General features: G+C 42.7%; 2 protein-coding genes across 3 annotated transcripts; both read left to right on the plus strand.

Moving 5' to 3' along the window:
• The first annotated feature begins 418 nt into the window (after nucleotides 1–418).
• Nucleotides 419–65,537, plus strand: LOC139584614 (zona pellucida sperm-binding protein 4-like). Its single transcript, XM_071416662.1, has 8 exons — nucleotides 419–534; nucleotides 43,285–43,472; nucleotides 43,699–43,796; nucleotides 58,895–59,052; nucleotides 59,134–59,326; nucleotides 59,599–59,746; nucleotides 64,683–64,761; nucleotides 64,889–65,537. The coding sequence occupies exons 1-8, from the start codon at nucleotides 513–515 to the stop codon at nucleotides 65,002–65,004; spliced, it is 1,002 nt and encodes a 333-aa protein (XP_071272763.1). The 5' UTR covers nucleotides 419–512; the 3' UTR covers nucleotides 65,005–65,537.
• Nucleotides 65,538–101,577: 36,040 nt separating this feature from the next.
• On the plus strand, nucleotides 101,578–121,214 carry chkb (choline kinase beta). 2 transcript variants are annotated; one of them, XM_071416663.1, is made up of 11 exons: nucleotides 101,578–102,423; nucleotides 102,650–102,758; nucleotides 107,165–107,278; nucleotides 108,847–108,980; nucleotides 109,151–109,255; nucleotides 114,081–114,139; nucleotides 114,529–114,616; nucleotides 116,684–116,792; nucleotides 118,235–118,341; nucleotides 118,682–118,763; nucleotides 119,012–121,214. In XM_071416663.1, the coding sequence occupies exons 1-11, from the start codon at nucleotides 102,074–102,076 to the stop codon at nucleotides 119,066–119,068; spliced, it is 1,314 nt and encodes a 437-aa protein (XP_071272764.1). In that variant the 5' UTR covers nucleotides 101,578–102,073; the 3' UTR covers nucleotides 119,069–121,214. The 2 variants fall into 2 exon arrangements, with proteins under 2 accessions (XP_071272764.1, XP_071272765.1); XM_071416664.1 differs by lacking the exon at nucleotides 107,165–107,278 and having other exon boundaries at nucleotides 101,582–102,423.
• Nucleotides 121,215–123,071: the final 1,857 nt, after the last annotated feature.

Consider the following 123,071-nt stretch of genomic DNA (forward strand, 5'->3'; position numbering starts at 1 on the left):
AACCCCTTCCTCAGTGGCCCACCCAACCCCTTCCTCAGTGGCCAGACCATCCCCTTCCTCTGTGGCCTGCCCAACCCCTTCCTCAGTGGCCCACCCAAGCCCTTCCTCAGTTGCCCGCCCAGCCCCTTCCTCAGAGGACCGCCCAACACCTTCCTCAGTGGTCCGCCCAGCCCCTTCCTCAGAAGCCCGCCCAGCCCCTTCCTCAGAGGCCCGCACAGCTCCTTCCTCAGAGGCCCGCCCAACCCCATCCTCAGACTCCCGCCCAACACCGTCTTCAGACTTCCGCCCAACCCCGTCCTCAGACTCCTGCCCAACCCCGTCCTCAGACTCCTGCCCAACTCCTTCATCAGAAGCCTGCCCAACCACCTCAGGCGCCTAGGTTACCCACTGGCCCGATACACCAAGGCCCAAAGCAGACCTGTGATGTTGAGGGCAACGACAGGGTGCAATGTGGACTTCCTGACATCACTGGTGCCAAATGTGAGGCCATAAACTGCTGTTTCGATGGGCGTATGTGCTTCTATGGGAAAGCAGGTAGGTGTTGGACCATGCTCATTTTAATCTAGAACTCTATGGTGTAACAGTGTGATTTCATAGTTTATAGCCAGCTGGGCACATTCCAGTTGGATGCAGATGACAAATTATGTAAAAGGAATAATAGCGCCATCTGCTAGCCGGTTGGGCTATACTGGTAGCAAAGTGCAGCCAGCAGCCATGTGGATGAATGGAGACAAGGTAAAAAGTGTGTTTGTCACCAGAGCAGTTTAGAAGACGTTGTGACGTATTCCCAAAAAGATACATCGATTTTGGCTAATATGTTAGTTGCCACTAATGTAACCTCTAAACTGAGTGCCCACCGAGAGAAGCACGAGATTGAACTTCACTCAACTTTCTAGAGCAGTGGTCACCAACCGGTCGATCTACAAGGCCTTACCTGTCGATCGGCAAACATTTCTGTAAAAACCCCAACGATAAAGCCTTGTGGCCATTTGATAATTGTTCAGCAGTCTTATGGCTTGCCGGTAGAAGCTGTTAAGGAGTCTTTTGGTCCTAGACTTCGGTACCGCTTGCCGTGCAGTAGCAGAGAGAACAGTCTATGACTTGGGTGACTGGATTCTTTGACAAATTTTGGGGCCTTCCTCTGACACCGCCTAGTATATAGGTCCTGGATGGCAGGAAGTTTGGCCCCATTGATGTACTGGACCATACGCACTACCCTCTGTAGCGCCCTACGGTCAGATGATGCAGAGAGTTCCCATACCAGGCCGTGATGCAATTGTTATGAGTTCAACCAGGCAGAGCTACTGTTTTTATGAGTTAATGTTTAAGTTCTTACTCAGCACTGTCAGCACTTTGTATTCAACATTTTAATAAGCCTTAAAAGGCGCGTTCTTCCTATTTCCACTCAGCGCTACAACTAGCACAGCAGCAGTAATGAATGAGTAGGAAAGCGTATCGACAGACTATTTCAGTTTCTCTGTTCATAGGAGCAACAACATGAATTTGTGCATGAGGCAGAAATAATGCATTGCGACCCGAGTTTCGCCATCAGCTGGAAGATGGTGTCCCATTTTTGTCAGTGTCACTGGAGGAAAGGGAGAGCGGAGGGATGTTGAGAGGCAGACCGTCAGTCTGCTTCTCTTTCCTTTCGCTTATACTGACCATCAGATGCAGGCACCATCAGCCCAGTAAAATAAAAACCTAATTATATAAATGTCTGCTCACTCCGCTGTGCCTCACAAGTAATACAACAACGGGTCTATTACCGATGTGATCATTTAGCCTACCTCAAACGTTTTAAATGACTGAACAACAATGCATTGGCAAGGGAATTTAAGCAAAGCCAATATGAGGTGATAATGTATTGGACCTATAGCTTACTGCACAAACCTCATTGCTGCAGTACTGTTTTTAATTGGTTAATGTTGCATAGGCTTACTTAACTCATGTAAAAAAAATCTGAGCGGTAAATTTCAGCTTTCGTTTTGATTCAGAAAGTGATCTTGACTTAAAAAAGGTTGGTGACCACTGTTCTAGAGTTTTCCCTGTTAACACTATCAACGTTTCCCTTTACTGTGGCAATTATGATCAAATCAATGCAATATTAGCCACTTTCAAGGCAACATACCGAAACAAAACAAACTATGCAAAAGATTTTGTAGGCAGAAACTCAGCCTGTACTCTACACAGACCAGTGCGGCATAAACAATCAGAGCTACACTAGTCCTATATGCAAATAGACCATTGCCATATATGGATCTGTGCCATTTACGTTGAACTGGACTGTGTTTACAGCATGAGCGGTCGTGAGTAGATGCTTGTTTTGAGATCGAAGTGAAAGCTGCATGTAGCCAAGTGTGCACATTGTGTTCATATCCTTTGCTAGTCAGTGAGTTACTAGCCAAGTTATAGATTGTTTGTAGTCAGCAATAGGGAAGTGATTGCTTCCTACAAGAGCACAAAACGTGTACATTTATAGACATCTTTGAAAAGAGAGTCAGGTAAAGAGCTTTTCTTGTCTTAAAGGGGCAGGGTTGTATTTTGGGACAGGATTGAACAAGTTAAATAGCCAATAGGCAGAGGGTAGCATCATTTGTCTAATTCTCTGTAATAATAGTATGGGAATAATACATTTTATTTTGTAAAGTGGTTTCTTCCATCAAACACAACATTTTCAGTCACCTTGTCTAAAGGACAAGTGGATAAACAGATTCATGTCAAGACCTGCATGTTTTTTTCAAAAGTAGGCCTACATTGAACACCACACATTGGCCGCTACTGTAGGCTGAATGATAGAACAGCTATTTCCATGTAAAATATTGTGGGATGCATTTTCTCCATCGTTTTTAATGGTAGGCCACTCTGGTAGGCTTACATTATGATCAAATAGCCACAGGAGCCTACTTGGCCACTGATAAAACTGTAACTTAAAGCAGGTGCAGCCTCAGAGTTCACAGTAAACGCGTGCTGGAAGTAGCACAGAATTTTCACAATTGAAGTTTGTGCTCAATTTTGGAGATCATTACATTACAGCCTAAATTACGTTCTTTTCACCATCGCTATGCAAACAAGGCTGATTTCCGTGACAATTTTGCTGTTTTAACAAGGTTATGTTTAGCTAATAAAATGCAAACATTAATTCAAACTACTTTTGGGTACCTTGTTAACATTCAACATGAAGTCCATGTCTTAAACATTGCTACGTTTCAGAAATGTCAAAGAAAATGTGTAATCTGCTTGACACATTGTTACTTACCATACAGAACACGAAGTCAGCTAATTTCCACTCCATTCATATGCAAATCCGTTTGATTCATACACTGGCTTGTCTGGTTGTCATGTTTTTATTTTAACCTGCCCTTAGCTACACCGAAATAATATGATTTCCTTATTAATTTATCCTATCTCGCATAGCTCATATATGTATCTGTTAGGTCCTAGGATACAACAATGAATAATGTGGAACAAATAAATACCATCACAGGATACTTTACAACAATGAACACCTTGTGAAACAGCTGTGAAAATCAACCTGGCAAGATTTAAGATTTTAATACATCAACTTCGATAGTTTTTGATACAGTTGTGTCATTCATTTATTTTCACAGATTTGTTGTGCACTCACATGGCAATCAGACTAAAATACTGAATTCCGGTGTGTGGAATTCTGCCTGTCACTTGTTCTCAATAGGCAGCCAGTCTCAGAAGGGGGACTTGAAGAGGGAGACTACAAAGTCCAGGCACTGCTGCTCTCTTTGTTCTAAGTGTTTGCAGTGCTAGTGTTTTTAGTTTATCTGTGTATCTCACATATGTGCCCAGTATGATATCTGCTAAGAAAGTTCTTGCTCTAAGAGAAGCTGTAGATGATGTTCTGATCTGGTTCGACAACTTCCACCACATCATGTGGGGTTTCAGTGATCTGAAAGTACCTTATCCAAAAATAGCAATAGACAAACAACACGAAGTCAATCACAAATTTGAAAGACTACAGTGTTTGCAATAATTGTATATACAATTGTATTGTTAACCCGTCCGTACTCGGCCTGGAAGCTGCTGTTGTGTGCAAAGAGAATTACCTTCAGGTTGTTCTCCCACCCTTCCTGGTACCAATCAAGGAACTTGCCCATGACAGTCTTGAGGGTCTGATTGGTCCATTCACCAAATCTGGAGGAGGGGGTAGGAAAGCGATATCTATTGACAATGTAAGATCCTGAAATATGTCTGATTATGTACCATGGAAAAACAAAGTGTAAAAAATTAAAACAAACCATTGGTAACAGAAAATAACCTATAACATCCTTCCTTGTTCCAGCGTTCATGACCTCGGTCACTCAAGCCAAAATGAACTAGTTCAGACACGACAAACCGTTCAGTAAGGGAGAGGAATGGTAAAATAAATCTCAATTAAAGGGAATGTTTCCTATTATGGGGGAGGGGAGAGCTTGAAGGAAGGAAGGAAGGAAGGAAGGAAGGAAGGAAGGAAGGAAGGAAGGAAGGAAGGAAGGAAGGAAGGAAGGAAGGAAGGAAGGAAGGAAGGAAGGAGAGGTTGATGCATAGAGCTGTGTGGAGGGAGGGAACGAGGAATGAAATGCTCAAAGCTGGGTGAAAGGAGGCAGGGTGGGAAGGAAGGATGAAAGGGGAAAGAGCGAGATGGAAGGACGGGGTGCGAGTCTCGTCCTTGATGGGTATCATACAAAACGAAAATCTATTTTTCGTTTTATGTACCCTTTTTAATAGGTTACAGTATGGAATTTAGAGTTAAGCATGTTCTCTTCCTTTACTGACCTTAATGGGTATTGCCTCCACCCACTTGATAAAGTGATTTGTCGCGGGCAGACACCAGCTGTTGCCATTCCTGGATTTCGTGAAGGGTCCAATGAGGTCCACCCCTAACATTTAAAGTGTTAGAGAAATTATTACTTTATTCTTACCCGTATTGGTGTCATACAGTATGCAGATTTTCATATTTGTAAGGATACTGACACACACACACACGCTATAATATTGAACTCTGCTGTGGTCAAATAAAGAAACCCTTACAAAACTTATCGGGCAGAATTTGAATTGGGACACTTACCGATCATGTGCCATGGTGAAACAACTTTGATGGGCTTCAACTCCGGCGCCACAGTCTTCGCCCTCTCAAACTTCTGTCAGGCTATACAGGGTACTGACCTTTAAGCAAAAAGTGACAAATTGAAACATTGTGTGCTCTCTGATATGACATTAATTGAAATCATAATAATTTCAGATATAATAGAATGTGATTGATAAACAAAAGGTTATTTAACTTGCCCAGCTGTTCACCTCCTTGACAATTCCCCATCAGAAGAAGCGTTGGTGGATTTTGGCATTCATGCGCTTCACTCCGAAATGGCCAGCATGCGTCTTGGTCAGCACGGCCTCCTTCTCCTCCTTGGTAAAAAACACCCTCCTGTGTGGCTGGATATCCTTCCCCCGTAGGTAGCCTAACAAGTTGGAAGAGAAGAGTTATTGAAATACTCAAGTCTAAGTATATTTGCACTGCTGTGTTTCTCTCTCCATCTCTCTGTCTTCCACTTCCCACCTTTCTCTCCCTCTCTCACCATTTGATGGATCAGGTTTAACTGGAAAACACTCGGTTTGTAATTTTTTATTAAAATAACCGCTATTCATTATATACGAATAAAGAACTTATTTTTGCGTGGATTCCGCAACTCGGTTAGCTTTAACAGCTAGGACCGCTATTTATTGTCCCGGAATCCCGCTTAACAGAAAGGTTGAAGCCTGGTTCCAGCGCTGTATCTATTATGCTTTGTTTCGGGACAAACCGGATCACTTGGAGTCCCAATGCAATTGCCAAGGATTATAGGCTTGGCTTGAGATGGCTTCCTTGATCATGCAGGTCACCAGCCTACGTAAGAAACTGGGGAAAACGCAGAAAGGAATGTTTACATTTTCTACACCGGTGGCTGGACGGCATTTGCGCTTGTTGGATGCATCTCCACCTTGTAGTTTGTCATTATCCGACTGGCTGGTGTTGCCCAGAACTCTCCCATCTGATGGCATAGTCGAAGGAGCACAGCATGAGGAAAAAGGCAATCAGGGATTATGTTGATGTAATGGCAGCCTTCCCTCTCTTCACAAGAAGAGAGGGTGTAACAGGGATCGGACCAACACGCAGCGTAGCCAGTGCTCAACATGTTTAATAAAACGAAACAGTGAACACTTACAACGATACAAAATAACAAAATGTGGCAAACCAATACAGCCCTATCTGGTGCAGAGAAAACACAAAGACAGGAAACAACCACCCACAAAATCCCAACACACAACAAGCCACCTATATATGATTCCCAATCAGAGACAACACAAAACACCTGCCTCTGATTGAGAACCATATTAGGCCAAACATAGAAACAGACAAACTAGACACACAACATAGAATGCCCACCCAGCTCACGCCCTGACCAACACTAAAACAAGCAAAACACACAAGAACTATGGTCAGAACGTGACAGTACCCCCCTCCTGAGGTGCGCACCCCCTAAAACTCTAGGGGAGGGTCTGGGTGGGCATCTGTCCGCGGTGGCGGCTCCGGCGCTGGACGAGGACACCACTCCACCATTGTCTTTGTCCCCCTCCTTAGCGTCCTTTGAGTGGCGACCCTCGCCGCCGACCTTGGCCTAGGATCCCTCACAAAGGGCCCCATCAGACTGAGGAGACAGCTCCGAACCGAGAGGTAGCTCAGGACATAGAGGTAGCTCAGGACTGGAGGGCAGCTCATGACTGGAGGGCAGCTCATGACTGGAGGGCAGCTCATGACTGGAGGGCAGCTCAGATGGCGCTGGGCAGAAGGATGGCTCAGATGGCGCTGGGCAGACGGATGGCTCAGATGGCACTGGGCAGACGGATGGCTCAGATGGCGCTGGGCAGACGGATGGCTCAGATGGCGCTGGGCAGACGGATGGCTCAGATGGCGCTGGGCAGACGGATGGCTCAGATGGCGCTGGGCAGACGGATGGCTCAGATGGCGCTGGGCAGACGGATGGCTCAGATGGCGCTGGGCAGGCAGGCAGCTCAGACGGCGCTGGGCAGGCAGGCAGCTCAGACGGCGCTGGGCAGGCAGGCAGCTCAGACGGCGCTGGGCAGGCAGGCAGCTCAGACGGCGCTGGGCAGGCAGGCAGCTCAGACCTGCTGAGGCGCACAGTAGGCCTGGTGCGTGTTGCCGGAACTGGTGGTACCGGTTTGTAGACACGCACCTCAAGGCTAGTGCGGGGAGCAGAAACAGGGCACACTGGACTCTCGAGGCGCACTATACACCTGGTGTGTGGTACCGGGCTGAGGGCACGCACCTCAAGGCGAGTGCGGGGAGAAGGAACAGTGCGTACAGGGCTCTGGATACGCACAGTAAGCTTGGTGCGTGGTGCCGGAACTGGTGGTACCGGGCTGGAGACACGCACCACAGGGAGAGTGCGTGGAGGAGGAACAGAGTTCTGGAGACGCACAGGAAGCCTGGTGCGTGGTGTAGGCACTGGTGGTACTGGGCTGGGGCGAGGAGGTGGCGCCGGATATACCGGACCGTGAAGGCGTACAGGAGCTCTTAAGCAGCGAGCCTGCCCAACCTTACCTGGTTTAATGCTCCCCGTAGCCAGGCCAGTGCGGCGAGGTGGAATAGCCCGCACTGGGCTGTGCTGGCGAACCGGGGACACCATGCGTAAGGCTGGTGCCATGTACACCGGCCCGAGGAGACGTACTGGAGACCAGCTATGTTGAGCCGGCTTCATGGCACCTGGCTCGATGCCCACTCTAGCCCGGCCGATACGTGGAGCTGGGCTGTACCGCACCGGGCTATACATACGTACAGGAGACACCGTGCGCTCTTCCGCATAACACGGTGTCTGCCCGTACTCTTGCTCTCAACGATAAACCCGGGAAGTTGGCGCAGGTCTCCTACCTGACTTCGCCACACTCCCCTTTAGCCCCCTCCCAATACATTTTTGGAGTTTCTTCTCGGGCTTCCTGGCCAGCCATGTTCCCTCATAACACCGGTTCCCCTTCGCGGCTGCTTCCGCTCTCCTAGCTGCCTCCACCTGTTCCCATGGAAGGCGATCCTTACCAGCCAGGATCTCCTCCCATGTGTAGCAACCCTTTCCGTCCAACACCTCTTCCCAAGTCCATTCCTCCTGGTACCGCTGCTGCTGCTGCCGCTGCTGCCCATTGCTACGCTGCTTGGTCCGAGATTGGTGTGTGGTTCTGTAACGGCAGCCTTCCCTCTCTTCACGAGAAGAGAGGGTGTAACAGGGATCGGACCAACACGCAGCGTAGCCAGTGCTCAACATGTTTAATAAAACGAAACAGTGAACACTTACAACTATACAAAATAACAAAATGTGGCAAACCAATACAGCCCTATCTGGTGCAGAGAAAACACAAGGACAGGAAACAACCACCCACAAAATCCCAACACACAACAAGCCACCTATATATGATTCCCAATCAGAGACAACACAAAACACCTGCCTCTGATTGAGAACCATATTAGGCCAAACATAGAAACAGACAAACTAGACACACAACATAGAATGCCCACCCAGCTCACGTCCTGACCAACACTAAAACAAGCAAAACACACAAGAACTATGGTCAGAACGTGACAGTTGAAGTATCTGGTTACCTTCTTCCTGTTGGGCATAAACTGTAAGGATTGGAGTGAGGGAGTGTCTTAAGTAGGATATAAATATCTGGATGGGACAAATGTTGGGTTGTCTGATTACAGTTGTACAGAACCTTTGGGAAGATTAAACTTGGTTAAAGCTTCTCTAGTGTCCGTGAGTTATTTACTCTGAAAAATAAGAACCTAACAATACTGTTCAACATTGCATAAACTTGGAAATTACTTAAAAATGTACAAACAATGACAACAAAAAAAAAAATCGAACAATTAACATTCACAGTGAGGTTTACAAACTCAGAGAGTTATGGCCTCTGTTCTACAATCACACCATAGACAATCGTATTTCCATTTCTCATAGAACACTGATAATAACATGTCCACTGGAGCTGTTGACTTCTTCTATTTCAACTTTCTCCTTCTGGTTCCTAAGAGAGTGATAGCACAAGACTTGAAAAGCAACGAGAAACACAAAACAGTATTTTATATACAGTATATATATTTTTTTATATATATCTTTTTTTAATTGAATATCCAAAACATACAATATACTTGCAGTGAAGCCGGTCAACAACTACACCACACCAGTCATCCAACAGACTCCCATTCAGAATGACACACCGAAGCATCCTGGGTCAATGCCCCTGGCAAGGGCACGTCGACAGATCTACCAGGCTAAAAAAAAAATGGGGACCCGAACCCTCCAAGATCCGCCCACAGTTCCCCAATAGCTGTCCCGCAACCATCCGAGACCCATCCCACAGTCCCACCCCAAGAAGAAAGAAATAATAATAAATTACAATTAATTCCATTCCCCACCCCCAAGAACACCCCAATGCATCAACAACCAAGAAAATGAACCAAAGAGAAAAAAGAAAATTACAAAAGAAAACAACAAACAACAATGCAAGAAAAAAATCAAGGACAACTAAAATCATAACAGCAATGCCAACTGTATATATTTGAGTGCATGTCTGGCAATATTACTGTACATGCGTGTGTCCATGTATGTGTGTATTTGAGTGCGTGTATATGCATGTGTACAAACACCTGCATGGCATCAGCCTCAGGCAAACCGGCATTAGCTGTAAAAACCCTGCCCCTCAGTGTCATTCAAACATACTTTTTATTATGTTTTATTTTTACTTTATTTTTGACCATCATTCTATCTCCAGCACAGCGACTCCACTCCAACTTGTCTCCAATTACACAACCCACCCCTCAGCTTCCCTCAGCCCTTCCCACTTATCTCTGCTGGTCACCCTCTTCGGAATTCTACGCAACATATATCTTTCAACTATGCTGTGATTTTCAACGTACAACTACAATCTATCTAATCGAATAGAATCCACAGATTGCGAATTGAAGATTAATAGTTTTACGAAGAGTATTAGTATATTAGTAATTGACTGACCCGGTCTTTCCATATCTCCTAACAGTACTATTCTAGGGTCAATTTTAGATAAATGCTATGCATTTTCAGCCATTCCTGAACCTGAGACCAGAAACAGGCTACCAGAGGGCAATACCAAAATAAATGGTCTATTGATTCTGTATCCTCACAACAAAATCTGCAGAACTTCGATGATTTTATGCCCCAAGTATTCAACATTTTGTTGGTGGCAAGCATTCTATATCTTCTACTTGCTACGCATCCCGCATCTGATAACATATTTATTGTATAGCATATGTTTTGTTAGAAAAATTTGCATATTTCAGGTATAAATCACAGTTCTACATTGCAGCTGCAATCTGAAATAGCATCGATGCAGGCAGAATAATTACAGAGACCAACGTCCTACCTAATTACTCATCATAAAACATTTCTGAAAAATACACAGCGTACAGCAAATGAAAGCCCAACATCTTGTGAATCCAGCCAATATGTCAGATTTTTTAAGTGTTTTACAGCGAAAACACAATATAGCATTATATTAGCTTACCACAATAGCCAGAAACACAACCGCATTTACCAGCAGCAAATGTTAGCGATCGTAACAATCCAGCAAAAGATATATAATTGGACTAACCTTGATATACTTCATCAGATGACAGTCCTGTAACATCATATTACACAATGCATATAGGTTTTGTTCGAAAATGTGCATATTTAGCAGCACAAATCGTGGTTATACAATGTGATCAGTAGCAACAGTTCATGCATTCTGGCCGGCGCCATCTTGGAGAGGCACCTAATCTAATCGATAAATAATCGTAAACTTGACTAAAAAATACAGGTTGGACAGCAAATGAAAGATGCATTAGTTATTAATGCAACCGCTGAGTTAGATTTTTAAAATTAACGTTACTAGACATACAGTGTGCGTTACAGCCAGACTAGTGCCGCAATTAATGGCGGACAAATCATTTACATTTTTCCACATAAATACGGAATAACATCATAAATAGCTCTTACTTTTGGACGAGCTTCCATCAGAATCTTGGGCAAGTTGTCCTTTGTCCAAAAGAATCGTTGCTCGGTTGTAAAACGTCGTCTTCAACTTTGGAACTAGCAGCTAACAATAGCTATGTGGCGCAGACATGCCCAAATCCTCAAAACGCAATACTAAGGAAATTCCGAAAATAGCAATATACTCGCATAAACTGATATAACTCGGTTTAAAATAACTTCGATATGATGTTTCTAACACCTATATCGAATTAAATCACAGACGGATATATCTTAGGCCTATAACGAGAGCTTTTGAGCATGCCATCCTGAGGTCCTCCATTGCGTCTTGACGAACGTCGAAAGGAGCGCACCCCCCATGCCATGGCCTTTTATAAGGTCTGAGATCTACGTAGAAACTCCATTCCAATTCTCATTGGTTACTGACATCCAGGGGAAGGCGGGTGCAGTTCATGTCAACCCATAGGATACATACAGAGCTTTAAACTGATCTGAGAACAGAGCCTCGTTTTCAGACCTTCGCAGTTCCTGTCATGAATTTCGCTGCAGAAAGAGTTCTGTTTCACCCACAGACATAATTCAAACGGTTTTAGAAACTAGAGATTGTTTTCTATCCAATAGTAATAATAATATGCATATTGTACGAGCAAGAATTGAGTACGAGGCAGTTTAATTTGGGAACGATAAATGGTAACGTTGAAACAGCACCCCCTATATTGAGAAAAGGATATATTAATTTTCGCTGAAAAGCACAAAGTCTTTAATCTTGCGTCGTTTTCTATATCAACTCATACACCCTGTATCATGGAATCAATGTATTATGAATCATGAATTCATGAATCATGTATCATGAATCATGTATCATGAATCATGAATTCATGAATCATGTATCATGAATATCATGAATCAAAAATCTCTTCAACTATTTTGCAATCTGTATGGCACAGTAGTCAACATCCTGGTCTTCAAATGAAACTGGTATACTTTCCTACTTATGCTATTTTTATTCCTCCACCAGTTTTGATCCTTCATATTGGGCAGACAGACCAGTTCCCTACCTCCTCCCGCTGCCACCTGCCTCTTCCATTTTTGGGGTAATGCTGTAATCAGTTGATTGTACTCTTGGATTGAGCAGACCTTCCCGTACAATTCTGATAACTCCATGAAGGACATAACTCCACCATTCCAATTAACAATATAATTTCTGATCAAAATACCCTTTTCAAACATCTTTCCCATAAATACAGGTATTTTATCAACCAGCACATTTGATTTCAGCCATAATAATATATATATTTTCAGGGGGATGTAATTGTAGCCAGCTCTGCAATGCTTGTTTGAAAAAGAGAGATACTTTGAAAAAAGTATCATTTTCAATTAATCGAAAATGAGACATGGCAATCTACACAAAGGCTAAAAGGCCATTTTTAAACAATGGATGAGCTTTTCTTAGTAATCTACTTGAGAACCATTTAGGGTTCAAGTAAAATGTTGAATAAGTGAAGCTTTTAGAGAGAGGTTTAGTACTTTTATATTTAATAATCTCAACCCACCCAATTCATGTTCATTATATAGATAGGCACGCTTTGTTTTGTCTGGTTTAGCATCCCAGATGAAGCTAAATATTTATTGCTCATATGATTTGAAAATGAATCAACAGGAGTAGGCAGCGCCATAAGTGAATAAACTGAGATATGACTAAGGAGTTAAATCAGGGAAATTTTTCCATAAAGAAACAGATATTTACCTCTCCATGGTTGCAGGATCTTGTCTATTTTTACAAGGTTTCTATTGAAATTCATTGTGAAGAGCTTATTTATATCTTTTGTGATATGAATACCGAGTATGTCTCCTTCACCATCAGCCCATTTTATAGGGAAACTGCAGGGTAATGTAAAAGTTGTATTTTTTAAAGATCCAATACGTAATATTTTGCACAATTAGGTTTTAGTCCAGAGAGTACAGAAAAGTTATCTAAATCTTCAATGACATTGCAGGGATCTAGCTTGCGGACTTAATATAAAACTTGAGTCATCAGCATACATGGACACCTTTGTAAAAACAAAGCCTTGGATTTCTAATCCTCTAATGTTGTTATTGGATCTGATTTTATTAGCAAGTATTTCGATGGCCAGAACAAATAGATATGGTGACAGTGGACACCCTTGTTTAACCTCTTGAGAATACAGGTGGTGCTATTTTCGCATTAGCATAATTTGCTCTACAGATTAAACTGCCTCTTATTCAATTATTGCTCTTACTATATGCATATAAATAATACCATTGGAAAGAAAACAATCCCTAGTTTCTAAAACCGTTTCAATTTTGTCTCTGAGTGATACAGAAGTCATTCCACAGCACTTTCCATGACCAAGAACATAAAATCAAGATGTGTTATGCTGGCTTCAAAGCTCTGCCTATATATGGTCGTGCCCCCTATGACCAGAAACACACTTCATTCGCCTTCCTCTGGTTGTCAAGAGGACGTCAGAGGAGAAATTCTTTGTTTATCTGGGACTGACGTGAAATAGGACCCATTTCTTTGGCGTGACCGACAACTTCCGGTTTGCTGAATCGCTCGAATTTGAGCTGCGTTTGTGTACTGTTTTGCTGGCGTTATGTATGCAAACTATCTCCGTGTCTAATTTTGTTTGATACATGTGACCATATCATCGTAATGTATGTTTTTTCAATATAGTTTAATCAGATTATTTGAATTTTTCCGGGAGTTTTGCGGTGTTCCGTTGTCGGATTGTATTTACGTTTGAGAAATCCGTGCCACTCGACCGGTACCTGTGCTAAATGGAGTGGGCAAGGAAGAATTCTGAACGGAACCAACGACTCATCTTGACAAAGGACACTTTGATCAACATTCTGATGAAAGATCAGCCATAGTAAGACCCAATTTACGATGTTATATCATATCTGTTGTGCATGTGAACTGGCCGTGGGCGCCTAGCCGAATCTGCCTGGTAAAAATATCGTGTCCTTCGCTAACGTGGTTAGCTAATAGATTTACATATTGTGTCTTCCCTGTAAAACATTTTAAAAATCTGAAATGGTGGCTTTATTCACAAGAATTAGACGTTATTTACTATTTTACACCCGGGGTTGCTATACATTACTTTTACCCATTTTATAAAGAGACTCACCAAAATTGAAAAAAAATCCAGGCGTTTATAAATAAAGTCCAGTCTTGCTTTATCAAATGCCTTTTCAAAATCCGTTATAAATACCAGGCCTGGCTTCTTAGATGTTTCATGATAGTTCTATTATTTGTAGTAGTTGTCGTATATTATCTTCAATGTATCGCCCTAATATTTTTTCATCACAACATTGAAGTGTAAGGGGCCTCCCGTTTTTTAGATAGACTGAATCTTTATATTTGCCATCTGGGTCTTGTTGTAAAAGAGAAATTATTGCTGGGGCAGGATGGCGACTGTCCGTCGGCCTTGGGCCCGGGGCCTGAGGAGGCGGCATGAACCATCTCAGGGTCTCCCAATCCCTACGAACCTTATCGGTCTGCTCCAGAATGTCATCAACCCCTAGGCCAAACGTCAGCCCTGGGGTGATGGGGAGAGTGGCAAATGTGCTCTGGAGATCAGCTGGCAGACGGAATTGGGCAAGCCAGAGATGGCGCCGGGGCGGTAACCACCTGCGCCATGGCCCATCCTTTGGCGCGGGCCACATCCCGCTGGAGCATGGAAAGCAGGCAAAACACCTCCATCGCTTGCCAGAGGAGCTCCTCTGTGCCATCCTGCAGCCGGGACAACAGAGTCTGCAGGTAGGCCTGCAGCAGAATGGCCACATTGGTAAGGTTACCAAGAGAGCAGAGGGACCCATATGTGGCTTTCAAGTACACATCAAAGACTCTGGGGGGTCCCGGCTTTAGTCGCAGATTCCGCCCTATAAATTAGGACCATGGCAGCTATCATGATGTCCATGGTCGGGTACTCCCGGACAAAGAGTGACTCTACACCCACACCATTACTCGATGGTCCAGTCTCTTCTGTCAGTCGGAAGGGCCCCTTCGCAGAGGCCCAGCAGCTCTCCTGCAAGGCCTCGCGGAACTCAGCGGAGATGGGGACAGATGGAGAGTCATCACTGTCTACCAGTATGATGTCCAGTGTAGTGGCTACCTGAGTAAGTAGTCTCCTCATAGCCTCTCGGGCCGCTGGGGGCAATGAAGCCCTGCTGCCAGTTTTTGATGGCCTGTCAGCCCCGCTCACAGTGGTGAACAGTGCCAGCATCATCCCCCAAGAACAGCCCAGACCACGGAGCAGGGGTCCGACGCCCTGGGAGTGCTAATGTGATGACCCGCTTGGAGGAATAGCAACCCTGTGAGGGATAAATGACCCAGTACCCCTGCAAAAAACAGGGAAGATGCGTGTGGGAAAAGCAGGCAGACAAAAAAACAACAACCAGGTAATGGATTTTTAAAATATATATATATTATTTTTTTACGCCAACTGCAATCTTACCTAGCTGGTAAAATATCCAAGCAGTAAAAGCAGCACCATATGATGGAGTAACTCCATTAAGGAACTACAAAGTTAGTCTCAACGTAGTGGAAAGCCCACCACGATACTCTTACACACTGCAGGGGAAAGAACAAGAAAAAAAACCTGCCGGGTAATTAGCAGAGTACAACATGTTAAAGCAATTCACAACACACATATAAAAAAAAACAGCCGGCAAGTTGTGTAAGGTAAATTACAGTTTGTGGCAGCAAGAACCACCACACAAATGGATGCACTAGGAGTCGTAGTGTAACGCTAACGAAACACAAGTACGACAAACCACAGGTGGAAGATACAGATCAACCACGTGCAGCGAGTAGATAACTCAAGAGGAGGTCGCTGGCCATGTGGCCAGCTGCTTCAGGCTTCAAACAGCCAGTGAGTATACTTCCACGCAAGTTATTACACTTACCAGTGACTTACCAAGCGAACTTCAGAAAGTTTTTACCTTAAACCATACGGATGTCTGCAGACAAAATGAAACATGTGTCACGGCCATGGGGTCTATATATAGGGGCGGACCCCAGCCGTGACACAAGTGTGCACGGGAGTAAATCTGTACATCCTCACCTCAGATATATCCCTCCGCCACGGAGTAATATCAACATATTGGAGTGATCCAATATAGTGAAACATAACTCCATTCCACATCAAGTAACTGATGCGAGCAGTAAAATTAGATTTAAAAATATAAAAATACACCTTATGGAACAGCGGGCCTGTGAAGCAATACAAACATAGGTAGGTTGGGCAAATTACATTTTTTAATATTTTTTTCTGATAAAAACAAGTTAATTGCATCCGTCGTGGAGCCTAGTTTCATAATAATACCATATGTCCCAGCTGCTTGCCGTAGTTACGAAGTAATCACAAACAAAAAACAGGCCTTATTTTAAGACATTTTTCACCCTGCCAGCTCCTATTAATTCTATTGACCACCGTGGCACCAACTCGCCTTCCGAACATTCTATTCCCAGTATATTGTTCTATGTTACAATGCCTGCTTTGCTATTGTTGGCAATGAGACCTGCCCACGTTGCTGGTAGTTAAAATGTAAAAAACAACAAAAAATGACTCATGGAACTCTGAGGTTGTCCCATTGTAAAAGGGAAATATACGTATGTCTGTCTATTTTGCCAAATATATCACAATGTGTAATTTTTATTTTTTCAAATTGGACACCATTTAAACATGAGAATCTCCTCTTTCTAATTATGTAATGCAGTGTACTCCGTTGTCATCAAACACTAGCCCCGGAATACCTTTTGCCCTTGGAACGCTGAGCTCCCCCCATTGTTTTCCTTTGGAGAGGCATGCTGGTATATTTCGCCAAATATCTCACAATGTGTATATTTAGATTTTTTCAAGTTGTACACCATTTTAAATCAGGATAATATCCTCTTTCTAATTACATAAGGTTGGGCAGTGAACTCTGCTGTCATCGATCGCTAGACCAGAAATAGTCAGAAGTTGCCATTTTTTCCTACTTCCTCGTTACGCAGAAATAAGAAAACTTGCCACCATCGAGGTGTGGATTTTTACTTTCTGCTAAATACAACTGTCCGGCTAGCTAACTAGGCAGGCTGAGGTACAGTTGAAGTCGGAAGTTTACATACACTTGGAATGGAATCATTAAAACTCGTTTTTCAAACACTCAACAAATTTTTTGTTAACAAACTATAATCTTTGCAAGTCGGTTAGGACATCTACTTTGTGCATGACACAAGTAATTTTTCCAACAATTGTTTACAGACAGATTATTTCACTTATAACTCACTGTATCACAATTCCAGTGGGTCAGAAGTTTACATACACTAAGTTGACTGTGCCTTTAAACAGCTTGGAAAATTCCAGAAAATTATGTCATGGCTTTAGAAGCTTCTGATAGGCTAATTGACATAATTTGAGTCAATTGGAGGTGTACCTGTGGATGTATTTCAAGGCCTACCTTCAAACTCAGTGCCTCTTTGCTTGACATCATGGGAAAATCAAAAGAAATATGCCAAGACCTCAGAAAAATAATTGTAGACCTCCACAAGTCTGGTTCATCCTTGGGAGCAATTTCCAAACACCTGAAGGTACCACGTTCATCTGTACAAATAATAGTACGGAAGTATGAACACCATGGGACCACGCAGCCGTCATACCGCTCAGGAAGGAGCTGCGTTCTGTCTCCTAGAGATGAACGTACTTTGGAGCGAAAAGTGCAAATCAATCCCATAACAACAGCAAAGGACCTTGTGAAGATGCTGGAGGAAACAGGTACAAAAGTATCTATATCCACAGTGAAACGAGTCCTATATCAACATAACCTGAAAGGCCGCTCAGCAAGGAAGAAGCCACTGCTACAAAACCTCCATTAAAAAGCCAGACTACAGTTTGCAACTGCACATGGGGACAAAGATCGTACTTTTGGGAGAAATGTCCTCTGGTCTGATGAAACAAAAATAGAAATGTTTGGCCATAATGACCATTGTTATGTTTGGAGGAAAATGGGTTATGCTTGCAAGCCGAAGAACACCATCCCAACCGTGAAGCACTGGGGTGGCAGCATCATGTTGTGGGGGTGCTTTGCTGCAGGAGGGACTGGTGCACTTCACAAAATAGATGGCTGGAAAGGAAAATTATGTGGATATATTGAAGCAACATCACAAATGGACAATGACCACAAGCATACTTCCAAAGTTGTGGCAAAATGGCTTAAGGACAACAAAGTCAAGGTATTGGAGTGGCCATCACAAAGCCCTGACCTTAATCCTATAGAACATTTGTGGGCAGAACTGAAAAAGCATGTACGAGCAAGGAGGCCTACAAACCTGACTCAGTTACACCAGCTCTGTCAGGAGGAATGGGTCAAAATTCAGCCAACTTACTGTGGGAAGGTTGTGGAAGGCTGCCCGAAACGTTTGACCCAAGTTAAGCAATTTAAAGGCAATGCTACAAAATACTAATTGAGTGTATGTAAACTTCCGACCCACTGGGAATGTGATGAAAGAAATAAAAGCTGAAATAAATCCTTTTCGCTACTATTATTCGGACATTTCACATTCTTAAAATAAAGTGGTGATCCTAACTGACCTAAAACAGCAAATTTTTACTAGGATTAAATGTCAGGAATTGTGAAAAACTGAGTGTAAATGTAGTTGGCTAAGGTGTATGTAAACTTCCGACTTCAACTGTATAAGTACAGTAGCTAGCAACTTCAATCGATAGAAATAGCATACATTCTTTATTCCTATTTAACAATATGTATTAAGACTAATAAACCCTGTCTTTCAAAGATAATTCGTAAAAATCCAAATAACTTCACAGATCTTCATTTTAAAGGGTTAAAAAACTGTTTCCCATGCTTGTTCAGTGAACCATAAACAATTAAACCTCTTAGGGATCAAATCCCTTTAGTGGGGTCGATTTGACAACATCCGGTGAAATGGCAGAGCGCCAAATTCAAATTAAATTACTATAAATATTAAACTTTCATGAAATCACACATGCAATACAGCAAATTAAAGCTACACTTATTGTTAATCCAGCCAATGTGTCAAATTTCAAAAAGGCTTTACGGTGAAAGCAAACCATGCTATTATCTGAGGACAGCACCCCATCAAACAAACACAGACAATCATAATTCAACACGCCAGGCGCGACACAAAACTCAGAAATAAAGATATAATTCATGCCTTACCTTTGACGAGCTTCTTCTGTTGGCAATCCAATATGTCCCATAAACATCACAAATGGTCCTTTTGTTTGATTAATTCCGTCGTTATATTTCCAAAATGTCCATTTATTTGGCGCGTTTGATCCAGAAAAACACAGGTTCCAACTCGCGCAATATGACTAAAAAATATCTCATAAATTACCGGTAATCTTTGTCCAAACATTTCAAACAACTTTCCTAATACAACTTTAAGTATTTTTTAACGTAAATAATCAATAAAATTTAAGACGGGATAAACTGTGTTCAATACCGGAGGACAACAAAGTGAAACGAGCTTTTCAGGTCACGCGCCTCTAACAAACGGTACACTTCACTCGACCCTCGTTCGAACCTCATGCTAATCGCATTAGCCTATGTTAGCTCAACCGTCCCGTGGAAGGGACACTGATCCCAAAGAAGTTTTAATGAACATGCACCTGTGGAACGGTCATTAAGACACTAACAGTTTAAATGGTAGGCAATTAAGGTCACAATTATGAAAACTTAGGCATCTTTAGTGTCCTTTCTACTGACTCTGAAAAACACCAAAAGAAAGATGCCCAGGGTCCTTGCTCATCTGCGTGAACGTGCCTTAGGCATGCTGCAAGGAGGCATGAGGACTGCAGATGTGGCCAGGGCAATAAATTGCAATGTCCGTACTGTGAGACGCCTAAGACAGCGCTACAGGGAGACAGGATGGACAGCTGATCGTCCTCGCAGTGGCAGACCACGTTTAACAACATCTGCACAGGATCAGTACATCCGAACATCACACCTGCGGGACAGGTACAGGATGGCAACAACAACTGGCCAAGTTACACCAGGAACGCACAATCCCTCCATCAGTGCTCAGACTGTCCGCAATAGGCTGAGAGAGGCTGGACAGAGGGCTTGTAGGCCTGTTGTAGGCAGGTCCTCACCAGACATCACTGGCAACAACGTCGCCTATGGGTACAAACCCACCGTTGCTGGACCAGACAGGACTGGCAAAAAGTGCTCTTCACTGACGAGTCGCAGTTTTGTCTCACCAGGGGTGATGGTCAGATTCACGTTGATCGTCGAAGGAATGAGCGTTACACCGAGGCCTGTACTCTGGAGGGGGATCGATTTGGAGGTGGAGGGTCCGTCATAGTCTGGGGCGGTGTGTCACAGCATCATCGGACTGAGCTTGTTGTCATTGCAGGCAATCTCAACGCTGTGCATTACAGGGAAGACATCCTCCTCCCTCATGTGGTACCCTTCCTGCAGGCTCATCTTGACAAGACCCTCCAGCATAACAATGCCACCAGCCATACTGCTCGTTCTGTGCATGATTTCCTGCAAGACAGGAATGTCAGTGTTCTGCCATGGCCAGCATAGGTCCTGGATCTCAATCCCATTGAGCACATCTGGGACCTGTTGGATCGGTGGTTTAGGGCTAGGGCCATTCCCCCCAGAAATGTCCGGGAACTTGCAGATTCCTTGGTGGAAGAGTGGGGTAACATCTCACAGCAAGAACTGGCAAATCTGGTGCAGTCCATGAGGAGGAGATGCACTGCAGTACTTAATGCAACTGGTGGCCACACCAGATACCGACTGTTACTTTTGATTTGGACCCCCCCCTTTTTTTCAGGGACACATTATTCAATTTCTGTTAATCACATGTCTGTGGAACTTGTTCAGTTTTTGTCTAAGTTGTTGAATCTTGTTATGTCCATACAGATATTTACACGTTAAGTTTACTGAAATAAACGCAGTTGACAGTGAGAGGACGTTTCTTTTTTTGCTGAGTTTACATGGTAAAGAAAGTGCTCTCTTTGCACCATTTTCAGTCCTCTAAAAACGCCGTCATTGGCGAGCAATTCTGAAGTAATAGTTTTGCGTGGACTGAGCAAGCATTTATGCGGTGAAACAGAACTAGAACTGCCTGCCTGCTACCTGATACAATTGAGCCAAGCAACCAGCATAGCAACGGACGCTTTGGTTCATTACGTAATCTGATCAAAATGTTGTAAATTCTAGCAACAGCCCTAGCAACAGACGCTAGAACTAATCGAATCCCATTGTGACGTAGAGGGAGACACTATTTGGCGTGACACCTCCGCCCCATCTTACATTCAGAACCTTATTGGGGTTTCACACATCATTCACCTGAGTCATCCATGCAAATTAGTTTTTCATTAAACACCATGAGCACATTTTGTTTAGTCACCAATACATCACATAATGATAGTTAAAATGACTAAATTTTTTACATTTACATTTAATCCAATAGCTAAACATAGAATAAACATTTCTGAATAGAAAGAATAGCAGATGGTAAATATAATTTTCCAAACATTTGTCTAACATTTGATATGCAAAACCTTTATTTGTTTTATCCAATGGCATGTTGTGAGCATGTTGAGAAATATGTCATTCTTAGTTTTATTATCCTTATACAGTACATGTCTTTCTATTAACTAAGTTACCAGTAAGCATATTTTGTTGGCGCTGTTACAAAGTCATTAATAGTAATTTGCCATTTCTTTCATGTGAATACATTAACATATAAAAGGGGGAACATAGATACATTCAATATAATTTATGAGATTAATCCAAATCTACAATGGGAAGCGGAAGTATTCACCCACCTTCACATTTTTCCTATTTTGTTGCCTTACAACCTGGAATTAAAATAGATTTTTGGGAGGTTTGTATAATTTGATTTACACAACATGCCTATTACTTTGAATATGCAAAATATTTTTTATTGTGAAACAAGAAATAAGACAAAAAAACAGAAAACATGAGCGTGCATAACTATTCACCCCCCAAAGCCAATACTTCATAGAGCAACTGTAACACACTATGCGTAGTGGGTGCGGAGTCAGGTGCAGGAGGCAGAAAATTCAGAATAGCGCTTTATTACCCGGAGGGCGAGGCGCAGGGCGATCCGGATGGAGGCGATGGAAATACCTCAACAGTGACGGATCCAAGATGTCCCCCACCGGTACCCAGCACCTCTCCTCCGGACCGTACCCCTCCCAGTCCACGAGGTACTGCAGGCCCCTCACCTGGCGTCTCGAGTCCAGAATAGCACGTACTGTGTACGCCGGGAACCCCTCGATGTCCAGAGGGGACGGAGGGACCTCCGGCACGTCACCTTCTTGCAGGGGACCAGCTACCACCGGCCTGAGGAGAGACACATGAAACGAGGGGTTAATACGATAATAGGAAGGGTGTTGTAATCTATAACACACCTCGTTTATCCTCCTCAGGACTTTGAATGGCCCCACACACTGTGGCCCCAGCTTCCGGCAGGGCAAGTGGAGGGGTAGGTTGCGGGTCGAGAGCCAGACCCTGTCGCCCGGTACGAACACGGGGGCCTCACTGCGGTGGCGGTCAGCGCTCCTCTTCTGCCGTCCACCTGCTTGCTTGAGGGATTCCTGGACGGCCCTCCAGGTCTCCTTGGAGCGCTGCACCCACTCTTCCACCGCAGGAGCTTCGGTCTGACTCTGATGCCACGGCGCCAGGACCGGCTGGTAGCCCAACACGCATTGAAATGGAGACATGTTCGTGGAGGAGTGGCGGAGATAATTCTGGGCCAACTCCGCCCATGGTACGTACCATGACCACTCCCCTGGCCGGTCCTGGCAATACGACCGCAGAAACCTACCCACCTCCTGGTTCACTCTCTCCACCTGCCCATTACTCTCGGGGTGATAACCAGAGGTCAAGCTGACCGAGACCCCCAGACGCTCCATAAACGCCAACCACACTCGGGACGTGAATTGGGGACCCCGATCAGAGACGATGTCCTCTATTTACCCTCAGAGACGTGGGTAAATAGAGCCTCCTCAGTCTGTAGGGCCGTAGGGAGACCGGGCAAAGGGAGGAGACGGCAAGACTTAGAAAACCGATCCACAAATCAAATCAAATCAAAATCAAATCAAGTTTATTTTATATAGCCCTTCGTACATCAGCTAATATCTCGAAGTGCTGTACAGACACCCAGCCTAAAACCCCAAACAGCAAGCAATGCAGGTGTAGAAGCACAACAATCAGAACCGTGGTGTTCCCCTGAGACGGGGGAAGATCGGTAAGGAAGACCACCGACAGGTGAGACCACGGCCGTTGTGGAACGGGGAGGGGCTGTAACTTCCCTCTAGGAAGGTGCCTAGGAGCCTTACTCTGGGCGCACACCGAACAGGAAGAGACATAGAACCTCACGTCCCTAGCCAAGGTGGGCCACCAGTACTTCCCCCTAAGACCCTGCACTGTCCTCAACCACACCAGGATGACCCGAAGAGGGTAGTATGTGCTGCCCGGATATACTCCAGATTCCGGTAGTCAGTCCAGATGAGAAAGGGGTGCTTAGCCCCCTCAAGCCAGTGTCTCCACAGCTTCAGGGCCTTTACCAAAGCCAACAACTCCCAGTCCCCCACATCATAGTTACGCTCTGCCGGACCGAGCTTCTTCGAAAAGAAAGCGCAGGGGCGGAGTTTCGGTGGCGTACCCGAACGCTGTGATAGCACGGCCCCCACCCCAGCACGGCACCCACCCCAGCCTCGGACGCGTCCACCTCCACTATGAACGCTAAAGAGGGGTCCGGGTCGCCAACACAGGCGCATCTGTGAACAGCGCCTTCAAATGATTGAAGGCTCTGTCAGCCTCTGCCGACCACCGCAAGCGCACCGCCCCCCCCCCCCTTCAGCAGTGAGGTAATGGGGGCCGCTACCTGACCAAAACCCCGGTAGTAATTGGCAAACCCTAAAAACCGCTGCACTTCCTTCACCGTGGTTGGAGTCGGCCAATTACGCACGGTCACACTCCATCACCACCCCCGAGGTGGAAATGCGATAACCCAGGAAGGAGACAGCTCGTTTGGAGAACACACACACTTCTCAGCCTTGACGTATAGGTCATGCTCCAGCAGTCTCCCATGCACCTTGCGCACCAGAGACACATGCGCGGCGCGTGTGGCGGAATAGATCAGGATATCATCGATATATACAACCACGCCCTGCCCGTGCAGGTCCCTGAGAATCTCGTCTACAAAGGATTGAAAGACGGCTGGAGCATTCTTTAACCCATACGGCATGACGAGGTACTCATAATGACCCAATGTGGTACTAAACATGGTTTTCCACTTGTCTCCCTCCCGAATACGCTCCACAGACGTGGCACCAATGGAAACTCCCAAGCACCTACCTGAACACTCCTCTGACCTCCCCTGGAGAACCCCCTGTCTCCACGAATTCCTGGGATTGTGACTGGCTAGCCAGGGAACCCCCAGCACCACTGGAAACGCAGGTGAATCGATAAGGAAGAGACTAATCCGCTCCCAATGATCCCCCTGCGTCACCATCTCCAGTGGAACCGTGGCCTCCTTGACCAGCCCTGACCCTAATGGCCGACTATCTAAGGAGTGCACGGGGAAGGGGGGCTCTATCGGCACCAGCGGAATTCCCAGCTTGAGGGCGAGTCCGCGATCCATAAAGTTCCCAGCTGCACCTGAATCGACTAGTGCCTTATACTGGGAAGAGGGAGAACTTTACCTGCACCTGACAGAGGCAGAAAGTTCAGAATAGCGCTTTATTACGCACAGGGAAAAGTAGTACTCTCCACAAAACTGGGCGTAATCAAACAAATGCACAAAACAGGTAACTAAACAACACGCACTACCACACGTCAACACAGTGGGAAAAATAATCAAGCCCGCACAAAGAGCAGGCAGGCCTACCGGCTTAAATAGCCCAACTCAAAATCTAAACAAGAAACAGGTGAAACAAATCAGACAAAACCAACAGAAAAGGGAAAAGGGATCGATGGCAGCTAGTAGGCCGGTGACGACGACCGCCGAGCGCCACCCAAACAGGAAGAGGAGCCACCTTCGGTAGAAGTCGTGACAGCAACCTTTTGTAGCAATTACAGCTGCAAGTCTCTTGGGGTGTCTCTATAAGCTTGGCACATCGAGCCACTGGGATGTTTGCCCATTCTTCAAGGCAAAACTGCTCCAGCTCCGTCAAGTTGGATGGGTTCCACTGGTGTACAGCAAAATTTAAGTCATACCACAGATTCTCAATTGGATTGAAGTCTGGGCTTTGACTAGGCCATTCCAAGACATTTAAATGTTTCCCCTTAAACCACTCGAGTGTTGCTTCAGCAGTATGCTTATGGTCATTGTCCTGCTGGAAGGTGAACCTCTGTCCCAGTCTCAAATCTCTGGAAGACAAACAGTTTTCCCATCAAGAATTTCACTATATTTAGCGCGTTCATCATTCCTTCAATTCTGACCAGTTTCCCAGGCCCTGCCAATGAAAAACATGGTATTCTCTGGGTGATGAGAGGTGTTGGGTTTGCGCCAGACATAGCGTTTTACTTGATGGCCAAAAAGCTACATTGTTGTCTTATCTGACCAGAGTACCTTCTTCCATATGTTTGGGGAGTCTTTTGGCGAACAACCAACGTGTTTGCTTCTTTTTTTCTTTAAGCAATGGCTTTTTTTCTGGCCACTCTTCCGTAAAGCCCAGCTCTGTGGAGTGTAGTTTACTGGTCCTATGGACAGATACTCCAATCTCTGCTGTGGAGCTTTGCAGCTCCGTCAGGGTTGTCTTTGGTCTCTTTGTTGTCTCTCTGATTAATACCCTCCTTGCCTGGTCTGTGAGTTTTGGTGGGCGGCCCTCTCTTGGCAGGTTTGTTGTGGTGCCATATTCTTTCAATTTTTTAATAATGGATTTAATGGTGCTCCGTGGGATGTTCAAAGTTTTTTATATTTTTTTATAACCCAACCCAGATCTGTACCTCTTCACAACTTTGTTCCTGACCTGTTTGGAGAGCTCCTTGGTCTTCATGGTGCCGCTTGCTTGGTGGTGCCCCTTGCTTAGTGGTGTTCCAGACTCTGGGTTCTTACAGAACAGGTGTATATATACTGAGATCATGTGACGCTTAAATAAAGTCCACCTGTGTGCAATCTAACTAATTATGTGACTTCTGAAAGTAATTGGTTGCACCAGATCTTATTTAGGGGCTTCATAGCAAAGGAGGTGAATACATACACTATGCACGCACCACTTTTCCGTTGTTTTTCTTTTTTCTTTTTTTTTTCACTTCACCAATTTGGACTATTTTGTGTATGTCCATTACATGAAATCCAAATAAAAATCAATTTAAATTACAGGTTGTAATGCAACAAAATAGGAAAAAAGCCAAGGGGGATGAAAACTTTTGAAAGGCACTGTATTTTTAAACACTTTCTCATGCTTGGAGTCCTCCCAGATTTGGCCAAAATTGTGTGACAAAACATTACCTTTCTTTCCTTACATTTATGACACTGTTTTTTATTGTTATACCATATACTAAGCATTTAATAATTTACTTACACATTGACCTTTATCCTGTGAAATCGCTGTCAGATTCTTCTGTATGGAGATCTCAGAAGTGTACTGTAACCTCATAACATTTAGTATCTCCCTATGTTACATGTGGACACACATCTAAAATAATGTACAGTATGTGATTGACAAATCCAAAGCTTCAAACAGAAGGTGTAACTTAAATATGATTAAAAAAAACTAAAATTGATACCTTCATTACCAGGGTTCTCCAATAGTTATGCATAACAGTTTGATGTCTAGCTGTTTAGTTAAGTGGGTACATGATCATGCAACATCAGCTTATTATTAACTTTTACTGCCTCAGAAACCCGGATCCGGGAGCACCCCCCACCCCCCACACACTGATTAGCATAGATAGCATAGCTTCAGAAGTAGATAGTAGCATCTAAATATCATTAAATCACAAGTCCAAGACACCAGATGAAAGATACAGATCTTGTGAATAAAGCCACCATTTCAGATTTTTAAAATGTTTTACAGGGAAGACAAAATATGTAAATCTATTAGCTAAACACGTTAGCAAAATACACCACTATTCTAACTCCATCAGTTTCTTACTCCTTCAGGTGCTATCACCAATTCGGCTCAACTAAGATATTGATAGCCAATAACCTATAAAAAAAACCATCAGATGACAGTCTGATAACATATTCATGGTATAGGATAGTTTTTGTTAGAAAAAAGTGCATATTTCAGGTAGAAATCACAGTTTACAATTGCACCGACCATCACAAATCCACTAGAATTACTAGATAGAGCAACGTGTATGACCAATTTACTCATCATAAAACATTTCATAAAAATAGACAAAGCATAGCAATGGAAAGACCCAGTTCTTGTGATTTCAGACCATATTTCAGATTTTCTAAGCGTTTTTCAGCGAAAACACAATAAATCGATAAGTTAGCATACTACATGTTCCAACGTTACCAGAGCATCGATTCCAGCCAAAGAGCGCTATAACGTAACCACCGCCAAAAGATATTAATTTTTTCACTAACCTTCTCAGAATTCTTCCGATGACACTCCTGTAACATCATTTTACAACATACATATACAGTTTGTTCGAAAAGGTGCATATTTAGCCATACAAAACCGTGGTTACACAATGAAAATACTAGGAAATCAAGCCTCAATATGTCTGACGTCATCTATCAGAGTGATCTAGTTTAATTAAAAGCTAATCATATACTTGACTAAAAAATACAGGGTTGACAGGAATCGAAAGACAAATTAGTTCTTAATGCAACCGCTGATTTACATTTTTAAAATTATCCTTACTTTTCAATACAGGGTTGGCCAAGTGAAGCTATACCAAACAAAATGGCGATATATGCGTTTAAAATATTTCGACAGAAACACGGTTTATCATATTAAATATTGCTTACTTTGAGCTGATCTTCCATCATATTCTTGGGCAATGTATCCTTTCTATGTTATAAACGTCTTTTGGTCGATAGATGTCCTCTGTCCTTCGAAATGTCCATCACCAACGACCGACACCCTAAAGCGTGTCCAAACTTTCAGAGTGCACGACAAAGAAATTCCTCAAAATCGCACTAAACGGATATAAATTGATATAAAACGGTTAAAATTCACTACATTATGATGTTTTTAACAACTATAACGACTGAAAACATGACCGGAGAAATACTGCTGGTTAGAAAACGATTTGGAACGAGGCAGGTCCGATGTCCTTTACGCTTCAGGCGCACGTTGAGAAAGGGTGGTCTCTGTACATTTTCGTCTTTTATAATGGCTGTGAACGTCCCATCGATTCCATTGAAAACGTGATGACGTACAGACACCCAGAGGAAGACGTAGGCAGTGTCGGTTTCTTCATAGCATTCACTGTCGCCTTAAAAACAGACCCCAGATCAGAGGTAAAAATTTCTGAAATCTGAACCCTGTCATGAAAAGTGCTGTAGAAATTGTTCTGTACCACTCAGAGACAAAATTTCAACTCCTATAGAAACTATAGACTGTTTTCTATCCAATAATAACAATAATATGCATATTGTACGATCAAGAATTTAGCACGAGGCAGTTTAATTTGGAGACACAAATATGCTAATGCGGAACAGCACCCCCTATAGTTGCAAGAAGTTTTAAGGAAAGGATTTTCTGAATGACAGTCAAGTGATTAAAAGCTTGTGTGGTACTGCACGCAATTTATCAACAGCCGAAGTGCGTGAGTGAATGTTGATCTCGAGGATTGACGTCTATGTTGTTATGGCGGTCAAGATACTTTGTCTACTTTGTGGACAACATTAAATCAAGATTTCTGTGGTAAGATTATGGTTTGTGTACGTTTTGATCTTTTGTTTTCCAATCGGAACGTGGAATCGGGGAACGTGAAAACGGCTGTTTATTCGTTTTTAAATAGAAATCCCCACCACCCCCAAAAATTGCTTGTTTTATCGTTTTTGCATATAAAACCAAAAAAGAACTTGATATTTCGATGATCAAATGTGGGTGGGGTTAAATGTGGAATGCCTGGTCAAGTGCACAGCCAACACGTCCTGTCCGAGGAGGTCTTCAACACCATTCTATGAATCTAAAAATTGATTAATTAATTAATTGATTAATAGCTGCCCATATGTGCCATGATAAGGTAAGATCAAAATTTTTGCATAAGATTTACTGTGTATTGACTTAATAAACTGTCAATGGTTAGCTGACTGATGCACTATATATATGTAACGGATGTGAAATGGCTAGCTAGTTAGCGGTGGTGCGCGCTAATAGCCTTTCAATCGGTGACGTCACTTGCTCTGAGACCTTGAAGTAGTGGTTCCCCTTGCTCTGCAAGGGCTGCTGCTTTTGTGGAGCGATGGTTAACGATGCTTCGTGGGTGACTGTTGTTGATGTGTGCAGAGGGTCCCTGGTTCGTGCCCGGGTCGGGGCGAGGGGACGGACTAAAGTTAAACTGTTACATTGATGCTGTTGATGGCAAAGTCCCTTGCATCACATTTTCCTACTGGGCGAACAAAATAATACAAAAATACAATACAAAATATAACATGTGTAAATACCTGTTGTTAAATGGGAAAAAGCACATTAGTTGTGCAGGGCTTAACGGTATTGATGGGTGTCGATGGCAAAATCTGTAGCATGAAGACAACTGTGTTAGCAGTGGCTTATGTGACCATGACATCGGTGTATGCTAGCTAACACACTTATTTACAGAAATCATATGCCAAAGCACATCCCAGAAAGCCCCTCAATCCCTAACAGGTACCATATACCCACACATGTATAAATCAGTAACGTACAGCAAACTTGTACACATTGTAAAATAGAAAATAGAAAACAGTATTCAGAACGTGACCTACCCCTTGCATCACATTTTCCTACTGGGAAGACCTGACGTTCGTGATCTCCCCCTATCTGCAAGCGGGGCCAATCACAACACACCTTATTGTCATCAGAGTTGAACCAACCAATAAGAATGCTTGAACATTAAATACACATTTCTTTAGAGGCAAGTGGAAACATAACCAACCCTGTTACATATACACACAAAAGTATGTGGACACCCCTCCAAATTAGTGGATTCATCTATTTCAGCCATACCCATTGTGAACAGGTGGATAAAATTGAGAACACAGCCATGCAATCTCCATAGACAAACAGTAAAATAGCCTGTACTGAAGAGCTCAGTGACTTTCAACGTGACAACGTCATAGGAAGCCACCTTTCCAAAATGTCAGTTCATCAAGCCCCGCCCTCAGACTTGTCTCCGTGCGCCAAGCTGTTTGTTGCTACTTGGTCAACTTTTCGTTTTTTCCTGCTCAACATTTTCAAAACCTAATCAAAACCTGTGCTACTGTATACATTTTCAGACAACCCAAAGATTCCTAGGTGCCCTTCCAGACTCCCACCACCTACCCAAGGACTTCGGAGTACAGAAATCGGTTAACCACCAAACTGAGGATCTTAATTTAACCTTGCGTAATACCCTAGATACAGTCGCACCCCTAAAAACAAAAAACATTGACACATTCATGAAAATTGTCATGGCCTCTAAACCGTCAAGCTGCATACTGGACCCTATTCCAACTAAACTACTGAAATAGCTACTTCCTGTGCTTGGTCCTCATATGTTGAACATAAGAAATGGCTCCCTATCCACCGGATAAAAGTGGCAGTAATAAAGCCAAACCATGACCTGGAAAACGCAAAAACTATCGGCCTATATCGACTCTCCCATACCTCTCATTTTGAAAAGGCTGGTATGCAGCAACTCACTGCCTCCCTGAATACATAATGTATAGGAAATGCTTTAGTCTGGTTTTAAACCCCATCATAGCACTGAGACTGCGCTCGCGAAGATGGAAAATTACATTTTTAAATGGCTCTGCATCTGTACTTGTGCTCCTTAACCTTAGTGCTGGTTTTGATACCATCGATCACCACATTCTTTTGGAGAGATTGGAAACCCAAATTGGTCTACACGGACAAGTTCTGGCCTGGTTTATATCTTATCTGTCGGAAAGACATCAGTTTGTCTCTGTGGATGGTTTGTCTTCTGACAAATCAACTGTAAATGTCGGTGTTTCTCAAGGTTCTGTTTTAGGACCACTATTGTTTTCACTATATATTTTACCTCTTGGTGATTTCATTCAGAAATATAATGTTAACTTTCACTGCTATGCAGACGATACACAGGTGTACATTTCGATGAAACATGGTGAAGCCCCAAAATTGCCTTCCCAGGAAGCCTGTGTTTCAGACATAAGGAAGTGGATGTCTGCATATTTTTTACTTTTAAACTCTGACAAACTGATGCTAGTTCAAGAAACAAAGATCTGCTGTTGGATCTGAAAATTAATCTTGGTTGACAGTCATTTCAAATAAAACTCTGGAGTAGTTTTATTCTGGACCCTGATCTCTTTTGACGAACAAAGAATATTTCAAGGAAAGATTTTTTCCATCTTCCTAACATTGCAAAAATGTGAAACTTTTTGTCCCAAAATTGTGCAGAAATGCTTTTGTCACTTCTAGATTAGACTACTGCAATGCTCCACTCTCCGGTTACCTGGATAAAGCACTAAAACTTCAGTTAGTGCTAAACACTGCTGCTAGAATCTGGACTAGAACCAAAACATTTGATCATATTAATCCAGTGCTAGCCTTTGGCTTCCTGTTAAAGCTAGGGCTGATTTCAAGGTTTTACTGCTAACCTACAAAGCATGGGCTTGCTCCTACCCATCTCTCCGATTTGGTCCTGCCTTAAATAACTACACGTACGCTACAGTCACAAGACGTAGGCCTCCTTATTGTCCCTAGAATTTCTAAGCAAACAGCTGGAGGCAGGGTTTCTCCTATAGAGCTCCATTTTAATGGAATGGTCTGCCTATCCATGTGAGAGATACAGACTCGGTCTCGACCTTTACGTCTTTATTAAAGACTCTTCTCTTCAGTAGGTCCTATGATTGAGTGTAGTCTGGCCCAGGAGTGTGAAGGTGAACGTCAAGGCACTGGAGCAACGAACTGCCATTTGCTGTCTCTGCCTGGCCGGCTCCCCTATCCACTGGGATTCTCTGCCTCTAACCCTATTATGAGGGCTGAGTTACTGGCTTACTGGTGCTCTTCCATGTCGTTTCTAGGAGGGGTGCATCAACTTGAGTGGGTTGGGTCAGACGTGATCTTTCTGTCCGGTTTTGCGCCCCCTCGGGCTCGTGCATTGGAGGAGATCTTCTTTGGCTATACTCAAGCTTGTCTCAGGATAGTAAGTTGATGGTCTGTTGCTATCCCTCTGTTGCTATCCCTCTAGTGGTGTGCGGGCTGTGCTTTGGCAAAGTGGGTGGGGTTATATCCTGCCTGGTTGGCCCTGTCCAGGGGCCAGTGTCCCCCAACCCTGTCTCCCACAATGTCCCCCAACCCACCCCTGGTGGTGTCCTGTGTGAATTTAAGTATGCTCCCTCTAATTCTCTCTCTCTCCCTCTCCTCCTGGAGGACCTGAGCCCTAGGATGATGCCTCAGGACTATCTGGTATGATGACTCCTGACTATCCCAGTTCACCTGGTCGTGCTGCTGCTCCAGTTTCAACTGTTCTGCCTGCGGCTAGGGAACCCTGACCTGTTCACCAGATGTGCTACCTTGTCCCCTACCTGCTGTTTTCGACTTGCTCTCTAACGCACCTGCTGTCTCGACCGCAGAATGCTCGGCTATGAAAAGTCAACTGACATTTACTCCTGAGGTACTGACCATGCTTACCCTTTACAACCACTGTGATCATCTTGAAGAATAATCTGGCTTTAAATGGCCATGTACTCTTATAATCTCCACCCGGCACAGCCAGAAGAGGACTGGCCACCCCTCAGAGCCTGGTTTCTTCCTAGGTTCTGGCCTTTCTAGGGAGTTTTTTCTATCCACCATGCTTTTACATCTGCATTGCTTGCTGTTTTTGGTTTTAGGCTGGGTTTCTGTATAGCACTTTGACATCTGCTGATGTAAAAAGGGCTTTATAAATATATTTGATAAAAAATTGTAAGTGCTGTGATTTTAAAGTGGAAACGTCTAGGAGCAACAACGGCTCAGCCGTAAAGTGGTAGGCCACATAAGCTCACAGAATGGGACCGCCAAGTGCAGATTCATGTAAAAATCATCTGTCCTCAGTTGCAATACTCACTACAGCGTTCCAAACTGCCTCTGGAAGCACAATAACTGTTTGTCGGGAGCTAAATAAAATGGATTTCTATGGCAGAGCAGCCACTCACAAGCCTAAGATCACCATGCACAATGCCAAGCATCGGCTTAAGTGGTGTAAAGCTCGCCACCATTGGACTCTGGAGCAGGTGAAACACATTCTCTGGAGTGATTAATTACACTTCACCATCTTTCAGTCTGATGGAAGAATCTGGGTTTGGCGGATGCCAGGAGAACGCTACATGCCACAATACAGTGTCAACTGTAAAGTTTGGAGGAGGAATAATGTCTGGGGCTGTTTTTCATAGATCGGGCTAGGACCCTTAGTTCCAATGATGGGAAATCGTAACGCTACAGCATACAATGACATTCTAGACGATTCTGTACTTCCAACTTTGTGGCAACAGTTTGGGGAAGTCCCTTTCCTGTTTCAGCATGACAATGCCCCAGTGCACAAAGGTCCATAAAGAAATGGCTTGCGAGATCGCTGTAAGAACTTGATTGGCCGGCGCAGAGCCCTGCCCTCAAACCCGTTGAACACCTTTGAGATGAATTGGAATGGCTACTGCGAGCCAGGCCTAATCGCCCAACATCAGTGCCCAACCTCACTAATGCTCGTGCCTGAATGGAAGCAAGTCCCCGCAGCAATGTTCCAACATCTAGTGGAAAGCGTTTCCAGAAGAGTGGAGGCTGTAATAGGACCAACTCCATATTAATGCCCATGATTTTGGAATGAGATGTTCAATGAGCAGGTGCCCACATCCTTTTGGTCATGTAGTGTATATTCTAGCTAACCATTGGTAATCTTATTAAATTATGCTATACATCCAAAACAACAGTATCTATTGCTAGACTAGAGATATGACTTAGCTATAGATAATCAGGGGTTGCACATCTAACTAGCTGGAATAAAGCATGGGTATGAAGACATGTAAATATATCCTTTCACTGTTTACAACAGGTTTCCAGCTACCCAGACCTGTCTGATCAGCTTGATAGGGTGCCGTGGTTGTGTCCAGCTTACACCTGTGCAAATCTGTGTATAGCAATGGAATTAAATATTCAACCAATACCTCAAGCGTCAAGCTGTAGGTCCACCACACACCCAAAGGGTTGTGGGGTCGTGCCTAGAAATAACCCCTTGCCCTACCTCTAGACACTTGTGAAGATCTGAGAGAATTGGACAGCGTAAGCAATAGTGCCAAAATTCCACCAAGCATATCAGAGGGTAAGGTGGAGCACTCATGTCACAACCCATCAATCCCTTTTAGATCTCCACAAGTGTCTAGACTCTGGCCAGTAGGGGTTGTTTCTGGACAGGCCATGGGTATCATGGTACCTCAGTCAGTCAGGCACTGTCAAAATGTTAATAGCTGTCAAATACTTGCGTCCTCTGTCTTTGGGAGAATCTCAATTTCATTCCTTAATTTGTTGAATCCTTTCATCTCCTTCTCAAAACGTACATTCCCCAGCAAGAAAACCAAAGTGTCGCTCAAACAGGACTAACAGAGTCGCTGACCAACAACCAAAACAAAACCGATGGGGTTTTAGTAAGGATTCTGAAAGACACTCATGGGGGTGTTCACTGAAAGTTGACTAGCAACAACAACTGGAAACTAAAAGATACCCATCATGAGCTCCCACTAAACAAAAGAAAACCCACACCAATCTTAAAGACAGGGAGCAAAATTAAATGAGAGAAATCAGACAAAGGGATGTTTTCCTAGAACTCAAAATAAGGAGCGCCAAATAAATCTGTTAACCCTCCACATCAATCAAGGTAACAGGAGCACTGGGCCAGCCACTCTTAAATAGCACCTGGGCCAGCACAGCTGAAATACCTTCCCACTAACGAGATGGTAACCAGCACAGGTGTAACACATACTGTTGTCAGGGGTTCACTTAAGGGTCATGATATGGGCTGTATTAAATGTTTGATGTATTATAATAATTGATTATGCTTATGTTGTATTAATAGAAGGGGAGTGCTTATAAGACCCCACCCTCCTTACATGTATAGGGTCCTAGACTATAGATTAACAATATATATATATTCATTATAGAGGTTTAATATTGTTCCATAGTTGTTTTCTAGTCTCTCTGCCTCTTATGAAGAAACGGTCTGAGAAATGTGTGACTGAGACAGAACTCTGTAGGGGAGTGTAGGAGATAAGAGACTAGTCAGACATTCCATAATAAATGAACTTGTGGAGTGGACATTTATTGCCTAGGCCTTAGAAAACACTGGAACTATTGTATCTCTCTTGCAAGTTTATATAGCTGTGTATGCATTGGCTTGGTCTGATGAGTAGAAGGTAATGACGTATGCAGTGACATCACAAGGGCTGGACTTCGGGTTTAATAAAATAACTTGGGACCTTTTATATTTTGCAGAACTTACTCGGAAACATGCGTTATGTTCCTGTTGTCAACTTCTGTCTGCAATTTCATTAATAAAGATTTTTGAATGATTAAATTAAATATATTGTCATAATGCTAATTTCACCAATGAGTCAATGATTGACAAGGAACAAGGAAACGAACCCCAACATTGTCTAACGAGGTGATGCCAACCAGTATGTCCTACGTGCTAACAAGCTATATGTGCTGAAGTCCAACCTCAACATAAATGGAAAAACCAAAGCCTGTAACACCTTGCACCTTAAGACAACAAATATATCCTATATATCCTAAGTTTGCTCACCACCAACAGAAAACAACTTCCATCTCACATAATCATAATCAACTTAAATGTGTCACCTTCTCCAATGTAAACATGGCATCTACTGGCTGTCAACAATTAAATAGAAGACAAAACATAAACTTTTTTTTTTATAAATATTTTTTTCTACCATCTTTTTATTATTTGTTCCCTTTTTTTAATTATTTATATAGTTGCCTAAAACTCACAAGTTTTTGAAAAACTCATGCTTCTATAACTCTCATCCCCTTGAATCGAGTCCAACCAAACAAAACTCATCTCCAAAATGTACAGTCAAAATAAATTGTGAGCAGGGCAACACCTGGCTAAATGCAAAACTTATTGACTGCACCCCCCCTGAGACAACCAAGTTGTCCTTACCACGGACGTGTTTGATTTCCAGGTGAAACTCTTGCAATATCCGTAGTTACTTTATTTTCGTGATTTGGCTTAGTAGAATTTGTAAGATTGGGGGAGAGTCCCCAATGTCATGCTCTAGTACATTGTCTGGGTTGAAACATCTGAGAATAAACCCTGATATTCTAAAAGTGTGCCAAAAAGTCAAAGGTTTTACAGAATCTCTGAGTTACTCAACCGTCCAACCGGCACAGTGTGTATTGGGCTTTCCTCGTACCCTTGGAAGACTATAGTCAACAGTGACAACAGTGGCCACAGGCAAAACATCACTAACGGTTTCCACTGACTTCGCCACCAATTGTAGTTGGTGAAGTATGGTTTCAACATGTTGATATGACACAGCCTGTTTATTTTCCTGCGCTCCAGTGTGGCAATGATGTAATCCAGATCACCATTTTTTTTCACTATGGGGTAAGGGCCTGAAAAGGAAGCCTGCAGCAATGACACCAGAATGGGCAACAAAACCAGGACTTGGTCACCCACATCAAAAGTGCAGTTTCGGGCCTTTCATTTTCGTTTGTGCCCTCTCAAGATTCTCACTGGCAAACTCACAGGTGCGGTGCAATCTGTATCGAAAAGCGGTAACGTGCGCCAACAGATTATTTTTGTTTTTAAAGTGTCGCCCTGCAACAACCTCTCTCTCAGCAAACTCAAGGGACCTTCGACATGATGTCCAAACATGAGTTCATTTGGACTAAAACCAAGAGATTCCTGAACAACCTCCCATGCTGCAAACAGTACAAGAGGGACCACTTCATCCCAGTCTTTTCCAAACTCAAAGCAGTAGGCTTTCAACATAGACTTCAAAGTCTGATGAAATCTCTCAAGAGCACCTTGAGACAGTTTCACATGAAATTCGAACTGCACTACCTGTGGAAGTCCATACGTTGAAAATTATTTCACCAGGGCCTTAACAATACTGGGAACCATGATTTTCTTCAGTGGAATAGCCTCAGGGAATCGAGTGGCAGCACACATTATGGTTAACAGAAACTGGTTACTACTCTTGGCTTTGGGAAAAGGACCAACACAGTCCACCAGAACCCTGCTGAAAGGTTTGTCAAAAACAGGAATAGTCTGCAAAAGTGCAAATCGGTACAACGTCGTTCGATTTACCCATCCACTGCCAAACGTAACAGGATTTACAATACAACATCCTGTTTCAGACCAAGCCAGAAGAAGTTACCTAAGATAGTCATACGTCTTGTCGACCACAAGATGGCCTGCCATACTACCATTGTGAGCCAACCTCAGTATCTATTATCAAAGCGTAACTGGAACAACAATTTGAGATACACTGGTCCAATCGTCTTGCCCCGAAGTGGCACAAGAATGCCATTGCCTCATTAGAACAACATCTCTGTCAAAGTAACCCACACAAACTTCCTCAAACTCCTAAAGAAACATCTTTACTCTGTTCCGCAATCAGCTGCTTCCTAGACATCAAAGTGTCAACTGTAGGGACCCTCTCTTCCTTCAGAGGTCCTACAAACTAACTCACCTTTAGAGTTTTCAAAGGATAGGTCAACTCAGGATGTTTAGCGAAATCAGGATCACCCATAAACATCTTGGACAGATCGACCATGGTGGGATTGAAGACATCCTCCTCAACTTTTCTCATAACCCATCAGGTTCCTCTACTCAGGGTTCCTTACAAACCACAGGATTTGGCACAACCTTCCCTACAGCCAAATTGTTTCCCAAAATGAATGAGACTCCCTTCACCGTTAGGCTAGGCCTCACTCCGGAAACAGAAATAAGATCAGACTCGAGTTCCACATTATACAAAGGAACTTCCATTCAACCCATTTCCACGCCTTGTACAAACACTCTAACCAGTTGTTGATATGTCAGACAAAGACAAAACACCCTCCAAAATGAAGGATTGGGCCGCCCCACTGTCTACTGGTATCTTCACCAGGTGCTTAAAAGCATTGCCACTCTGCAGAGACAACCCCATCTGAAACAAAGGATTCATATACATCTGATCCAAAATCTTGTTTAGGAGATACACCAATCGCAACCAGAGACTTAATGTGCTGGAGTGCTCCCACAAGAAGAAACGTCATTTTTCTGTTTCAAATTGGGACACAGACACAAACTGGCAGATATGAAAAGATCTGCAGAAAACTGGATTTATCTTTGGGAACTGTAGAAAAATACTCTAACATCACAGTAGGAGGTGACTTCTTGGGATTGCTTTTTGCATGGGGATAACTATTTGTTAAGGTAGCTTTATGTGTCAAAACAAACTCATCTGCAAGAACTACAGCTTTCTCAAGAGTGAGATCTTTGTGCTCATAAATGTAGGTTGCAACCTTTTCGTGAAGGCAATTCTTGAACTGCTCTAGAAGTATGAGTCTTTAAATCCTCATGGTCATTGGCCTCTTGAGAACCACACCACTGATCAAAAATACATGCTTGTTGCCTTGCAAATTCAACATGGCTTTGTGATTCTGTCTTTTGTAATTTAAAGAACTGTTGTCTGTGTGCCTCTGGGACCAACTCGTAAACCTGAAGGATAGCAGCTTTAACGGTGTCCATAATCTGATCTCTGGTCAAGAGATAAAACGGAGTACACTTTCTGAGCCTTTCCCACAAGAACACTTTGGAGGAGCAGTGACCAAATATCTCCCGGCCATTTTAGGTGTGGCAATCTGCTCAAACCGAGTAAAATATACATCCACCTCTTTTCCGTTGAAAGGCGTTACAAGCCGGCTGTTCCAACCAAGATCAAACTCGAAGGGTGTAGGATGGCCTGACTGGATTTGGAATACTTCCAGATCTCCCTTTGTTGTGCTTCCACCTCCATCTCTTTCAATCGAATGGCATGTGTACGTTCTTCTTGTTCTAGTGTGGTGGTATGTTCACGTTCTTGTCTTTCCCTATGCTCTAACTCTAATTTCTGTTGTTCCCATTTTGCCTTTAGTTCTAACTCTCGCAGTTGCACATATATGGGGTGTACTCTACCAGCTGTAGGACACTTCATCATCCTCACTCTCTGGAAGGATTTCCTCCTCCACCAAAACAGTACGGATCAACTCTTTGACTTCTATTTTTGGATCGCCAGATGCCACCTTGATGTTATAATGCTTTGAAATGATACGCAGATTCGCCTTTGTACATTTATCTAGCATCTCCCATGTAAGGTTTTCCACAAATGCTTCCAACTTAGTCCATGTATTTTTTTATGTTATTAGCCTGTGTTTATACAAATTTCAAAATGATTCAACCAATCTAATAACCCCTCAAGGTGGATGTCAGTGACAAACTCTACCACAAAATTGTATTTTGAACACTCCAATATCTGGGCACAGCAGAGCTTCAGAGTAGGGGACGAGAGCGACTACCATACTCATGGGAAACAATATCCCGGACGAGCCCCCATTTTATGTTACCCAGCAAGAAAACCAAATAGTGTCACTCAAACAGTATGGGGAACTAACAAAGAGTCGCTGACCAACAACCAGAACTAAACCGGTGGGGTTTTAGGAGGGGTTCTGAAAGACACTCATGGGGGTGTCCACTGAAAGTTGACTGGCAACAACAACTGGAACCTAAAAGACACCCACCATGAGCGCCCACTAAATGTACCTAAGAAGAGGCAAACAAAAGAAAAACTTACACCAAACTTAAAGACAGGATGCTAACCAAAAAAGTGGAGCAAAATGAAATCAAACAAAGGAATGTTTTTTTTCTAGAAATCAAAATAGGGAGCACCAACTAAAGGGGTTTACCCTCCGCATCTATCAAGACAACTGGAGCACTGGGCCAACCACTCTTCAAAAGCACCTGTGCCAGCATTAACAAAATGGCAACCAGCACAGGTGTAACACATATTAAAGAGGTCACACCAATTGGTGTGCCCTACATGCTCATGATCTATTCGTGCTAAAATCCAACCTCAAACCATAAATGGAAAAACCAATGCCTCTAACAAAACCCATTGGATGAGAAGGTCCCTCTCACCTTCTTATCCAATGGGTTTTGAGAAGGTGAGGATGTGAGGAATGAAGGAAATGGAATTGAGATTCTCCCCTTGTTTCCTCCATTCCTCACCTCCCTCTCAAAGCACATTGGGGGAGAGGAGGGAATGTTCCTCCCCTCAGGCCCCAATGCACTTTCAAGGAGAGGCAAGGAGTGGAGGAAACAGGGACAGAGGAAGCAAGAATGTGATGTCTGGTGTTCAGGCAGACAGACAGACAGAGAGACGGATAGACAGACATTGCTTGAAGAGTTTACTGATTTATAATTATTTCATTCTTGGTTATTAATATTGTCAATGATTTTGTTGACAGAACCCATTGTATTATATTATTGTATTAAATTATTAGATAAACTATTAAAAAAATATATTTAAATGCAGTGTTTTTAGGTTTAGCATGGCTATAAATGATAGAGAAGTTGACTAAAGCACAAACAGACCTCGCTACTAGCCATGACAAGGAAACATGCAGTGTCCATATTTCATGTGATATTTTGAATAACATGTAGATATTTTATTGTTGCTAGGAGTTATGGTGCCAGTGTGACAATCTAGCCTCTTATTCCTGCAACTACAAATGTGAAGCTGTAAGAAAATCATATTTCAATGTATTTCAAACAATTCTGAAATATTGATCCTTGTGTCACACATTGGCCCCTTTACTTATAGAAAGACCAACATACACAGGACAAATCATAAGAAATAGGGGTATTGTAAAGAGTTGGCTATGGTAAAAACATAGCAAGGTGTTGTATGCCATTTTTGCCCCATGCAACATTGTACTAGATCACCTTTTCTACATGACTTGTCAACTGATACCGTACTGCAATTCATCAGCTTAGTGTATCAATGAAATTCAGATGAGTGGAATGTATTGTTATATATGTACCCGACACTATAATTCCAAATGGTAGCACATAAAGTGACTCTCTCCACTTTCTCTTATTGAAGCACACTGGCTGATGGAGAATGATGACATAATTTTTACAGCCACTTCCATACAGAATCTTAATTTGAACATTCTGTTGTTGCAGGTATTTTCCTTCATTGCAGTAAATGCAAACTAGTACTGTATTCAAGATTTAAAAATGCTATTGAAGTTTGTAATTTCCTCTTTAAAACTTCTCTGCGCTACGGATCCCTTTAGCGGGATCATTTTCCTAAACAACCACTGAATTGCAGGGCGCAAAATATTACTAAAAATATTTATAATCATGCAATCACAAGTGAAATATACCAAAACACAGCTTAGACTGTTGTTAATCTACCTATCGTGTCAGATTTTGAAAATATGCTTTACAGCGAAAGAAATCCAAGCTTTTGTGAGTGTATCAATCAATGCTAGAACAGTTAGCCCCAAATTAGCATGGTCACGAAAGTCAGAAAAGCAATAAAATGAATCGCCTACCTTTGATCATCTTCGGATGTTTGCACTCACGAGACTCCCAGTTACACAATAAATGTTATTTTTGTTCGATAAATATTACTTTTATAACAAAAAAACGCCATTTGGGTTGCGCGTTATGTTCAGAAAACCAAAGCCTCGTTCCTTTCGACGAAAATTCAAAAAAGTATCCGTAATGTTCGTAGAAACATGTCAAATGTTTTTTATAATCAATCCTCAGGTTGTTTTTAACAAACATAATCGATAATATTTCAACCGGACCGTGACCTATTCAATAAAAGAGAGAAAGAAAATGGAGAGCTACCCCTCTAGCGCACAGGAACTAATCAAAGGACACCTGACTACTTTTGAAAAATCTCGCTAAATTTTCAAAATAAAAGCCTGAAACTATGTCTAAAGCCTGGTCACAGCCTGAGGAAGCCATTGGAAAGGGAATCTGGTTGATACCCCTTTAAATGGAAGAAAGACGGGCCAGGAAACACATATAAAAAAAAAAAAATCACTTCTGGGTTAGATTTTCTCAGGCTTTCGCCTGCAGAATCAGTTTTGTTATACTCACAGACAATATTTTGACAGTTTTGGAAACTTTGGAGTGTTTTCTATCCTAATCTGTAAATTATATGCATATTCTACGATCTGGACCCGAGAAATAGTCCGTTTACCTTGGGAACGTTATATATATATTTTTTTAAGTAAAAAAATCTGACCCCTAGCGTCAAGAGGTTTTAAAATGTCAGACGTGGTTAGCCCTGAAGAGAAATGTATCAACCCCTACAAGAAATGTCCATGAATAAAAATCCACATAATAGTTCACATTTCCTATTGCTGCAGAATTATTTTCCTGTTGTAGCAAACTTGCTCAAATTAAGATTCTACATCTGTATATGATTTGGTTTTACCTTCCAACATAAATGTATACATTTATTAGGAAAAAATATACACATTTACAGTGCTCAGCAGTTATCAAACTATATACATTTACTTGGCACTGCATAATTTTAGTGGAGTAGTTATCAGGTTTGAGTAGTTTGGTTAAGTGATAGTTAACTGTATTGTTAACAAATTACAAGAAAACCATATCAAAAGTAAAGTGGATATTGCATTTTTAAAACCAGATATGTATCCAAATTGAAAGAGTGATTTGGTGCAGTGAACAAGTGAATTTTTGAATTTGTTTGTTGTATTCAATCAATTCAAAATGTTGTTAGAGTTTTGAAAATGTACCACATACTTGTGAAAATTGCACCAAAGCTGTAATAAAGGTTAAGCTTGTACACTTCCAGTTCTGCAGTCTTGTTATATATTGACATAAGTGCATGTGATACTAAAGAGCCATTAACATGGTTAAGTTAGTCACAATTTTGATGCATTATAATATCACATCTGAAATGTTGCAAATGGTGATGGAAATTCTTAGTCTTTTCGGTGAGCTTAATGGTTTTGATCATTAACTTAATATTCTTCCTATGCTCTGTAACCAGTGACTATCCAGTGTACCAGGGATGGCCAGTTTGTGGTGGTGGTTGCCAGGGATGCCACTCTGCCCAACCTGGAGCTAGATTCTATCAGCCTGCTAGGGGGGAACGGAGCCCACTGCACCCCTGTCGGCATCACTTCTGCTTTTGCCATCTACCAATTCAAAGTCACTGAATGTGGAACTGTCATGACGGTACGTATCAGCTGTGTTTGGCTTCAGTCTAAGTACAGGGAAGTAGTTCCTCTCTCCTTCAAAGAATTGGATCACATCATCCATATTAGTTGCAACACTGATCATACCATTGATTGTTTATTCAGGTTTAAAGATGTTGCCTCATTGTGGCAAAAGCTCTTTGTCAAACCTACGATGATTTTGCCTCTTAAAGATGAGCTGTATAAGAGAGTTGTGTTTATTGCAGGAGGAACCTGGTACTATTTTCTATGAGAACAGGATGTCCTCCTCATATATAGTGGGGATGGGACCCATCGGCGCCATCACCAGGGGCAGCCAATTTAAGTAGGTGATCTAAAATAATAATGATAATATTAACAACAATATCTTAGGGAAGTCTAAAATAAGCTAAACACTGTCATGTTTTTTTCTGTATATTGGGCCAGGTTAGGAATTTTGACAATACACTGGAGTTAACACCATTTATCTTCTTAAATATGTAATGGGATCTTTAGTCAAAATAAAATACAATTGTATTTGTCATGTACACAGATTACAGCAGGTGTGCTAGCTCCCTCAACATTGCAGTACAATAATAAATATCAATAATAAAGAGTCAAATGGTCGGAGTGGATGGGTGGGCAGATACCAGTAACGTCTAGCAACCAAAAGGTTGTGGCCAAAATCAGTGGCCAAATTTAGCATTTTAGCTAATTAGCTAATTAGCTCTTATCTCCAACAGTGCAGTAGTATCTAACAATTCACAACAATACACATCTAAAAGTAAAAGAATGGAATATATAAAAAAATAAATATATATATACAGTGGGGAGAACAAGTATTTGATACACTGCCGATTTTGCAGGTTTTCCTACTTACAAAGCATGTAGAGGTCTGTCATTTTTATCATAGGTACACTTCAACTGTGAGAGACGGAATCTAAAACAAAAATCCAGAAAATCACATTGTATGATTTTTAAGTAATTAATTTGCATTTTATTGCATGACATAAGTATTTGATCACCTACCAACCAGTAAGAATTCCGGCTCTCACAGTTGAAGTGTACCTATGATAAAAATTACAGACCTCTACATGCTTTGTAAGTAGGAAAACCTGCAAAATCGTCAGTGTATCAAATACTTGTTCTCCCCACTGTATATAAATATTAGTAAGGGAACTCCCCCCCCAATTGTACAAAATAACATGGCAACTTATTGGCAGAGAGCGAACCATACACACGATGGGATTGTGTGGGATTTCATATTGCAACCGGCGGTGTTTCGTCCAAAGTTGGTGGCAAATGCCATATTGTAAATGAGCTGTGTAACACCCCAAAAATCCTATAGTGGGCGAGTGAGTTCCATCTTATTTTTTCATAGGCTTACTGTAACGCAAGTCAAGACCCCAGAGCCAAATTTTGAAATTTTTTAAGTTTTGGCAAAAACTTATCACCCCCTTAAAAAAGTGCTTTCTGGACCGTTTTTCGAAATTCTTTCGATTTTTATGTCAATTACACATGTGTAAGAACTGTATGAAAATACTTTTGTCAAATTTTATTAACATAATTTTTTTGACATTTTTATTTGGACTTAAGGAATATGTTTTGTGCATTTTGGAATGTGATTTCATAGGAAGTCAAAAGTCAAAAGTCAAAAATGTCAAAAATTTGGAAAAAACCTATCACCCCCTTTAAAAAAGTGCTTTCTGGACCGTTTTTTGAAATTCTTTCGATTTTTATGTCAATTACACATGTATAAGAACTGTATGAAAATACTTTTGTCAAATTTTATTAACATAATTTTTTTGACATTTTTATTTGGACTTAAGTAATATGTTTTGTGCATTTGGAATGTGATTTCATAGGAAGTCAAAAGTCAAAAGTCAATAATGTCAAATATTTGGAAAAAACGTATCACCCCCTTTAAAAAAGTGCTTTCTGGACCGTTTTTCGAAATTCTTTCGATTTTTATGTCAATTACACATGTATAAGAACTGTATGAAAATACTTTTGTCACATTTTACTATCATAATTTTTTATAAATGTTTACTTGGACTTAAGGAATATGTTTTGTGCATTTGGAATGTGATTTCATAGGAAGTCAAAAGTCAAAAGTTAAAAGTCAAAAATGTTAAAAATGTGGAAAAAACATATATTCCATTTAAAAAAGTGCTTTCTGGACCGTTTTTTGAAATTCTTTCGATTTTTACGTCAATTACACATGTATAAGAACTGTATGAAAATACTTTAGTCACATTTTACTATCATCATTTTTTATAAATGTTTACTTGTACTTATCACCCCCCCAAACCTCCATAAATCACTCAGGCCAGCACCCATTGATTTGGGGCCGTAGTATAGTGCTCCCATGGACGTCTGGATGACACCTAAAAGCATTTAAAACCGTTTTGAAAAATGACATGAAAACATGAAAAATATATTTTTTTTACTTTTTTTGGAAACCTCCTTAAATCACTCAGGCCAGACCCCATTGACTCGAGAAGAAAAAACAAAAAATATTTTTCAGAAAAAAAACAGAATATTTTCTGACTTTTTTGGAAAACCTCCATAAATCACTCAGGCCAACACCCACTGATTTTTGTCCGTCGAACAGTGCTCCCAGAGCGGGTTGGAAGTCTGGATGCCCCCTAAACGCAGTTTCATCCAGGGCATCTGGTAACCTAAAAAAAATACCAGGTGCACGAAAAGTTTGGACTTAGAATATTTATCGAGTTTTTTGGAAAAACTCCATAAATCACTCAGGCCGTTGACTCGAGAATAAAAAACAAAAATTATTTTTCAGAAAAAAAACAGAATATTTTCTGACTTTTTTGGAAAACCTCCATAAATCACTCAGGCCAACACCCACTGATTTTTGTCCGTCGAACAGTGCTCCCAGAGCGGGTTGGAAGTCTGGATGCCCCCTAAACGCAGTTTCAACCAGGGCATCTGGTAACCTAAAAATAATGCCAGGTGCACAAACAGTTTGGACTTGTTTGTGTGTGTGTGAGCTTTTCTTTGACATCTGTTTCGAGAAATGACTGATTTACAGTTCATGAAGGTTGCCTAATCACACACTTAAAGTTTTGGAAAGATCTGACTTTTTTAACCCTTCGAAACAGCACCTATGACCCCATTTTAAGGCACTTCCGGTTGGCACAGGAAGCTATAGGTAAAGACATATGCTGATCGGGGTATGCTCTTAGAGAATCCTGAGTTTTAAGTCTATACGTTAAGAACTGACTGATTTACACAGGTTTGAATGCACCATAAATCACAAACTGCTGGTTGGCTATGGCAAAACACTTTTAGGGTTATTTAACCACTTCCGGTTGCTCCAGGAAGCTTAGAATCAACACAGGTAGACCTCATAGTGGCCTGATGGATTGTTATCAAAGACAGGTTCATAAGACATTCATAACCCACATAGGCTTCAGGTTGAATTTAGAGGTGCACTCAATGTATTCCTATGGGGCTACATTTCATTGTATACTGTTTGATGTAAACACCTTCTTTTAACTGTGAAGGGTTAATGCCACAGAGTCAAGGTTAGGCTTGCACAGATCGGGAGGACCTTAGGAGTGTTCCTGAGGTAAAATTGTGCTTCTAACCTGAACGGTTCTCTCTCTGTCTCCCAAAAGCAAATCAAATTGACATGGAGGTCAATAGGTCATTTGTGTCCGTTTTCTTGTAACGGTCGCTGCGCTCAGACCGAGCGAGCTACGGTCAAGCGGGGCATCTCGTTGAACTCGGCACGGCCTGGAGATAATAGTAATACCGTCGCAGGCTTTGTGTGTCTTTAAGCACCGTACTTTTTCACTCCATCCTTGCTTTTTGTGTGTGTGTGTTTGTGTGAGAGAGCTTTTCTTTGACATCTGTTGGGAGAAATGACTGATTACAGTTCATGAGGGTTGTCTAATCACATATATGAAGTTTTGAAAAGTTCTGACCTTTTAACCCTTCAAAACAGCATCTATGACACCATCTTAAGGCCCTTCTGGGTGTCACAGGAAGCTATAAGTAAAGACATATCCTCATCGGGGTATGCTCTTAGAGAATCCTGAGTTTTAAGTCTATACGTTAAGATCTGACTGATTTACACAGGGTTGAATGCACTATATATCACAAACTGCTGGTTGGGTATGGCAAAACACTTTTAGGGTGATTTCATCACTTCTGGTTGCTCCAGGAAGCTTAGAATCGACACAGGTAGACCTCATAGTGGCTTGATGGATTGTCATTGAAGACTGGTTCATAAGACATTCATAACCCACATAGGGTTTATTTAAAGAATGCACGTTAAATTTGCAATATGATTCAACACATCATATTGCAAAAGTAACAGACACTGTTATGTTTGCAATATGATTCAACACATCATATTGCAAAAGTAACACACACTGTTACGTTTGCAATATGATGTGTTGAATCATATTGCAAACATAACACACACTGTTACTTTTGCAATATGATGTGTTGAATCATATTGCAAATTTAACATGCATTCTTTAAATACTTTAAATACTTTAGAAATACAAAATCGAACAGGCTTGTTGGGGTTTGTCTCTATGGGCCGAGCCGGTTTCAATGCACCTAGTCTTGAGACTCTGGGACTTTTCTAAACGTCGCCAGTTTCGTTGAGGTCAAAATGAATTGAAAACATGGCAAATACACAAGGCTTTTTATCGATCCGAGAACCTTCTAGAGCCACATAATTCACTGTGCACAATCGACCTGAGGTCTAGAACAGGTTTGTACATTTTCAGAACTCTAGGTCTAACGGTTCTTTAAAAGTTGGAACAAAAGTAACTACCACAGGCACTGTCTGCCTCTTAGCCCCTCAGTGTGTCCCTCCATCATTTCTGTTAGGGTGTGTAAATTTTTCTTTGAAATCTGATGGGACTAATGACTGATTTACAGTTCAGGAAGGTTGCCTAATCACAAATATTAAGTTTTGGAAAGATTTAACTTTTTTAACCCTTCAAAACAGCTCTTTTGACACCAATTATGGCACTTCCGGTTTGCACAGGAAGCTGACAGTAAACACATATCCTCATTGGAGTAGGCTTTTACAGAATCCTGAGTTTTAAGTCTATACATTAAGAACTCAGTGATTTACATAGGGCTGAATGCACTATTTCTCTCAAACTGCAGGTTGGGTATTGCAAACACTTTTAGGGTGATTTTAACCACTTCCGGTTGTTCCAGGAAGCTTATAATCGACACAGGTAGACCTTATGATGGGCTGATGGACTGACATCAAAGACAGGTTCCTAAGACCTTCATAACCCACATAGGCTTCAGGTTGAATTTGGAGGTGCAGTCAATGTATTCCTATGGAGAGAGATGTCAATGTAAACTGTGAGATGTAAAAACCTGTTTTCACTGTTAAGTGTTAATGCCACAAGGTCAAGGTTAGGCTTGCACAGATCGGGAGGACCTTAAGAACATTCCTGAGGTGAAATTGTGTTTCTAACCTTAACGGTTCTCTCTCTGTCTCCCAAAAGCAAATGAAATTGACATTGAGGTCAAAAGGTCATTTTGCTCTGTCTTCTTGTCACTGTCGCTGTGGCCAGACCGAATGAGCTACGGTCAAGCGGGGCATCTCGTTGAACTCGGCACGGCCTAGAGATAATGGTCATGCCATTGTCGGCTTTGTGTGTCTTTAAGCACCGTACTTTTTCACTCCATCCCTGCTGTGTGTGTGTGTGAGAGCTTTTCTTTGACATCTGTTTAGAGAAATGACTGATTTACACTTCATGAAGGTTGCCTAATCACACACTTAAAGTTTTGGAAAGATCTGTCTTTTTTAACCCTTCGAAACAGCACCCATGACACCATTTTAAGGCACTTCCGGTTGGCACAGGAAGCTATAGGTAAACACATATCTTGATAGGGGTATGCTGTTACAGAATCCTGAATTTTAAGTCTATACGTTTAGAATTGACTGATCTACATAGGGTTGAATGCAGTGATTTTCAAAATTGCAAGTCATGTATATCAGGACACCTTTTAGGGTGGTTTTAACTACTTCCGGTTGGTCCAGGTAGCTTAAAATCAACACAGGTAGACCTCATAATGGCCTGATGGATTGTTATCAAAGACAGGTTCATAAGACATTCATAACCCACATAGGCTTCAGGTTGAATTTGGAGGTGCAGTCAATGTATTCCTATGGGGCGAAATGTCATTGTAAACTGTTTGATCTAAACACCTTCATTTAACTGTTAAGGGTTAATGCCACAGGGTCAATGTTAGGCTTGCACAGATCGGGAGGACCTTAAGAACATTCCTGAGGTGAAATTGTGTTTCTAACCCTAACGGTTCTCTCGCTGTCTCCCAAAAGCAAATAAAATTGACATGGAGGTCAAAAGGTAATTTTGCTCTGTCTTCTTGTAACGGTCGCTGCGCTCAGACCGAGCGAGCTACGGCCAAGCGGGGCATCTCGTTGAACTCGGCACGGCCTGGAGATTATGGTGATGTCATTTTAGTGGTGATTTCAGAATGCTATTTTGCTGCATTCATGGAAGGCGCTGTGAATTTTGGGCCTGCTCTGAAATATTTGATAGTTGGCTTCTAAAGGAGTTGGAAAAAGTGAGTTTGGAGTCAGATGGTATCAGTTTGGTGTCTGAAAAGATGTCATTGACTTATGGACACTTGCTAGTTGACTTTGGTTGACAATTGCTAGTTGACTTGCTAGTTGACTTTTGTCCATTTGCAATATGTTTCAACGGGGAGGTACCATGAGGATAAAGCGACATGATGAAATTTCACGAAACGAGCGATGGAGAGGAACCACTATCACTGCCCGGCCATCCTGAGGTCATCAGACCGTTGACTTTTGCATTTGTAAAGTATTTAAATAATGCCCGTTACATTTGCAATATGATTCAACATCACATCATATTGCAAATTTAACGGGCATTTGCAATATGATGTGATGTTGAATCATATTGCAAATCTAACGGGCATTCTTTAAATACTTTACAAATGCAAAAGTCAACGGTCTGATGACCTCAGGATGGCCGGGCAGTGATAGTGGTTCCTCTCCATCGCTCGTTTCGTGAAATTTCATCGTGTCGCTTTATCCTCATGGTACCTCCCCGTTGAAACATATTGCAAATGTACAAAAGTCAACGAGCAAGTCAGTGTCCATCAGTCAAATAGATATTTTCAGACACCAAACTGATACCATCTGACTCCAAACTCACTTATTCCAACTCCTTTAGATGCCAACTATAACATATTTCAGAGCAGGCCCAAAATTCACAGCGCCTTCTATTTAAACCATAATAAAACAAATAATACGTAGTTATGTTCTAGCTGCGGGTCCAGTGCTCACATTATGTTTAGCCCTATGTGAGGCGACCTCGAATCCCAAGTTTCGGCTCGATAGGTCATTCGGTGCCCGAGCAAAACCCTAATTGGTGCTGAAATTCCACTTTTTTCATTGCCTTGCTACGGGGTCCTTGAATGAGCAATCAAACAGGCTTGTTGGGTTCTGTCTCTATGGGCCGAGCCGGTTTCAATGCACCTAGTCTTGAAACTCTGGGACGTTTCTAAAGGTCGTCCGTTTCGTTGAGGTCAAAATGACTTGAAAACATGGCAAATACACGAGGCTTTTTATCGATCCGAGAACCTTCTAGAGCCACATAATTCACTGTGCACAATCGACTTGAGGTCTAGAACAGGTTTGTAAATTTTCAGAACTCTAGGTCTGACGGTTCTTTAAAAGTTGGAACAAAAGTAACTACTGCAGGCACTGTCTGCCTCTTAGCCCCTCAATGTGTCCCTCCATCATTTCTGTGTCAGTGTGTTTTTTTTTTTTTTTGACATCTGATGGGATGAAGGACTGATTTACAGTTCATGAGGGTTGTCTATTCACATATATGAAGTTTTGGAAAGATTTGACATTTTTAACCCTTCGAAACAGCCCATTAGACACCAGTTATGGCACTTCCGGTTGTCACAGGAAGCTATAAATAAACACATATCATCACTGGAGTAGGCTTTTACAGAATCCTGAGTTTTAAGTCTGTACGTTAAAAATTGACTGATTTACATAGGGCTGAGACACTATTTCTCTCAAACTGCAGGTTGGCTATGGCAAACACTTTTAGGGTGATTTAACCACTTCCGGTTGCTCCAGGAAGCTTAGAATCGACACAGGTAGACCTCATGGTGGCCTGATGGACTGACATCAAAGACAGGTTCATAAGACATTCATAACCCACATAGGCTTCAGGTTGAATTGAGAGGTGCAGTCAATGTATTCCTATGGGGCGACATGTCATTGTAAATTGTTTGATGTAAACACCTTCTTTTAACTGTTAAGGGTTAATGCCACAAGGTCAAGGTTAGGCTTGCACAGATCGGGAGGACCTTAAGAACATTCCTGAGGTGAAATTGTGCTTCTAACCTTAACGGTTCTCTCTCTGTCTCCCAAAAGCAAATAAAATTGACATGAGGTCAATAGGTCATTTGGGTCCGTCTTCTTGTAACGGTCGCTGCGCTCAGACCGAACGAGCTACGGTCAAGCGGGGCATCTCGTTGAACTCGGCACGGCCTGGAGATAATAGTAATACCATTGCAGGCTTTGTGTGTCTTTAAGCACCGTACTTTTTCACTCCATCCTTCCTTTTTGTGTGTGTGTGTTTGTGTGAGAGAGCTGTCTGTTGGGAAAAATGACTGATTACAGTTCATGAGGGTTGTCTAATCACACAAGTGAAGTTTTGAAAAGATCTGACCTTTATTACCCTTCAAACCTGACCCTATGCACCATTTTAAGGTACTTCCAGTTGACATAGGAAGCTGAACGTGAACACATACCCTCCTTGGGGTAGGCTCTTATATAATATTGAGCTTTAAGTCTTTATGTTAAGAACTGACTTATTAACAGAGGGTTAAATGAGTGTGTGTTACTTCATAAAATCACATAAAATCACAGAATTCTCGCAGAGCTTCGAGACCCACTTTAAAAATGTTCGTGTGAACAAACTGCAACTGGATCTGTGATTTAAAAAAAAAAAAAAATCCTCTTCGTGAACATCACCAAATGGACAATGTACTATTTCTCTTAAATTACGATAGATAAACGGCATTTTTTTTTTTTCCTGACACCGTACGCTTATGTACTTTGACGTGAAGCGGTCAAATCGCACCCTACTTTTCGTTTTTGACCTTTGATCCCAGCAAAACGGCCATAACTCAAAAAGCGCCGAAGCCTCGACGCCATCTTGTTCGGGGCCAACTTCCCTTTACTCCAAACCTACGCTCGCCGAGTTTCGTCTTCGAAATATTTTCCGTTTAGGAGAAAAGGCCGCGCTCGTTTGCCCCGTGTTCGTGCGCCTGCAATATGATTTATTTTCCGCCTTGTGGGAATTTTCGAGAATGCGGGGAGCAAGTCAAAAATGTGTTATTTTTATAAAACGGCGACCGAAAGTCCGAAACGATTTCTGAGATGACTTCCCGAAAGAGCTCCCCCGCGCCCTCGGCCCGACGCCGTCCGCGATTTTCCCGGACGACGTCGGACGTCTAGTAAGGGACCGTACGTTCGCAATATGAAAATCTTCACCGATCATACGGCTCCCGTACCAGATGTCCCTTAAGGTATGGACGAGCAATGTCGGAGTGGCATTGACTAAAATACAGTAGAATTGAATACAGTATATACATATGAGATGAGTAACGCAGTATGTAAACATTATTAAAATGACTAGTGTTGCATTATTAAAGTGGCCAGTGATTCCATGTCTATGTGTATAGGGAAGCTGCCTCTAAGGTGCAGGGTTAAGTAACCGGATGGTAGCCGGCTAGTGTTGGCTATTTAACAGTCTGATGGCCTTGAGATAGAAGCTGTTTTCAGTCTCTCGGTCCCAGCTTTGATGCACCTGTACTGACCTCGCCTTCTGGATGATAGTGGGGTGAACAGGCTGTGGCTCGGGTGGTTGATGCCCTTGATGATAATTTTGGCGTTCCTGTGACATCGGGTGCTTTGTTGTCTTGGAGGGCAGGCAGTGTGCCCCCGGTGATGCGTTGGGCAGACTGAACAGTAGTCAAGGTGCAACAAAACTAGGGCCTGTAGGACCTGCCTTGTTGATAGTGTTGTTAAGAAGGCGGAGCATCGCTTTATTTTAGACAGACTTCTCCCCATCTTAGCTACTACTGCATAAATATGTTTTGACCATGACAGTTTACAATCTAGGGTTACTCCAAGCAGTTTAGTCATCTCAACTTGCTCAATTTCCACATGATTTATTACAAGATTTAGTTGAGGTTTAGGGTTTAGTGAGTGTTTTGTTCCAAATATAATGTTTCTGGTTTTAGAAATATTTAGGGCTAACTTATTCCTTGCCACCCACTCTGAAACTAACTGCAGCTCTTTGTTGAGTGTTGCAGTCATTTCAGTCGCTGTAGTAGCTGACGTGTATAGTGTTGAGTCATCCACATAAATAGATACTCTGGCTTTACTCAAAGTTAGTGCATGTCGTTAGTAAAAATTGAAAAAAGCAAGGGGCCTAAACAGCTACCCTGGGGAAATCCTGATACTAACTGGATTATATCTGAGAGGCTTCCATTAAAGAACACCCTCTGTGTTCTGTTAGACAAGTAACTCTTCATCCACATTATAGCAGGGGGTGTAAAGCCATAACACAAGTTTTTCCAGCAGTAGACTATGATCGCTAAAGTCAAAAGCTGTCTAACAAGACAGCCCCCACAATCATTTAATCAATCAATTTCTCTCAGCCAATCATCAGTCATTTGTGTAAGTGCTGTGCTTGTTGAGTGTCCTTCCCTATAAGCATGCTGATATTCTGTTGTCAATTTGTTTACTGTAAAATAGCATTGTATCTGGTCAAACACAATTTTTCCCAGAAGTTTACTAAGGGTTGGTAACAGGCTGATTGGTTGGCTATTTGAGCCAGTAAAGGGGGCTTTACTATTCTTGTGTAGCGGAATGACTTTAGCTTACCTCCAGGCCTGAGGGCACACGCTCTCTAGTAGGCTTTTAATTGAAGATGTGGCAAATAGGAGTGGCAATATCGTCTGCTATTATCCTCAGTAATTTTCCATCCAGACTGTCAGACCCCAGTGGCTTGTCGTTGTTGATATACAACAATAATTTTTTCACCTCTTCCACACTGACTTTACGGAATTAAATTCTTGTCTTTCATAATATGGTCCGATATACTTGGATGTGTAGTGTCAGCGTTTGTTGCTGGCATGTCATCCTTAAGCTTGCTTATCTTGCCAATGAAAGTCATTAAAGCAGTTGGCAACATCAGTGGGCGTTGTGATGAATGAGCCATCTGATTCAATGAATGAAGGAGCCGAGTTCGCTTTTTTCCCCAAGAGTTAATTTAAGGTGCCCCAAAGCTTTTTGCTATCATTCTTTATATAATTTATATTTATTTCATAGTGTAGTTTCTTTTTATTTAGTTTAGTCACATGATTTCTTAATTTGCAGTATGTTTGCCAATTCAGTTGGGCTGCCACACTTAATTGCCATACCTTTTGCCTCATCCCTCTCAACCATACAATTTTTAAATTCCTCATCAATCCAAGGGGATTTAACAGTTTTTTGTCATTTTCTTAATGGTTGCGTGCTTATTAGTAACTAGAATAAGTAGTTTCATAAATGTGTCAAGTGCAGCATCTGATTGCTCCTCATTACACACCACAGACCAGCAAATATTCTTTACATCATCAACATATGAATCACTACAAAACTTATTGTATGACATCTTGTAAACTATATTAGGCCCAGCCTATTATATTGTGATCATTACATCCTATGGATTTGGATACTGCTTTAAAACAAATATCTGCAGCATTATTAAAGATGTGATCAGTACATATTGATTTAATTCCTGTGCTGTTTGTAACTACCCTGGTAGGTTGACTGACAACCTGATCCAGGTTGCAGGCACTGGTTACAGTTTGACATTTTTCCTGAGTGGCCAGCTTGATGATAGCCAGTCAATATTGAAATCACCCAGAAAGCATTTCACACATATTATCCAGATAATGACTGTTAGCACTTGGTGGTCTATAGTAGCTTCCCACAAGAATGGGCACGCACCCTTGTGTTGAGGATCAGCAAAGTGGAGGTGTTGTTTCCTACCTTCACCACCTGGTGGCGGCCCGTCAGGAAGTCCAGGACCCAGTTGCACAGGGCAGGGTTCAGACCCTGGGCACCGAGCTTAATGATGAGCTTGGAGGGTACTATGGTGTTGAAGGCTGAGCTATAGTCAATGAACACCATTCTGACGTAGGTATTCCAATTGTCCGAATGGGATAGGGCAGTGTGCAGTGCGGTAATGATTGCATCGTCTGCGGATCTATTGCGGCGGTAAGCAAATTGAAGTGGGTCTAGGGTATCAGGTAAGGTAGAGGTGATATGATCCTTAACTAGCCTCTCAAGGCACTGCATGATGACAGAAGTGTGTGCTACAGGGTGATAGTCATTCACTTCAGTTACCTTTGCTTTCTTGGGTACAGGAACAATGGTGGACATCTTGAAGCAAGTGGGGACAGCAGACTGGGATAGGGAGAGATTGAATATGTCCATAAAAGATTCCAGCCAGCTGGTTTGCGCATGCTCTGAGGATGCTCCTAGGGATGCCGTCTGTGCCGGCAGGGGCCGGGGCGGTGGCACTGTGCTATCCTCAAAGAGGCTGAAGAAAGTGTTTAGCTTGTCCGGGAGCAAGACGTCGGTGTCCGCGACGTGGTTGGTTTTCCCTGGACGGGTACAGTATATGCCAAGAGAGCAACGATTATGTGAAACAGAGTATGGTACAGTCCCTGATGTCTCTCTGGAAGGAGATCCTTGCCTTGAGCTTTATTGTCCAGAGACTGAACATTAGCGAGTAATATACTCGTAAACGGTGGATGGTGTGCACGCCTCCTGAGTCGGACTAGAAGTCCACTCCGAATAGCTCTTCTCCGCTGGCGGCGTCTTGGAGCAGCCTCTGGGATAAGTTCAATTGCCTTGGGGGGTATGAACAAAGGATCCAATTCCAGAAAGTCGTATTCCTGGCCGCTCTGATATGCAAAAGTTACTTCCAGCTATATGTAATAACACAAAAAAATGTTCTCGGCTAATAATGTAAGAAATAACACACACAAAAACAATATACTGCAAAGTTGCTTTGGAGCTAGAAGCAGAGCTGCCATGTCTGTCGGCGCCATCTTGGAATTTGTAGCATATCATACAAATTATAATTCAGAGCATATCTTACGAAATGGATGATGGACATCCACAAACTAATACCAAACACAAAACATATCATACTAATTTGAGTGTCCCGTATTTTTGTTTACTATGTTACGTCTACCCCTGATTCAAGGTTGGTGAGTGAGTGTCTCTGTCTGTCTGTCTGTCTAAAATGGAGGGTAGACATGACGTATCACATTTAACAAACCAAACATTAATATACCGTTATAGAAGGTAAAGTAAAAACCCAAACTGGTCCGTGCATAAATACCGGTATATAGTAAAATACGGTATACCGCCCAGCCCTAGGCTACCTTGTACTTCATGTTTGAGTTTTTGCTTGTAAGCAGGAATCAGGAGGATTTAGTTATGGTCCGATTTGCTAAATGGAGGGCGGGGGAGAGCTTTGTATGCATCTCTGTGTGTGGAGTAAAGCTGATTTATCCCTCTAGTTGCACAGGTGACATGCTGGTATAAATGAGGTAAAACAAATGTAAGTTTTCCTGCATTAACCTTTTACTGCAGTGGGCTAAATCAGGGTCACACAGAGCGTTTCTTGGTAGTTTTAAACAAATCTACTTTAAAACTAAAGTATAACTCTCACACACATGGTTATGGACTTTAAAAAAAGAAGACACCTGTACCATGTCAGATATAGAGTTGAAATGTATTCAATTGAGTTTGCATCCCAATATTACACTTTCTATACAACACAGAAGACTGAAATATAACAACACTGTTTGACAGAGAAACACCAGATTTTTTGCATGTTTAAAAAAAATGTTTATTCAATATGAAATTATGAAAAATATTTATAACATTCCACCCACGAGGCCACTAGATCATTTGACTGCAGGAAAGGACTACAATCACCGGCCACTAAGAGCACCGCCTCTGGATTAGCATTTTCTTGTTTACTTATGGCCTTATACAGCTCGTTGAGTGCCGTCTTAGTGCCAGCATCGGTTTGTGGTGGTAAATAGACAGCAACTAAAAATACAGATAAACTCTCTTAGTAAATAGTATGGTCTCATGCTTATCATGAGGTATTGTAACTCATGCTTATCATGCTTATCATGAGGTATTGTAAGGTGAGCAGAACCTTGAGACTTCCTTAATGTTAGAGATCATGCACCAGCTGCTTTCAATGAAGAGACAAACATCACCCCCCCCCCCCCAAACTTACTGGGTTCTGTCCTGCCGATGCATAGAAAGCTGTATTGTATATTATCCATGTCCTTCTTCACCCTTGAATCTGAGAAACATTGTATATTACAGTTCTTAAATGTCCCGTTGATAGAACAGTCTCGAACGGAGCGCGTCCAGCTTATTCTCCAGCGATTGCACATTCGCCAATAGAACAGAGTGTAGAGGCGATTTACCATTCGCCGCCGTAGTCTCACAAGGGTGCCCGTATGCTGGCGTCTACAGTGCCGTCTTTGCCTCCTTCGAGTGTCGGGGATTAGGGCCTGGTCCGGGATAATCAATATGTCTTTTGCCTCTGAGGTCCAAATTGAGGTTAGTGATAGATGTTCTGATGTCGAGAAGCTTTTTTCGGTCATTGGAAACTATGGTCAAAACATGCTATACCAAAAAAGTTAAGATCAGTGCAAAAAAACACACAAAATAGCACAATTGGTCAGGAGCCTGTAATACGGCCGCCATTCCCTCCGGTGCCATTCCATTAAATGACATATAGGCAAGCCAAAATGCCTCCTAAACCTTAAACATCCAGGTCACCCGTGATACAAGTCAGCATTCATGTCCATCAATGTCTGAGGACATCAGACAGATGTCTGGGAGATGACGTGGAAACCGTCCACTAGGGGCTACAGTTAGAGCTGTTACCTTCAACTAGATTTCAGTTTTGCTAGGGTGTTATGGACGGGGATTGTGAATAGGCATAAGCATCTGCCTCTGTTTCGTTTTTTTGATTTTAGTTTTTTTAGCCTATACCAAACCTTAACCCTTAACCATTTGGAGTTAATGCCTAGCCTTAAGATTTCGATGTTAATGCCTAAACTTTACATTAAACACTTCAAAATTTGACGTTTTCAACAACTTCGAAATGTGATCATTTGACGTTTGCAACAACTTTGAAATGTGATGTTTGAGAAACATGGATTAATGTATAATTCTGACGTGAGACTGTGAGAGCTAGTTTCCTTATATGGCCGGATTTAAAGTCGAGATGTGAAGATGTCTGACCACACTCCCTTTCTTCCCAGTCTAATATTCCAGTGCAGATATAGCGGCATCGTGATTGAGGCTCTTGTGATTGACGTGAAGCAGGTGCCTCCCCCAATTCTTCTACCAGCTCCTGGACCCCTCAGAGTTGAGCTCAGACTGGCCAATGGAATATGCCTCACCAAGGGATGTAAGGAAGGCAAGTGGCACTATATTCATTGATTGGTTTGTTGGATTAATAAATGGGCAAATTCATTTTATCTTTCTTCTTTTGAAACAGAGGAGGCGGCCTACACCTCTTACTACACGGAGGCAGACTACCCTATCACCAAGTTCCTCAGGGATCCTGTGTACGCTGAGGTTCGCATCCTGGAGAGGACAGATCCCAACATTGTGCTGACCCTGGGTCGCTGCTGGGCCACCACAACCCCCGACCCTCTCAGCCTACCCCAGTGGAACCTTATAATTTATGGGTAAATATCTGAATAAGTAGAAGTTGTTAAAATGTTTTAACTGTACGTCCAATTTCTTTTATACCATTTATTGTAAAGACGAGGAAAAGGTTCAGCAGCTCTAGGAGAACCTCACTTCAACGCAGACAGACACTTGAATGACCATGGCATTGTCTGTCCGTCTACTGTATGTCTCTCTCTCTCTCTCTCTCTCTCTCTCTCTCTCTCTCTCTCTCTCTCTCTCTCTCTCTCTCTCTCTGTGTCTGTCTCTCTTTCTTCGTTTGTATCTTTAGATGTCCGTACAAGGATGACCGGTACCTGACCATGCCCATCCCTGTGGAAGCCTCCTCTGGTCTGTCCTTCCCAACCCACTACAGGCGCTTCGTCCTCAAGATGTTCACCTTTGTGGATCCGACATCTATGTCCCCCCTGAGGGAGAGGGTATGACCATAGAAATACATACAGTGGGGCAAAAAAGTATTTAGTCAGCCACCAATTGTGCAAGTTCTCCCACTTAAAAAGATGAGCGAGGCCTGTAATTTTCATCATAGGTACACTTCAACTATGACAGACAAAATGAGAAAAGAAATCCAGAAAATCACATTGTAGGATTTTTAATTAATTAATTTGCAAATTATGGTGGAAAATAAGTATTTGGTCACCTACAAACAAGCAAGATTTCTGGCTCTCACAGACCTGTAACTTCTTCTTTAAGAGGCTCCTCTGTCCTCCACTCGTTACCTGTATTAATGGCACCTGTTTGAACTTGTTATCAGTATAAAAGACACCTGTCCACAACCTCAAACAGTCACACTCCAAACTCCACTATGGCCAAGACCAAAGAGCTGTCAAAGGACACCAGAAACAAAATTGTAGACCTGCACCAGGCTGGGAAGACTGAATCTGCAATAGGTAAGCAGCTTGGTTTGAAGAAATCAACTGTGGGAGCAATTATTAGGAAATGGAAGACATACAAGACCACTGATAATCTCCCTCGATCTGGGGCTCCACGCAAGATCTCACCGCGTGGGGTCAAAATGATCACAAGAACGGTGAGCAAAAATCCCAGAACCACACGGGGGAACCTAGTGAATGACCTGCAGAGAGCTGGGACCAAAGTAACAAAGCCTACCATCAGTAACACACTACGCCGCCAGGGACTCAAATCCTGCAGTGCCAGACGTGTCCCCCTGCTTAAGCCAGTACATGTCCAGGCCCGTCTGAAGTTTGCTAGAGAGCATTTGGATGATCCAGAAGAAGATTGGGAGAATGTCATATGGTCAGATGAAACCAAAATATAACTTTTTGGTAAAAACTCAACTCGTCGTGTTTGGAGGACAAAGAATGCTGAGTTGCATCCAAAGAACACCATACCTACTGTGAAGCATGGGGGTGGAAACATCATGCTTTGGGGCTGTTTTTCTGCAAAGGGACCAGGACGACTGATCCGTGTAAAGGAAAGAATGAATGGGGCCATGTATCGTGAGATTTTGAGTGAAAACCTCCTTCCATCAGCAAGGGCATTGAAGATGAAACGTGGCTGGGTCTTTCAGCATGACAATGATCCCAAACACACCGCCCGGGCAACGAAGGAGTGGCTTCGTAAGAAGCATTTCAAGGTCCTGGAGTGGCCTAGCCAGTCTCCAGATCTCAACCCCATAGAAAATCTTTGGAGGGAGTTGAAAGTCCGTGTTGCCCAGCAACAGCCCCAAAACATCACTGCTCTAGAGGAGATCTGCATGGAGGAATGGGCCAAAATACCAGCAACAGTGTGTGAAAACCTTGTGAAGACTTACAGAAAACGTTTGATCTCTGTCATTGCCAACAAAGGGTATATAACAAAGTATTGAGATAAACTTTTGTTATTGACCAAATACTTATTTTCCACCATAATTTGCAAATTAATTAATTAAAAATCCTACAATGTGATTTTCTGGAAAAAGAAATTCTCATTTTGTCTGTCATAGTTGAAGTGTACCTATGATGAAAATTACAGGCCTCTCTCATCTTTTTAAGTGGGAGAACTTGCACAATTGGTGGCTGACTAAATACTTTTTTTGCCCCACTGTATATAGTACCAGTCAAAAGTTTGGACACACCTACTCATCCAAGGGCTTTTCTTAATTTTTTACTATTTTCTACATTGTAGAATAATAGTGAAGATATCAAAACTATGGAATAACACATCTGGAATCATGCAGTAACCACAAAAGTGTTTAGATTCTTCAAAGTAGCCACCCTTTGCCTTGATGACAGCTTTGCACACTCTTGGCATTCTCTTAACCAGCTTCACCTGGATTGCTTTTCCAACAGTCTTGAAGGAGTTCCCACATATGTTGAGCACCTGTTGGCTGCTTTTCCTTCACTCCGCGGTCCAACTAATCCTAAACCATCTCAATTGGGTTGAGGTTGGGTGATTGTGGAGGCCAGGTCATCTGATGCAGCACTCCATCACTCTCCTTCTTGGTCAAATTGCCCTTACACATTCTGGAGGTGTGTTGAAAAAACAAATGGTAGTCTGACTAAGCGCAAACCAGATAGGATGGCATATCGCTGCAAAATGCTGTGGTAACCATGCTGGTTAAGTGTGCCTTGAATTCTAAATAAATCACTGACAGTGTCACCAGCTAAGCACCCCCACACCATCACACGTGCTCCTCCGTGCTTCATGGTGGGAACCCCACATGCGGAGATCATCCGTTCACCTACTCTGCATTTCAAGACACGGCAGTTGAAACCAAAAATCTCAAATTTGAACTCTTCAGACCAAAGGACAGATTTCCACCAGTCTAATGTCCATTGCTCATTTCTTGGCCCAAGCAAGTCTCTTATTATTGGTGTCCTTTTGTAGTGATTATTTTCAGCAATTTGACCATGAAGGCCTGACTCACAGTCTCCTCTGAACAGTTGATGTTGAGATGTGTCTGTTACTTGAACTCTGTGAAGCATTTATTTGGGCTGCAATCTGGAGGTGCAGTTAACTCTAATGAACTTGTCCTCTGCAGCAGAGGTAACTCTGGGTCTTCCTTTCCTGTGGCCAGTTTCATCATACCGCTTGATGGTTTTTGCGACTACACTTGAAGAAACTTTCAAAGTTCTTGAGACTGTCATTTCTCTTTGCTTATTTGAGCTGTTCTTGCCATAATTTGGACATGGTCTTTTACCAAATATCCCTATCTTCTGTATACCACCCCTACCTTGTCACAACACAACTGATTGACTCAAACACATTAAGAAGGTAAGAAATTCCACAAATTAACTTTTAACAAGGCACACCTGTTAATTGAAACGCATTCCAGACATACCTCATGAAGCTGGATGAGAGAATGCCAAGTGTGTGCAAAGCTGTCAAGGCAAAGGGTGTCTACTTTGAAGAATCTTAAATATATTTAGATTTGTTTAACATTTTTTGGGTGAATACATTATTTGATATGGGATTCACCTGACAGACACTCTAAATGTGACCACCTCACGCAGAAGATGATGCCCGAATTCCCCCCACTAATTGGGCTTCTTTTGCATTTTTTGTGTTGTTTTGTGGTGGGGAATGCTGTAAATCAAAATGACTCGATGTGTTCTGAAAGATGAGACATTGAGGATTATAATAAATCCTGCTTTAATCCATCAGCAAAATTGCCACGGGGGAAAGGGGGACATGAACAGGTTGATTCGTCCGCTAATTCTTATTTACATTTAGGGACGTTTGGGGCCAACTCGAAGTCGAGCCCTTCCCTCTCATCCTAATGGCAAAATCATACCATGCATGAGAGGAGCTATAAAACAGCCCAAAAAATTATCTCTGCCCCATGGCAAAATTTGTAGAATTGCAGGAAATTAGCTTTAAACTGCATCATTTTCTCTTAGACTCATGACAAAGTCTAGAATAGCATTATAAACTCAACATTTTCTCTCCGCCCCATTGCAAAATGTGTTGAAATGCAGGAATCTAGCTGTTTTCCTAAAGAAAACATGTTTGGGGGGACTTCCATTTATCCTTCCACTTAAGCCGTGTTTTCAAATGATCTCTCCTTGTACCCCACAACAGAGGCATAATAATGTCAAACTGTGTAGAATTGCAGGTAATACGTTTTAAAATGTCAAACATTTCTGGGGGAGGACCCGTCTGGCCACCCCCCCCCCACCACCAAATTTGCACATTATAAAAATCATGTTATTTACAGTATCAATGTTTATGATCGCTATGTGTATCATACCCAGGGTTGTTCTGAACAGAATTAGCCTATTTTTGTGGTATTGTTCAGAAGACTCATCTGAATGCACTCATGACTCCATTCTATGTGCACCAAAATGACTTTCTGTTTCTTTGAAGTTCTTTGTGAAAGCCTAACACTGTAAAATCATATTTTATTACTTAGCTAGTTATTTTGACAACAGAATAAGCTTTTAAATTATGTCCTCCCGACCCTGATTGAGATTTATAATGGACCGTTTTTTAATTGCATAAACAACAAAGAGTAGTTGTTTTATGGTGGGGATGCAGGGCTGTGTTCCAAACAGAACTACAAGTGTGCTTGCTTCAGTTCCTCAATGGCAGCGCTTGGAGAGCAAAAAAAGCTCCAAATAGTTAGACTCTTTCCTTCATAAAAGTGCATTGAAATGACCGGTACCACTTGAAGACACCAGTTAGACCCCCCACTAAAACGCTTCCATTTTTTTTGTCTTATGTTGCACTTAGCCCAATTTTTCCAGGAGAATTCTTATGTTATTGAATGTATACAGAGTATTTCCAGATTTCGTTATCAACAAATGCTGCGAAAAGTACAGTTAATGTAAAATGCAAATGAAATCAACAGTGTATTGTTTGGATTTAGGCTTGTCTTGTGTCAGGTGAACTTTTGTGTCCTCAACTTTGTTGGATCATTTCCCCATAATCTTCAAAGTGATCTTCTTCAATTGCTACCATTGTTATGCATATTCTTCTCATATTTCTTAGGCCAATTTCCATGAGTGTAAATGGTTGATTCTGTGGGTATGACTGTATTCTAATTCTGCTGAATAAGATAGTTGGAACAACTCCATTGATGTTCTTGATTACCATGCTAACACTGTTTATTAAATGCATTCAATTAAAATGCACAAAATACAATAAGTAATTTATGTTTACATATTTTTCAGTACCGCTTTTTTCGCTGTCCTATTACAATTGGTATTTGAGAAATTATTGCTATTTTCTGGTAATCACTCAATGATTTAACAAAATTATTTTGGCTTGCTTCTTGGTCACAATTGGTACTTTCTAGCAGTATAGTTTGTATAAATATAAAACTATTATACATTGTTCTTGGGTAATAATTATCTAACTACATAAGTATTACTTCCATTAAAAAAAATTGTTTTAATGTAATATCTCTTGCAGATGTTCATCCATTGTAATACAGATTTGTGCCAGCCATACCAGGAAAACTGGTACTGTGTACCAAGATGCTTCAGAACGAGTGAGTCACTTTTTCTCTGTTAGGCTGTATTCCATTACAGAAAATGGTTTCCTTCCCCTCTACCCTTCCCTACAGTTTAAGTCTCGTCCCTCTCTCTGCAACTGACCACATACAATTTCCTTTCCAGGGAGACACATTGCCAATGCAGTTCAGAAGACTACCAGAAGCGAGTCTACTTTGGTTTCCAGTGGCGAACTGATCCTGACTCAAGCAAGCCCACCAACTAGAATATTGGTTGACTGAATACCAGCACTTTGCAGGCCATTGGCCAGTGGATAAATTGGTCCACTTTGGGGTTGGTTTAATGGAATTAAATAGTTCCCCAAAAGCCCCTGACCAAATTGATATTTGGTGAGGCTGTTTTTCACACCTTTATCAAAATATCTTGTATGGAAGTCTATGCAATATAATGTTTACAGGCTGATAAAAGGAATGTTGAGAAGAGTTGGAATGTTTACATGCTCATTGAAAATTACTGTATCAAACAACAATGGAACATTCCATTGGGTGGATTTCATCTAAAAAACATGGGTTTTAGTTAATGTTACAAATAACAGAACTACATATTTGTTTTGCGGAAATTGGTCATACTGGGAAATAATACAAGTCCAAGAGATTCAGACCTGGTAGCATATTGGTTTATTTGCTGTAATAGTCTGTTGTATAGCGGTGCTCAGCATGCTAAAATTAAAGGTGTGCTCTGTCATTTGTTGAGCAAGTTAACACAAAGACATACAGATGAAGGATATTAATTTGATACCTTATTGTTGAAGGAAATTTTCTGCACAGCAGTAAATGCAAACTTGTAGTGTATTCAAGGTTTAAAAAGATTTGGCCTTACTAAAAATGCATCAACTCCTACAAAAATATAAATGAATTATAATCCACACAATAATTGACATTTTCTGTTGCAGGATAATTTTCTTGCTGTGAGAAACTGGTCAAATTATCACTAAAAATGAAGATTGGTGATTTTAATATATTCGATCCCTGACCATCAAGATGAAAATTATGCTCTCTAACCTTACAAGTTATTTAATGAAATATGTTCCCTAATAATTTCATAGACATTAGTTAAGTGGCTGGTTGACACATTTTATAGAAACTATGCAATTGGTTATTAGGAATAAATCCAGCCTTTAAGCAGTTGGGCCATTGCTGATGCCCTCGACAACCCTCAGCAGCCACTAACCAATACATATTTTACATTAACAGTGTAACTAGACACCATCTATAAAGGCCGTGAAGTAGTGGCGTCAAGTGATATACGTTATATTGATGAATATAAAATATACAGTTGAAGTCGGAAGTTTACATACACTTAAGTTGGTCATTAAAACTCGTTTTTCAACCACTCCAAAAATGTCTTGTCCTAACCGACTTGCCAAAACTATAGTTAACATCTGCTTTGTGCATGACACAAGTAATTTTTCCAACAATTGTTTTACAGACAGATTATTTCACTTATAATTCACTGTATCACAATTCCAGTGGGTCAGAAGTTTACATACACTAAGTTGACTGTTCATCTCTAGGAGACAAAATGCGTCTCCTTCCTGAGCGGTATGACGGCTGCGTGGTCACATGGTGTTTATACTTGTGTACTATTGTTTGTACAGGTGAACGTGGAACCTTCAGGCGTTTGGAAATTGCTCCCAAGCATGAAACAGACTTCTGGAGATCTACAATTTTTTCTGAGGTCTTGGCTGATTTCTTTTGATTTTCCCATGATGTCAAGCAAAGAGAGAGGCACTGAGTTTGAAGTTAGGCCTTGAAATGCATCCACAGGTACACCTCCAATTGACTCAAATGATGTCAATTGGCCTATCAGAAGCTTCTAAAGCCATGACATCATTTTCTGGAATTTTCCAAGCTGTTTAAAGGCACAGTCAACTTAGTTTATGTAAACTTCTGACCCACTGGAATTTTGATACAGTGAGTTATAAAATGAAATAATCTGTCTGTAAACAATTGTTGGAAAAATTACTTGTGTCATGCACAAAGTAGATGTCCTAACCGACTTGCCAAAACTATAGTTTGTTAACAAGGAATTTGTGAAATGGTTGAAAAACGAGTATTAATGACAAACATAAGTGTATATAAACTTCCGACTTCAACTGTACACTGCATTCCAACATAACATTCTAACACAGTGTTTCCCAACTACAGTCCTTGAGTACCCCCAACAGCCCACATTATTGTTGTACTCACCTGATTCAGCTCATTTAGAGATTGATGATTAGTTGACAAGTTGAATCAGGTGTCCAGGGCAACAAATTGTACTGTTGGAGGTACTCGAAGACTGGAGTTGGGAAACACTGGGTTAAGCCGTGTTCACACTGGCAGTTTGAAGAGTCAAATCCAATTTTTTTGTATATCTGATTTTAATCTGTTCTTTTTTCTGCAGTCTGAACAACCAAAAACCACATGGAATCGGATATTTCAAGCTACATTTTAAACCACCTTCGTAGGTGGTTTGAAGTCCGCTACAAATCTGATTCCTAGCTATGTGACTTGTGTCTGAATGGACAAATCTACCCTCAGGGGATTTTTAGACTGTTACTTGGCATATCTTGTTGCTTGCTAGCTATTCTGTTAACAGTTTGACAAGAACATGTTATTTCTAATTGGCTTGTTCAAAAAATTTGTCAAAATAGCTAACTAGTTGAATGCCTTGGCTAGCCAAAAAGGGCTTGTTTTGAAAGTTGGATCATCTTATCCCTTGAGGCCTTAAAAATGTTCTTACACTGTGATTTTGAACATTCAAAGCAACTGGGAACCGTCCATGGCAGACAAATCAAATCAAATGTTATTAGTCACATGCGCCGAATACAACAGGTTTAGACCTTACAGTGAAATGCTTACTTACGAGTCCCTAACCACCAGCGCAGTTAAAAAAAATACGGATAAGAATTAGAGATAAAAGTAGCAAGTAATTAAAGAACAACATTTAAAAAATAACATTTATTTATTTTACCATTATTTTACCAGGTAAGTTGACTGAGAACACGTTCTCATTTGCAGCAACGACCTGGGGAATAGTTACAGGGGAGAGGAGGGGGATGAATGAGCCAATTGTAAACTGGGGATTATTAGGTGACCGTGATGGTTGAGGGCCAGATTGGGAATTTAGCCAGGACACCGGGGTTAACACCCCTACTCTTACGATAAGTGCCATGGGATCTTTAATGACCTCAGAGAGTCAGGACACCCGTTTAACATCCCATCCGAAAGACGGCACCCTACACAGAGCAGTGTCCCCAATCACTGCCCTGGGGCATTGGGATCTTTGTTTAGACCAGAGGAAAGAGTGCCTCCTACTGGCCCTCCAACACCACTTCCAGCAGCACCTGGTCTCCCATCCAGGGACTGACCAGGACCAACCCTGCTTAGCTTCAGAAGCAAGCCAGCAGTGGTATGCAGGGTGGTATGCTGCTGGCATATACAGGGGGGTGCCGGTACAGAGTCAATGTGTGGGGGCACCAGTTAGTTGAGGTAGTATGTAAATGTAGGTAGAGTTATTAAAGTGACTATGCATAGATGACAGAGAGTGGCAGTGGTGTGGAGGGGGGGCAACGCAAATAGTCTGGGTAGTCATTTGAATAGATGTTCATGGCTTGGGGGTAGAAGCTGTTTAGAAGCCCCTTGGACCTAGACTTGGCTCTCTGGTACCGCTTGCCGTGCGGTAGCAGAGAGAACACTATAACTAGGGTGGCTGGAGTCTTTGGCAATTTTTAGGGCCTTCCTCTGACACCGCCTGGTATAGAGGTCCTGGATGGCAGGAAGCTTGGCCCCAGTGATGTACTGGGCCTTTCGCACTACCGTCTGTAGTGCCTTGCGGTCGGAGGCCGAGCATTTGCCATACCAGGCAGTGATGCAGCCACTCAGGATGCTCTCGATGGTGCAGCTGTAGAACTTTGAGGATCTGAGGACCCATGCCAAATCTTTTCAGTCTCCTGAGTGGGAATAGGTTTTGTTGTGCCCGCTTCATGACTGTCTTGGTGTGCTTGGACTATGTTAATTTGTTGGTGATGTGGAAACCAGGGAACTTGAAGCGCTCAACCTGCTCCACTGCAGCCCCGACGATGAGAATGGGGGCATGCTCGGTCCTCTTTTTCCTGTAGTCAACAATCATCTCCTTTGTCTAATTCACGTTGACGGAGAGGTTGTTGTCCTGGCACCACACGGCCAGGTCATTGTTGTCAGTGATCAGGCCTACCACTGTTGTGTCATTGGCGAATTTAATGATGGTGTTGGAGTCGTGCCCGGCCGTGCAGTCATGAGTGAACAGGGAGTACAGGTGGCGGCTGAGCACGCACCCCCGAGGGGCCCCTGTGTTGAGGATCAGCGTGGTGGAGGGGTTGTTACCTACCGTTACCACCTAGGGGCAACCCGTCAGGAAGTCCATGATCCAGTTGCAAAGGGAGGTGTTTAGTCCCAGGGTCCTTAGCTTATTGATGAGCTTTGAGGGCGCTATGGTGTTGAACACTGAGATGTAGTCAATAAATAGCATTCTCACATAGGTGTTCCTTTAGTCCAGGTGGGAAAGGGCAGTGTGGAGTGCAATAGAGATTACATCATCTGTGGATTTGTTGGGGCAGTATGCAAATTGAAGTGGGTCTAGGGTTTCTGGAATGATGGTGTTGATGTGAGCCATGACCAGCCTTTCAAAGCACTTCATGGCTACAGACGTGAGTGCTACGGGTCGATAGTCATTTAGGCAGGTTACCTTAGGGTTCTTGGGCACAGGCACTATGGTGGTCTGCTTAAAACATATTGATATTAGACTAGGTCAGGGAGAGGTTGAAAATGTCAGTGAAGACACTTGCTAGTTGGTCAGCGCATGCTCGCAGTACACGTCCTGGTAATCCGTCTGGCCCTGCGGCCTTGTGAATGTTGACTTGTCTAAAGGTCTTATTCACATCGGCTGCGGAGAGCGTGATCACAATCTACCGGTGCAGCTGGTGCTCTCATGCATGTTTCAGTGTTACTTACCTCGAAGCGAGCATAGAAGTAGTTTAGCTCGTCTGGTAGGCTTGTGTTACTGGGCAGCTCTCGGCTGTGCTTCCCTTTGTAGTCTGTAATGGTTTGCAAGCCCTGCCACATCCAACGAGCATCAGAGCCAGTGTAGTACAACTCAATCTTCGTATTGACGCTTTGCCTGTTTGATGGTTCGTCGGACGGCATAGCAGGATTTCTTTTAAGCTTCCGGGTCCCACCCCTTAAAAGCGGCAGCTCTAGCCTTTAGCTCAGTGCAGATGCTGCCTGTAATCCATGGCTTCTGGTTGTGGTATGTACGTATGGTCACTATGGGGACAACGTCATCGATGCACTTATTGATGAGGCCAATGACTGATGTCGTGTACTCCTCAATGCCATCGGAGGAATCCCGGAACTTATTCCAGTCTGTGCAAGCAAAAACCGTCCTGTAGCTTAGCATCTGCTACGTCTGACCACTTTTTTATTGATCTAGTCACTAGTGCTACCTGCTTTAATTTTTGCTTGTAAGCAGGAATCAGGAGGATAGAATTATGGTCAGATTTGCCAAATGGCTGGCGAGGGAGAGCTTTGTATGCATCTCTGTGTGTTGAGTATAGGGGGTCCAGAGTTCTTTTTCCTCTGGTTGCACATTTAACATCCTAATGGAAATTTGGTAAAACGTTTTTAAGTTTCCCTGCATTAAAGTCCCGGGCTACAAGGAGCGCCGCCTCTGGGTGAGCGTTTTCTTGTTTGCTTATGGCAGAATATAGCACATTCAATGCTATCTTAGTGCCAGCCTCTGACTGAGGTGGTATGTAAACAGCTATGAAGAATACAGATGAGAACTCTCTCGGTAGGTAGTGTGGTCTACAGCTTATCATGATATACTCTACCTCAGGCGAGCAATAGCTCGAGACTTCCTTAGATATAGTGCACCAGCTGTTTTTTACAAAATACATAGTCCGCCGCTCCTTGTTTTACCAGACACAGCTGTTCTATCCTGCCGGTACATCGTATAACCAGTATGTTGATATTGTCATCGTTCAGCCACAATTCCGTGAAGCATAAGATGTTACAGTTTTTAATGTCCCGTTGGTAGTTTCAACTTCTGTGTAACTCGTCGATTTTGTTGTCCAAAGATTGCACGTTTGCTAGCAGAATTAAAGGAAGTGGGGGTTTATTCGATCGCCTTCGAATTCTCAGAAGGCAGCCCACTCTCCGGCACCTGTTTCTCCGCCTCTTCACGCAGATCACGGGGGTCGGGGCCTGTTCCCGAGGGAGACGTATATCCTTCGCCTCAGGCTCGTCAAAGTTGTGAAAGAAGAAAAAGGATTCTGCTAGTCTGTGGTGAGTAATCGCAGTTCTGATGTCTAGAAGTTATTTTCGGTCATAAGTGGCGGTAGCGGCAACAATATGTACAAAATAAACAACGCAGAAAAACGAACAAAAAACACAATCGGTTGGGGGCACATAAAACGTCTGCCATCTTGTTGTCACCTTAGCTTGCTACATACGTAACTTCTGTGTGATAGGAAGCACGAGCCCCACCAATCAGCCTACACCACTGTGCACACACCCGTAGTTACTATGAAAACTAGCCATGTCAGCAAATGACTGCCTTCTGAACACACACAAATCCAATTTGGTCACCTGCTGTTTGGACAGTCAGTATTCCAAAACGGATTTCAAAAACAAAACTGAGCATTAAGGTCTGCAGTGTGAACTAGGCTTTTGAGTGTGATGTTGGAATGTAGTGTATATGACAGGATTCAAGACTTTAACATTCTAAACTGCGTCATTCGAGCTCAAAATGCTGATTGGCTGAAAGCCGTAGTATATGAGAACATATTTTTTGCTTCCAAGATGGCGTAGCAGTCAGACGTCTTTGTCTCGTCTCATGTGTATATATCTTTTTCTTCGCGTTCTTTTTAATATTTTTCCTAAACCTCAATTTCAAAATACTCTCCTGCAACCCGCCTCACCCAATGTGGTGTGGATCTTTTTTTTCTTTTTCTAAAGTATTTCTATTTATCTCCGAACTGGAATACCTCAACTGAAGCTAGCTAGCTAACTAGCTACCAGCTATCAATCAGCTAACCACTGCTAGCGGTCATCAGCTAACCTTTCGCTCGGAAAGCTCTCGCCAGTTCGTACAACGCGCTTCAAACCAGAGCATACCGGACCTATTTTTCTCTCCATATCCCCGAATTACTACCACAAACTCTGAACCTTTTCATCTGGATCATCACAGCCAGCTAACCACAACCCGGGTTGACTACTCCTGGCTAACGTTTCCGTCCCGGAGCTAGCACCAACTAGCCTGGGGCTAGCCCATGCTAGACCGATCTCCCGGCTCACTCCTGGGCTACAATATCCGAACCCTTTCTACTGTCGATACGGGGTACGGAACCCCACCGATCCTCTGCGACTGGAATACCGACATAATCTGCCCGAGGATTCCAACAGGGCACTCAGGCGCGACGCCAGCTGAAGGCCCATTCTGCTAACTTGCTAGGCCTACTACCTACCTAGAGCTACTTGGAACCCTACTAACTCCACGACTGGTCTATCGACGTCACCGTACGAAGAGGCAAAAACAGACTTACCCCCATCGCGACATCCCCCTAAGGCTAACTTGCTAGCCCCGGTCTACTAACTGCTAGCTTGCCTGCCCCGATCTGCTAACTGCTAGCCCCTGCTAACTGCTTGCTTGCTAACCCGGTCTGCTAACTGCTAGCTTCTTTAGCCCCGGCCTACTAACTTTTAGCATGTTAGCATCGGCCTGCTAACTGTCTGTAAATTACTACAACTACAATACCTCTTTCGCCATCTGGCTTGGATCCTTAGTCGACACGGCGCCCCGCCGCACCACCACGACAGGTCTGCCGACGAATACTCCATCCGCTGTGCCTTCAACCGGCCTCCGTCGGATGTCGGAGCAGACGCTTCTACTAGCCCCAGGCTACTAACTTTAAACGCTGTGTCGCCCGTGTGCTAGCGTAGTAACGACTACTCCGCGGCTTCCCTGTTCCTTCTATTGCTGCCCCCTGGACCCTATGATCACCTGGCTACATACAGTGGGGAGAACAAGTATTTGATACACTGCCGATTTTGCAGGTTTTCCTACTTACAAAGCATGTAGAGGTCTGTAATTTTTATCATAGGTACACTTCAACTACGAGAGACGGAATCTAAAACAAAAATCCAGAAAATCACATTGTATGATTTTTAAGTAATTAATTTGCATTTTATTGCATGACATAAGTATTTGATACATCAGAAAAGCAGAACTTAATATTTGGTACAGATACCTTTGTTGGCAATTACATTGACCATACGTTTCCTGTAGTTCTTGACCAGGTTTGCACACACTGCAGCAGGGATTTTGGCCCACTCCTCCCTACAGATCTTCTCCAGATCCTTCAGGTTTCGGGGCTGTCGCTGGGCAATACGGACTTTCAGCTCCCTCCAAAGATTTTCTATTGGGTTCAGGTCTGGAGACTGGCTAGGCCACTCCAGGACCTTGAGATGCTTCTTACGGAGCCACTCCTTAGTTGCCATGGCTGTGTGCTTCGTGTCGTTGTCATGCTGGAAGACCCAGCCACGACCCATCTTCAATGCTCTTACTGAGGGAAGGAGGTTGTTGGCCAAGATCTCGCGATACATGGCCCCATCCATCCTCCCCTCAATACGGTGCAGTCGTCCTGTCCCCTTTGCAGAAAAGCATCCCCAAAGAATGATGTTTCCACCTCCATGCTTCACGGTTGGGATGGTGTTCTTGGGGTTGTACTCATACTTCTTCTTCCTCCAAACACGGCGAGTGGAGTTAGACCAAAAAGCTCTATTTTTGTCTCATCAGACCACATGACCTTCTCCCATTCCTCCTCTGGATCATCCAGATGGTCATTGGCAAACTTCAGACGGGCCTGGACATGCGCTGGCTTGAGCAGGGGGACCTTGCGTGTGCTGCAGGATTTTCATCCATGACGGCGTAGTGTGTTACTAATGGTTTTCTTTGAGACTGTGGTCCCAGCTCTCTTCAGGTCATTGACCAGGTCCTGCCGTGTAGTTCTGGGCTGATCCCTCACCTTCCTCATGATCATTGATGCCCCACGAGGTGAAATCTTGCATGGAGCCCCAGACCGAGGGTGATTGACCGTCATCTTGAACTTCTTCCATTTTCTAATAATTGCGCCAACAGTTGTTTCCTTCTCACCAAGCTGCTTGCCTATTGTCCTGTAGCCCATCCCAGCCTTGTGCAGGTCTACAATTTTATCCCTGATGTCCTTACACAGCTCTCTGGTCTTGGCCATTGTGGAGAGGTTGGAATCTGTTTGATTGTGTGTGGACAGGTGTCTTTTATACAGGTAACGAGTTCAAACAGGTGCAGTTAATACAGGTAATGAGTGGAGAACAGGAGGGCTTCTTAAAGAAAAACTAACAGGTCTGTGAGAGCCGTAATTCTTACTGGTTGGTAGGTGATCAAATACTTATGTCATGCAATAAAATGCAAATTAATTATTTAAAAATCATACAATGTGATTTTCTGGATTTTTGTTTTAGATTCCGTCTCTCACAGTTGAAGTGTACCTATGATAAAAATTACAGACCTCTACATGCTTTGTAAGTAGGAAAACCTGCAAAATCGGCAGTGTATCAAATACTTGTTCTCCCCACTGTAGCTGATGCCCGCTGGACTGTCCATTAATCACGGTACTCCATTCTGTTTATTTCTTTATTTTTTGTTTATCTGTCGGCCCCAGCCGCGAACTCAGGCTCTGTTGTTGTCTTAGCTAGCTCTTCAAATCAACACCTGTGATTACTTTATGCCTCGCTGTATGTCTCTCTCATATGTCAATATGCCTTGTATACTGTTGTTTAGGTTAGTTATCATTGTTTTAGTTTACAATGGAGCCCCTAGTTCCACTCATTATACCTCTGATTCCTCCTTTGTCCCACCTCCCACTCATGCGGCGACCTCACCCATTATAACCAGCTTATCCAGAGATAGAACCTCTCTTATCATCACTCAGTGCCTAGGCTTACCTCCGCTGTACCCGCACCCCACCATACCCCTGTCTGCACATTATGCCCTGAATCTATTCTACCACGCCCAGAAATCTGCTCCTTTTATTCTTTGTCCCCAACGTTCTAGGCGACCAGTTTTGATAGCCTTTAGCCGTACCCTTATCCTACTCCTCCTCTGTTCCTCGGGTGATGTGGAGGTAAACCCAGGCCCTGCGTGTCCCCAGGCACCCTCATTTGTTGACTTCTGTGATAGAAAAAACCTTGGTTTCATGCATGTCAACATCAGAAGCCTCCTCCCTAAGTTTTTTACTCACTGCTTTAGCACACTCCGCCAATCCTGATGGCCTTGCCGTGTCTGAATCCTGGCTTAGGAAGGCCACCAACAATTCTGAGATTTCCATACCCAGCTACAACATTTTCCGTCAAGATAGAACTGCCAAAGGGGGAGGAGTTGCAATCTACTGCAGAGATAGCCTGCAAAGTTCTGTCATACTTTCCAGGTCTATACCCAAACAGTTTGAACTTCTAATTTAAAAAATGTACCTCTCCAGAAATAAGTCTCTCACTGTTGCCGCCTGCTATCGACCCCCCTCCGCTCCCAGCTGTGCCCTGGACACCATTTGTGAATTGATCGCCCCCCATCTAGCTTCAGAGTTCGTTCTGTTAGGTGACCTAAACTGGGATATGCTTAACACCCCGGCAGTCCTACAATCTAAGCTAGATGCCCTCAATCTCACACAAATCATCAAGGAACCCACCAGGTACAACCCTAAATCTGTAAACATAGACATTATCCTGACCAACTTGCCCTCCAAATACACCTACGCTGTTTTCAATCAGGATCTCAGCGATCACTGCATCATTGCCTGTATCCGCTATGGGTCCGCGGTCAAACGACCACCCCTCATCACTGTCAAACGCTCCCTAAAACACTTCGGCGAGCAGGCATTTCTAATCGACCTGGCCCGGGTATCCTGGAAGGATATCGACCTCGGTCATTCTTTAAAAGTAATTTCCTCACCATCTTAGATAAGCATGCCCCGTTCAATAAATGCAGAACTAAGAACAGATATAGCCCTTGGTTCACTCCAGACCTGACTGCCCTTAACAAGCACAAAAACATCCTGTGGTGGACTGCAATAGCATCGAAGAGTCCCCACGATATGCAACTGTTTAGGGAAGTCAGGAACCAATACACGCAGTCAGTCAGGAAAGCACAGGCTAGCTTTTTCAAGCAGAAATTCACATCCTGTAGCTCTAACTCCAAAAAGTTTTGGGACACTGTAAAGTCCATGGAGAACAAGAGCACCTCCTCCCAGCTGCCCACTGCACTGATGCTAGGTAACACGGTCACCACTGTTAAATCCATGATAATCTAAAATTTCAATAAGCATTTCTCAACGGCTGGCCATGCCTTCCTCCTGGATACTCCAACCCCGGCCAACAGCTCCGCCTCCCCCGCAGCTACTCGCCCAAGCCTCCCCAGCTTCTCCTTCACCCAAATCCAGACAGCAGATGTTCTGAAAGAGCTGCAAAACCTGTCCGCATACAAATCAGCTGGGCTAGACAATCTGGACCCTCTCTTTCTAAAACTATCCGCCGCCATTGTTGCAACCCCTATTACCAGCCTGTTCAACCTCTCTTTCGTATCGTCCGAGATCCCTAGGTTGGAAAGCTGCCGCGGTCATCCCCCTCTTCAAAGGGGGAGACACCCTAGACCCAAACTGTTACAGACCTATATCCATCCTGCCCTGCCTATCTAAAGTCCTTGAAAGCCAAGTTAATAAACAGATCACTGACCATTTCGAATCCCACCGTACCTTCTCCGCTGTGCAATCCGGCTTCCGAGCTGGTCACGGGTGCACCTCAGGTACTGCTCAAGGTACTAAACGATATCATAACCGCCATCGATAAAAGACAGTACTGTGCAGCCGTCTTCATCGACCTGGCCAAGGCTTTCGACTCTGTCAATCACCGTATTCTTGTCGGCAGACTCAATAGCCTTGGTTTTTCTAATGACTGCCTCGCCTGGTTCCCCAACTACTTTGCGGACAGAGTTCAGTGTGTCAAATCGGAGGGCATGTTGTCCGGACTTCTGGCAGTCTCTATGGGGGTACCACAGGGTTCAATTCTCGGGCCGACTCTCTTCTCTGTATATATCAATGATGCCGCTCTTGCTGCGGGCGATTCCCTGATCCACCTCTACGCAGACGACACCATTCTGTATACTTCTGTCCATTCCTTGGACACTGTGCTAACTAACCTCCAAACGAGCTTCAATGCCATACAACACTCCTTCCATGGCCTCCAACTGCTCTTAAACGCTAGTAAAACCAAATGCATGCTTTTCAACCGTTCGCTGCCTGCACCCGCCCGCCCAACTAGCATCACCACCCTGGACGGTCCCGACCTAGAATATGTGGACAACTATAAATACCTAGGTGTCTGGTTAGACTGTAAACTCTCCTTCCAGACTCATATTAAACATCTCCATTCCAAAATCAAATCTAGAATCGGCTTCCTATTCCGCAACAAAGCCTCCTTCACTCACGCCGCCAAACTTACCCTAGTAAAACTGACTATCCTACCGATCCTCGACTTCGGCGATATCATCTACAAAATAGCTTCCAACACTCTACTCAGCAAACTAGATGCAGTCTATCACAGTGCCATCCGTTTTGTTACCAAATCACCTCATACCACCCACCACTGCGACCTGTATGCCCACTGGCTCCAGGTCATCTATAAGTCTTTGCTAGGTAAAGCTCCGCCTTATCTCAGTTCACTGGTCACGATAACAACACCCACCCGTAGCACACGTTCCAGCAGGTATATCTCACTGATCATCCCCAAAGCCAACACCTCATTTGGTCGCCTTTCCTTCCAGTTCTCTGCTGCCAGTGACTGGAACGAATTGCAAAAATAGCTGAAGTTGGAGACTTTTATTTCCCTCACCAACTTTAAACATCAACTACAGCGGGGAGAACAAGTATTTGATACACTGCCGATTTTGCAGGTTTTCCTACTTACAAAGCATGTAGAGGTCATTTTTATCATAGGTACACTTCAACTGTGAGAATCTAAACGGAATCTAAAACGGAATATAAAACAAAAATCCAGAAAATCACATTGTATGATTTTTAAGTAATTAATTTGCATTTTATTGCATGACATAAGTATTTGATACATCAGAAAAGCAGAACTTAATATTTGGTACAGATACCTTTGTTGGCAATTACATTGACCATACGTTTCCTGTAGTTCTTGACCAGGTTTGCACACACTGCAGCAGTGATTTTGGCCCACTCCTCCCTACAGATCTTCTCCAGATCCTTCAGGTTTCGGGGCTGTCGCTGGGCAATACGGACTTTCAGCTCCCTCCAAAGATTTTCTATTGGGTTCAGGTCTGGAGACTGGCTAGGCCACTCCAGGACCTTGAGATGCTTCTTACGGAGCCACTCCTTAGTTGCCATGGCTGTGTGCTTCGTGTCGTTGTCATGCTGGAAGACCCAGCCACGACCCATCTTCAATGCTCTTACTGAGGGAAGGAGGTTGTTGGCCAAGATCTCGCGATACATGGCCCCATCCATCCTCCCCTCAATACGGTGCAGTCGTCCTGTCCCCTTTGCAGAAAAGCATCCCCAAAGAATGATGTTTCCACCTCCATGCTTCACGGTTGGGATGGTGTTCTTGGGGTTGTACTCATACTTCTTCTTCCTCCAAACACGGCGAGTGGAGTTAGACCAAAAAGCTCTATTTTTGTCTCATCAGACCACATGACCTTCTCCCATTCCTCCTCTGGATCATCCAGATGGTCATTGGCAAACTTCAGACGGGCCTGGACATGCGCTGGCTTGAGCAGGGGGACCTTGCGTGTGCTGCAGGATTTTCATCCATGACGGCGTAGTGTGTTACTAATGGTTTTCTTTGAGACTGTGGTCCCAGCTCTCTTCAGGTCATTGACCAGGTCCTGCCGTGTAGTTCTGGGCTGATCCCTCACCTTCCTCATGATCATTGATGCCCCACGAGGTGAAATCTTGCATGGAGCCCCAGACCGAGGGTGATTGACCGTCATCTTGAACTTCTTCCATTTTCTAATAATTGCGCCAACAGTTGTTTCCTTCTCACCAAGCTGCTTGCCTATTGTCCTGTAGCCCATCCCAGCCTTGTGCAGGTCTACAATTTTATCCCTGATGTCCTTACACAGCTCTCTGGTCTTGGCCATTGTGGAGAGGTTGGAATCTGTTTGATTGTGTGTGGACAGGTGTCTTTTATACAGGTAACGAGTTCAAACAGGTGCAGTTAATACAGGTAATGAGTGGAGAACAGGAGGGCTTCTTAAAGAAAAACTAACAGGTCTGTGAGAGCCGTAATTCTTACTGGTTGGTAGGTGATCAAATACTTATGTCATGCAATAAAATGCAAATTAATTATTTAAAAATCATACAATGTGATTTTCTGGATTTTTGTTTTAGATTCCGTCTCTCACAGTTGAAGTGTACCTATGATAAAAATTACAGACCTCTACATGCTTTGTAAGTAGGAAAACCTGCAAAATCGGCAGTGTATCAAATACTTGTTCTCCCCACTGTAGCTGATGCCCGCTGGACTGTCCATTAATCACGGTACTCCATTCTGTTTATTTCTTTATTTTTTGTTTATCTGTCGGCCCCAGCCGCGAACTCAGGCTCTGTTGTTGTCTTAGCTAGCTCTTCAAATCAACACCTGTGATTACTTTATGCCTCGCTGTATGTCTCTCTCATATGTCAATATGCCTTGTATACTGTTGTTTAGGTTAGTTATCATTGTTTTAGTTTACAATGGAGCCCCTAGTTCCACTCATTATACCTCTGATTCCTCCTTTGTCCCACCTCCCACTCATGCGGCGACCTCACCCATTATAACCAGCTTATCCAGAGATAGAACCTCTCTTATCATCACTCAGTGCCTAGGCTTACCTCCGCTGTACCCGCACCCCACCATACCCCTGTCTGCACATTATGCCCTGAATCTATTCTACCACGCCCAGAAATCTGCTCCTTTTATTCTTTGTCCCCAACGTTCTAGGCGACCAGTTTTGATAGCCTTTAGCCGTACCCTTATCCTACTCCTCCTCTGTTCCTCGGGTGATGTGGAGGTAAACCCAGGCCCTGCGTGTCCCCAGGCACCCTCATTTGTTGACTTCTGTGATAGAAAAAACCTTGGTTTCATGCATGTCAACATCAGAAGCCTCCTCCCTAAGTTTTTTACTCACTGCTTTAGCACACTCCGCCAATCCTGATGGCCTTGCCGTGTCTGAATCCTGGCTTAGGAAGGCCACCAACAATTCTGAGATTTCCATACCCAGCTACAACATTTTCCGTCAAGATAGAACTGCCAAAGGGGGAGGAGTTGCAATCTACTGCAGAGATAGCCTGCAAAGTTCTGTCATACTTTCCAGGTCTATACCCAAACAGTTTGAACTTCTAATTTAAAAAATGTACCTCTCCAGAAATAAGTCTCTCACTGTTGCCGCCTGCTATCGACCCCCCTCCGCTCCCAGCTGTGCCCTGGACACCATTTGTGAATTGATCGCCCCCCATCTAGCTTCAGAGTTCGTTCTGTTAGGTGACCTAAACTGGGATATGCTTAACACCCCGGCAGTCCTACAATCTAAGCTAGATGCCCTCAATCTCACACAAATCATCAAGGAACCCACCAGGTACAACCCTAAATCTGTAAACATAGACATTATCCTGACCAACTTGCCCTCCAAATACACCTACGCTGTTTTCAATCAGGATCTCAGCGATCACTGCATCATTGCCTGTATCCGCTATGGGTCCGCGGTCAAACGACCACCCCTCATCACTGTCAAACGCTCCCTAAAACACTTCGGCGAGCAGGCATTTCTAATCGACCTGGCCCGGGTATCCTGGAAGGATATCGACCTCGGTCATTCTTTAAAAGTAATTTCCTCACCATCTTAGATAAGCATGCCCCGTTCAATAAATGCAGAACTAAGAACAGATATAGCCCTTGGTTCACTCCAGACCTGACTGCCCTTAACAAGCACAAAAACATCCTGTGGTGGACTGCAATAGCATCGAAGAGTCCCCACGATATGCAACTGTTTAGGGAAGTCAGGAACCAATACACGCAGTCAGTCAGGAAAGCACAGGCTAGCTTTTTCAAGCAGAAATTCACATCCTGTAGCTCTAACTCCAAAAAGTTTTGGGACACTGTAAAGTCCATGGAGAACAAGAGCACCTCCTCCCAGCTGCCCACTGCACTGATGCTAGGTAACACGGTCACCACTGTTAAATCCATGATAATCTAAAATTTCAATAAGCATTTCTCAACGGCTGGCCATGCCTTCCTCCTGGATACTCCAACCCCGGCCAACAGCTCCGCCTCCCCCGCAGCTACTCGCCCAAGCCTCCCCAGCTTCTCCTTCACCCAAATCCAGACAGCAGATGTTCTGAAAGAGCTGCAAAACCTGTCCGCATACAAATCAGCTGGGCTAGACAATCTGGACCCTCTCTTTCTAAAACTATCCGCCGCCATTGTTGCAACCCCTATTACCAGCCTGTTCAACCTCTCTTTCGTATCGTCCGAGATCCCTAGGTTGGAAAGCTGCCGCGGTCATCCCCCTCTTCAAAGGGGGAGACACCCTAGACCCAAACTGTTACAGACCTATATCCATCCTGCCCTGCCTATCTAAAGTCCTTGAAAGCCAAGTTAATAAACAGATCACTGACCATTTCGAATCCCACCGTACCTTCTCCGCTGTGCAATCCGGCTTCCGAGCTGGTCACGGGTGCACCTCAGGTACTGCTCAAGGTACTAAACGATATCATAACCGCCATCGATAAAAGACAGTACTGTGCAGCCGTCTTCATCGACCTGGCCAAGGCTTTCGACTCTGTCAATCACCGTATTCTTGTCGGCAGACTCAATAGCCTTGGTTTTTCTAATGACTGCCTCGCCTGGTTCCCCAACTACTTTGCGGACAGAGTTCAGTGTGTCAAATCGGAGGGCATGTTGTCCGGACTTCTGGCAGTCTCTATGGGGGTACCACAGGGTTCAATTCTCGGGCCGACTCTCTTCTCTGTATATATCAATGATGCCGCTCTTGCTGCGGGCGATTCCCTGATCCACCTCTACGCAGACGACACCATTCTGTATACTTCTGTCCATTCCTTGGACACTGTGCTAACTAACCTCCAAACGAGCTTCAATGCCATACAACACTCCTTCCATGGCCTCCAACTGCTCTTAAACGCTAGTAAAACCAAATGCATGCTTTTCAACCGTTCGCTGCCTGCACCCGCCCGCCCAACTAGCATCACCACCCTGGACGGTCCCGACCTAGAATATGTGGACAACTATAAATACCTAGGTGTCTGGTTAGACTGTAAACTCTCCTTCCAGACTCATATTAAACATCTCCATTCCAAAATCAAATCTAGAATCGGCTTCCTATTCCGCAACAAAGCCTCCTTCACTCACGCCGCCAAACTTACCCTAGTAAAACTGACTATCCTACCGATCCTCGACTTCGGCGATATCATCTACAAAATAGCTTCCAACACTCTACTCAGCAAACTAGATGCAGTCTATCACAGTGCCATCCGTTTTGTTACCAAATCACCTCATACCACCCACCACTGCGACCTGTATGCCCACTGGCTCCAGGTCATCTATAAGTCTTTGCTAGGTAAAGCTCCGCCTTATCTCAGTTCACTGGTCACGATAACAACACCCACCCGTAGCACACGTTCCAGCAGGTATATCTCACTGATCATCCCCAAAGCCAACACCTCATTTGGTCGCCTTTCCTTCCAGTTCTCTGCTGCCAGTGACTGGAACGAATTGCAAAAATAGCTGAAGTTGGAGACTTTTATTTCCCTCACCAACTTTAAACATCAACTACAGCGGGGAGAACAAGTATTTGATACACTGCCGATTTTGCAGGTTTTCCTACTTACAAAGCATGTAGAGGTCATTTTTATCATAGGTACACTTCAACTGTGAGAATCTAAACGGAATCTAAAACGGAATATAAAACAAAAATCCAGAAAATCACATTGTATGATTTTTAAGTAATTAATTTGCATTTTATTGCATGACATAAGTATTTGATACATCAGAAAAGCAGAACTTAATATTTGGTACAGATACCTTTGTTGGCAATTACATTGACCATACGTTTCCTGTAGTTCTTGACCAGGTTTGCACACACTGCAGCAGTGATTTTGGCCCACTCCTCCATACAGACCTTTTCGGGGCTGTTGCTGGGCAATACGGACTTTCAGCTCCCTCCAAAGATTTTCTATTGGGTTCAGGTCTGGAGACTGGCTAGGCCACTCCAGGACCTTGAGATGCTTCTTACGGAGCCACTCCTTAGTTGCCCTGGCTGTGTGTTTCGGGTCGTTGTCATGCTGGAAGACCCAGCCACGACCCATCTTCAATGCTCTTACTGAGGGAAGGAGGTTGTTGGCCAAGATCTCACGATACATGGCCCCATCCATCCTCCCCTCAATACGGTGCAGTCGTCCTGTCCCCTTTGCAGAAAAGCATCCCCAAAGAATGATGTTTCCACCTCCATGCTTCACGGTTGGGATGGTGTTCTTGGGGTTGTACTCATCCTTCTTCTTCCTCCAATCACGGCGAGTGGAGTTTAGACCAAAAAGCTCTATTTTTTCATCAGACCATATGACCTTCTCCCATTCCTCGTCTGGATCATCCAGATGGTCATTGGCAAACTTCAGACGGGCCTGGACATGCGCTGGCTTGAGCAGGGGGACCTTGCGTGCGCTGCAGGATTTTAATCCATGACGGCGTAGTGTGTTACTAATGGTTTTCTTTGAGACTGTGGTCCCAGCTCTCTTCAGGTCATTGACCAGGTCCTGCCGTGTAGTTCTGGGCTGATCCCTCACCTTCCTCATGATCATTGATGCTCCACAAGGTGAGATCTTGCATGGAGCCCCAGACCGAGGGTGATTGACCGTCATCTTGAACTTCTTCCATTTTCTAATAATTGCGCCAACAGTTGTTGTCTTCTCACCAAGCTGCTTGCCTATTGTCCTGTAGCCCATCCCAGCCTTGTGCAAGTCTACAATTTTATCCCTGATGTCCTTACACAGCTCTCTGGTCTTGGCCATTGTGGAGAGGTTGGAGTCTGTTTGATTGAGTGTGTGGACAGGTGTCTTTTCTACAGGTAACGAGTTCAAACAGGTGCAGTTAATACAGGTAATGAGTGGAGAACAGGAGGGCATCTTAAAGAAAAACTAACAGGTCTGTGAGAGCCGGAATTCTTACTGGTTGGTAGGTGATCAAATACTTATGTCATGCAATAAAATGCAAATAAATTACTTAAAAATCATACAATGTGATTTTCTGGATTTTTGTTTTAGATTCTGTCTCTCACAGTTGAAGACCTCTACATTCTTTGTAAGTAGGAAAACCTGCAGTGTATCAAATACTTGTTCTCCCCACTGTATCTGAGCAGCTAACCGATCGCTGCAGCTGTACATAGTCCATCTGTAAATTGCCCACCCAATCTACCTACCTCATCCCCATACTGTTTTTATTTTATTTACTTTTCTGCTCTTTTGCACACCAGTATCTCTACTTGCACATCATCTGCTCATTTATCACTCCAGTGTTAATCTGCTAAATTATAATTATTCGCGCCTATGGCCTATTTATTGCCTACCTCCTCATGCCTTTTGCACACACTGTATATAGACTTTCTTTTTTCTACTGTGTCATTGATTTGTTTATTGTGTTTTTGGCTTGTTTATTGTTTATTCCATGTGTAACTCTGTGTTGTTGTCTGTGTCACACTGCTTTGTTTTATCTTGGCCAGGTCGCAGTTGCAAATGAGAACTTGTTCTCAACTAGCCTACCTGGTTAAATAAAGGTGAAATAAAATATATATATATATTTTTTGAAATATACCACGGGTATGACAACATTTCTTTTTAATATTCTAATTACATTTGTAAACAGTTTATAATAGCAATAAGGCACTTAGGGAGTTTGTGGTATATGGACAATCCAGGCACACCGCGTTGCACCGTGCGCGTAAGAACAGCCCTTAGCCATGGTATTTTGGCCATATACCACACCTCCTCAGGGCTTATTGCTTAAATATGGCATTTTATTTTACATCATTATAATCAGTACAAACCACAAAGATCCAGCTGTGATTTCAGCTGTAAAACGGTGTCAGGCGCTCAATATTTGAAGTAAAATAATAAATAAGGTAACAATTCAAAGCTTATAATACCTGTAGTGGCTTCAAATAATGTCCCAACATTCAGGCACTTCCTTTCAGACATGTTTACTAAGACGGTTCCAATGCGTTTCAAGAGAGATAATGTTTCTTGTCACAACAAAAATCACATTTATTACTCACAGAAATGTCCAGAGTTGTCACACAGTTCCATTTGACAATGAATGGTAAAGCAAACATGATTGCCAGCTACGTATTCTGGTAGACAGATTGTAATTGATGGCAAAAACAAAACCTCCCAAAAATTGAAGGTAAAGTAGATGAATAGCTTGAAATCAAAAAGGTAAATCCAAAAGTATAAATGCTCAAATGAAACAATAGAATACGGTTGAAAACTATCATACGGCAACTTTCTAGCAGCAGGCTCCTTTCACCTATTCTAGTCACTGTTCAACTGATGCGCCATCTTTATTTAACCCTTTAAAAGCTGAAATGTTCAAAGCTAAAAAATGTAAAGCTGAAATGGCTTGAGTCAATAAGTATTCAACCCCTTTGTTATGGCAAGCCTAAATAAGTTCAGGAGTAAAAATGTGCTTAACAAGTCATGTAATAAGTTGCATGGACTCACTATGTGTGCAATAAGTGTTTAACACAATGTTTTAATGACTACTTATCTCTTTCAAACAGTTAGTTTAATGGCTGTGTCGTGTCTTTGCTATCGTTAAATTGAAGACGTATAGTTTTTATCATAGATTCCTGTAATTAGGGATTACGCGATCACTTGAGTAATAACGTAATTAATTAACTATGAATTCGAGGGCACCAGGGAAAGTTATTAGATTACAAAGTTATAATTTCCCAATATAACCTTTCAGATATTTTCATATCTGATCAATAGTCTTCTAATTAATGATTTATTTACTCTACCTCACGTCAGTCTCATTCCAAACGTCGTAAATCGTTGATTATCTGCACGAACCCAGTCTTCACTATGAGTCATCCATACATCAATTGTCTTAAATCATTTACTTATTACTAACTAATTAATTCACAGAAATGCATAAACAAACAAACAAACTTAAAATAGTTACATGAAATGATGGGAGCAATATGCCCTAGTGGGCTGAACCGGCATGGCGGCTGTTAGACACAGGGAAAATGGCGTTCGACTAAGAATTCACTACAGAGTCCATAATTATAACAATTGACATGCTAATCCTTTACACATGAACGCTCACTCATTCGGGAACAATTGCAATCAATATATATATAGTTACGCTCGGTGTGTGTGTCGTCTTGATCGTTGGAGAGAAGTTAGTTTCTGTTGGAGTTATTGTGGAGAGTTCGTCGGTCTCTGTCTTGGCTATTGTGGATTGTTCAGATTGACATTCGTTATAGAATGATTGTTTCGGCGGTTGTCTTTCTTCGCGTTCAATGATACCGAATTCCTAGCTGCAGACTAGTAGTCAATATCAAAGACTTGTTATGATTCGTATAAGAGTTTTAACCACGTGGTATGGTTAAAGATTCAGCCATTGTACTCTAACCTTCGTTCTCCTCCTAATGGAGAAAAGCATGGTCTAAATGGTAATTTCTTAAAGTTGGCTTTTATTCAGATAGCAGAGAGGGGTGGTCCCATGGTCTCTGACCCAACTGGCTCAGGGGCGGTCCTTGGATTTAGTTCAAATACAACAGGGAGTTGTATTTTCCTTCATTAAACAGTTCAAAATCATATTACACAATTATACAAACAGTATCATACTCACTCATTCATTTTATACAACAAACAGGTGTAAACCTCATATCTGAGGTTATTATATAAACAGTGGTATGGTAATGTAGCCAACCCGTCTCTCCTGAGTTTCCCACATGGGGACAAATGGACATGTTAATAGCTGGGATCTTCACCGATCTTTCCTACTTGTGCAGGAATATGAAATAGGTTCGTACCTCAAGTTCTGTGAGGTGGAAGAGAATTCCTTTGTCCTGAAAGTTTACCCTCTCTTTTAATACTGTTTGTGGTGGGGAGATTCTCAGGAATTTATGACATCTCTCTGTGATCACCGCATAGGTTGTGGTGGAAAGGGAGAGGCAGGGAGAGGGGGATGGGGTTTGCAGTACCCAAGCAGGCAACATCATGACAGCTGTGATAGGAAAAAACTGAGGATAGATCAACAACATTGTAGTTAGTCTACAATACTAACCTAATAAAGAGACTGAAAAGAAGGAAACCTGTACAGAATAAAAAATATTCCAAAACATGTTTGCAACAAGTTACTAAAGTAATTAACTTTTTTTCCTGAATACAAAGTGATATGTTTGGGGCAAATACAACACATTACTGAGTACCAATCTCCATATTTTAAAGCATAGTGGTGGCTGCCTCATGTTATTGGTATGCTTGTAATCGTTAACTAGGCTAATGCAATTAGCATGAGGTTGTAAGTAACAAGAACATTTCCCTATCGGATATTGGCAGAAGGCTTAAATTGTTGTTAATCTAACTGCACTGTCCAATTTACAGTAGCTATTACATTGAAAGAATGGCATTCTATTGTTTGAGGAGAGTGCACAGTTTTGAACATGAAAAGATATTAATAAACAAATTAGGCACATTTGGGCAGTCTTGATACAACATTTTGAACAGAAATGCAATGGTTCAGTCAAATTTAGCACATACACTGCTGCCATCTAGTGGCCAGAATCTAAATTTCAACTGGGCTGGAATAATACATCATGGCCTTTCTCTTGCATTTCAAAGATGGTACAAAAAAAGGGTTGCTTTTTCCTTATCTTTTACTAGATCTAATGTGTTATTCTCCTACATTCCTTTCACATTTCCACAAACTTCTGAGTGTTTCCTTTCAAATGATACCAAGAATATGCATGTCCTTGCCAAAGGCAGTTAGATTTGGGTATGTCATTTTAGGCTAAAATTGAAAAAAGGGGCCGATCCTTAAGAGGTTTTAAGGACTAGGGAGTTTTTCAGGATAAAAAAGAAACAGAATGGAGCTAAACACAGGCAAAATCCTAGATGAATACCTGGTTCAGTCTGCATTCCATAAGACACTGGGAGAGTAATTCACCTTTCAGCAGGACAATAACCTAAAACACAAGGCCAAATCTATACTGGAGTTGCTTACCAATAATACAGTGAATGTTCCTGAGTGGCCGAGTTATAGTTTTGACGTAAATCTACTTGAAAATCTAAGACCTGAAAATGGTTGTCTAGCAATGATCAACAACCAATTTGACAGAACTTGAAGAATTTAAAAAGAATAATGGGGAAATGTTGCACAATTCAGGTGTGGAAAGCACTTAGAGACTTACCCAGAAAGACTCACAGCTGTAATCACTGCCAAAGGTGCTTCTACAAAGTATTGACTCAGGGGTGTGAATACTTATGTAAATAAGATCTGTATTTAATTTTGAATACATTTTATAAAAACCTGTTTTCACTTTGTCATCATGGGGTATTGTGTGTAGATGGGTGAGAACAAAATAATAATTTGGAATTCAGGCTGTAACACAAATTTTGGAATAGGTCAAGGGGTATGAATACTTTGAAGGCACAGTGAGTAAACAACAGTTTATAAACAGAACATGAGGTGACCAGTGTTCAATAACTCTATATACATGGGACATTAGTCTCAAGGTGCAGGGCTGATGGCCAGGCGATAGAAGCTGTTTCTCAGTCTCTCGGTCCCGGCTCTGATGCTTCATTCTATAGCTACAGGACTCCAGGAGTAAGAAGTACAGTATAATTTCTGTCTATATCTGTTGTCTAGTACCGTCTTTTTGCTAGATAGTAGATGGCCCTAAGTGCTCCCTGTCTTCCCAGTAGCCTACTTGGTGTGTGAACTACTGACTGCTCATAACTTGCAGATGATTGTTGACACATCAACCAGGATTTAGGGGCAGGGCAATTTGTGACTTGTTTTGGTAATTGTATTGGAGGGGAGATGTTTCTCCTCTCCTAGGCAATCAGCAATTAGTGTTAGTACTTCAGTCTCCCCTGGTTTCTCAGCAGAAGCTGTAAGCGGCGGTTGTGTCAGTGGTGGTCTCGTTACCGAAACAAAGACAGTTCTGCCGAGTTGTTCTGCCGAGTTCTTAGATGAAGGAAAGAGAGGAAGGCTCCAAACCACTTTCTCACTTGCCTTGTTATTTTCTGATGATCTCATTTTGCTCTTTTGTAACTTTGGCAACTGTGTGTGTTTTCTATACAAATCAATTTATATAGCCCTTCTTACATCAGCTGATATATCAAAGTGATGTACAGAAACCCAGCCTAAAAACCCAAAACAGCAAGCAATGCAGGTGTAGAACAACGGTGGCTAGGAAAAACTCCCTAGAAAGGCCAGAACCTAGGAAGAAACCAAGAGAGGAACCTGGCTATGAGGGGTGGCCAGTCCTCTTCTGGCTATGCCGGGTGGAGATTATAATAGAACATGGCCAAGATGTTCAAATGTTCATAAATGACCAGCATGGTCAAATAATAATAATCACAGTAGTTGTCGAGGGTGCAACAAGTCAGCACCTCAGGAGTAAATGTCAGTTGGCTTTTCATAGCCGATCATTGAGAGTATCTCTACCGCTCCTGTCTCTAGAGAGTTGAAAACAGCAGGTCTGGGACAGGTAGCACGTCCGGTGAACAGGTCAGGGTTCCATAGCCGCAGGCAGAGCAGTTGAAACTGGAGCAACAGCACGGCCAGGTGGACTGGGGACAGCAAGGAGTCATCATGCCAGGTAGTCCTGAGGCATGGTCCTAGGGCTCAGGTCCTCCGAGACAGAGAAAAAATGAGAGAATTAGAGAGAGCATACTTAAATTCACACAGGACACCGGATAAGACAAGAGAAATACTCCAGATATAACAGACTGACCCTAGCCCCCCGACACAAACTACTGCAGCATAAATACTGGAGGCTGAGACAGGAGGGGTCAGGAGACACCTTGGCCCCATCCAATGATACCCCCGGACAGGGCCAAACAGGCAGGATATAACCCCATCCACTTTGCCAAAGCACAGCTCCCACACCACTAGAGGGATATCTTCAACCACCAACTTACCATCCTGAGACAAGCCTGAGTATAGCCCACAAAGATCTCTGCCACGGCACAACCCAAGGGGGGGGGCGCCAACCCAGACAGGAAGACCACGTCAGCGACTCAACCCACTCAAGTGACGCACCCCTCCTAGGGACGGCATAGAAGAGCACCAGTAAGCCAGTGACTCAGCCCCTATAATAGGGTTAGAGGCAGAGAATCCCAGTGGAGAGCGGGGAACCGGCCAGGCAGAGACAGCAAGGGCGGTTCGTTGCTCCAGAGCCTTTCTGTTCACCTTCACACTCCTGGGCCAGACTACACTCAATCATATGACCTACTGAAGAGATGAGTCTTCAGTAAAGACTTAAAGGTTGAGACCGAGTCTGCGTCTCTCACATGGGTAGGCAGACGATTCCATAAAAATGGAGCTCTCTAGGAGAAAGCCCTGCCTCCAACTGTTTGCTTAGAAATTCTAGGGTCAATTAGGAGGCATGAGTCTTGTGACCGTAGCGTACGTGTAGGTATGTACGGCAGGACCAAAATGGAAAGATAGGTAGGAGCAAGCCCATGTAATGCTTTGTAGGTTAGCAGTAAAACCTTGAAATCAGCCCTTGCCTTAACAGGAAGCCAGTGTAGGGAGGCTAGCACTGGAGTAATATGATCACATTTTTTGGTTCTAGTCAGGATTCTAGCAGCCGTATTTAGCACTAACTGAAGTAAATGTATGGCCACTGAGTATATGATATGAATATTCACAGTATGTTTTTCTTTCAGGCGAAGGAGTGGCTGTGTCTGAACTGTCAGATGCAGAGAGCACTAGGAGGAATGGAATCTCCTGGACCTACTATGATGAAACCCTCGCCAAGCAAAGTCTCCACATTTTTTGGTTCTAGTTCCTATTCTAGCAGCCGTATTTAGCACTAACTGAAGTTTATTTAGTGCTTTATCTGGGTAGCCGGAAAGTAGAGCATTGCAGTCGTCTAACCTAGAAGTAACAAAAGCATGGATACATTTTTCTGCATAATTTTTGGACAGAAAGTTTCTGATTTTTGCAATGTTACGTAGATGGAAAAAATCTGTCCTTGAAACAGTCTTGATATGTTCGTCAAAAGAGAGATCAGGGTCCAGAGTAACGCCGAGGTCCTTCACAGTTTTATTTGAGACGACTGTACAACCATCAAAATTCATTGTCAGATTCAACAGAAGATCTCTTTGTTTCTTGGGACCTAGAACTAGCATCTCTGTTTTGTCCGAGTTTAAAAGTGGAAAGTTTGCAGCCATCCACTTCCTTATGGCAATTTTGGGGCTTCACCATGTATACTCGTTCACTCCTCTCCTTGAAGGCTTTACAGACACTCTCCACTTCTTGGCTACAACCCTTCCAATTTAGTGTACCCTGCGTGTTCAACCCATGTCGAATGCCGAGTCTCTGGCAGTGTTTGGAACTGCCGATCTTCGGTCAAGAACTTAAAGTTAATCTCAGCCCATGCTGCCCTTGACTTTTTAGCCCTGATGCATACATTGATCACCCCAGAGAACTTATACTCAAGCTTCTCTCTTCATCTGACTATGTTTTCTCATAGTCCAAGAGCATCTGGTCATCGCAGTTGTGACACAGGGCTACTAATTTCTCCTACCTGGAGATTCTCTCTTTTCTACCTCTCTCACCTGTCCATCTGCTAATTTGAATTCCATTCTGTCAGATGTCCACTCAAGCTTAACATTGTCGTCATCTATTGCCCACCATGCGCCCTTGGAGAGTTCCTCAATGAGCTTGACACCTTGATAAGCTTATATCCTGACGATAGCTCACCGCTCTTCATACTTGGCAACTTCAACCTCCTGACGTCTGCCTTCGATTAATTACTTTCCAACTCTCTCTTTCCCCTCCTTGGCTCTTTTGATCTCACCTTTTCCCAATCCCCTCCAACTCACAAGGAAGGCAATATATTGACCTCATCTTTACAAGGCTGTTCGCCTACTATTCTAATAGCATCCCCCCTCCAGGTCTCTGATCACTACTTTGTTTCCTTTTCTGTCTCCCTTTCCTCCAACCCTATCCACCCATGCCCTACCCAGATAGTAATGCGCCATCGCAATCTTAGCCCTCTCTCTCCCACTACTCTCTCCTCTTCTATCTTCTCCCTCCTGTCTCAGCTTATTTGACCCTACTCTCCTCCCTTTCCTCATCCTATGACTCACGTGGTCCCCTTTCGTCCCGGTCGGCCCTCTCCTCCTGCTCCGTGGCTGAGGGACTCATTGCAAATTTACACAACAGGGCTGCGGGCAGCTGAGAAAATATAAACTTCCAGGGGACCTATCATCCTTTCACTACCTGCCCTCTACATTTTCTCTGTATCTGCTGCTTAAGCCACTTTCTATCACTCTAAATGTCAAGCTTCTGCCTCTAACCCTAGGAAACTATTTTCCACCTTCTTCTCCCTCCTTAATCCTCCACCCACTCCCACTACCCTCCCTGCCAACAACTTTGTCAACCACTTTGAAAAGAAGGTTGATGACATTTGCTCCTCATTCAGTCAGCCTATTGAGTCCACTGGTCCCACTCATACAGAACTACCTTACTCCTTGACCTCTTTCTCACCTCTCTCTCCAGACAGATTCCTGTGACTAGTGATGTCTGGGCACCCGACAATCTGCCCACTCGACCCCATCCCCTCCTACCGTCTCCCATTCCTCACTTCCCTCAACTCATCCATGACCACTGGCTGTGTCCCCTCTGATTTCAAAATGGCCTGAGTTGCTCCTGTTATGTCTGTACAGTAGGATAGTCACTCAAGAGGTTATTGTTACAGTTGTTGACCCTGGAGTTATGTTACACCCCACATTCTGTATTGTTCAGTTGACATTATGGTTGCTTGTGGTCGCTTCTATCCTTTAAACTTTAAACTAGGATGGCTGAATTTTCCCTACCACCACCCTCTCCCTTCCTCGCTCTGCCTGGTGAGCCCCCTGTTCCATGGATTGGATGGATTAAATCTTTTTAAATGTACATTGCTGCTCTGGGCTTACAGTACGTGAGTGAAGCTAGGCTAAATGCATTGCTGCTACACTGCCTAGGCGCATAGGGACAGCGCATGTTCGGGACACTCTGTTATGCTGAAAAATATGGCAGTATTGTGGCTATCTTAGAGACACTCTTTTCTACACCCCCAAAAGTGCCCTCCTCCCTCGGTTTTTGTTCTGACGGAGCCACCAGCTGCCTTGTGAGTCTACACACCAGTATGTGGCAAATCTACGGAGCTTAGCTAGCACATGCAAATTTGGGGCAATGCAGGACGAAAGGGTGCGTGACCAACTTAGAGCATACAAACAACGAGAAAGTGCGTGAAAGACCGTTACTCACACCTGATTATTTGTCATTGGCAAAGGCACTCCAGCTGGCTTTTCAAGTGGCGTCAGCGGTAGAATGCCCTCTCTCCAGCCACTTGCTTTCACTGACACGGACTGCTCAGATCAGACACTAATACACACAGGCGCTTCACCCCAAAGAGAGAGAAAGTAATTCAAAAGCTAGGAGAGCGTGTTACTCGCTTCAAAACTGCGTCATCCCTGTGGAAACTGCAGCTCCTCTGCCCACAATTCCAGAGATCAAAACTGTCCCACACGCGGCCAATCATGCAGGAATTGTGGCAAACTCAACCACTTTGCTAAAGTCTGCAGGTCTGCCCCAGCTGACACTCAACAACGGTATGTTCCAATCACCAACCACTATCATCATTCACAATGTCAGCTCTGGACGAGATGCATTTAAAACATGCACTCTGATGATTGATGAGGTCATCCTGCCCCTCCTCCTCGAACTTATTCTCCCATCAACCACTGGGCACCCGCTCAACTTCCCTATGTGGTTAGGGCAACTCCAAAATTGACATTGTGGGGTCCCTCCAGCTTCCTGTTAAATACAGTAATAAAGCTTTGCCTGCTGTTCAGTTCCACATGTCTTGCCATGGTGCCAACCTCCTGGGCCTCAACCTGTTAAGCAGCCTAGGCTTCTCCCTCTTGGACACCAGTAGTTCAGAGATCCTCACTGTCACCACCACCCCATGGCAGCACCCTAAACTGTTCGATGGCTTGGACTGCCTCACCTCCTTTGCACACTAGACCCCCGTCATACAACCTGTACGCCGCATCCCACTGGCCATTCGCGCAGACGTTGATGCCGAGCTCTGGCGCCAGATGGAGGAAGACATCATCGAGCATATCGATGCATCCCCCTGGATCTCAAACCTGGATGTGGTAAAAAAATGTATCAGTGGGCCTGCGTACCTGTGTAGACAAACAAGGCCATCATCCCAGACAAATACCCCCTGCAAAAGAGCCCACTGACCTGTTCTACGGCTCCACTGTGTTCACCAAGCTGGACTCTGTCAGTGAAACCTACAGGTGCCGCTACACCCCAGCAGCCGCAACCAACTTAGGGGTTTTCCACTACAGGCGTCATGTTCTTTTGGCAGCAGCTGGGGGCAGAGCTTAATCCAAATGCATGGGAGGGAATCCCAGGAATTGTTCATTGGCCCACCACCATGGTTCATGATGAGCACCTACACAGCGTGTTGACTGCATTGCCAAAACACTACGTCACTCTCAATGGAGAAAAGTGTTTATTCTCTGTCTCGGCCATTGACTTTGTGGGATTTCTCTGTATGCCTGGCAGATAACTCTGCTTGGATGTCGGCCCACCACCTCAACCAAGACTGTGCTTCTCATCCTCCCAGGGAAGGCCTGCCCGCTCAAAAATCTCTCCATCACAGTTGACATCAACAGTGTCACCCTCTGAGTGCAAAGAACCTTGGCATGACCCTGGACAACACCCTGTTGTTCTCTGCAAACATCAAAGCAGTGACTCGCTCTTGCAGGTTCATGCGCTACAACATCCGTAGAGTATGACCCTACCTCACACAGGAAATGGAGCATGTCCTAATCCAGGCACTTGTCATCTCCTGTCTGGCCTACTGCAACTCGCTGTTGTCTGGGCTCCCCGCTTGTGCCATCAAACTCCTGCAATTTATCCAGAATGATGCAGCACGCCTGACTTTTAACCTTCTCAAGTTCTCCCATGTCACCTGCACCCTGTTCTCCCATGTCACACACTCCACTGGCTTCCAGTCAAAGCTTGCGTCGACTACAAGACCATGGTGCTTGCCTACGGAGCAGCAAGAGGAACTGCCCCTCCTTACCTTTAGATAATGCTCAAACCCTACACCCCAACCCGAGCACCCCATTAAGCTTCCTCTGGTCTATTCCTTTCCCACCCCTACAGGAATTTGCCTGTGCTTAGCTCTATTCCTTTTATCTTAAAAACTCCATAGTCCATGACAAGCACACCCATAACATGATGCAGCTACAACCATACTTGGAAATATGGAGAGTGGTACTCCGTGATGTGCTGGATTTGCCCCAAACATAACGTTTTGTACTCGGGACAAAGTAAACTCAGTAAAAAAAAGAAACGTCCTCTCACTGTCAACTGCGTTTATTTTCAGCAAACTTAACATGTGTAAATATTTGTATGAACATAACAATATTCAACAGAAAAACTGAACAAGTTCCAAAGACATGTGACTAACAAAAATTGAATAATGTGTCCCTGAACAAAGGTGGGGGGTTCAAAATCAAAAGTAACAGTCAGTATCTGGTGTGACCACCAGCTGCATTAAGTACTGCTGTGCATCTCCTCCTCATGGACTGCACCATATTTGCCAAGGCACCTGCAAGTTCCCGGACATTTCTGGGGGGGAATGGCCCTAGCCCTCACCCTCCGATATAACAGGTCCCAGACGTGCTCAATGAGATTGAGATCCGGGCTCTTCGCTGGCCATGGCAGAACACTGACATTCCTTGCAGGAAATCACGCACTGAACAAGTAGTATGGCTGGTGGCATTGTCATGCTGGAGGGTCTTGCCAGGATGAGCCTGCAGGAAGGGTACCACATGAGGGAGGAGGATGTCTTCCCTGTAAAGCACAGCGTTGAGATGGCCTGCAATGACCACAAGCTCAGTCCGATGATGCTGTGACACACCGCCCCAGACCATGACGGACCCTCCACCTCCAAATCCATCCCTCTCCAGAGCACAGGCCTCGGTGTAACGTTCATTCCTTCGACGATAAACGTGAATCCGACCAGCCCCCCTGGTGAGACAAAACCGCAACTCGTCAGTGAAGAGCACTTTTTGCCAGTCCTGTCTGGTCCAGCGACAGTGGGTTTGTGCCCATAGGCGACATTGTTACCGGTGATGTTTGGTGAGGACCTGCAAGCCCTCAGTCCAGCCTCTCTCAGCCTATTGCGGACAGTCTGAGCACTGATGGAGGGATTGTGTGTTCCTGGTGTAACTCGGGCAGTTGTTGTTGCCATCCTGTACCTGTCCCGCAGGTGTGATGTTTGGATGTACCGATCCTGTACAGGTGTTGTTACACATGGCCTGCCACTGCGAGGACGATCAGCTGTCCGTCCTGTCTCCCTGTAGCGCTGTCTTAGGCGTCTCACAGTACGGACATTAGGGCTTGGAGATATGGCAAATCAATTATCACGATATCTGTATTTTTTCATTCGATAACGATAATTATCACGATATTAATCAAATAATATTTAAAAAATTTGCATATCTGCTTCAGACTCAAGAATGCCTAATTCCTGAACAAACCACTCGGAAGGTAGCCTAGTGGTTAGAGCTTTGGGCCAGTAACCGAAAGGTTGCTAGATTGAATCCCAGAGCTGACAATGTAAAAATCTGTTGTTCTACCCCTGAACAAGGCAGTTAACCCACTGTTCCCCGATAGGCTGTCATTGTAAATAAGAAGTTGGTCTTAACTGACTTGCCTAGTTAAAGAAAGGTTACATTTTGTATTATGTGAGCTACACATAAAATGATACTTTCAGGAAAATTGCTCGCTGGCCACGAACATGGAACACGTACCTGGGGTCAATTAAATTGATGAGCTTCTTGAAACCTTTCTTTTGGACTGTGCTAATTGGTAGCATGTCCTTAGAAATGCAATGCATAATAGCATTTGTGATGTCTGTCTTTGATGTTTGCTTGTAGGGCATAAACGCTGTCAGTGTTGACTGCTTCGGGCAAACATCCCTAGGTTGGCTGGTGCTTGAGGGGCGTTTATCAATACCGTGAGGGACCCTGGTCATCTTTCTTTTGGTGTTTTTTGGAGTCAGTAAAGGCCTCTTTAGTGTCCTAAATTTATCACTGTGACCTTAATTGCCTGCCGTCTGTAAGCTGTTAGTGTCTTAACTACCATTCCACAGGTGCATGTTCATTAATGGTTCATTAAACAAGCATGGGAAACAGTGCTTAAACCCTTTACAATGAAGATATTTGGATTTTTACGAATCATCTTTGAAAGACAGGGTCCTGAAAAAGGGACATTTCTTTGCCACATTACTTTAGTGCCTTACTGCAAACAGGATGTATGTTTTGGAATGTATTTTATTCTGTGCAGGCTTCCTTTCATTTAGAATAGTATTGTGGAGTAACTACAATGTTGATCGGTCAGTTTCTTCAAGTGCAGTTGCAAAAACCATCAAGCGCTATGATGAAACTGACTCTCATGAGGATTGCCACAGGAAAGGAAGACCCAGAGTTACCTCTGCTGCAGAGGATAAGTTTTGTATTTGTATTTATTATGGAGCCAAGGCAGCAACTACTCTTCCTGGGGTCCAGCAAAATTAAGGCAGTTATACAATTTTAAAAACATTACAATACATTCATTACAGAATTCACAACACACTAAGTGTGTGCCCTCAGGCCCATACTCCACTACCACATATCGACAACACAAAATCCATGTGTACGTGTGTGTATAGTGCGTATGTATGTTCTGTGCCTGTTTGTGTTACTTTACAGTCCCCGCTGTTCCATAACATGTATCTTTACCTGCTTTTTAAATCTGATTCTACTGCTTGCATCAGTTACCTGATATGGAATAGAGTTCCATGTAGTCATGACTACGTAGTGCTGTGCACCTCCCATAGTCTGTTCTGGACTTGGACTGTGAAGAGACCCCCCATGTCTTGTGGGGTATGCATGGGTGTACCTTCAGCTTGTCAACAACTCAGTTCATTAGAGTTACCAGCCTCAGAAATTGCAGCCCAATAAATGCTTCAGAGTTCAAGTAACAGACATCAACTGTTCAGAGGAGACTATGCAAAATGTTTTAGCTTTAATTTACAATCTGTAAAAACAGCAGTACCAGTCAAAAGTTGGGACACCTACTCATTCAAGGGTTTTTCATATTTTCTACATTGTAGAATAGTGACATCAAATCTACGAAATAACACATATGGAATCATGTAATAACAAAAAAAAAGTGTTAAACAAATCAAAATATATTTGAAATTCTTCAAAGTAGCCACCCTTTACCTTGACAGCTATACACACTCTTGGCATTCACTCAACCAGCTTCATGAGGAATGCCCACATATGCTGAGAACTTGTTGGCTTCTTTACCTTCACTCTGCGTCCAACTAATCCCAAACCATCTCAATTGGGTTGAGGTCAGGTGATTTTGGAGGCCAGGTCATCTGATGCAGCACTCCATCACACTCCTTGGTCAAATAGCTCTTACACAGCCTGGAGGTGTGTTTTGGGTCATTGTCATGTTGAGAAAAAAAAGATAGTTCCACTAAGTGCAAACCAGATGGGATGGTGTATCGCTGCAGAATGCTGTGGTAGCCATGCTGGTTAAGTGTGCCTTGAATTCTAAATAAATCACTAGAAAAGCACCCCCACACCATAACACCTCCTCCATGCTTCACGCTGGAGATCATCCGTTCACATACTCTGCGTCTCACAAAGACACAGTGATTGGATCCAAAAATCTCAAATTTGGACTCATCAGACCAAAGGACAGATTTCCACCAGTCTAATGTCCATTGCTTGTGTTTCTTGGCCCAAGCAAGTCTTATTTTTGGTGTCCTTTAGTAGTGGTTTCTTTGCAGCAATTTGACCATGATGGCCTGATTCGCACAGTCTCCTCTGAACAGCTGACGTTGAGATGTCTGTTACTTGAAGTCTGAAGCATTTATTTGGGCTGCAATCTGAGGTGCAGTTAACTCTAATGAATTTGTCCTCTGCAGCTGAGGTAACTCTGGGTCTTCCTTTCCTGTGGCGGTCCTCATGAGAGCCAGTTTCATCATAGCGCTTGATGGTTTTTGCGACTGCACTTGAAGTTCCCGTATAGACTGACTTTCATGTCTTACGGTAATGATGGACCGTTGTTTCTCTTTGCTTATTTGAGCTGTTCTTGCCATAATATGGACTTTATATTTGACCAAATAGGGCTATCTTCTGTATACCACCCCTACCTTGTAACACAACTGATCGGCTGAAACGCATTAAGAAGGAAATAAAGTTACTTTTAACAAGGCACACCTGTTAAATGAAATGCAGTCCAGGTGACTACCTCTTGATGCTGGTTGAGAGAAGGCCAAGAGTGTGCAAAGCTGTCAAGGCAAAGGGTGGCTACTTTGAAGAATGTAAAATATATTTTTGTTTAGCACTTTTTTGGTTACTACATGATTCCATATGTGTTATTTCATAGTTTTGATGTCTTCACTATTATTCTAAAATGTAGAAAAGAGTATAAAAAAAAGAAAAACCCTTGAATGAGTAAGTGTGTCCAAACTTGACTGGTACTGTATGTTATGTATGAAAAAGTCAGTTATAAATTATTCTCTCTTGGTTAAAAACAAGTTGTCATAGGCATTTGACTATATGTTCAATATACTTGCCCTCTCGTAAATTCTGTAAGAGTAATGTGAATACCAATTATTTATAGTGCCAAAAATAAAGGGTAAATACATAAAACCAAATAAAGTTCTGATCTTATATCGCTCAGATATAGGACATACACTTCAGAAAAACTTTATTTAGATTTATCTGTTCCATGTAGTGAATCTGTTATTCAATGTGTTTGTATGGGCTAATAGCAGTATGTCCAAATACAATGTTCATCAAATACTTAATTAAATATTGTTGGGGGATACTTCAAGCTGTCTTAGAATTAAAACAGCAAAATTATCCTTGGTATGACCTTAAAACAATTCCATATAGCTTAGTAGGCATGATTACCAACGACGAGACAGCCTACAGGGAGGAGATGAGAGCCCTCGGAGTGTGGTGTCAGGTAAATAGCCTCTCACTCAATGTCAGCAAAACAAAAAAGAGATGATCGTGGACTTCAGGAAACAGCATTGGCCACTTTAATAAATGGAACACTATTCACTTTAATAATTCCACTTTAAGAATGTTTACATATCTTGCATTACTCATTTCATGTATATACTGTATCCTATCTAATTACTTTATCTATTGCATCTTAGCCGCTGTCACTGCTCATCCATATATTTTCTACTTATATATTCTTATTCCTTTACTAGATTGTGTATTAGGTTTTGTTGTGGAATTTGTTAGATATTACTGTTGGATATAGAGGCATAAGCATTTCGCTACACTCGCAATAACATCTGCTAACCATGTATGTGACCAATAAAATGTTGTTTGATAACTCCACCGCTTCTATTCATAATATAATAGCATTTAAAAAAATGTTTTACAGAAAATGTTTTAATTAATCAGTATATTTGATGTTAAGTGGCATGATGGATGCATGTACTAGTGCTTTTTCCATACCCTAGTCCTCTGATCGGAGTGAAACAGCGGGAACCGGGATTCATCAGACCAGGCAATGTTTTTCCAAATGTCCAGTGTTTTTGTTCCTTAGCCCACTGCAACCGCAGTTTCTTGTTTTGTGCTGAACGAAGTGGAACTCTAAGGTAGTCGGCTGCCATGCCACATCAATGTATGGCGAGTTGTGCATTATTTTATGGGCAGAAATGTTGTACTGGACTGTCAGTTGACTAATTGTAGCCCGTCTGTTGCTCTGCACATTTTGCCTCCTTTGTCCTCTTTCATCAATCACCAGTGTTCAACCACCGGCCTGCCGGTTGGCTAGATGTCCTTTGGGTGGTGGACTATTGATACACACCGGAAACTGTTGAGCGTGAAAAACCCATTAGCGTTGCAATCTAGTGCGCGGGACACCTACTACCATACCCCGTTCAAAGGCACTTCAATTTTTAGTCTTGCCCATTCACCCTCTGAATGGCACACATACACAACCCATGCCGCAAGGCTTAAATCCTTCGGTCAGTATATGTCATAGAAAGAGGGGTAGAACGTGTCCCATGAAATAACATTATATATAGATTCTACAGACCCTAGTGAATAATCCCAACCCCACTTTTACTTCGGCACCTAAACAAGTTCTCTCTAAAAACCAATATATAATATACAGTGTATGCATTGGGGGCATTTATTTGACCTTGGAACATGTTTTAAACCCCAAATGTAATGAAAATATTACTCAACAATATTTAATATTTCTTAATGTTTAACATTTAGACACTTTTTCATATATCATTAATAAATACAGATTAATAATGGAACTTCTACTATTACATGAGACTTTTATTATGAACGTTTCCGAAATTCCGTAACCCGGAAGTACTTTTTGAGTGTTGCTGACGACACGCTGACGTTGGTCAAATCCAGCAGAAAACGAGGAAGCGGAGATATAAAGTACTGTATCTCTGGAGAAAGTATCTAACGAGTGGCATACATTAATCTACCGAGGCGACATTACCACAGTTATAAGAGCTAGCAACTAACAAGGTTAGTTACAAATATCTTTGACATTACTCTCCAGCCTTCAAGGTGGACATCTCACCACTGGTAACGTAATACAGTATCCTTTCATCCCCGTTTTATTTATGTAGCTAGCTACTGTAACGTCAGTTTTCTAATTTCAACAAAAATAACTGACTAGCTAGTTCGGTTAGCTAACTGTTGCTGCCTAATTTACAGTTTTTATGCAATGCTATTCGTAGCAAGTTAGTTAACTAGCTAGCTATGTCTGATCATTCAAGTTAATTTAGCCAGCTAACTGAATCTGGCAGCGAGTTGGGACTCAATTCATTCTGAACTACAACCAGCCAAGTTAAACAGCGATGCAGTCGGGCCAAAATGTGATGGAGTGTCACAGCGAAGGGGCGCTTGGCAAATCTGACAATACGGCGACTTTGAGATACATTCCCACTCTGAAGACGGAGGACACTGGTCCAACCGTGGATAATAAAAAGGTTGGGGACACCCTGGTCATCAATGAGAGCAACCTCAGGGCGCCGAGTCCCCGTGGAGCAAATGGTGATGACGATTCTGAAGCGGAGTCGTACCGGGATGGGCGGACAGAGGTGGTGGACATGGATATGAAAGGCAGAGCGTTCGCCTGGTGCCGAGACTTCCTTTCCGGGTCATGGAAAAGCATTCCCGAGGCAGATTTTCAGATCAGCATTGTCAGGTAATCTGGGATGAGGATTGAAAGATCTGGGACTTTTTCTCACACAGGCAAATCATAATCTCTCTCGCTCTGAAACACACACTTAAAAATAATGCCACACTATCTGACATAACTTTATGAGTATCCTATAAGGTATTGTACTGTGCTCCATGCCGTCCACGTTAGCACACATGAAAGTGACAATCCAATGTCCAACTTCTCTTTCTCTCTCTCGGTTTGTCTACAGTGGTGGACTCAGCAACCTGCTGTTCATGTGCAGTCTGCCAGACCATGCCCACACTATTGGAGATGAACCTCGCAGGGTCTTGTTGCGAGTCTATGGGGCCATCCTACAGGTCAGCCACCTTAAATCAAGCCGATAATTGTCCCAGATGGCTAATGTAGTTTGTCTAGCTATAGCCTAGATTTAGTTTAACTCTGCCTGTTCACATTGAAGTGACTGGGAATTTATAATCAGAATCGCCTTGATTCGCCAAGTAAATAAATAAATCATACTGATACTGGCTTTCTGGAACACAGTCTGAATTAAAGCATTGCAAAAACTTGGCAAGTTTCTGTACAAGCCAGAATGTTGAATACAATTACAGTTGAAGTCAGAAGTTTACATGCACCTTAGCCAAATACATTGAAACTCAGTTTATCACAATTCCTGACATTTAATCCTCTGAAAAATTCCCTGTTTTAGGTCAGTTAGGATCACCACTTTTATTTTAAGAATGTGAAATGTCAGAATAATAGTCGAAAAAATGATTTAATTCAAGCTTTTATTTCTTTCATCACTTTCGCAGTGGGTCAGAAGTTTACATACAGTCAATTAGTATTTGGTAGCATTGGCTTTTAAATTGTTTAACTTGGGTCCAACATTTCGGGTAGCCTTCCACAAGCTTCCCACAATAATTTGGGTGAATTTTGTCCCATTCCTCCTGACAGAGCTGGTGTAACTGAGTCAGGTTTGTAGGCCTCTTTGCTCGCACACGCCTTTTCCGCTCTGCCCACACTTCTATAGGATTAAGGTCAGGGCTTTGTGATGGCCACTCCAATACCTTGACTTTGTTGTCCTTAAGCCATTTTGCCACACCTTTGGAAGTATGCTTGGGGTCATTGTCTATTTGGAAGACCCATTTGTGACCAAGCTTTAACTTCCTGACTGGTGTCTTGAGATGTTACTTCAATCTATCCACAATTGTCCTTACTCACAATGCCATCTATTTTGTGAAGTGCACCAGTCCCTCCTGCAGCAAAGCACTCCCACAACATGATGCTGCCACCCCCGTGCTTCACGGTTGGGATGGTGTTCTTCGGCTTGCAAGCCTCCCCCTTTCTCCTCCAAACATAACGATGGTCATTATAGCCAAACAGTTCTATTTTTGTTTCATCAGACCAGAAGACATTTCTCCAAAAAGTACGATCTTTGTCACCATGTGCAGTTGCAAACCGTAGTGTCTTTTTTATGGCGGTTTTGGAGCAGTAGCTTCTTCCTTGCTGAGCGGCCTTTCAGGTTATGTCGATATAGGACTCGTTTTACTGTTGGTATAGATACTTTTGTACCTGTTTCCTCCAGCATCTTCACGAGGTCCTTTGCTGTTGTTCTGGGTTGATTTGACATTTCGCACAAGTACATTCATCTCTACGAGACAGAACGCGTCTCCTTCCTGAGAGGTATGACGGCTGCGTGGTCCCATGGTGTTTATACTTGTGTACTATTGTTTGTACTGACTTGTGGAGGTCCACAATTTTTTTTCCTGAGGTCTTGGCTGATTTCTTTTGATTTTCCCATGATGTCAAGCAAAGTGGCACTGAGTTTGAAGGTAGGCCTTGAAATACATCCACAGGTACACCTCCAATTGAATCATGATGTCAATTAGCCTATCAGAAGCTTCTAAAGCCATGACATAATCTTCTGGAATTTTCCAAGCTGTTTAAAGGCACGGTCAACTTAGTGTTTGTAAACTTCTGACCCACTGGAATTGTGATACAGTGAAATAATCAGTCTGTAAACAATTGGTGGGAAAATTACTTGTCATGCACAAGTAGATGTCCTAACCGACTTGCCAAAACTATAGTTTGTTAACAAGAAATTTGTGGAGTGGTTGAAAAAACGAGTTTTAATGACTCCAACCTAAGTGTATGTAAACTTCCAACTTTAACTGTACATACACACTGAGTATACAAAACATTACGACATAGCTTTCACATGGTCAGTCTATGATCCCTTATTGATGTCACCTGTTAAATCGACTTCAATCAGTGTAAAGGAGATGGGTTAAAGAAGGAATGTTAAGCCTGAGACATGGATTGTGTATGTCTGCCGTTGATAGGGTGAATGGGCAAGACAAAATATTTAAGTGCCTTTTGAATGGGCAAAATGCTAACCTCCTGTGTTATTGTAATGTTGAGCGGTTAGCATGTCCTTGGGATATATTTGTGCATCAAACTTTCTCACTCATTATTATTCACAATACATTATTAATTACAATAAAAATTACACAATACATTATTTACTATTCATTTCTATTGGGCACAAAATAATCTGATAAGCAAATGCATCCAATAAAATTCTAACGTCACGTCACAAGCTTGATGTAGTCATTGCGTGCTATGACTATGGGACCAAATACTGAACTTTGTACTACTTTAATACACAAGTGAATTTGTACCAATTAATTTGGCCCTTAAAATGGGGGGGACGGGACGATTTATGTACAGAAAGTGCTGCAATTTCTAAATGATTCACCTGATGTGTGTAAAAAAAAATACCCTCAAAGCAAAGCTGACAGTCTGCACTTAGAGCCAAGACAATCAAATGTGTCACTGTCCCAATACTTTTGGAGCTCACTGTATTGGAACATCAAATTTCAATAAAATCACAGTATCGAATCGCAATACATATAGTATCAATAGTATCGTGAGGTCCCTGGCAATTACCCTAGAATATATAGATGAAGAATATACGATGTGCAAGTGACGTTATTCTAAGTCATACTTCTGGGGTCATGTTCTGGCTCTTTTGAATGTGCTTCAAGATTATGTCATCAAATTCATGAAAATGTGGTCATTTAAGGTGTGTGTGTGTGTATATATTGCAGTGAAAAAGTATTTTCCCCATTGCTGATTTTTGATGCTGAATGTTATCAGATCTTCAACCAAAACCTAATATTAGATCAAGGGGACCTGAGTTAACAAATAAAGTTATGCAACACCCAATTCCCCTGTGTGATAAAGTAATTGCCCCCCTTACACTCATTACTGGTTGTGCCACTTTTAGTTGCAATGACTGCAACCAAATGCTTCCTGTAGTTTTTGATCAGTCTCTCATATTGCTGTGGAGGAATTTTGGCCCACTCTTGCATGCAGAACTGTCTTAACTCAGCGACACTTGTGGGTTTTCAAGCATGAACCGCTCGTTTCAAGTACTGCCACAATTTCTCAATTGGGATTAGGTCTGGAATTTTGACTAAGCCATTCCAAAACTTTAAATGTTTTGCTTTTTAAGCATTTTCATCCTGACTTGATTGTGTGTTTTGGATCATAGTCTTGCTGCCTGACCCAGCTGCGCTTCAGCTTCAGCTCACAGACGGATGGCCTGACATTCTCATGTAGAATTCTCTGATACAAAGCAGAATTCATTGTTCCTTCTATTAAGGCAAGTCGTCCAGGTCCTGAGGCAGCAAAGCATCCCCAAACTAGCACATTACCACCACCATGCTTGACCATTGTTATTCAGTATCAACAATATGCAAAGGTAGAGAAAATTAGAAAGGGGCAAATACTTTTTCACAGCACTGTGTGTATATATAAAATTATATTTGTTTTGATTTAGCCATACCTGATTCCTTTCATCAAAATATTTGACGCTCAAGAAGTTAGACACATTGCCGAAAGTTAGAAAAGTCTTATTTGGACTACGTCTCCTGCTGCTTTGATAGCATGTCAGTGTTCCTGCTCAAGCTGGGGATTTAGAGGATGGTAAGAATCCATTAGTTACAGGCCATTTGTGTTTAATATTAGATTACGCCGTTTAAAAAATAAACGGCTTTGCCAGCCAATACTTTTTTCAAATGTTTAATTGTAGACCAGCAAGCTGTCAAAAGATTTGTAGTTCGTGTCTTTAGATCTAATGAAACGGATTAAACTTTTTGGCGTCGTGCTACTTCTTGGCCGTAAAATACGGCAAGTTAATTCACTTGGAAACCCATTTAAACAGTTTAAAAAATATATTATATCTTAATTGGTCGCATTTTCATGACTTTGACGATGCAAATTTGAGGCTCATTCTTAACCTACAAAAATGTGCTTACATTTTACATATGAGTAATCCCGCGAATCAAACCGACTATTCTGGCGTTGCAAGTGCAATGCTCTACCAATTGAGCTACATGGGCTAAGCATTGCTACACCACATGAGCTAAGCATTGCCACATTCCACATACAATATGTACATTGTAGATCTACACAGGATGATAATTCCTGTGTTGAGATTAGTCATGTAGAACTGACAGATGGATAGATAAGCCTATTGTCTGATTTTCTCATATTTGCTTTATGTACAAAAAATGCACTGCGATAGGGAAGGATTCATGACAGAAAGACATGGCATAGGCTAGACCTTACATCAAACATACAGATTACTGTTATGTACTCAATATTACACAGTCCCTGAACAGAACATCTTCAGTCCTCATCAGCAACCTATGAAATGCTTCAATGGTCTCTGACTCATCTCGTGTGTGTGTGTGAACAGGGAGTGGATTCTCTGGTCTTGGAGAGTGTGATGTTTGCCATCCTGGCGGAGAGAGCCCTGGGGCCACGGCTCTATGGAATCTTCCCTGAGGGACGCCTGGAACAGTACCTGCCGGTACACACACACACACACACACACACACACAAGAATAATAAAATCTATAGAAATATTGTAATATCCAGACCTTGCAACTTTTGCTGTGTGTTAGGTAGGCACACATTCATAACTGACTGTGAAACTTTGAAAAGGCTTTTAATAAAGTACAACTGGAATTTATATAAATGCCTAGAATATTTCAATTTTGGAGAATCTCATACAATGGTTTAAAGTTATGTATTTATTATGGATCCCCATTAGCTGCTGCCAGGGCAGCAACATTTATTTGAAAAACATTACAATATATTCAGATTTCACAAACACTGTGTGCTCTCAGGGCCCTACTCCATCACTACCACATATCTACAATACAAAATCCACGTGTACGTGTGTATAGTACATATGTTACTGTGTGTAAGCATGTGTCTGCCTATGTTTGTTGTTTCACAGTCCCCGCTGTTCCATAAGGTGTATTTATATTTAATCCATTGTAGAATAATGCTGTAATGTAACAACATTTGGAAAAGGGGAAGGGGTCTGAATTCTTTCTGTTAGCACTGTATATATTTTGTGTGTGTTTTTTGAAAAAATATATGGGGGATTGGAAATGATGCATACATTGGAAGCTACAATCTATCTGCAATATTAAAGCTGATCTCCCACCATAATAATGTATTTATTTATAATTACTTGAATATAACTTATGAATGCCTCATGAGCTTAGTTCAACTGTAGTACCCTATCAGAATCCTAAATAAAAGCTTTTTTTACGTCTTTGTTTATAAACAATGTAATTGTAAACAAACGTATACCCTCAACATGGTTAACTATAATCTCATGAATGGTCAGTCCTTGCTTCTGTACGTCTGTCTATCAATTTTCAGCCCCATCTCTTTGCTGTTTACCAAATTAGTGGTGGGAATATCCCTTTGTTATTGTTTGAACTGCAGACTGCCCCTTTAAAAACAGTATCAGTTTAACAATGTGCAATACCTATGCATCGCTATATTGATCAATCAGTTTGAAATGGAATCCATTCGCAAGTGCTTCCAGAATGCATGATGTTGACGGGTCTTCTCTCTGACCAGTACATTACTTGTCATTTCTTTTTTACACTTTCTGACAAAGCCTCAAATAGACAGTTTGCAAATGTCAAATCTGTTTCAATCATGTGTTTGAAAGTATCTCTGCCTTTGTTTTTCACTGTGAGCTAAATGCATACAGATTCACTTTCACATTCCATGTGTGTAGAGAAATGTCTGCATATCCTTTTTTGTCCTATGCTTATTTTACCATGTGCGCTTACAAACAGACATACGCACTTGTCATGTGTGTTCATAAAAATGTCTCTCAAACTCAAATCTCGAACTCAACATACAGGTTGACAATAACAGATATCTCAATTGATAGTTTTAAGTTAGCATCTTTGTAGTGATTGAGGGGGGACAACCGGCGCTGGGATTTATGACTGGCGAGTGCACCTTTTACATAAAGGTCCAGACTTTTGGGCAGATGTTGCAGAAAAGTCCCATACATTTTAAGTGAATATGAGTGTAAAGTCCTGTATCTTTGTGCTTATCTCCCAGAGCAACCGTCTGCGTACAGAGCAGCTCTTTGTTCCGGAACTGTCCGCTGAGATCGCCTCAAAGATGGCCCGCTTCCATAGGATGGTCATGCCCTTTAACAAGGAACCCAAGTGGCTGTTCGGGACCATTGGCAGGTGAGGATAGGATGGGACTGCTCTCTCCAAGTCAAAGCCTACACCAAGTATTGACTAAGGAGTACTGTAAAAATGTATTGATTTGAATTTGAGGTAACTGTTTGCAGGTAGTACTTTTCATCAGCTGTTTTCCACAATACTCAATAATGCTCTGTCTGGTGTTGTCTCAGGTACATGGATCAGGTGATGAACTTAAAGTTTGCCCGGGAGGCTCACGTCAAGAAATACAACAAGTTGATTAAGTACGACCTCCCGGCAGAGCTGGAGAGTCTCCGGTGAGTCAGGAGATGCTGGGGAAGGGAATGGCTGGAAAGGACAATGATCTGGCAAGGGAGATGTCTGGGAATGGCAAGGCTATGGGAGGAGAGGAGGTGGGAGTGGCCGGGGAAAGTAATGCTATGGCAGGGGAGCTAAAAGAGGGGAAAACAGGAATGTTTAGGGAAGGCGGGAGAGTTGGTAGATCAATGTCACAATGGACCTTACTCAACCGCACACAAATACACACACACACATCATATACATGAGCAAACTCTTTCACGTCCACAAACATGTTACTCTCTAATAAATATGTGGTGTTCTCTCTCTGCAGCCAGTTAGAAAGTTGACCTCTCCCCCAGTGCCTTTCTCTGACACTGCCCTATCAGGAGACTGTTGGACTTTAGCTTCCTGTGACACCACACACACCCAGACCAGCAGTGTGTGCCCCATAGAGATAGTTAGAGAAGGACGCAACTTTGTATTTGGCCTATTATGCGTCTGTGAGAGCATGGGCAGTGCCATTGAGGCCATCTCCATTTTGAAGTAGTACGTTTTCTTCTACTACTATGAGTTGGTAACAAACTGAAAGGGTGCATACTGCCACCTGAGGGGTATACCATGTACCAGGTTTGAGGAGTTAGTGAGGTAACATTGGTCAACTCTGAGTTCAACTCAAGATAACCGGTCATACGAAATGGCTCACCTTTTAGCCAGGTACATTTCTATGGCAACGAATCCTTCAAAACTAACCTGCTATGGGCAGGCTAACTCAGGTCTAACTCCCATTTTATCCTGAATGAGCCACAAGTTGAGGACTAATGAAATCAGATACCCTCCCTCTGGCAAAGATTGTCATCATCCCCTTCATTTGAGGAAGACAACTGATCAAACATTTGACTAATATAATAAAAAATCACATCACACATTTGGTAATGATAGCCTTTGCTTTCCAAACTGTATGTTTTTCTCGTGATTGTATTTAGCCATTTGCAAAAGGCAAACTGACAGCCGTAACTAAACAGACATATATACACTGCTCAAAAAAATAAAGGGAACACTTAAACAACACAATGTAACTCCAAGTCAATCACACTTCTGTGAAATCAAACTGTCCACTTAGGAAGCAACACTGATTGACAATAAATTTCACATGCTGTTGTGCAAATGGAATAGACAAAAGGTGGAAATTATAGGCAATTAGCAAGACACCCCCAATAAAGGAGTGGTTCTGCAGGTGGTGACCACAGACCACTTCTCAGTTCCTATGCTTCCTGGCTGATGTTTTGGTCACTTTTGAATGCTGGCGGTGCTTTCACTCTAGTGGTAGCATGAGACGGAGTCTACAACCCACACAAGTGGCTCAGGTAGTGCAGCTCATCCAGGATGGCACATCAATGCGAGCTGTGGCAAGAAGGTTTGCTGTGTCTGTCAGCGTAGTGTCCAGAGCATGGAGGCGCTACCAGGAGACAGGCCAGTACATCAGGAGACGTGGAGGAGGCCGTAGGAGGGCAACAACCCAGCAGCAGGACCGCTACCTCCGCCTTTGTGCAAGGAGGAGCACTGCCAGAGCCCTGCAAAATGACCTCCAGCAGGCCACAAATGTGCATGTGTCTGCTCAAACGGTCAGAAACAGACTCAATGAGGGTGGTATGAGGGCCCGACGTCCACAGGTGGGGGTTGTGCTTACAGCCCAACACCGTGCAGGACGTTTGGCATTTGCCAGAGAACACCAAGATTGGCAAATTCGCCACTGGCGCCCTGTGCTCTTCACAGATGAAAGCAGGTTCACACGCGCATGTGACAGACGTGACAGAGTCTGGAGACGCCGTGGAGAACGTTCTGCTGCCTGCAACATCCTCCAGCATGACCGGTTTGGCGGTGGGTCAGTCATGGTGTGGGGTGGCATTTCTTTGGGGGGCCGCACAGCCCTCCATGTGCTCGCCAGAGGTAGCCTGACTGCCATTAGGTACCGAGATGAGATCCTCAGACCCCTTGTGAGACCATATGCTGGTGCGGTTGGCCCTGGGTTCCTCCTAATGCAAGACAATGCTAGACCTCATGTGGCTGGAGTGTGTCAGCAGTTCCTGCAAGAGGAAGGCATTGATGCTATGGACTGGCCCGCCCGTTCCCCAGACCTGAATCCAATTGAGCACATCTGGGACATCATGTCTCGCTCCATCCACCAACGCCACGTTGCACCACAGACTGTCCAGGAGTTGGCGGATGCTTTAGTCCAGGTCTGGGAGGAGATCCCTCAGGAGACCATCCGCCACCTCATCAGGAGCATGCCCAGGCGTTGTAGGGAGGTCATACAGGCACGTGCAGGCCACACACACTACTGAGCCTCATTTTGACTTGTTCTAAGGACATTACATCAAAGTTGGATCAACCTGTAGTGTGGTTTTCCACTTTAATTTTGAGTGTGACTCCAAATCCAGACCTCCATGGGTTGATAAATTTGATTTCCATTGATCATTTTTGTGTGATTTTGTTGTCTGCACATTCAACTATGTGAATATTTCATTCATTCAGATCTAGGATGTGTTATTTTAGTGTTCCCTTTATTTTTTTGAGCAGTGTATATATATATCTCATAGATGGCAGTTCCCATTCAAGTCAAGACTGGCAGCCTTTGCTAGCCTACCCATGAGTTTAACGGTCAAATTAAGGTTCCAAAACCCTTCTATGGATTATATGTCTATGACCACAACACGTCAAGCTGTTCCACAGATAGATGGAGCAATAGGAGTGGGAAAATGGTCATGCATTAATAAGCACACTAAAGCCGGCATTAACAATAAATAAAGACGGCACATAAAGGCCTATTTCACACTATAGCCTGCTGATTTTGCAAGATAATGTTTCTTTATTTTGATATCGGCACAAATGAAAATGTGGCACTGAGTCGCCCAAGGATTCACGTTTCAGCATTGTCTCAATGAAGAGTCCGGCCTTTCACAAGCCATGTGCGAGATGCACGCACAGTTACAAGCCTGCTAGAGTTAGCGGCAACCGGACGAGCAATATTCACCGTCGTAGTACGGATGAAGCTTGACCTGGAATGTGAAGCTAACTGAAGCTGGATAGCTTTATAAAAGCCTGAGTAGATTGCTTTGTAGTATACCTCTCCAGAGTGTGTTTGAACAGGTATAAAGCAAAGATTGGTGATTATTGCCGCTTGCTGTTTATGGAATGTTTGCTCGCAAGTATAATTCATTGGCTGATCCTTCCTAATGACTTGGATGGAATTATTTGAACCTTCCGTAACCCATAGGAAGTCCCACTGAGTTAACTACTTCAAAATGTTGAAACTCAATGATGCTTCGCCACTGCCCATGCTCAAATGTGTTTTTGGGTACTAGAGATGTCTATCTAAGTCTATGGTGTGCCCTTACTGTCTGGCAGCCAGTCCTCTACACACCTCAAGGTCACCTGCTCTAATAATAATGTTAGCTCACATTCATATAGTTTTCTACTACGTCAAGGTGCATTCAAGCGATCAGTCACATTATCACATGCTTAACAGCAACCTGGACCAATATTATACACATCTGTACAGCTTTGTTATGTCATTAGTGGTGTATCTAAATGTCCAATGTACTAGCTACGAATTGCTTTGTAATAGTTGTAGAGTTACTGAAAGTGTTACCACATACAGTGCCCTCAGTAATTATTGAGTCAGTGACAATTTGTTGTTGTTTTGGCTCTGTACTCCAGCACTTTTGATTTGAAATGATACATTATTTACAAATATTATACCCCCCCCAAAAAATGCTAACCTCCTCTGTTATTGTAATGGTGAGAGGTTAGCATCCTCACTCATCACTCATTCAGGACTATCTGTAATCATGGTAGCATCCACATTAAAGTAGAAGTGTTTAGAAACATATTCTATTCTTATTTACAATAAAAGTGATTCCAATACATGACACAATACATTATTTACCATTTCTTATCTATTGGGCACAAAATAATCTCAAACGCAACCAAAACAAACAGCAAATGCATCCAACAAGTTTTTAGAGTCACAAACTTGATGTAGTCTTTGCGTGCTAGGAATATGGGACTAAATACTGAACTTTTGCCTACTTTAATACCTACATAAGTGAATTTCTCCCAATACTTTTGGTCCCCTAAAATGAAGGAGGGACTATGTACAAAAAGTGCTGTAATATCTAAATGGATTAAACTCTCTAAAATTAAATCTGTCTGTACTATAACCTCATAGTCATTGTATCATTTCAAATCCAAAGTGCTGGAGAACAGAGCCAAAACAGCAACACATTTGTCACTGGATGGCACTGCATCTACACCTACAGCCACTGCCACGGTTGGCTAATGTTAGGGTGGTTGAGACTCTTCTGTATATCTACCTGTGACTATATCAGGAGCATAGATCAACATATCTTACAGAACCTGCATTCTGAACATGGCTGCTCAATCAATCACAAATATCACAATCACGTATTTCACTTTTGCTCAGTTCATTTCCTATTGAGCTACCCTTGGAGAGTCAGAGGCATGCATGACATGCCATTATTGCACAATCCAACTAAATAGTTGCTATGCCATGGTGTCCAGTACTCAATGCTTCCCATAACTACTCTACCGTCATGATCGTGCACTTGAAATCGTGAAGGGAGTAATCGGGTCTACCAAATAGTGTGTTGTGTAATTCCGTAGTCTGTCTTTGTCTACAATAAAACATATATTTTTTGATATTGTACAGAGTGATAACCTATGAGCTGTTGACATGTACCATAACCTCTGCCGCTTAAAGTTCACTGAAAGTTGAAGTGTGTACATAATACATTAATGTCATGTTCTCTCCCTCTCTGACAGAGTGTTGTTGTCAGCGACCCCATCTCCAGTGGTGTTCTGTCATAATGATGTGCAAGAAGGTAAAGGTCTATCTTTGTGCTCTCTTCCCTTCACTCTCTCTACCCATCTCCCTCGCTCCCCTCTAACCATATTTACCTCTAATTTGGGCTGCTTGACCCTCCCCCTGGCTCAACAGTGGATGTCCGTCACTTCCTGAAAGGATAGGATATTACATAAGTTGGAGAAAGAAGGGGTGGAGGGTATCTATTTTTAGAGACTGAACACATTCGTACGCAACACCCTCCGGCAGGTGCAAACCAACAGAGTAGATGGTACAGGTGGTGGCCGTAGATTGCCTATACATGCAGTTGACTCCTGAAGTGCACATCAGGACACACTGAATGTACAGTCATATTTAACTCTTGAGGAGGAAGTGGGAGTGTTGTAACCTCCTGTCTCTCGTCCTCAGGTAATATTTTGATGCTGGAGGACAGAGACCGCATCTCCACTGGGAAACTGATGCTCATAGACTTTGAGTACAGCAGCTACAACTACAGGTAAAGGCCTTTTGTGTACATACACACTCAACCCTTACACCTGTAGTTTTAGTTATGACCACACACTCTCAGCTACAACTACATAGGAATGCTTATAGCCCCATATAGTGTACATCAATTACATTTACAGTTTAGTCATTTAGCAGATGCGCTTATCCAATGAAACTTACTGGAGCAATTAGGGTTAAGTGCCTTGCTCAAGGACACATCAGATTTTTCACCTAGTCGGCTCCGGGATTCAAACCAGCGACCTTTCGGTTACTAGCCCAACGCTTTTAACCACTAGGCTACCTGCCACCAATCAAAGGCACACACAGCTTAACGGTAACAGCATTGATTAAGGTACAGTTGAAGTCGGAAGTTTACATACTTAGGATTGGTGTCATTAAAACTCGTTTTTCAACCACTCCACAAATTTCTTGTTAACAAACTATAGTTTTGGCAAGTCGGTTAGGACATCTACTTTGTGTATGACACAAGTCATTTTTCCAACAATTGTTTACAGACAGATTATTTCACTTATAATTCACTGTATCACAATTCCAGTGGGTCAGAAGTTTACATACACTAAGTTGACTGTGCCTTTTAAACAGCTTGGAAAATTCCAGCAAATTATGTCATGGCTTTAGAAGCTTCTGCTAGGCTAATTGACATAATTTGAGTCAATTGGAGGTCTACCTGTGGATGTATTTCAAGGCCTACCTTCAAACGCAGTGCCTCTTTGCTTGACATCATGGGAAAGTCAAAAGAAATCAGCCAAGACCTCAACAACAACAAAAAATTCCAAACGCCGGAAGGTACCCGGGTTCATCTGTACAAACAATAGTACGCAAGGATAAACATCATGGGACCACGCAGCCGTCATACTGCTCAGGAAGGAGACGTGTTCTGTCTCCTAGAGATGAACGTACTTTGGTGCAAAAAGTGCAAATCAATCCCAGAACAACAGCAAAGGACCTTGTGAAGATGCTGGAGGAAACAGGTACAAAATTATCTATATCCACAGTAAAACGAGTCCTATATCGACATAACCTGAAAGGCCGCTCAGCAAGGAAGAAGCCACTGCTACAAAACCGCCATAAGAAAGCCAGACTAAGGTTTGCAACTGCACATGGGGACAAAGATTGTACTTTTTGGAGAAATGTCCTCTGGTCTGATGAAACAAAAATAGAACTGTTTGGCTATAATGACCATCGTTATGTTTGGAGGAGAAAGGGGGATGCTTGCAAGCCGAAGAACACCATCCCAACCGTGAAGCCTGGGGGTGGCAGCATCATGTTGTGGGGGTGCTTTGCTGCAGGAGGAACTGGTACACTTCACAAAATAGGTGGCATCAAGAGGGAGGGAAATGATGTGGATATATTGAAGCAACATCAAGACATCAGTCAGGAAGTTAAAGCTTGGTCACAAATGGGTCTTCCAAATGGACAATGACCCCAAGCATACTTCCAAAGTTGTGGCAAAACGGCTTAAGGACAACAAAGTCAAGGTATTGGAGTGGCCATCACAAAGCCCTGACCTCAATTCTATAGAAAATTTGTGGGCCGAACTGAAAAAGCATGTGTGAGCGAGGAGGCCTACAAACCTGACTCAGTTACACCAGCTCTGTCAGGAGGAATGGGCCAAAATTCACCCAACGTATTGTGGGAAGCTTGTGGAAGGCTACCCGAAACATTTGACACATGTTAAACAATTTAAAGGCAATGCTACCAAATACTAATTGAGTGTATGTAAACTTCTGACCCACTGGGTATGTGATAAAAGAAATAAAAGCTGAAATAAATCATTCTCTCTACTATTATTCTGACATTTCACGTTCTTAAAATAAAGTGGTGTTCCTAACATACCTAAGACAGGGGATTTTTACTTGGATTAAATGTCAGGAATTGTGAAAAACTGAGTTTAAATCTATTTGGCTAAGATGTATGTAAACTTTAGACTTCAACTGTATGTCTCTACGAGTAAAAGGGACAGATCTAAGTATTATATTATCCATATGTAGTGGCGATTGTCTCAATTTCTTTGATTGTCATCTTAGATTGTGCTGCAATATGTTTGTTTGTTTAGGGGTTTTGACTTTGGGAACCACTTCTGTGAGTGGTGCTATGACTACACATACAACAAGTGGCCCTTCTACAAGTGTACACCTGACAACTACCCCAGCAGAGAACAACAGGTGACTACAACCTCTACCACACCTATATCAAAATGCCCTCTAACATATCTATGCAAACACAGTGGTTGTGTCCGAATACCCATGCTAGCGTACTACATACTTAAACTGCATACTATGTACTCGTCGTTGCATACTATTTAGCACGTACTGTTTCGTAAAAAGTATGCAGTATGCCATGGTCGTAACGCAATATTGGCTGGTGACTGCTTGAGTGGGTGCGGTAGGGCAGAGTGCGGGTGGATTTTTCCAAATTCGACAGACATGCATCGCATTAACCAGTCTGATAATAGCTCATTTCCAAATTCAATGCATTGTTCTATTCTCTTAATAGAATAGGAAGAGTTATATTCCTACCCAGGCTGGTTATTGGCATCACGTTCAACCTATACCATAGCCCATCTATCCAATAACCGAAGACAGAAACCGATCATTTGGTTCCATTTCAACATGATTTATTATTGAAACCAAAGGGCTGTAACATATATAAATACAATTGCTTAGTACACACACAAACGTTTTAAATGTTCAAATCAAAAGGCGCAGAAAAACGTGGACGGTCGGGTGAATCGCTAATTCAGAACCACTGGACATCAACATAATAAACTAAAGCACTGATTATTGGGATCAGAATGATTGCCAAGGCTTGATCCATTAATTAAATGGGTTCAAATCAATGTTCAAATCAAAAGCCCTGATTTAACATGACATCAACAACGCAGCCAAATCCTTAGTCCCCGTGCCAACACATTCAGAAATCTAAATATGGTTTTGCATTTAGTTTAAAAGCTTTAACGAAGGCAAAGAGAACAATAAAACACTTTTTTAATGAGAAAACAGAAATCCACTTTGGGTAAAAAAGAAATGTTTTTTCAAAGATGTAACCTACGATGAAAAATCTGTGATCATTTTCAGGAGAACAAAAACAACTTCATTTGAACACAACCGCAGAAGCTTTGCTATTCGGCATCTTCCCAATTAAGTAGCATAGATTTGTTGTTTGGCTAAATAAAGATAACTAAGGTCTATCACTCGCAGCCCACCTCTTCCAATGCATTGTGGAAAAGTGTGCATCAAACTTTACCAGATGAAGAGCAAATTAGTATATCATCCTGGCATTTAAACCATACTCGATTTTAGAAAATTCACATACTATAAAACATTCTGTTTTCGCATACTGAGAATACGTCATGTGTAATGTGTATGTCCTCAGACATAATGTATGTCTGTCCAGTCTTGTAGAACTATTTTTCTGACCACATTATCTAGTTGAAACAAAACTATGCATGCACATTTCCAGAACTCATGAAGTCAGCTGGTCTAATACAATGACACAATTGCAAATGCATTATTTTTAAGTTATTGATACAAGCCAGGGAATTCCATTTATAGATTAAGTCTATGTGGCGTCCCTCATCTCTGAGCGAGTGTGTTTATCACTGCAGTTGCATTTCATCCGTAACTACCTGGTGGAGACGGGAGGCTATTCAGAGAGCACCATGCACGAGGACCAAGCTCGTATAGAGCAGGACTTGCTGGTCGAAGCCAATCGGTAGGACACAGACTTCTACAACAGATGAATCCAAAAAGGACAGTTCACTCATAAATCAAATATATATATATATATATTTTAAATCTTTAAAGGATTCTACAATATGTGCTCTGTTTTGTAATAATAATCATAATTGATTGGATTTATATTGCTTTTCCACCTAGAGCTTTACATAATAAGAGGGAAAAGTCACCTTTACCACTACCAATGTGGTGCTTACTTTTGAAAATGTCTAATAGTGTTGATTTTGGTATGAACTATTCAATGCTACGGTATCCACATGTACAGTAAGTAGCCAGTCCGTTGGCAGTTAATTTAGGGATTAATGATTTTCCCACAGATTCGCCATGGCATCTCACTTCCTCTGGGGCCTGTGGTCTATCATTCAAGCCAGGATATCCAAGATCGAGTTTGGCTACATGGTAGGTACATGAGTAGACTTTACTTCACCTGGTGAGATAGACTTCACCTCACTAGAATGAAAGGATACAGTAGATCTTCAGCATACTGGAACATTGATTGTCATTCACATGACATTGCAGGAGTTTAGTGGTCACTCACTCTGTTTATTTGCTGAGTGATTTGTTCTATGACCTGGCTAAATAGTGCTTCTAAAACACACGATCCTTCTTGAAGTTTACACCTGTTCATTTGATCTCTGACGTTTCAGGACTATGCCCAGTCACGATTTGATGCCTACTTCAAGCAGAAAAAGTTATTTTCCTAAATCGCTAAAAGAACAGATTGACTTCAATGGAATGTACTGTCATTTTTATATCTGCTGATTCTTCCTGTACGCAACTGTCCTGATGCAGAAACGTAGTTAACTAGGCATATCTGTTAAGTGTTGAAACCAAACCAAATATGAGGGGTAAACGCCCACTGAAGAGTCTTAGGTGGATTTTTACAAAATGATCTATTGTTTGAACTTGATATTTCTAATATACCAGGACCCCATCTATCTAGTATCTTTCCATCTAGTAGCATCCAATACGTTGCTCTGCCTGAGACAAGTAACAGTGAAGCAGGGACTTAGCTGCACTCCAACAAAATGCACTTATCTTCCCCTACTATGAAATGTGAAATTCTGTGAAAATGCACAGCAAAAAAAAAGCATGTTATTTGTTTACATTAGTTACGATCTACTGGTTCCATACATTTATGTTTCAAACCCTGTAGTCATGTGCTTTCTTTGTCATTCAACTCTGCTTCTTTCTTTACCCCACCTCGTAATTTAATTGTTGTTGAACTTCAGTACACCCTTGATTTCAGGGTCGAAATATGCTCATTTTGTGCAGTCTTTTTTCCTTTCTTTTTTTCCTTGACTTGTTTGTTAAATGCCTGTTCTATGCATGGTGCTGGTGCGTGGACACAATACAGCATGGCAGAGAATCAAGCTGCATATTAGAACTCAGTTCATACTGTAGTTCTGTTTCTTTGTAGTGCAGTAGGGAAAACTGGACTCATGGCCCTATTCAGAACTAGTAAGAAAAGAACATGCTCCATTGCATAGTAAGTCAAATATGTTCTTAAACAGGATGTTGTTTTTGACCTTTCTCTATGACTGGTTCTGATTGAATTGGGCTTAAATCCCATGTACGACCTGTCTGTTTTAGCATTCTCTCTAGTCAAACTATATATAGAGGGGTTGCAGTTGTCAGAAATCACTTAGCAACCATGCCAGGCGCCATGTTGGAAGACCAGTCACTGTGGTGGAAGAATGGTGCAGCCTGCTGGCTGTTTGTGAGCATGTACACTGCATTGCACAGCCAATTGTTTCTTAGCAAGGCAATTTGTTTTCTCAGCTACAGTGTCTTGGCTGCCAATTACGGCACAGAAATTGACCATGGTGATGAACCAAGTAGGTTTAGGCACTGTTATCATTCAGCTTGGGGTTGCCACTCAGTTGTTGTCAGAAGAATTGATGCGGTGGTCTTCCAACATGGCTGCCAGGAGGTGTCGCATGTCACCTCCTGGCACAAGTATTTTGTGTCATTCTACCTCTTCACAACAATGGGGGTCATTTTACACTTTGTATGATAAATGAGCAAATGTAGACCTGAAACTAAATGATTAAAAAAGGAACATGTTTTGGTTATAGACAAAGTTTATTGCACAACCTCTCAGAGGAGAGCAGTTTATGAAAATAATCATCTCTGTTATATATATATATAAATAGCTTTTGTCTGGCTTTGATGTCATTGCATTCTGACTAGGTTTACCTTTCATTCTAAAGCTGTTCCATTACTAGTAAACTGGTATAGAACTGTCTGTCACGGTTTGACTCTGCCCAAGGTTTGGATGTTTGTCCTTTTCCATTTCTGACCAAGAACCACAATGGTTAAAGAAAGCTGTCAATGTCTTTGAACAACAGATGTATCTTATTTAAATGTGCATTTGGCTTCTGTGTGTGTCTGCCTGCCTAACATTATTAAAACCAAATGGAATATCTGCATGCTTTTGGAATTCAGATCCAAAGGTTTTGAAAATGGGATGATGTTTTTTTTCTTCAATGGCAATCATTTGAACACATGGAAATGTTTTTCAGTATAATTTGTTATAATTTATTTTGTATATTTGTTTGCCCAGTGAAGTGCTCTTTTGTTTTGATGTGAGTTATAATAAAGGTGGACCTGTGAGTTTACCCTTTGTATAATGTTAGAATATATGTTGTGGATGTAGGCCAATGTTCGATTTCCGAGAATATGAAACTGCCTAGTATAGAAGCCAGTGTCTCGTCAACTAGCTAAATTAACTTTCTTTCATTACACATCAATCCTGTCCAAAACCCTTTGATGTTCTTGATATTCTCCCTGCACTGCAGCTGCTGTGTAAGTATAACTGAACTGCAAATAAACATGCTTGATACCTGATTAACTATGTCTTCATTTATTGATGATTAGAAATTAAATAGAATGTTATGGCAACAGTTATTTTAATCTCAAATCTATACTGTAGAAAATCAATACATTTTCAGGAACGGGAGCTACCCCTAATGGTACAATTCATAGCAGATTTAGGGAAGTCCTATTTCTAACTTGCAGACTTGGTCCATTTCAAATCGATCCCTGGCTTCATGGCACTTCATGTCAGTCTGCAAGAATTGGATAGATATTCAATATGCCAATAGCTGCACCTCTTAACTAGCTGGGAGTTTCACTGTATCTCATCTGTTCCTCACTTCCAGTGCATAGAAGGTAGGGGATATGGGGAGTAGCTAGGGGATGATTTAGAACTAGGCATGAGTCCCCCATGAGGCCTAAAATCAGTCCTGTAGAGCTGTTTTCCTGCACTGAGTTCCAATGCGGGTATATAACTGACTGTCTGCTCACTCTGCTCTCACACGGGATCAAAGCTGGATTTATGCAAGTTTGGGATGTCATTGTTAGGGGTCCAAGCAACATAGTTGCTGGAGGCCAATTGTATTTCTTGCCATTTGTTCTGTTGCGTATCCACTGGTGTGTAGTGTTCAGGCCAGTCTTATAGCTGCTGGTCTGTTTAACTTATCAGACAAGTTACACTGAGCTGCTATGGATCAAGGAGATAAATGTTTATTAGGACCCTGGAGTGTGTTCAGTCTGTTCATTTTCCATCGTGCTCTGGATTGTTTCTGTATAATGTTAGCGCTTCTCCTTGAGTTCTCTCTAGCAGGATGTTGTTCAATGTTTCCAGGATCTAAGGTTAAATATCTGTTTCTCACAGTTTGTGTCTAGTGTAGGCCTGTTTCTCTTCCTGTGGCAAATATGACTACAATATTAGCATAATTGTTCAAATGTATTACATGATTCTTTTAAAAATTATACAGATTTTTGACAAGTCCCAACACTGTTTTAAGAGAGAGAAAGTTCTGTACAAGATAGATTCATGAGATTGATGAGGTAGGTCCATTTTAATATTAGGGTGCATTTGTAAATTCAACTCTGGCTAGCTACTCTGATTTCGGAGCACTCTCGGCTGAGTGTGCCAGAGTGCAGAATATCTGATGAATTTATGAACGCTCAACACCTGTTGAATATGACTGGTGTTAGTAAAAATGCAATTAAATTGTTCCCAGCAGCACAGTTAGTCACTAACAATCTAGATAACATGAAAATAGCCTAACCAGATCTACTAAGGAGAATAAAATGGTCAGAGTGCGGTGTTCTCTCATTTGTGTCTGGAAGTAACTAGCGAGCTAGCCAACTTTAGCCAGTTACCTTGGGCACTTGACTGTCGTGAGTTCAATGCTCGGATCAACCCTATTCCTCGGCCAGAGCGCCCAGTTTGTGCTCCGAAACGCTCAATTTACGAACAGACAATCTGACAACCCTCGGAATTTACCAACGACCCTACACACTGTAGGCAATTTACGACCGCACCCGTAGTAAATAATCTTCTCTCCTCAGTATGATGAGTCTTCTCAGACAGTATGTGACAGTTGTGCTGCTGTGGATCAGCGGGTGGTTGAAGTATGCTTTAGAGAGGGTGTGGCGAACGCCCTTCTCGGTGCCACACCCCTGGCTGACATCACCAGGTGACTCGGGTGAAGGACAGGGTGTCAGAGGAGTGGCAGACCAATGAGGCATATCATACCTATGACCATGGAGATGGAAGCGGAACCATGGTTACAGTGCAGACCAGCACACATGCCTTCCACGTAAGTTAACAGCTACTGTATGTCATCACATCATCCCTGCATTGCCTTTAGAAATGGTGCACCTCACTTCTCCATTATGTAGAGTGTCCCATCA

This window comes from Salvelinus alpinus, chromosome 9 (assembly GCF_045679555.1).
Source record: "Salvelinus alpinus chromosome 9, SLU_Salpinus.1, whole genome shotgun sequence".
In the NCBI taxonomy this organism is placed as follows: domain Eukaryota; kingdom Metazoa; phylum Chordata; class Actinopteri; order Salmoniformes; family Salmonidae; genus Salvelinus; species Salvelinus alpinus.

Coding starts and splice junctions, on each gene's coding strand:
- LOC139584614 (XM_071416662.1), top strand. CDS start 513: ATGTGCTTCTATGGGAAAGCAG. Junction 535..43,284: donor GTGCTTCTATGGGAAAGCAG/GTAGGTGTTGGA, acceptor CTCTGTAACCAG/TGACTATCCAGTGTACCAGG. Junction 59,747..64,682: donor TGTCCCCCCTGAGGGAGAGG/GTATGACCATAG, acceptor TATCTCTTGCAG/ATGTTCATCCATTGTAATAC.
- chkb (XM_071416663.1), top strand. CDS start 102,074: ATGCAGTCGGGCCAAAATGTGATGGAGTGTCACAGCGAAGGGGCGCTT. Junction 116,793..118,234: donor ACCCCAGCAGAGAACAACAG/GTGACTACAACC, acceptor TTATCACTGCAG/TTGCATTTCATCCGTAACTA. Junction 118,342..118,681: donor TTGCTGGTCGAAGCCAATCG/GTAGGACACAGA, acceptor ATTTTCCCACAG/ATTCGCCATGGCATCTCACT.